This window comes from Glycine soja, chromosome 14 (genome assembly GCF_004193775.1).
Source record: "Glycine soja cultivar W05 chromosome 14, ASM419377v2, whole genome shotgun sequence".
NCBI lineage: Eukaryota > Viridiplantae > Streptophyta > Magnoliopsida > Fabales > Fabaceae > Glycine > Glycine soja.
The window spans coordinates 4373510-4515070 of record NC_041015.1 but is presented as its reverse complement, the minus strand read 5'-3'; the positions used below and the strand labels follow the sequence as shown (position 1 = coordinate 4515070).

Genomic DNA, 141561 nt, shown 5'->3' with positions numbered 1-141561 from the left:
TTAATTAATATTATATAAAACAAATTGTTTGTAAATCATATTTAAAATTAATTTATTAATTTAATATTATGCTGATTAAATTAATTTTCCATAACATTTTTTATTCTTATAAATTTATTACTTCATTGATTGAGACAAATAATTTTAAATTTTTTTACTAAATAACTTTAAGTTTAAAAGGAGATTTAATATTTAAAAAAATATCATATATATATATTAACTTTTAAGTACAAAATGAGAGTCTAATTTTTGTGAACTTACTGATACTTAGGTTTATGCTTTATGATTGAATCTGAATTCTCTATTAAAAAATAATGAAAATACATTGACATTTTTATTATATTTAAATATATTTGTTCAGTGTAACATAAGGTTTTCATACTTGATTACTTGGAGAAGGATATCCTGTACGGTTTGAAATAAAACTGTGTGCTGTACAGTTATAAATCAAATTAAAGACTCTCATTTCAAAATTGAAAGAGTTAGTAAGAGAAGTCATAATTAATGAAAGGAGGAAAATCAGGACAAGTTGTAAACTAATATCAACATATGTATGGCATTAATTCAAATAGAAACATTCTCTTCCTCTTCTACTACATAAAAAAGGATATAATTACAATATTACAGGAACAAGATGAATTAATAAAACTAATTGAGCACGGATACAACAACCAAAGATTCGGTGCAAAAGAAGCAGCAGCAGTACTCACTCGATCAGACTCAACAGCTATTAGAATGGGAAAAAATAAAAAGATGAGAAGAGAACTACATATATTATATGTCACATTCTTCATTTCAACCATTGCCGTCTGACCTTGACTCCTCCAAAAACAAATCCTAATGCTGTTGCTACCCACCAATTTCCAACACTAACAGATAGAGACAAAACAAAATCTTCAGTGTTAACTTCCCATATTTTCAGCCATCTGAGCCAGGGACTGCAAATTGCACCGTACGATTGTGTCCACGAAAACGCAAGTCTCTTCTTTAGTGTTACCGGCCGGTATGTCAACCACGTACGACTCGATGACAACTGTCCCTCCGTTGCTTCCGTCGCCGTGGAGCGTGGTGACGGACCGGTAGTTCCTGAGGCGGTGGTCGCCGCCGACGACGCTGAAGCTCATGACGTGGCGCTCGTCGTCGAGGATCTCGAGGCGCTCGGTGCTCGACACGGCGGGAAGCCCGGAGACCACGCGCACCTCGCGGAGGGCGCCGACATGAATGCCGTCGTCGCCCCCGGCGCCTCCTGCGGCGACCACGTGGCAGCTCTTTACGAAGTGCTTGTAGGCCTGCGGGTTGTCGAAGCGCCGCACCACCGGCCACACGGCGGAGACCGGCGCGTCGATCGCCTGGATCACGAAGGAGCAGCACTGGTTGGGCCCCACCGCGTGAGCGTGGTGCCGAGCAACCATCTCCGTCACGCTAAGGCCTACTTTCGCCAATAAACGGCGCGTTGACGGCGCCGTTTGTGCTGGCTTTGGACAGTTGACGCCGTTTGCGATGGCGGTGGATGTGTCTGTTGCAGGGCTGAATCGGTGGAGTTGAAGAGGGCAAGTCATATCTAGTTCATGTAATGATAAGTATGTTTCCTTCAATTTCTCTTCTCTCCACCAAAACTAAGATATTGGTTTTGTGATGTTATGTTAAAGTGGTTTGTGCATATAGAGATGTTGTTGTTGAATGAGCAAGCATATATATTTGGAGGGTGTGGGAAGAGAGGCTAGTCTTGCTTTGGGTTAATATTTTTGTAATTCAAGTTGGACTTTTTATTTTATTGTTATTATTATTATTTGGTGATTATCTTTTAAGCAATTGAAATTTATTTAAGAATATAGCATCTCTTAATAAACATTATTTCATATATGTATCCAAAACAACCTAACTTCTAAATTCTAATCACATATAAAAAAATGCTGATAATATATACTCTAATATATTTTTAAAAAAATATATTTTCTTAAACATGCTGTTTATTATTGAATAAAATTTATTATAACTAAAAATTTTAGTAGGTTTCATTTTGTTATTCAACAATTCTTCTTTTGATTTATAGTTTTAATAAATTTTAATTAATTATAAAGTATGCTTATAAAGTGTGTTAGATAACATATTATTAGCACTTCTCATTACATATAAGATGTGCTCTTTCGTATATATAAATGTAAAAATTAAACTTTTAGTCTTGTATTTAAGAAGAGGAGTAATAGTAATATATTTTTTAAGCCACTCTTTTCAACACTATATGAAATGAGATAAATTATGTAAAGGATGATACTTATATAATTTTATAATTTTTAATAAATTTTAGTTCATACTAATAGTGAGGAGTGTGTTAAAAAAATGTATAAGAGTGATGATTATCCAATTAAAAATAACACACCATGTTGGAGTGGTTTGATAAAGAGAAAGAAGGTTAACTTTCTCTTTCTTTTCTTGCTGTTGTTCTTTTTGGTTTAGGGGATGGAGGGTGACAAAGAAAGAAAGAGAAGGAATAAATGGTAGTATTGGATTGTATTAGGCGGAGACCTTAAGCGAGGCGTGCAAGTGGATCCTCAACTTGCAACTGTCCTTTAGACTAGGTTTTGTCAATTATACCATTTTTTATCCCCAAACTTCAACTTTGCCACTCCACATATTAATATTTTTTTTTTGTTAAGTTGCTAAATATTATTGTTTCTTAATCCACCAAACTTTGCTTTGGCCTCGCCGTCTTATTAAAAGTTAAAACTATTGTTATTTAAATAATAAATAGTGTTTCTATTTTTATCGCCATTTTGATTTTCCTTGTTCCAATTTGATTGACTCTAGACGTTGCTGTGTGTGTCCTTTTTTCTCGTTTCTTTCGTATTTTTCCTTTTGTTTCTTTTTTTTCTTTTGGTTCATTTTCTGTTTGTTTATAAATCAAAACTCAAAAGCTGTGCATTAATTCGTAGGGCATCTTTGGAAATAGATCATGTTTGAAAGAACAGTCTAGAAACTCCGGCATATCAACAAGTTGATAGTGATATTGTTCAAGTGGTATATTATATATTTAGTGCAAATAATTTTTAAATCACAGGATATTTTTCCCGTGTTTATTTTTGACGTAAAGAAGCTAGTTGGCATGATCGGGAAATACACATAAAATATATCATGTTGTAAACGTGTTTATAAATATATATATATATATATATATATATATATATATATATATATATTTCATAATTGTCTTTTAAAAGAGACAATTTTATTTGAAATATAGCCGTACACTACAAAGGTTTAAGCTGAGATTTCATTATTTTGAAAGGAATTAACTCCTTTTACTAAAATCAAATCTTAATTACCGTAAAAGTGTTCAAGGTAATAACCTCAAGTTAACTGAAAGGATTTGGATTCTAGCAGTTAAATTTGATATATTTTCAAAGTGGGTTCTGGCCATATTTTGTGTTATTATCATATAACAAGTTAATGATTATTATGATAAATACATCATGTTATAAAAGTGTCTATCACAATAATTATTAATTTCATCTTACTATTTTTTAATATTTTTGTGTATGTTAGATTGGTTTGATGAATTGAGTTTTTTTTAAAACAAAATATTTTTTCAATTTTTGACATATTTTGATGAGTCAATCTATCATCTATTAGTTCTAGAGTGACTTGCCTTTACTCAAAAAAGAAAAAAAGAGTGACTTGCGTAACACACTTTTCCTCGTAAAAAATATCAATCTTTTATTAGAGTTTGATTTTTCATCTAATTTACTCATGCAACATTTCTAACATTCCATCAAGTGAAACTTTTATTGTTGGTTCTCATAGTTTTCTTTCCCTTTTTCACCAACTTTCGCCAACTTGGATTTTTTTTTCTCTCCCGTTTATTAAATAATTAAACCACGTACTTTTTTTTTTGAAAGGGATAGACATAATTAGTCCATGTATTTCATTATCTAATGTCGTTACATAATCAGAAAAACTTTTTTTTTTGTAAAAGTAAAATTACATTTGTAAAAAGTTGATGAAACTTACACGGGATAACTTTAAAAATCAATACATCTTTGTTTTTTTAAAAAAGAATCAATACATTTTTAATAAAGTAAACAATTTATAGACGGTCACTCAATCACAAATTATTATTTATATTAAATTTATTTAATTTTATAAAAGTTACCTTAATTAAAAGTTATATTTATCGTAATTCTTGTTTTGTTCATTGTATAACAATTTTACACCAACAATATAAATAAATATTAATTTTTTATTTATATAAATTAGGATAGAAATGCATTTTTGTTTTGGTTCAATTAAAGTATGTACTTTTGGTTTTTGGGTTCGTATATAACTTTAAGGCAAAAAATGAATAAAGTCCATGTATTATTCAAATAATATAGTATATATCTAGATAATGGGTAAAGTTTTTAAAAGCACTTGGGTGTTAGCAAGTTAGCAACGATTAAGCATAATGTAAGTGCCGTTGCTTCTAATTAAAAAACTTGTGCAATAATTATATTTTGAATGTGGAATTATATATGTTTTAAAAAAATATGAAATTATATATAATTTATACATATAACTCGATTAACAACACACACTAAGTTTTGTAGGAATCCAGGTGTGTTTGATTCCAATAAAATATATTTATATTACAAGACATAAAAAGTCTTAATTATAATTAAGTTTCAAATAAGTGATTACAGTTAATAAAAAAAAATACATAGTTTACGCATTCCTAACTCTCATGTTATCAAATTAACGCCACTTTTTTTAGGATGAAAACAGGAAAAATAAAATACATAAATAATAATGCGTGACATATATGAAAAATATTATATATATGCATAATATAATGATACATGTAACGTTTCCCTATATCATCTTTCAAACAAAAAAGATACCAACTCTTTTGTAGACCTTTCGTCGACGATCACTTCATCTGCTATCTCAGCAATTAAGCAATTATGTAACATAAGGCCATTTTCATGCCAACGGATGTGCCAGCATATGCGTGCAATTGTCACGAGGCAATTGCTTTCTGCACCTTCAAATTGGTTTTCTGCACTTTTTAAATCTTTCAAAAAGGCTCTTATGCAATGTGAAATTACATTCTGAAATAGCTTTTGCCAAATATAACTTCATATTTGAAAAAGACTCATTTTGAACGTAATTTAACATTATTGATTAGGTAAAAAAATAATTATGGAAATACAGAAAGGAACTGCCTTGTCACAAATTAAGCCAGCTAATGTGTTATATGATTTGCATCAGAAAATAGTATCCTATATATTAATATGCATTTAATTAAGTGATCAAAATAAAAGTTGTTTATTATTTTGAATGAAGATTAAAAAATTTATTGAATGTTGTCAATTTCTTTTTTGAAAAAAATGATAAAATTGCAAGGATTATTACACTACAAGAAAAATTAAAGTTAATAACAAAACAATTTATATGCATTTTTTTTATTTATTTATAAGGGCGTCATTAAAATTCTTGTGACCCTAAGTTAATGACAAAAAAGCAATTATCTTCTAATTAACATGCCGATAAATAAATTATCTTCTAACATGATTAATATTTGACTAAACCCATATTAAGAGAAGGATTTGGATTCTGAACGTTCGAGTAACAACTTCTTTCCTGCTTTATATTCTTCCTGTATGCAATTGAGAAACATTACGCATAGCATTAGTCACCATTAATTTATTTTTGAAGGCCAACATGCAGACAAAGAGCAAGTACGGCAGAAAATTGAACTATGTTCATCCTCTGGACTTGGCTCATGGTATATCAAAAGAGCTTTGGTTTCTCCTACCAATTAACAATGGCAAGTGATCTTCGGGAAGTTGTTTGATTGTTTTGTAGATGCAAGGTATACGTGTAGAATCATGGTTTTAAATAGCGTTCTGCAACCCTAATCGCGTCCGTAATGCCAAGGTATTTTAACTTATCGCAATGCAATCGTAATTTGTAATTAGGGCTGCATCAACCGCATTTTCCTGCAATTACCCGCACTGGGATCGCAAATTAAAACCATGATGTAGATGGACCAGGAATTTAGAAGGTTATATTTAGCTGAAATCGAATCTTCTGTTATACAATCAACCGCTGTTTGTACTGGAAAAGATTTGAGTTGGTCAGTACTAGATAGTTTGTGTTTCATTCTTGAACAGGCAAACGGGTATATTTCGGAGTTGTCTGGAATAAAATTTTAAATTAGCTACTTGATTAGAAGGATCTGAAAACTCAATGGATATGGAGGAAGGCGTTTCATACACTTTGTATATCTCATCATTGTAATTTGTAACGCTAATCTTTGTAGTCTGGCTGCTCCAATATTTTCACTCTACACTTTGTTTGGTTGTGCAAGAATAGTGTGAAAATTGAGTAGGGGAGTGAAAATATGGATAATGGTAAAAATTTATATTGTTTGGTATGATTGAAAGGGAACAGAATTATAAAGTTAGTAGTCTTATTAACTTTTATTTGGTCGCAAGTAAAAGGGGAAATAAATTGAAAATTGACAACTATTCTACCATTTTTTAAAAGTATCTTTCTCTTTTCCATGCATATATTTTTTTTTCGTGGTAGAAGCCTAGCGCTGCTCCTCCTTTTTGAAACCTTGTGTCGCTAGTCCTTCTTCAAAGCCTCTTGTCATTGCTCCTTCTTTTAAGTTTTGCACCATTTCTCCATCTTGGAAGATCGCTCTAATTAATTGTGTTGCTATTAATAGATTACTTTTATCTCATTCAATAATTGATTTTGTGTGTTCAATTTGTTGATTTGTGTTTATATGCTAATAATGGAGTTGATAATTGATTATATGTATAGTATAATTGATTATCGTCCATGAGAAAAATAGTGTTGGGTTGTGTAAAGGATTCATGGATTGAGTGTAAATAGTACTTGTAAATCGAATTTTGTTCTTTAAAAAATAATTGTTTTGTGCTTGCCATGGTAATTGTTCTAATAGGTTTCCTTAATTTAGGTTCAAGGATGCCTACCTAGAGTATTCGTGTGTGTAATCTCCAGTTGAGAGTTGAAAAAAAAAAAAAAACTTTGCACAATAAATTTTTTAGCTTTTTTTATTTATTTTGAAAGCAAGGTATCCTTGACCTTGTAAGCTCTCGTCAACCAGTTTTCAACCAATTTGGAATCACTTTAGCACAATACCTTCTTAATTTGCTCTTAACTACTGTGCTAGGAATAGGTCAGCAATGAGTGTTTCGTACTCGATTTGGTTGTTTGATAAGTCAAATTTGAGGGATTGTTCAAAGATTAAACCTATGGACCCTTCCAAGATAATTCTAACTTCACTCCTAAGATGATTCGACAATTCATCCACGTGCAACGTCCACCATGTGTCTTCAGTCTTTAATGGTGGGTGTAACTTACTGAGAAAATCTCCAAGGCAATGGGCCTTGATTGGTCCTCTTGGTTCATACTTAATTTCAAACTCCGAAGGTTTGACGGATCATGCTATCATCCTTCCAAAAAATTCAGGTTTTCTAAACACCTTTGTTATTGGGTGGTTCGTTCAAACGATCACCCGATGATCTTGAAAATACTGATACACTTGTTATTGATTTTAAGAGGATAAAATAAAATCTTAGATACCTTATGATTAGTTTTGAAAATTCATCCAAAATCTTTTTTTTTCTCTTTTAAAGTCACAAAAGTGATTCCCAAAGTTAATCATGAATCACAAGAGTAAGAATTCCTAAAAGCTTGGTCATGTTAAAATGAAATAAAGTATAACCGTTGATATTTTTTTAAGAAACCGTTGATATTTTTTTTAAGGTACCCCTGATACTTAAAATAGTGTAATTTATTCTAATTATTATAAAAATATAATAACCCTGATACTTTATTCTCTGTCAGAAAAGTGATCACATAAATAAATTACTATCAAATCTAATGTCTGGCGATGATGTGTGTGCGCTTTCAAGATAATTTCTAAACTAATAATATATTTACTGTTTTATTAGCATACCATCCAAGCTCAACCGGTGCTTAGTTTACCCGGTGCGGTGCATTTTTACATGATTGATTAAGTGAATTAACAGAGAGGGAAAAATAATTTTTGTAATTTGGTTAAAAAGAAACTAAAGAAAAAAATAATAAAATGTTGAATTTTGTCCTCTTTTGTTTTCTTCCTTTCTATTTCCTCCTCCCACAAACAATTCGTTAAAGAATTTTTTTTTAGACCACACATCCTCGACAATTTGAATCAAAATCATTATAAGTGATAAAATTCTCCACACAAATATATATCCAACACTTAAATTCAAAATTATTGGTTAAGTGGAAACAATCTTATACTAATTTATTCTAACACTTCATGATAAAAAAGTATTTTAATTATGTCTTAGATATATACTTCAACTAATACTTAACTAGTGTTTGGTACAGTTAATTAGATGTTTATAATCCCTATAACAGAATGTGTTCTGTGTTCAGTGTTGATGATAATTTCCATTATCTGAAAATAAAAAACATAACACGGTATACCATTAGTTCTCTCTTTTGTAACAAAAAAAAATAGTCCTCTCTTAAATTTTGATCTTCTTTTTATACTCGCGCATAAAAAAAATACGCCTCATAATCAAAGGAAACAACTTTTTATTATACCATTATGTTGCTCATAAAACATTGTCCTATTCATAATACTTAAGAATTTTTGGCGCAAGCTTATTACGATACTAAAGCGGAGATCTAGAAATCGATTATTGTAGAATATAATCATAAACGGGTGAAAGCAGTTAAACCATGAAAAAGAGGTGAAAGTTGAAGACTTGCAAATGTTTACTTAGCAAAGTTGAATTGATTAGGAATGAAGGAACAGATTGCAGTTATGCTTGTTAAATTAAGCAATGATGGATATTAAATCTCACCTTCACCAAAGAGGAAAGAGATTGAAATGTTGAACATTTGGCAACACCTATATAACTCAATTGCCATCAGTCCCATTTGGACTGGGGTGATCATGATGTTGATATTTGGATCCTATCTATCCCCAAACCGAAAGCAAACCTCCATAAAGAAGCTTGTTGAGAATTGAGATGTGGGGTTGCGTCCCTTATTGATGCTCTTGCTGCTTCGGATGGTCCTGTGTTGAGCAAGGTAAGTGTGACTTGAATTAGTTTCTTTGAATTTATTCATTTTTAGAATATATGCTCGAAAATGAGAAGATTAAGGTACATTCACTAGTGATTTGAATTGAAATACCTCTTTAACACATTTGCAATTATACATTTTTACCTTCTCACTTTACACACTTTCTCATTTATCCAAGAACCATATTTGCATATTTAAAAGATTTGTTAAACAGTAATCTATCAGCTTATAATTAATCATCTAGGTGTAAATTAAGATCAGCTGCCTGTGGTAATCAAGGATGAACATTTAGCAATATCCCATATGCTGAAGGACATTGTGTAAAATCACAAAAGTTGGTCAAACATGATGCATGTTCCATCCTAAATTTGAATGTTATAATACAAGCCTAAATAGTATGCAAATTGCAGACAATTGCAAATGTAAGAGATTTAATGGTAGAAGCTTTTTCATAGGTGTTTTTATAGGTAAAGATGTTTGATTTTCATAGGTAAAGAGTATTATTTACCTTTTATTTGTTGGTAGAAGCTTTTTCATTCTTCATGATCATATGGAATGATTTAGACCGGTCCTCCGCAACCATTTCCCTGAGTATATCATCTTCAATCTTCTCAGCTTGCCACTGAGAAGGGTCCTCCACAAAGGCCTCACTGAAGATCATGCTTGAAACCCACTCTTTCCAAGTGGTTCTTTTGTACTTATCTTCCTCCAATGAACCTGTCACCAAGAGCTGATAAACATAAACAACTTTCTGCTGACCGGGGCGAAAGGCACGGGCAATGGCTTGCTTTGTTTTTGAAGGGTTCCACTCTGAGTCCAACATGATCACTCTTGAAGCAGCTGTTAAACTAATGCCTTCAGCACAAGCAGTGATTGAAGCAAGTAGTATCTTTGCTACTCCACCAGGCTCCTCAAACTTGTCCATCACTCTCCCCCTTTCAAACAGCTCTAGTTCCCCAGTTAGCACCAACACTTCCCTACCTTTTGTCCATCCAAAGTACTTCTCAAAATATTCCACAAATAATTTAACAGGTGCAATGTTGTGGCAAAATATAAGAACCTTCTCCTTCTTGACAACCCTGTAGATAAGACTCAAAACAAATTTTACTTTGGACCCTATTCTCAGATCAAACTTGCATTTCTCTAGCTCCATCAATTGCGCTTGAGTGAAAAATTTCTCAGCACATACTGCTGATTTCACCAACCAAGGATGTATTGAACCTAGAGTTATCAAAAGTTCTAGCTCCAGAGGGTATCCATTGACTTTGGCCATTTTCTTGTGCAGTTCATGCAAAATCTCGTGCTGTGTATCAGTTGAATTCATCAGCAATGTATAAATTTGCAAACCAGGTAGACCATCAGAACTCCCACCTTCATACACATCAATGAAACCATTTGTCACATTTCTCAACATCTTTAGACCCTTCCGCCTCTCCCTACCATTACTTGAGTCAATTTTCTTAGCAATTTGGTCTAAGAAGAATTTTCTAGCTCGCGACTCTAATAAATGACTCGCTTTTTTTGCCACTTTTCCTTTCCTCTTGTATTTCGGGTCCAATGCTTTCAGTACTTCATGAATAAACTTTGGCCTTGCCAAGCACAAAGTGTTGAAGTACTCGCAGAAATTGTTCTGAAACAATGTGCCAGAAAGCAGTATTCTCAGTTCTGTCTGCACTTTCATCAAAACTTTTCTCAGCCTAGATTTGGTGCTTCTAGGATTGTGCCCTTCATCCAGCACCATGACCCCAGGGCTTTCCCTCAATACCTTAGCCATGTATTTCCTATGTGCAAACTTTGAATCCTCTCGCATCAATGTTAAAAATGAAGTATAACCCATGATCAGAACACTCGGGTGCGAATGCCATTTTTGTATCTTCTCAAGGCAATCCAAAACATGCTTGACATCATCAGTGGGCTTAGGAACTCCAGGAATAACAATCGAGGATTTCTGCTTGAATACACGGTAGGTTCTACGACCATGAATCAGATACACTGGTATAGGAATATCCCACTTGATAAATTCCTTGTACCAAGTATAGAGTGTTGTCTTTGGAGCAAGGACTAATGGCCTCTTCCCTGGGAATAACTTCAAGTAGCTAACAAGAAAAGCAATGATGAGAAAAGTTTTTCCCGCTCCAGGAGTATGAGATACCACACAGCCACCTCTTCTTTTGGATGCTGCTTCCATCAATCCCGGGTCCATGGACCCTGCAATGTTTTGCCAAAGAAACTCAAATGCTTTCTTCTGGTGGGCGTGCAACTTTGCTTTAAGTTCGGGAATTAACACCCAAACGTTATCATTTTCTTGAGACACAGGTTTCTCAGGAGAGTCTAGAGCTGGCAAGAGATCAATGTCATCGTCTTCATTAGCCTTGGTCTTTGAATCTTCTTCAGGGATCTGCTTCTCCTCTTGGTGCCACACTGAATGTTGAATCTACAATAACAAGAAGTTAATCAGATACAGACTGGGGAGATAGACAAATTATCCCAAAACAGGGGAATGAGGTTAATATCATGTACAAATTCTACGATGATTTTGCAAACAGAAAAAATATCTGCCTAATGCATTATGCATCAAGATGGCGAATTTACATGTGACAAGTAGCCAAGTTTTATGAGCCCTTCTCATAAATTGAACAGCTCAGCTACGTAGTCATATCACAAGGTTACTTAGCCATAATCCTCGCTTCGTGAAGGTATGGGGGAGGGTCATTGTATGCAAACACACCCCATGCATATGCAAAGCAACTGTTTCAGGATTCGAACATATGACCAACTGGCCACCAATACATGCATAGAAGAAAATTACATATAAATTCACTTAAGAGCAAACAAACCCAATGAGATTTTTTGTATGTTTTAAACTACACTTACAAAGGGAGGTGTAATATATTTGATCTCCGTGCTCACAAAGCCACATCTATAGCAGTAAATTCCAATTTCTTCATTCATTCTGAAATCATGAGGACAACCTGCATTCGGATTTTCCAGAGTCTCAGTGAAAACAGCAGCATTTGAATCCTGATTAAATAGTTGAACAGAATTAGCCTTGGGAAAAACAAAACAAAACAAACAAATAGGGGAAATCAAATGCCAAATTGACACATACTTCTGTGTCTTCTTCTAGATAGCATGATGCCAATGACACTTCCAGTTCTCTCCACAGCATATCCATTTCAGATTCTTCTTCCGCCTCCTCTTTGCGGAGCACCTCAGTTTCTGTCTTTTGCCCAATGCTGCTTGGTGTTTCCGTTTGCTTCCACTGGTCAGCAATAGCTGGTTCTTCATTGGTTGGTCTAGTATTAATATTCTTCAAGTATGAATTTATCAAATCCTTGTAGGCAGCTGCATTTAAGGATCTGTCTTTATAATTGTATCTTTTTTCTTCTCCATGATCTCTACTTCCAAAATATGTTGTACGGTGTTTTTTCCCTTTAACTACTTTACTGGAACTAATCCCTTCCCATTTATTTCCAAGATTCACCATATCATCCAGATCACTTAAACCCTTCCTCTGTGACTTAGGGGCGCCATAACTATAATGATATCTCCATGACAAATCATCACTCTTTTCTCCATCATCTGACTTTGCAGCATGATAATGAGACTCAAAAGTTAACAATTTAACATCGTTCTTCTTTGAAGTGGTACCAGTTAGATGATGATACTTGGAAGAAATTTCAGAGGATTCATTACCATAACTTCTAGTAACCTTGTCATATAGATCATCACAATGTATAACTTCTACCGGATCATGTTGAGCAGGAAGAGGAATAATAGCCAGATGATTTTGATGTTCATTCTGATCATCACCTCCTGACCTCACTTTCTGGGATTTAGTCTTCTTCCTTTTGTACACCACAAGCTCCCGGCATGTACTCACCTTCTTGACCTTTTGATGATTGTCAGTATCCCCTTCTAGACACTTCTTTTGCCAACGAAACAGGCCGGCTAATGGTATATACATTTCATGATCAATATCATTATCTTTCCAAGTGTCTATCTTAACTGGTGGTAAGTTTCTAAAAGAACCAACATCAATCTGGGAAACTTTTTCACAACCAAGGTAACGCTCAGGTTGTACATTCCGACGTTTGGAACGCCTTAAGCCTTCGACATTGTAAGATGGTGATTCTTTATCTTCATGGGATTCCTGTTCAGGATCAACCCTCTTGGTTTTAAGTGTAGCTACTTGAGAAACAATGGGTACTAACATGCCTTTGTCTGTTTTGAAATTCACAACATCAATGTGAGATTCATTGTTCAATGAAGTGCTAACAGTATCCCTTCCCAAAACTTGATACACTAGCTTGTCTTGTAGAGATCTTACGCAGATTGAAACCTTCTTTAAAGCTGTGGTAACAACTAACCATGAAAGATCACATAACACTTTTCCCAGAAGCAATTTAGTGTGTGATATAATGGAACAGTCCTCAGATGATGCCCACCGGTAGTGCTGATTTTCACAAGGAGTACTTTCAAGTTTTTGGAGGATGGATATTTGATTGATTCCAACCACTTTGATCTCCCTACTGAGAGTTCTTAGCTCTGCACCGAGTGAACCTTGATGAACATAAAAGTTGACATAAAACTGACACGAGCACTCAGAGTCATGAGGTTTTCTCTGTACAGAGCTTATTTTGGCATCAGCCCAAACCTGTAGTTTAAAAAAGAAAGAAACTGTAAATCCTTGACATTTTGGAAACTAACATTCTCAAATTAAAACAGAGGTCTTGTCCAAGCAGCAACAATAATAATAATAAGCACAGACCAAGTATTGCACGGAAAAAAAACCAAGAAAGGGGAAAAGCCAGTGATTGCCTAGTTAATGCATACAAAATAAAGTAGAAACTATTTACCATGTAAATGTGCTCTATTTTCTTATCATCTCATAAAATAGATCTTGAAATCAAAATATCTCTCCAACAAAGCTGTTAGCACCGCCATAACGCTGTAATGTGGCATTTTTTGACCCCTCTGCCATAGACAATTTGTGAAGGAAGGCCTACTATGGTGGCACCATAAGCCACAATGGCATGTTTATATGGTGGAATTTCCATCTTCTGCCATATACTACCATTCACTATATTCTGTCATCCGTCATTAATAACATTACTCTCAAACATATAATTTCATCAAATAAGTATTGAAAAAAGAGTTAAATAGGCGTGCATTATTAATGTAGAAGTTTCACACTATTGGTCAATAAAAAATGTCGTTAATATGAATTTTACGATAATTATTATAATAAATATCAAATTTACCATTCATGCATGAGAATGTTAAATCCGTGTATATATTATTTATTCTTGAAAAAGTGTCAAAATAAAGGAGGAATCAGAGCATATCTATTGCATAAATAGCACATGATGCTCACTCTATCTCGTAAAGAAATTTCCGGACTTAGAAAAAGTTAGATTGCATTGCCCATGTGATGCTGTCGTAAGGCTTGTAGATTCTCCCAAAAATGTCATGATTTACAGAATTCTAGAACCTCAAATTAAACGTATAAAATTCAGTGTAAGAGGAACACTTACAGGGTCGATATTAATTGCATCTGCATCATCAGATTGTTGAGGGGCAGATAGCACACATACATCAATTCCAGGACGTAGAAAACGGGAGCAATCTGATAAAGTAGCATTCCTTGACCTTATCCGTATATCTGACAAGGGTCCTTTCTCCATAACCATATGATGATTATCTACAAAATGCATGGACATAGTTCCTCCCTCAATTTTTATGAACTCCACGGCTTGCCATGAGCCAAATGCAACTGCTTCAAAGGCTGTTTACAAAGACAAATTTGAAGCCAAATTGATTAAAAGAAAAGAGTATTTGCTAAAGAATGCAAAATTGTGAATATATGATTGTGGAAAATAATAGACAAAACCCACGTTACAAAAAAAATTGGTCAATCAAGTTTGTCCTGTAAATTAAAGTCTCTTTTGACATTGATCAAGTTTCAAGACATATTATAATTGATTGGTATCTATTCTTTTCATTATTTTACGTTTCTTTGGCATTCATTCATAGTGATCAATTGACAAAAAAAACAGAGAGGAAAAAGGCTTACGGTGAGGACTGAATGGATGCTTGAGTTGATCTAAACGCCTTTTTCTGTGTGCCATTGAATGTGACAGCTAACTAACTTGTGTTGTGAGCTTCTGCAGCAGTGATTAGGCTCACAAACTTTCACTCACAAGACTGAAGACTTCATTTCATATCTGTTCACACGATAAACAGGCTAATCAATGACATACAAATTCAGTGGATTCATATACATCATGGCATTATACATATCTTCCAAAAGCACAAAAAAAAGAGCTTTTTTTCGAGTATGTTGTTTTCTGCCTCCAAAACATATGAGGAAAATTGAGAAGGAGAAATGGTGTGCCTATAAATACACACAAACATGTCCACTAAAAGAAGGAGAAGAAGATAAACTAAACCAAGTTCAACTGTCTCATGTTTTTTTTCCCCCAAAAACCAAACCCCCCAACAAGGAAAGCACCTTTATGTGTCAACATGCAGTGTTAGACTGTTAGTTAAGAGAAGTAGACACATTCACACAAGTGAAGAGCTCTACGCTTTAGCAAAGAATTATATACTGAAATGACAAAGAAAAACATCATTATCTGTGATACCCACTTGTGCATACACAGAAATGGCAACAGTGTTCTGTTCCCCAAATGGCCAAAAAAGTTTTCTTTTTTATGGAAAATGGTTGGTTTTGATCCACAGAGAATCCAAATATTTAGCAGGTTGATCAAGCCCATGATCAGCGAAGTATAGACTTCAAATTGACTTGAAAAAAAATGCATGTAAGTATGTATAATCTATCATCAGGGGCATTTAGATTTTCTGGGAAAGGCAGAGAAAGCAAAGAGTGATGATACTCAAGTGAGGGAATCTATCCTTACCAAAGGGGAAAAGCTGGTGTTCTGTGTTCTGAGAAGAATCTAAAACACAGTTTCAAGCATCACTGAGAAGAGAGAGAGAGAGAGAAACAGAGGAGAGAGAGAGAAATGAGTGTAGTTGAGGCCGGCAATCTCTAGGTATAAAACGAATTCTGATGTGAAATCTTTTTTAAGTTAAATTTTTTTATTGAAATATTAGTATTTTCTTTTTATTATATGACAACACATTTAATGTAATTACAATAAAAAAAATCAACTAAGTTGTATGATAATTTATAATTAAATAATTATATAAAAAATTATAGTTTAGATTATTTACTCTATATTAATTTTTTAAACATTTAAAGTATTTTTTTATTTTAAGTTTTTTACCATGACATTTGTGAGAAATAATTATGATTAATTTTTATTAAAAAAATATTTTATTGTCTTTAATAAAAAAATCTTAATTATAATTTTTTCATTCAATAAGATTCAAATAAAAATATTATAAAATTCAATTTCACTAATATGTTGATCCCATTTTAAGTTATTTAATGCTTACGGTAATATATTTGTTTTAAAAAATATTAATTGCATTAGTTAATAATTATGATACAACATTTTTCTTGATTAAAATGATTTTATTAAAAGAGTTCATGTGCCCAAAAAAAAAACATTACAAGAGTTCATGAAAGACCTCTATTATAAAAAATATTAAATTATTTTGAATAAATTAATTTTATTTATTAAATGATGAATAAAATAGAAAAACAATAATGAAAAAAATTTAGTCAGAAAAAAGTCAAATTTGAAAACAGATTCTTAGAAGAAGAAAAAAAAAAGGAAGTTATTCACAATAAATGAATATTCTTCATTAAGTAAAAAAAATCAACTCAATATTTTTCAAAAAGAGAATTACTATTAACATATAAGAAATTCTTTTTAAGAAGCTAATAATAAAGACTTTACCATGTTTTTGTTACCCTGAATAGGAGGTAATGATGGTGCTGGAATGGGGGTAGTTGAGCAAGAAGTGAGTGCATGGAGGAGTGAGAAAAGAAAACATAATAAAGTAGGGCGTGAAAAGGTGTGAAGTGTGAAGAAAAAGCAGACACAGACACAGCATAGCAGCGGAAAAATCTATAAAAATAAATAAATAAGGTATGACTATAAAAATAATAATAACCACTATAATTTAATATATTTATATCAATATATAAAAGAAATATAATTTTATGTAAATATTTTTTATCTTTACAATTTTTAGCTATTTTATCTTTATTCTTAATAATATTAAAATAATAATATTAATTAATTATTTTTAATTATATAAATTAAAATTAATCCATTAATCAAAATCAAATAAGCATCCACTAATTATTCTTCAGTCTGCTAATTATTCTCCAATTTCCTTGGATAATTTTATAACAGTGGTTTATTCGCGGTTAAACGCGGGGACATAACACGTACTAGCTTGTAACATCATTTGTTAGTCTACTGAACCAAACAAAATACACTCATGACTCAACTGAGTCTGACAACAGACAAAAATATTCACATCAACCCAATACACGTCACTAATGTTGACACTTGACAGTGTTTTACAATTTTTATGATAAAATTAAAATAAATAAATTAAATATTAACATAGTCCTTAACATGATTTAATATATTTTAAGAGATTGACTGTTTATTTTTTAAAATAATGATGTGATTAGTTTATTTTATAAATTAATATATATTCATTTTAAAAATAAATATTTTTTAGAAATCATTTTAATTAAAATTAATAGTTTCTATTATTTTAAAAATAGAAAAGTACATCTTTTAATAATAATAAAAATTTAAATTAAAAACTCAAATAAATTTTTCTTGACTTTCAATAGTGAATTTAATAATATCATTATTCCCTGACTCCACTATAATTATGCTATAAGAAAAAAAATATATGTCAAGATAATTATCATTTTAGTTTTTTAATATAACATTAATTATCTTTTTCATTTATATTTTTTATAATATTAATGATAAACAACAAAATCTATAAATGAATTAGTAAAAATATAAGATAAATTTTGTAAAATTATTATTTTTTTATCAATTTATTATTTTTTTCTTTGTTAGTATAAAATAACTTAAAATAATAATTATTTTGAGACAGAAGTATATGAATTTAATAAGCCTATATTACTAGTGTAAAAAAAATGATTGCTATCAATCAATTAAATATATGACTTTTAAGATCATTTTTATTTTTTTACTTTTGTTTTTGTTAATTATGATATTGGTCTGAAGTACTATTTATCGAAAATAGTAACTAATAGGGATGACAATAGGTAATTTTTAGATATGGTCTTATAGTTCTCATCCTCATATCCGCAATTTTAAAAAAAAAATAAGTGTATCGCGGCCCATGCCCATGTAGGTAAGAGGTTTCATTCTCATTTCTCATATCCATTGAGAACCTATATACTCATATATACACGTGCGACTTGTACTTATGTAAAAAGTTAATAAATCAATAAAATATATGTTAATTACAAAATTACTACAAGTAAATTGAAAATTTATTCTTAAGTAATCCAAACATAACATTAAATGCATTCACACATAATACTATAGTCATACGTATAAGTGGTTGGATTAATTAATTTGTCATGAAGCTTAATTTTATTTCAAGACCCCATGACATTAAATGATTTAAGGGGTGATTATTTTTCAAAGATAACTTTTTAACCAATGAATATGCATTGTTTTGCATATAGCTCAATAAATGCAACAATTTTCATGAAAAATAAGTACATATCATTAATAGACCTCATAATTAATCAGGAATAAAAAAAATTAACAATAAAGTAGTCTTATGTTTCTTACAATTAGAACTAATAAAATGTTATCTTTTATTATTTATACATAGAACAAGAGGTAGTATTAAAAACAAATAAACATAAGATTGATTTGTCCAAACTCAAATCATAAATAAATAATATTACAAATATAATCATCCAACATTACAAAGCTGAGTCATTAAATAGGTATAAATCTACACTACTAATTTAAAGCACTAAACAATATAAAATATTGGTTCACAGTTGGAAGTCATTCTCAAAATAACTTATTAACAAATTCTAAAATTTTTAAATAAAAATAAATAATAGTTTAATATTCTTAAATACAATGTAAAGTACGTTTAATATAAGGTATTTTGAATTGGGATTCACGTTCTCTTTTAGATCGCTACTATTAATTATAAAATTATAAAAATATATTTTTCTATAGAAGATATATGTATAATATAAATTATATATTTAAGTAACATATATATATATATATAGGTGGGGTGCCGGACGAGACAACATGGGTACTATAGTACCCGTATCCACACCTTTTCCTACAAAAAATTGCATGTAAATACCTTGTCCTCATCCCCAATCCAATAAGCAAGGAATTATTCTACCCGCTTGCAAATACTTTTGCGAGTACCCGTAGGATTCAAATCCATTTTGACATCTCTAGTGACTATTATTTGTTGGAGATTGTAAGCACACATAAGATTTATATTTTTTTCTCAATACAATTTATTTCATACTCAAAGTCGTGATTTAATTCCTAAATCACTTGATTAAAAAATATAAGTCTGAACCACTTATGTCAACTATTTATCATACCTCCTTTTCAATCACATTGGTATAAAAAAACTTTATAAGTCAATTCAATGCATGCATTAATTATTTACCATAGTATTAAAGGTTTTTTTTAATTATTTAATGATAGTACTTTATTTTAGGTATAATACTATAACTTTTAAATAACTAAAACTATAAAAGAAATTAATAAAAATATATTAAATATTTATTATGGGTATTTTCAAGATAATCATTAACAATTACAATTATTTAGCAAAAAAATAAAAAATTAATTACATTGATTAATGTAAATAAAGATATTGTGAATAAATGTCTTGAAAATACCAATTAATTTTTTTATTAAATACCAATTAATTTTTTTATTAAATATTTTTAGTTATTTAAGAATTTGTTTGGTGGCCAAAATAGAATAACTTAAGAAACAATACTATAGAATAAGTCATTTCCTCTCTCTCTTTATACATATATAGATGAGAGGTCAAATTACACGGGTGTAATTTTAATAATTATTATACTATTTTTATAATTTAATATAAAATATGATTTTTATTGATCCAATAATTGAATTACATCTACATATTATTAAGATCGTTTGTGTCAAAATTGAATAATAATAATAAGAATATAATCAAATGATCTATATTTTAGTGTATCTTAAAATATTTATATTACTTTAATTTTAATTTATATAAACAAGACAATAAATAATTTTTGGAATAATATAAAATTTTGTATATGTGATTTATGGGAAAAAAAATCAATCAAATAATGAGTTTTAAGAAAATATAACAGTTGTCAAGATTACAAAGGTGTAATTATTTCTATCTTCAATACAAATACGATATGGTTAAATTTTATCTTGCTTTTATCTTATTATATTCTTTACTTATTCTTATATCATAACGAATTCTAAAAATATTAAATAATTTTGAAACTTCTAATATTATAATATAATTAATATGATATTCTATGTGCAAAAAAATGATTTAGTATAAATTATTGATTTTATTAAATTGTTAATGTTTTACAAATTTGTAGTCTTGTTATTTTTTTCGCAGCATACTTTTATTTAAAATAATTAAATTTAATATTTTCAAGGAGTATGAAATTTATAACTTATTTTAAAAATTATCTTAACAAAAAATAAATTGCATATACATTTTTATTAAATAAATGTATTTTAAACTAAATATAGTATTACGACATAGTATATTTTATATTCCTTGAGGTACGTCGACCAAAAAATATCATAAGTTAAACCAAAGTCTGTGAATGACTGGTAAATAATTGTTTCATTAACTTTCATAGATGGCCAGGTGGTGGGGTCCACAATTCAGCGACTATTGCCTTCCACCAGTTGCCCTGTTGGGATTTTCTATATGTTGTATATGGGGGACATGATAAATTAGGATTTACGAAATTAAAGATTTTTTTAATTCTTATATGTTTAAATATTAGGATTTTATCATTTCAAAAAAAAATATATTAGGATTTAAATAATTAAGGATTTTATTAACCAATAAGTTATTCACAATGTCGACAAAGAAATAAATAAGTATTTTTTTATTAAAAAATTAACATAAAATATCTTAAAATTTTATATGGAAGTATATTAATGATAATTGTCAATGTTTTATATTTTTGATTTTTTAACCAATACTTTTAATTTATTTTTCTGATAGCAAGTGAAACGAAAAAAGAAACTACAACGCTACAGAATGCGCAAAAGAAACCTCACTAGCATCAAAAGCTAAGAGAGAAAGAAAAGAAGCTTCTCTATAAACATGATGGAGAGATATCATCCAATCATTCTTCTTCTTCAAAAAAGCTTTGATTTCCCTCACAAGAGATTGGCAGAAACTAGGAACTGGATTCCTCCCTTGAATCACATGCAAAACATCCCAGCAATCCATCTCCAGAACAACATGATGTTTTATTTTAAATATATTGATTAACATTTGTTGAAATTAAAAGTAATAAAAAATAAAGCATAATATTTTATGACAGTGTTATATTATATTGACTTTTTATAAGCATTTTAATTTATTATCCTCTCTATCTATATTGATAGAAATTAAAAGTTTTTCTCACATATAGATTAAAAATATGTCTTAATTAGTGAAACAAATTTACTAGTATACTTCTTTCTCCAGTGTTATAAATATGTTATTAAGTACTCTAAGATAATAGTAGTACTTGTTTTTTTTAATTAGATGTTTTGAAAAAATAAATATTTTGAATTACTTAAAAAGTAAATATTACATGGATTTTATATCATTGTAGTTGTCTTATGAAATATATATTTAAATAAAATATACTGAATTTCTTAAACCATATATCTTTATATCAAATCCTACTAATAGTTGTCTTAAAAGTATTAACTAAAATATTATTACCTTCATTTCAAATTGATTGATCTTTTAGCATTAAATTTTTTTGCAAAAAACAAAAATAAATTCGAATTGATTGTATGTGTATTTTTTAACATGATTTTGTAATCAAATAATTCATATTATACTAAAGGACTTTAACCTAGATGGTTGAGTAGTATATAGAGTTGCTATAAATTCTTTAGTACTTGAGTTATACTCTTACATACCAAAAATAAAATAAAAAACAATTCATATTGTTAAGAAATTCATTTTTTATATTTACTTTCTTAATCATCAATCTAAACATTTATTTTCAAAAATAAATCTTTTGAATGACTTAAAAGAGTAATATTAAATGAATTTTATATTTTCATCATTATTTTTTTCTATTTTTGACATAATAATACGTTTTAAATGTAAAAATGTAATTTATATAAAATGTATCTTTTATAAGACAATTATAAAATATAAATTTATTTAATATTTAATTTTTCATTAATTCAAAATTTTAATTTTAATTTTATTTTTGAATTTCTTTATAAAGTAAACATTAAATGAATTTTCTATTTTCATGATTAATATTTTTCTATTTTACTATAAGAATATTACTTTAAACTTATAAAATAGTATTTTATATGAAATATATATATTCTATAAGACAATTACAAATTATGAAATTCATTTAATATTTACTTTTCAGTTATTCAAAAAATTATTGAATTTCTTAAAAGCTAAATATTAAATGAATTTTATTTTTTCATAATTAATAATTTTCTATTTTCTATCATAATAAATTTTATCTTTTGTTTATTTATTTTTACTTTAAAAGTACTAAAATTTACTTTTGCATTAATCCGTGCAGGCAATAAGTTGGTAACCAAATTCACCCCTGAACTTTACGATCTTACTTAGACTTATTAGTAAATATGTTAAACTTTTAACATATCTGAATTTGCTCGGGACGCAATATTGCTTCACATCTACTTCACTCGAAAAGCTTTCATTGCATACCCTAGCATCGATACCAGAAAAAAAAAACTTTCTGTCAGATCATGAGAAAAAAAAATACTTGAAATATATTGTGATACAGTGAGGTAATTAATATGTTTGACTAATTTTGATAATTTGTTCGTAATTTTACACCAATTTGGTCAATCAACCAGGAAAATGGTGCCAATCAAAATAAAAACAAATACAATATTAGTCGTCTATGGTAATATATACTATATATATCGAATGATGATTCTATAAGAAAAGTATCATTAAATATATAATTATTTTTATTTGCATTATTTTATACATTGATTTAAATACTAGATTAAAAAAGTCACCCTCAATATATAATAGCTTCTAGCGGCGGCAAATGATAGTTCTATAAGAACGAAAGGATATTAGAAAAAGTAAATTAAATATGTAATTTCATTTAACATTGTATAAGTTCATATCATTTAGTTTAAATATTCGATAATTCACTGCATAATTTCATACCAGCATTAGACACCTCGTAGGAAAAAGACATCGATGATAATTTGCTCTCAAAATTGATCACTTGTTGCCTTATAAAAGCATCAAATAATAATGACTTAATAACTAATCAGTTAAATATTACAACTCTTAAAAGGCAGTTGCTATATCTATTCCCTTGCTTATTCACTCTCTTTTTCAATTTTTTTTTAAAAACACACTCTTAGATTTACTTAGAAAAGGGAAATGAAAAAAATAAAAAAGGAGAATAGATATAACAAATACACTCTTAAATAACTAAGCAAAATCTGAGGCACAAGTTGGCCCAAGTATAAAGTAGTCCAGACCCCTTGTTTTAGGTCCATGAAAAAAATGTTACTAAGTAAAGGTATTTATATAAATTTCAGGGTTTATCTAACTAACACAAAGTAAAAAAAATGGGATTAAACAACCTTATGATCAATATAATTTAAATAGTTGACTTATTTTGAATTCTATCATTAATGCATTGATTATTATATTTAATGTATCATCCTTAATTTCTCTCTTATTCGTGTAAAACTAAAATTTTATATTTGTGTTCTACTTAGAAGATTTTTTTACACCCTTTAAAATTTAATTTAGTTAATCTCATTAAATTTTTTATTTATTTATATTATCATTCTAAAATTATCTTTTTCTTATTTTTTTTATTCATTTAATTATTTTTCGTTAATGTTTGAATAGAGAATAATTAAGTAAAAGTACATAGGAAAAAATAATTAATACATCTAAATATTAAAAAATAATCTTATAAAAAGAGACAAATAAATTTTTTAAAATGATCTTATAATTAGGGACAAAAGGATTAATATATAAAATATATAATATGTCATATAATCCTTTTTTTAAAATTTACAACTAAAGTATAATATTTTAAATCTTTTTCCAACATTTTTTTTATAATTGTTTGAAATTGTTGGTATAAATAAGAAAGGCTAAACTATATTTGAAAAACTATATTTCTATAATTTTAAAACCTCAAGGACTGTAATATTCTCTCCAATCGATCTTAATAATCAATTTGATGGTTTTTTTAATATAATAAATATTTTTAACAATCAATGTTCTTTTACTTTAATTTTTTATTAAAATAATTATTTTGTAAGTATACACTATTTGATAAATTGGATAAAATAATATAAATAGTTATAGAAATATAGTTTTTCAATTTCTATTGTAATATTTGACAATTATTGAAATATATTTTTTAAATACTTAAATTATAATTATAGTTTATTGGGCATATATTTTTAAGATGTTTTTCATTTTTAATTTTATATGCAAAATGACAATGAAATATTAAATGAAAAAAAAACTAAAATGAATATACAAAATCAGTAACTAACAAAAGGTTTTCGAAAATCTTGTAAACTAAAATTGTTCGATCCTGTAGAATCCCAAAGAATAACTGAGAATTAAAAATACTTTTTTAAAATAATTAGAAAAAATTCGTAGTACGTAGAAAATATTTTTTTAACCAAGTCTTATGCTTTGTTTAAAAATGTATTATACTTATATATATATATATATATATATATTGAAAAAAGACTTAAAAGTGTTATGCTTATAAGTTATATAATAAATTAAGTAAAAATAACAAAGACTTGTATATGATATGTGCTATATTTATTATATAATATAAATTTTTAGTTTTACACACAAATTAGATGAGGGAGAAATTAAGAGATTGGGTATTGTATTAAATGTGATAGTCAAAGTATTAAAGATGGAGTTGTTTAACTTTTTTATTTGGGGTCAATTAGACAAATTCTATGTGATTGACTGATATTTTTTTAAATTATTAATTTTGGTGGATCTTATATTTAAATTAGGAGATCATTAAATGATATATAAGAGTGATCAAAATTAATAATTTATTACATGAGAGTGTTAAAAAATGTTTTAAAAAAATGTTAGAGTGAGCATGCTAGCGTGCAACAATTAACAAAGGTATGATTTTTGTTTGATAAATGGAATTTGAACTTGCTTGATGAAAAATATCACTTTTTTCCGTTGCAAGACCCCTAATTTATTGGTTACTCACACTTAAAAATTAATTAGTTATCAATTCAAATTAAATAGTTTAATTATTAATATATTAATTTTCACCAAGTTTAGCTCATAGAATTTTTTTTATTAGTGTTAAAAAAAAAGAAATATTGTTATTAGTTTAAAAAGACCTCAAAGTTTGCTTTATGCTTAAAATTTATGTTGGGTCATCCTTGGTTAGGCAATGCATCATAGGTGGTGAGAATTATTATCCTTACAATATAGGCGGTGCAACAACTTGATTTAATAATCTATCTGACAGTGTCTTCCTTAATTTCAAACATTTTCTTCATCTCCCAAATCGATCTTCGAAGGCTTTATAAAAATATCTACAAATTAATTTTGAATTGGGCAATAATTAATCTTCACTTTTTTCTTAGCCATCAATTCTCAAATTTTGTGAAATCAAATATCTATATGTTTGGATCCCCTATGAAAAAATGAATCGTTATTAATGCAATAACAAATTTGTTATCACAAAATATTTTCGTAGGATTATTTGCTTCTCATGCATCACTTCTAAAATTCTTCTCGATCATGTTGCTTGTGTAAAGCACTGGTTGTTTTTAATACTGTTAAGAGTGCAGCAATTTCCATTTGTGGTCTATTAGATGACTTTGGTTTGTCAAGAGCTGAACCAAGTTTTTTGTCATTTTCTTTTTAGTTGTCAAGAATCACCATCAACTTCTTTTTGGACTTTGAGGACCAATCCCACACGTATTTCTCATAAAATTTCACATCTCGATTAACAATCAACTTCTTTGTGTCTGAATTGCAAAGTTTGTGCCTCTGAATCTATCTTGTAGCCAATAAGGATATGCATTTTTCTTCTTTGTTGTCTAGTTTCTTTCTAAGTTGTCTGGAACATGAGCATATGTTAGGCATTCAAAACTCAAAGGTGTCAAATTGTTAGTCTCCTTTCACTCCAAGCTTGTTTAGGTGTGTTAGACACTTCCTTAAAATAACAACAGTAATGCCAACTACTTTTGCCTAAAACTTTCTAGGAATTTGTTTGGACTTCGACGTACATATTATCATTTCCATGATTGTTCTTTTAGCAACCAGTTTGGTTGAGGTGTGTATCTATTGTTAGTTGATGTAGAATTCGATGGTGTACACATGATCAAGGATTAAGGTTAACTACAATAGTGCAAAGACCATAACAAAAACGCGATATACTTTCTTTGTCATAAATCATACTATTATACTTGTGAGTGGATTTTTGAAATTGTAATTATCATGGTTTTAAAAATCAGACGGATGATTGTTTCAATAGGTTAGGTGGTCAAAAATCGATATAGTGATTGATCTAAACACTTTAAAAAATTAGAATATTTCAGAATCATGGTGAACCGATCGAATGTAGAGATCAAACAAATGAAGTATAGGAAACTGATCTTATTTTTTTATATATATTTTAATTTTTAATTTTTTAAATTTAATCTAAATATTCTTAAGATAAATTTTATATATATATATTCTAATATTTGATATAGGTATCACTTATTTTATCAACTATTTTCTTATAAAATACATAATTTAGTCTTTTTTTATATATTTTTCTAGATCCCTATTTTATCAAATAAATTCCGTATCTTTCACATTAGCTTTATAGTAATCTTTAAATTTTTGAATTTCAAAAAAAAGATATTATAGTATGACAAATTGCAAAACAAAATATATAACTAAAAAGGTGAAAAAAAGATAAATTTAAATTTAAAATGTAATAAATAATATCATGTAAGAAAGAGATAAACAAAAGATGTAATATTATATAAATTATTATACGTTGTCATTTCTCTTTGAAAAATATCATCACAATAACTTTTATAACCGAGTTGTGAAACATAAATAATTAAACTGTTTGAAAAATGTAACCACAATAATTTCTTAAAAGTAGGTCATGCGAAATTTAAATAACTAAACGTTCAAATAAAAATGTAACATTTAAAGTCTTCTTCTTCATGAAAGTGCTCACAATTATGTGATAGAGAGAAAAAGAGATGAACTAAATTAAAACAACATACTTGATAATAGTTTCATTTATCCAATAGCTAAAGTTATTCATCTATTGCTCATAGATAAAGAAAACTAACATTTTCGTTTCTATTGGAATCAACCCTGACAATTTAGTCCCCTGTAACCCGAAATAGACTATGCATATCCAATTGAACTACCAAAGAGGACAAGTATAAATAAAGAACACGACAGGGACAGTAACAAAATTTAGAATAGTTATTATATATATATACATTCCACTACTTGTTCAGTTTTTATACACAAAAAGTGAGCAACGATATAATATACTCGAGATATAATAGTTCTCCATGGTACATAACAAAGAAATTTTGTATCCAAATCAGTGCTCAACTATAGTCAGCCAAACGACTTCAAACAGTCTACTCCTCAGCTCCACCTATGTAGTTAAAGGCAGTCCAATTTGAATCCCAAAAAACATGTAAGTAAAAAGAATTAACAAATATTGTCACAGCTAAATTCTCCATTTTAAAAAATCTTACAGAGAATTAGCATATTAAAAGAACATAAACAAATCAAATTTCTTGTATTAGTTGTATAGTTGTATTCCTCTTATGCACCTGTATATAGCTAAAAAGGGGACAACAACCTAAGAGACAGATTACTAGCAGATGCTCGAACCAGTTGAAAATGAGGCAGATGATAGACTTATGCACGTCGCCTTCTCTAGTCATCCTTCCTTGCTTGCATGCCCTTTGAATCAGGGTTCAGATCATCATCCAAATTAAGAAATCGCGGTTCTTCCCCTCCACCATTATAATCCCCTGGCTCCACTGTTTTTAAGAAATCTAATCCATAATCAAAACCTGAAGGTGTCTGCTCCATATGGGGCAAACTTCCCAACAACTTGGCATCTGGATTTTGCAACTGATAAATAAAGCTTGAAAGCGTATCATCCACCTGAGGATTACCATCTCCAGGAAAACCCATTTGTCCAAAATCCAAACTTTGCATCAACGCAGACTCATCAATTGGGTTATTATCTATAAGCCCCAAAAGTTCATCCACCTGAAATAACTCATCCGTGGAAAACCTGTTCAAGTAATTGTCACTAAAATCAAAGCCATCAATCCATGGCAAGTCCATCTGATCTTTGTTTACATCCTCTGCAACCTGCCCGGCATCATGTGTTCCTTCTGGTCTGACATCTAGAATTTTCCCAGCCCCGGGGACCATGTGATCCACAGCCTCATCCTTAGGCTCTTGCTTCATTCTGCTAGTTGGTGAGGCAGCTTCATAAGCCTTATGACAATCGTTAACCTTATCATTCACATTGACAAGTCGAGGATTCTCCTTAACATCATCAGCTGCACAAACCTCCGATTGGTTGGATGTAGTAGTAGTGTCAGATGTTGCAGTTTCTGCCGAAGAACAAGAGGACGATGCGGCCATCGGAGATTCCTTCAACGATTCCTTAAAAGAAGCATAATCTGTGATGCCGGGAAAATTGAGGCGTGCACAAGGACCATACATAGCTCTAGCAGCTTCATCATAGGCAAGAGCAGCTTCCTGGGCAGAAGAGAAGGTACCCAACCAAAGCCTGCTTCCTCTATTGGGCTCCCTAATCTCACCAACCCATTTCCCCCATGTCCTCTGCCTAACTCCTCTGTAGTTACACTGAGAGTTTTGAGGTCCTCCCTTCCCTTTCATGCACCCTTTCTTCGAACCTTTAGCCGGTGCCTTTGGAGTTGTTCTACTATCATCTTTGCCAGAATAAAGGTGTTCGTTGTATTCCTTCCACTTTGCAATAGTCTCAGCCACGGATCTAGTCCCATACCCTCTGCTCCTACTTTTCCTCTTTCTAGAAGAATCCAATGGCTTAAGAGAAACTTGATCATAAGCACCCATGTCCACAAATCTGATACACAGACTTCGCAACACAGTACACCGCAAAACTCAATCACTGAATTCACAATCTGTTAGAGAAGAAGAAAAAAAAAACAGAACTCTTCAGTAACCAAGAGAACAAAACAGAACACAAAGGTGGAAAAGTATAAAGAGGATTTCGCAACACGAACTTATCAGCCATAATAATAAATTCAATCAAGAAACGAATCTTCGTAAACCCCAAGTAATAGATAAAGCTAAACCCCAAGTAATAGAAATAAAAAACTTGCTCAGCAAGTTCGTTTTTTTCTCTCTATTTTTTTTAATAAAAAAAACCTATAAAAGCATGACACTGACTAATAAATAAACCAGAAGCAGAACCCTAAAAATTAAAAAAAAAAATAAAGAAAACCCTAAACAAAAATCGCACAAAGGAATTTGCAGAATGGAAATCCAGAAACAGTTATTAAGACATGAGAAAGAATCGGAAGAATGCTACTAACCTATGCGATAGTGACGCTGTTTAATTTGTGAGAGAACGCAGAGTTTTTGGGCTTATCACTTTTTTTCTCGCTAGTGTGTTCTGTTTGGAGTGAAGAGAGATTTTGGTTGATTAATAAAAATAGTAGAGTTCTTGTTCGTGAAGAGTTATGGCTATAGCGGATTCAGAAAAATCTCTGGGCTGGCACCTTGGAATATCTATTTATAGCCTTCTCTAGATATTTCTGATATTTTTTAATTGCACCCCAGAGAAATGGTGACGTGGCGATTTCTTAGTCGCGTTATCATGCGTCGGAGTCCCGAACCAGCTGGCACGTGGCGCTCGAACCTTCCCGAACCACTAAAACGCGCACGTCGTTTTTTTTATATTTCCGTTATGTACCTCTCTTTTTGCGTACATTCTCAATTATGCCATTGCTAAACCTTTTTATTTTATTGGATAAAGATAAATATCTTGTGATGTTAATCTTTGCTATGATTATTATTATATATTGAGCTTCGTCTATGTTACTGATGTCTGGAAAGTGGGCCTCGTTTAAACGAAACTGGGCCCGTAGCCCGATTATACGAGATCTGCTTGTTTACCTTTAAATTGGACTTGTAGCTTTCTATATAATAGATATAAATGACGCCAAAAATAACAAGTGAGTTTCGGTAAATTATAAAATTAACTAAAAGTCAACCAATTTTTTATAACTAAAAGTCAATTTTAGAAGAGATGGGGAGAAAGAAATTGATAGTTGAAAGCCACTTTAATTAATTTTTTTTATTGTTGGTTAAAATATTTATTTTAATACGTAAAATAAGATGAATTTCTCTTTCCATTCATTTAACATAAATGAGGTTTTCAATAAAATAAGAAAATAGCGCTAAAAAAAAACTAGAAGACAGTCAGTGATGCACGTGCAATAAAATAATAGGAATAAATAACCATACAAAATAAGCATTATTACTTCCTATGTTCAACTTTTTTTTTTTTTTTTATGTTGAAAGATTTTTAAATCTTTAAACACCGTTTCATTGATTTTGTAACAAAAAAGAAACACCGTTTCATTGATTTTAGAATAAACACGAAGGAATCTGTAGAAAATTCCAAAGTGGTAGATACCGATCAGGTTTTTTGAAAATTTGAAGCGATAGATAGATATTAGCTTTACCAGGAGAAATAAAATGGTCTTAATTTTAAACTATTTATGATTGAAATGAATAAGTGGCATACATGTAAAGTAGGCAAATGTCAGCTGGAGAATGGATTCTCAATAAAAAAATTACTTTTTTATTTCATAAAATAGCTATAATACATCATTTTTAATTAAGAAAGATAACAAATATAATTACGACCTTGTAATTCCCGTGCATGTCCAACTCCAAGTAGTAAGGATCAGGCATATCCCGTTTCCTACACAGAAGTCGTATATGTGCCACTTTTATGCGGTTTGATTATATCCATATCCATGAGTATCAAACCTAACCGTTTGATGAATGCAGGTTCTAACTTGTATGATTTCAGCCAGTGGATGAGAAAATTCCTGTTGATAGTTGTGTAGCGGGAAAGCGGTTAATAAATCCGTTCATGAATGATACAGATATATCTACTCACAACATGAATCCAGAAGTGTTGAGCTTGTGAGACTCGTCTTTGACAACATGTTGGAATCTTTAAACTTTTTTTTTTTCTCATGCTAAAACAAATATCACACACACGGCTTCTGGATAATTTTTTCCCGCGTTATCGTTATCCACAACATAATTAATGGGTTTATTTATTTATATAGTTTTGATCGATATATAACATGTAAATTCTATTTAGTATTGTGAGGAGTACAGAAAAAAATGAGAGGAAACTTTATTACATGGAAGGGCAAGTTAAGAAGAAGGTAATTTTTTTTATGAGGTGGTTATTTGAAAATTTTAATTTAGTGAAAAATTATTGGGAGAACAGCTTAATTATTCAAATAAATGTAATGCGTGGAAAGTCAATAGGTGCATTTTAAGATGCAATGGAATGTTCTGTAAAAAAAAAAAGATGTGGTTGAATGTATAACTCTTGAAGAACTGTGCTATCATACTGAGAGAAGTGAGAAGGTAAATGTAGAGATGAGACAATTTAACATCTATTAATAAGTTTCATTCGTGAATGGAGCTATGAACCTTTGTAATATAAACAGGTCACATGAAAAAGACAGATTACCCTGGCCAAAAGCAAGATAAGAGAGGTGTGAGAAATGTGTGCTCACTTCTATTAGAGTGTTAAAGAGTCTCAGTGTTAAAAGTGTTAAAAGGAAAGAATTAGGCGAAAAAAAGGGTGAGAGAAGCTCTCTATTCCGGTTCTCCTGTAACTCGATCATGTAGTGAGAAAACCAACAACAACTCCCTTTTGGGTCTCTTAAGAAATTCCTTGATACATTTATAAGTAAAACAAATTCACCCATTATGTTTTTCCAAAATACTTGTTATGCTTACTATTAGAATGAGATGGTATGTCATTGCTTAGTCCTCAATTGACATTCCTCAACCTAGTCAAACATGTATAAGTATATTTGGTCGTCTACTACATAAAGAGCTTATACCTGAATATCACTTCATCATTTGTAATCATTCAAACTACTATTATTTCGTAAATTTGAACATATGATGTTTGGACTATTCAGTCCTACTTTGATGAAAATGGGTGGTGTTTTAATTTTCCAAAACCATTTAGTTTATTTATTTATTTATTAGACACATATTATTAGTGTAAAAATTTATTTTAACTATCAAACTAACAAGAAATTATTCTTACTATGATTTTAAAAATTAAAAGTAAAAAATTCACGATGTCGATTTATAATTAGATAAGTGCATGTGTTATTTATTCTTAGTTTTTTTTAGTTATATTGTGCTTAGTTTATTCTTTTTTTCTGCAATTTTATCATTTTAAGTTCCAACTTTATTCTGAAAATATCTTACTCCTACCATGTTAGTTTATAGTTTGATGACCAATTGCAGCATCAAACACAGTACTTTCATATCTGACATTGAGTAAATTGTGTTTTTGTTTTCTTTTAAAACATTGTATTATGTTTATCTCGTGACACAAACACACAAAAAGACACTTCGCTTTAGAAAAGATAGGGATAGACATAGTCAAAATCATCTTTCTTAATAACATTAACCACAAGGGGAAGAAAACAACCGACATCAATTTAATCAATCGGGCTTGTGACCATATAAGATGGCATTCCGTGTTGAAATCACGCACCACCGTCTCTTTTAAACCCGGGTTATCTCTATATGAAAAGAACAACAAAATAAAAGCAAAAGGAGAAATACCTCCAATACAGGGAAACAACAATGAACTAGGAAAATTTTGGAACTGAACTATGGTAACAAATTCAATAATTTTGATTTTGATTATCCTAACATAGAGGCAGATCCTCAGGAGGGGGCTCTATGGATTGCAACAGGCCTACTCCATTATCCACCAAAAGCACAGTGGCCAAACCCCATCCGATGTGAACATCCAAGTGACAATGCATGATCCAAGCTCCTGCACAGATCAGATCAACCAATTATATTTCATTAAACATAAAAAATTGATATTTTTTAGACAATGCGAATTTGGGATTAAACTAATAGATTAACAAACATCTAATGTAAATTTTTATATTATCAATCAATCACTTAGTATAATTCTTTAATTATAAAAGTCAATAAATATATAATGCATTTCATAATTTCTAATTGAATGATAGTAAACAAAATCATTTACCCTTTTAATTGCATAAGAAATGATTAAATAGTCTTAGATTATTATGTGTCCACCGTAGTCCTGACTAATTTCTACATGACCTGTGATAATTTTTTTTATAATAATATTCTATTACATGTCATGTGATATAAGTGGAGACCTTCCAAAACATTTGGTGCAAAATACTATTTTGATTTAAGGTAATTAATTTTACCTGGGTTGTCAGCAACAAATCTGATAACTGCCCATCCATTCACTGGCACAGCCACAGTGTTCCTCATAGGTGGATCAACAAGGTTGAACTTGGAAGTATCTTTGTTCGGATCAAAATTCCCAAACCCCTCAGCCACGATGTAGAAATCATACCCATGAAGGTGAATGGGGTGGTTCTCAGGGGTCACAATGCTAGTATCCTGCAACACAATCTGCACCCTCGATCCAAACTTCAACTTGGTCACTTTGGTCCCTTGAACAGGTTGCCACAGAGAACGACTCACATTACCAGTGTAATCAAACTTGACAGGAGGTTGCGTAGGAAAATCAGTGGTGAACACTCCTTGCACACCAAGGTGATGAGCCTGCAAGATTGAAACGTTGTTTGGGAGAACAAACGAGACATTGTTCATGCTGGCAGTGAAACGCGTTCCATTCGGTCCCTGGCATTGGTTCGCATTGAAATTTTTCGGGCAATTGTTGAGTCCAAGGCCAATGGTGAAGAAAAGATTGTCATCAATTTCTGCGGGGACTTCAACTTTTCTGGGGCTTCTGAAGCTTTTGCTGAATGCAGTGACTGTGTTGGTGTCGTTGTAGGCTGGGAGAGACGGCATAACGGGTTTGATCGAAGAACCCTTGGCGGGGCACGGTGCGGATTTATATTCGAGAATGGCGGTGGTGGTGGTGTTGTCAAACGGTGCGTTTTGGGCGGATTGGTAGGCACGTGCGGCCATGTAGTAGCGTGTGGGAGGTTGGTCACCTTGGATGAGGACATCGGTGGTTTGGCCTGGTCCCAGCATGATGACGTTGGTGGTGAAGGGTTTAAGGTAGGAGGCATCGGCACCAACCACTGTGAGCTTGTGGTTGGCCACTGTGAAGAACAAGGGTTGGTTCAGTGCTGCATTGATCACTCTTAGGAGGTTTGTCTCGCCAGAATCTATTGGAACAATGGTGGTGCCTACAATATTGCCAATCATCAACAAAATAAATGTCGGGTTTGTGAAATCATTGTACTACAAATAATGTTCCCTTGGAGTCTAGCTAGGACCTGCAGGATGCAGGGGTAACCCTGTTTCTTTGTTCCAAAGCTATGTGTCTTAGACAAGTTGTAAATTGCACGGCGATGCTTTTGTTCAAAGAATACTTTTTTTCATGGCCCCCCAAAAATTGCTATTTTGTTCTAACAGGGGCGTGTGTCTTTTTTAATATTTATATCACATTAAGATATTGAGTTTCTTAGTGTATTAGATGTTATATTTCAAAATCATGAATTGTTAATCAATTGGTACAATGCACTCTTTAAGATATTAATTTCATCACAAATTTAAAATTATTCATTAAAAAAAAAGGAGTCACTTATTTTGACTGTATATTGTTCTATCTCTCTGCTTACTAGTTATCTCTGTCAAAAATTTCAATTTTCATTCCTCTAATCAAAATATATTAATTAAATATTTGATTTTAAATTTTGTTTTTTTTTTGCCAGGAAGTTTAATTTCTCTTTAATTACTATTTCCTTCTTTTTTTTTTCAAAAAAATTATGTGTATTTAATATAACCTTTGTAAATTGTAGATTGATATATTAATCGACCAACATAGATGTGGCATGTTGGTGAGTTCAATGAAAATTAAAATATAATCAAACCTTGGCTAGAACACTTGTAAAGATCGCCAGGTTGACCATTGATGGTGTATGCATCAGAAATATTAGGTGCTGCTCCTGTTTGTGTAGCTTGTCTCACAACATCGATCGGGTTTGCGTCCCACCACTCCCCTAATAATAATAATCATTATTTACACCGTTAAACCATCTTCATCATGTGCATAATGTTTGTCCAAGGAAAAATGAAAACAACAAATCCCACAATATCATTTTCTTAATCATCCCCTCCACGTTTTCATTAGTGCCATCATTACCAATTATATTCATATATGTGAAATACAATGATTACCAAGAAGAATTGGAGTCTCGCGCTTTGGCTTAGTGAAAGGATACGCCTCTCCCTCCCTGGGGTGAATGATTAAAGCACCATAAACAGTGGCTCTTAGCCATGAGCTATGAGCATGCCACCAAAGTGTTCCTTCTTGTCCTTGAATGGTAAAACGATAGGTGTAACTTTCTCCAGGACGAATAGGGCACTGAGTCACAAATTCTGGTCCATCAGCCCATCCTGTTCTCATTTGCCGAATTCCATGCCTAAACACATACAAGAAATTAACAAGGATCAACAAAAACTAAGTCACTCAAACATTTTTTCCTTCTTCTAAAAGTTCCATATATATATGCATGTAGCATGCAATATATATATGAGTATAACGTGCCTTCTATAACTTATCGTTTGGAGACAAGATTAATTAAGGCCTGTGTTACATTTAATTCTCAGAAGTGCATAAAAAATTAAAAAGAACTTTTTTTTCAACCGTGAGCACATGTTAAAAATGCAAAAATAAAAGGTTTTTTTTTTTTTATCAAAAAAGTAATGCATCAAAAGTATAGAAGTTATCTAATGCTGATTTCTTTTAAAAGAGAAATTGTACTGGTACAGAAATTTCGTAGTAAATGCTATACAACAAAGAAAGATGAAAAGAGAGAGAATATAAAATAAGATGATTGACATAAGAAAAAAATAAAAGAAATAATGTTATAGAAAATATAATATATGAATTTGTTATACGAATAACTGTCTTTTTTTAAATAATTAATGACATTTAATAAAGTATATTTAAGGGTGAAAGCCGAAATGCTAGGTTGCTTTGATATGATACCAGTGAATAGTCACATTGTAACGAGCTTTGTTAGTGACTTTGACGACCAAAGTGTCACCATTGTTGACTTCCAATGTTGGACCAGGGAATTGTCCATTCACTGTGATGGTGCTGTGGGTGTTGCACAGCCTCTTCACTGGCGTTGCTTGAATCTGTCTCCGTTACAAATAGCAATAAGTTAATTTTCTTAGCAAGAAAGGGACACAAGAAAGAGAAAGAGAGAAAAAAAAGTGAGGGAAAGAGAACCAACAACAAACTCATGCTCCTGGATTTTGGCATTGGCTGAATACAATGCTGAAGCCAAGACAACAAAAATGGCTAAGAAGAGGGTCTTGAGAGCTTCCATAATTCTTCTAGTGTGTAGCAATAAACACCTATGTGCCAGTGATGGTTAAGGTTGCAAATTGCAATGGAAGTGATATTGGGAGGAGGATGTTTTTATAGGGGAGAACAAAGGAGAGAGCTTGAGTCATTCAGGTTGGCAGATTAGGTAACTTTGTTATGGCAAATTGGTCAAAGGCACTCTTAAGAAACTTAATTCAACCCTATTAAAGTTGTTGCACCCACTAGTTAATTACGTTCCTGAATGCTTGCTTCTCAAGTCTTCAATTTGGAGGTTGAATTTTCGCAAAACATGATTACTTTGAGACTGTTCAGGAATAGAATATTTTACTCCTTTTCCCTTTAATTGGCATTTAACGCGGTACAATTACATCCTCAACTTTTTCATTACTGTAAAAGTATTCGACATTCCAAAGGGTCCACAACTAAAAAGCATAGCAAAAAGGTTTTTACCTTTGCTGTCCAAGTCAAGTTGTGTCCTATGCATCTTTATTGTCAAGAAGTTACCATATGGCCTGAAATAGTTTGCCTATAGCAAACTAACATGTAATTCTGTGCAAGTAACCTTGCCCCGTCAAACATATTTTACTTTGTTTTTATCTAGTGATTCTTGTTACTTGGGATTATGTATTATTTAATTGTAAGCTAAGTTTGGAAAGTGAAGAAAAGTGCAATTAATTTTGTGTTAGTCCAATTTGACTTCTTTTTTTCTTGTTTCGGTGGTTGGAGAAAATAAATCACTTGTTACAAAGATAGGTAATCGCTTTGATGAAAAAGTAATAGACATTAAAAACAACTATGACTTCTGAAAACATAGTCTGCCCTTTATTTAGACTAAAACTCTCTGTTTTAGAATGTTATTGCCACTTAAATATGGCCTTGATTGATCTATAATTAAGCATTAAATGTGTTAAAGATGCTGTTTCTTAAGCTCTCGATCTCATGTTAGGCTAATTTTCTTTATGGTATACCCTGACCCTCTTTTCTTTCTCTAACTTAGTTGTTCAAGAATTCTTATGTTAGACTAAACTCTCTGTTTTACAATATTATCGCAACTTGAATATTGCCTTGATCTATAATTAACCAATACAAGATTAAATGTTAAAGAGGCTGTTTCTTAAGCTCCGGATCACATGTTAGGCTAATTTTCTCTTTAGGGTATGCCCTGACCCTCTTTTCTTCTCCAACTTGTTAAGTGGCTAGTTGTTCAAAGAACGCTTATATGTTAGGATATTTAGGCTAATAGTTTTGTTTAATTCAAGTGGCTATTGATAGGAAAGAAACTAGCATTAAAAATGTAAAGAATTAATAGTGCTGCCATTAGGTACGTAGCAAATAAAATGGGGTATAATATTAACGTGATTTGATTGGGTCCAACAAGAATTTAGTTAGAGATACTCATGAAAAAATGCTACTTAGGATCGAGTATTAAATTAGGTGGTCTGTCTCCCTATATTTCAAACGTGGATTATCAACGGGGAATTATAACACACAAGACTGCAGTCATACTCAAGAATACGTACTTGAATGTATAATTATCAATATATATCATCACTTTGACTAACATCTTCAGGGGGTGATCACCATAGTGCCACATGTTAAACAAAATATCACAGGTGACGATTTTTCAGATGTTTGACCATGTGATGGAGGATTTGGTTTCCTAATGATCTGTTTGTTATGTAACGTATTTTCATAATAATATAGCCAATTCAATTATTCAAAAACTATTAACTATGTATACTGATTTCTTTCACAAATTGAAAAATGTGATGACAAATTTTATTTGGTCTAAGGAATGGGTTAGATTTGTCTAGAACAAGACAAAATTTGAACATGGCAAGTGTATATATACTTAAATGCTATCTTATAGTTGCATCTGTGAATTAGCTACTCTGGACACTCAGAAGGATGAGAACCTTCGATATACATAAATGTTTTGACATAGCAAAGGACACGCTAAAGGTTGGACAAGTCTGAATTCGTGGTGACGCGAATTCGTACAATTTATAAATTCTTAAATCTCAAGAAAGATATATGGAACGTTTTCCTCTAGCAGTATTCTCACTCTATCTTCAATAGTGCCTTTGATTGAGTTGATAACAACATCTAGCCAAGGCCTCAAAAGATTATTTTGGTTTGTCACAAAACCGTTAGATGCTGAGAATGAAAGCATGTCAATTAATGGAGGCTGAGTGTGACAAAGCTTAACATGAGATAGAGAACCCAAATGACCAATTGAATAGGTGAACAAGAAATAAAGAAAGAACATCATATATGAAAGTTGGTAGAGTTTGTTACTGACTTTCTCATATTCTTGAGATGGAAATAATAGGAAGTACTTCAAAAGTCGTTAAACACAGTGTGAAAACAAAAAACAAAATAAAGCAAGGAAGCTTAAAATTGACACAAGAGCAGAAGCCAATTCCTTGTCAAAAATTTGCTGGTGCTTGTCTCTCGCAATAGCTTTTCATTTGTCTGGTAAGATAATTATTTCCCACCTTCTATTAATTCTTGTTTGAGGGTGTTTGATTTCTTGGGTTTTCGTGGTTAGTTATAAGTGGGTGCGAACTTGAGCCGTTTTAATTCCACCGTCAACGTTTTCTCTAATCCAAAATAATTAGAGATTAAAGAAATTAAACTAAACAACAAATCCATCATTTCTTCGGTACAGAAATGGGGCCCTTCTTAAAGACCACGCTCAAAATGATATGTTTTTCCTTTGTTGTAAAATGCACACATGTAACGGTAATGAAGCCATAAACACGAGTTTCGGTTAGAGAATAATCCTTACAAGTTCATCGAACTCACTATAATGCTGTATGAACTTTTATGTGCATGTTCCATGTGTGACGCATCTAGCACCCCTAGAACTATTGATGTCACAAAGGACGAAAAATTTCAGTAGGCTGGTTGGTGTACAATGGACAAATCTTATGCACCTAGCTATTTTGTATCACAAGAATCAGGCAGGAATTAATCTCATCTCAACTTTGTTAACTAACTGAATTGAAAACTTGATTTAACTGACACCAATTAGCATGTTTTGACAGACTCCAATTTGATTAGAATAAGGGAAATAATTGAGTAGGAATGTTTGAGCACTCCATGAATCTATGGGCGCTTTTTGTTTCTCTTCTTAGTTTTTAATTTTAAAAATTGCTTGTGACCATCATATTCAAGTATTCAACAAAAAACAAACAGCTTTATTTAAATAATATAATTATTTATGAATTCTTAAAATTGTCACTAATTGTTTTGTTTCTCTAAAAAAACAACCAAAAGAATAACAAATGGGTAAATTTTCCATTGATTATTCTACTATACCTTAAACAAAGTTAAAGAAAATTGTTGAAATACTTTATCCACGAATATTATGAATGAAAGAGTAAAACCGGAAAGGTAAAATACTTATTTTATATATACATGCAAGAAAAACATAAATGGAGTTCTAAAAACAGGAGGGACGAGCTAGTCCAGAGGATGAGCACTGAGTGAGATCAGCAGATCGCCAATATGCAATTAGGCAAATATTTATCATTCATAGTCATAGTCAAAAAGGAAAAAAAGTTAAAAATATAATAAAACAAAAGGTTGAAACATAATTGAGGCCTTTGCACACATGCCATCCACCTTCCTAATGATATCTCACATGCATGAGTCACATTTTCTTCTTTGTTAACCATAAATCCTTAAGAATTGCTGGAAGAAGCCAAAAACCATAATGACTACTCCACACCAATGACTTGTGATTTGTGAGTTGTGTGTTTGCACTTTGCATCGAGCAGATCTATAAGTTTTACCCCTCTTCTATGCTTTTTCTCTTATTACTTGACTAGGAACTAGGAAGTTCCCTCACTTACCTCTTCACCTTTATTTTCATCTATCACGGTCTTTGTAAATCTCTCCCTCCAAATTAGCCTGATCATACCAGATATATAAGCATCTTAAGTTCTTAATTGCAGTGTCATATTTATGCGTTGTGACATAGTCACATAGAATAGAACATTCAATGAGTCAGGCCTGCTACCTTGTGCTATTAACATGCATATATGTTCACATATATATATCATCTCCAGAAATTTTAGAAAAATCGCGTCTGGTTGATTTTGTTCTACATGGAGTGGAGAAAAGCCAATTTGACTATTAGTCATATCAGTGTGATTACTTGCCTAACAAGTAGAAGTCCAACAAGTGTGTTTCTCTACACAAGTTCAATTATTTAGAGTGAAAAAATCATTCATGCCCACTTCATTTTTAGTTTTTCAGAGGTCTCTTTCTTCGAAGACAATTCTGCTTAAGATATTATCGAACACTAAATATGAGTATCTCTCAATAGATTCAAACCTTTATTCACCATATTGTGGGAGATTAATCACTACGAGTGAACCCAACTCCAGTTGGTTTTCATGTCCACTTCGTTAATTAATTACCAACATATCAAATTATCAATTGAAATCCTTTTCTTTTTATCGAGAAATTATCAATTGAAATCTGAACATACTAATTTGAACACTAAGAATAAATCGTAGCAGCACGGTACTATTTATTGAGCAGGGAGAAAGGGTAACTTACCGGTATCCTATTTATAATTTTGAATAGAGAAAACATATTTATTCTAAGTATCTAAATCCAATTTATTGTAAGTTTTATCCATGAACATATGTGAGTAAAAATTTGTATTCTATTCCTAAATGAGTAGTTATAATTGGATAAAATTATTAACGATTTAAATCTGTATAATAATCTCTTGAATAACTTTTTCTACTGGTAATCCCAACATATGATTAACATTTTGTACTAGGAGTAACTAATATCCCTTTTACCACTTTTGTTTATCATGGATGTACTAATTACTTATGCAAAATAATGCCAAGTCAATAAACCAAACTTATGTAATGTTCCATGGTTATTGGACTAGGCAGGTTGAACAGAAAATAAAATAAAATAAAATTGGTCAGCTGCAACAAAATGTTCATAAAACTATTTGACGCCTTATCAATGGATTGCTATACATATCCTCAACTTGGTTTTTATTTCCGTTGTGTTGCGGGAGTGTAAACGTTTAGAAAACAAATTTCTGAATTCAGAAAAGGTGAGGGATTTTAATTAGCAAATTGGGATGCCAATAGTAATTCCCATCATCTTTCCAACGTAGTGTGGTTTAGTTTTGGGCCCCAACTTGTTGAAAAAGAAAAATAGAAAACCATTGCAACACCGAAGTAATGCCAAATCCTCCAACTTTGTAAGAGTTTCTTAGATGATGATAAGTGAACACTGCTAAACTACTAAACTACTAAACTGTGACATTAATTTTAAAAAAAAGTAACTGAAAAATTATTTACGAAAAGGAAAAAAATATAAGATGCAGAAGAGACATGCACAAAAATAGAATCACTTACCCAACAAGAAAATGAGGAGGCCACACCTTCAAAAAAATCAAACAAAAACATTTTCGCTTAATGCTTCATCTCCGAAGTAACATTCTTTGAAGAATTATTACACTAGTAACAAGAAGACAAATGTTTCATTTCAAATCGGCATTAATTAAAGCAAACACCTTTACATGCTCATCGTTTAATTGCCCATGATAAATGTACTAATTTTCTTTCTAAGATTCTGTAATGAAAATGTCGTATCCTAATTATTGCTATCATTAAGAGAAATATACTAAATAAATTCATAAACCTTTAGTCCTATCAATGATGAAACCCTCAATATTAGGGGTGAACGTGAGACGAGTTGAGACTTGAAATGGGTGTATCAAAAATTGGCTAGAGTCAGATTCTTGAACTCAAAATTCACTCGGTAAATTAAGAATAAGATCGGGTGAATTCGATTTATTATTATAATATATCATTTTAACAATGTGTATAATTAAAGTAGGACGAAAAAAACAATAAAATTTAAATTAAGGTATATTTTATAATATATATTTCAAAATAAATAATACCATTATAAATATAATACCATGTTATATAAAATGTTATTCATTAAATAAATAAAAATTGTTAATATATATATATATATATATATATATATATATATATATTCAAAAAGCTTAGATTTTTTAAATAAGACCTTGGATCGGGTTGGAATAACTTGAAGCATAATTTAAACTGCTCAAAATATACCGAGTTTAATTTTGAAAATCCAAACTTGTCCAATTCAATTTATATAGAGCTATTTTCTAAAGAGAGATTTACAGTAGATTTTTGAAAATAAAATGAAGAGAGAAACAAAGAATGAAAATATAACAAAATGCATTAAAAGAAATTAAATCTCGACACATGTCTTAATATTTAATTAACTAATTTGTTTCAGCCCCTAAGAAGGTGTGATTTATAAGCTTGTTTGCCTTTTCATTTGAGATGATATTGGATTTGAATTTAATAATTGAGAAAATAGGTTATAAAGTAGTTTTACGCACACTTTGTTATCTTTTTTCTTTCAACTTAAATATTCTTTAACTATCTTATATAGCTCAATTGATAAATAAGTGTCTGAATAATTATAAATCTTCTAAGACCTGAATTATTTATGTATATTTGGTTAGCATGGTGCGTAAGTTTAGACCATCTTACGAATAAAAAATATATATTAATTGATTTGGGGTTAGACTATTTTTCTTGTCTCCCGTAGTTAAAACTACAACTTTGTTTCATAAATATTTATAGAAAAAGAAAATAAAAAGATAAAATAAATTAAACTTTCCCATAAGTTATAATTAATTTTTATAAAAGTTCTTCCATTTAACTATTTCAAAAGTTTAAGATATGGGTGAAGTTTAATTTAGCCATCTTATACCTTCTTAGATGCTTCTTATATAATATTAAAGAGATATAAATTTTAGTCATTTTTTCTAAAGGAAAGATAATTTCATATCTCTTTATCTTTATACAAATAAAAATGATCTCATATATTTTATTTTAAGAAGCCTTCTAACATAAGACAAAGATAATTCACTATATGACTTAGTTACGATAATTAATCACATTTCTGGTATGTAGTAATAGAATATTATTCTTATTTTATGGACAACTCTCACATTTATAAAATAATACTCTCCTTTTTATATTAATTATATTCTTGGTGCTAGCAAAAAATATAATAATATTCTACTAAAATATTTATTTGATTAAATTAAATTCTCTAATTTAATTATCAAATAAATTATTTTATTTTACAAAGATTGGATCACTCATTTGTGTGTGACCCCGTAGGTTTAACACTAAACAAGTAGTAAATTAATCATAATTAATTTACTAATCAAGGCAAGCGTCTAGAAACACTCCTTAACATTTCGGATAACATGAAATAATATCTTTTACCTTCAAAAACTAGTAAAATAATAATATAATATTTTCTTTCATCATTTATAGTTCAAGGTTAACTCTATAATATAATATTACGGTTAAAGTTCAATGATGACAATCACACATATACATCATCTATATATGTAATTTAATAAATGAGATCTATTCATCTTTATCCAATAAAGACCATTACATATATATTGATCTATTTAGATTATTGATGTTCTATTCACAATAATCCTACAATCAAAAACAATTTAGATTAAAATAATAAAAAACTTGTTTCTCATTATCATAATCTCTATCATGATAATAAACCTCTAATTTTAATCAAGAACTTGTCAAATCAACAATTTAATAAAACAATAAGTATGATAATAAAATAAAAAGTAATTCTTTAGTGAAATTGACAGCATGATGGATTGAATCTTGCGCATACATGTTTACCTCTAATAGAATTAACCTCGATTCCTTTTTGCCAAAGTTTTAAAGTTGAACTTATAGATGAAAAAATGTAGTGGAAAGAAGAATCATCTACAAAGATTTGTTATTGGTAAAGCCAATAAATACTTTATACCAATAACCTAACATGTTTACCTTCTAAAAAAACATGGTTACCTAAAAATATTAATTTTAATATTTTAAAAATAAATTATCATCATTTAAAAAAACTTATATATCACAATTTAAATATTTATTATAAATCTAAAACATTATTTATATATTAAAAAATTATCTTTGAGTTTAATGGCCACCTACTAAAATCTTCTTTTTCCTCCCCACTTCATTCTCCCTTTTCCTCTCCCAAAATATATTTTTTTTCTACATACATCAAAACCTATCTCAATAAAACTATGATCTTGAACTCGTTAACCGTTGGATCATTCTAAAATTTGGACATCACTTTCGAAATTCATTTCCTCACATTCTTATCGTTGAGATTTTTGAATTAAGGTTTGTAGAGAGAGAGAAAAATCTCACACGGGGAAAATGAAATTGAGACTCTAATCTATTCTCCTTCTCTCTAACGCTTGAAAACTCTAACAGAGCAACCAGAGAAAAAACTTGAGGAATCTTATGGAACTACTAGAGACATCGCTATCACTGCCGGACTACACATGTGAGCACACTTAGAGGCAAGAGATGAGTTTATCGCAATTGAGTTAAAATGAACATGCGTAGGGATCCTTGGAAGATTAAATTGGAGTTTATTTTGGGGTGTTTCTGTAATTTTGATTATATCTTTACAATTATAACTATGAACTATATATGTTTGATGGGTCAATTAATGTCCCGATGCGAAATTGCTATGAAATTGATGTGTTTTTGTGTTGCGTGAGAATCCTAGAAATTGAGTTTTTTTTCCTTCTAATTAGTATGAATTGATTAAACTAAATGATTAATATGATGTCTTTACTAGTTAATTTTCGTTATGAGTTTATATTTGAATCTAGAATACTATGATAAAGAATAAATGGTCAAAAGAAAAAAAAATCTCTCTTTGTTTGTTTTGCATATTGTGGTAGATTGAAAAAAGTATTGTAATATTATATTAAGATAAAATTTCAAATCATATTAAAATTGTATGCGAATTTTTATGTCCTGTACCACTGCACTTTTGATGTTTGACACCACACACATCAATTGCACATTATTAATGAACATGAATTGTATTCTAAATAATCCTTCTCTTTAGTTATTTATTTTATACAAATTATTGTCTTTGTCCTATATCTTTCCACGATAATGATCAACATGTTATATATAAATTGTAATAATAAAAGTAATAAAATAATAAATTAAAGAAAGTTGTAAAGTTAATGCTTAGTAGTAATTTCTTTTGATGCAATTTTAATTTAATTATTATAGAAACTCTTTTTAATTGAAAATAATATAGTTCGATTTAATATATATATATATATATATATATATGTTTTGCTCAAGCAAATATTAATAATGTGTGATGTATATATGATTCATGAGGCATGATAAATTGTATATTAATATTATGAAATTGTGATTGAGATTGAGAGTATGTGATGAATTAAGTATATGTTGAATTATAAGATACATGTGTATTAAGATATTGTATGCATTGATTTGTGAGTTATGAAATGTACAATCACACAATTGTAAACCCTTTAAGGGCGATGAGTATTGTGATAGGATCCATTGTGAGAACCTGACGAGTTTAATCACTTTGATGTGCAACAAGTTAAAATTAGTTTGAGAACAATTGAAGAGTTTTGTGTTTTATATAGTTCATAGAAAGAGTCTGCTCATTAAAATATTTTTTGGGTTGGACCTGAATCAGGAGGGAGAAGTCTTGACGGACTCTTGAGAGTCTAGGCCTTGAGGATAAATACACTCGGTTTGAATGCTCCTTTAAGCTTGTGTCGATCCCACATGGTTAAAGCATTCTCGCAAAATAATGTAATATTGATTGATCTCCCTATGATTTTACCTAGTGAGAGTGACCTGACTTGTGTGGTCTGTCTTGTCATGTACTCTTAGGCGTCCGATGAAGTTTTTCACTGACATGGTACCACATTACATATAAGATCGAGTCTTAGTGTATTTATTACATAACACATGTGTAATGATCATTAAGACTTGTTACGTGATGGTGAATAATGAATTGTGTGAGTGTGAAATGTTGTGTTGTACTCGAGATGTATTGTTCAACATGTGATTAATGTGAAGGTATGAAATGTGATTTTGTGATTAAATCCTTAGGACAAGTGATGTTACGCAATGAGTGGCAAAATGATGCAAATTGTGTTAAGTTGAACTTGTTATATTTATATTATATATATACACATATGTACACATGTGTGCGTATGTGCTTTCGTTTATCTCTACCTGTTTAGGAATGTGATAACTCACTCATTGTATGTTATTTGTGTTTTGGATCCTGTGATGATCTTGAACATTTGTGTTTGTGAGAGTAGATGGTTAGGTAGATGAATTTAAAGAGCTAGAGGATACTAGGGCACAACTCTGATAGGATATGAGATTAAAACATAAATTTCTATATTATTTGTATGATGTTCTAAACATGTTACTTTATGTTGTTTGAATGTTTAACTTGTTTTTCTTTTATAAAAAAAAATTGAATGACTTTGTTTTTGACCAAAGATGTTTTGATATCCTTATTTGATAAATTTTTAATTTTGATAATTAACATAAATATGAATATTTTATTCACGTAAATTCTTTTATGGTAGAAAATAAAATCCATTTTATGTTATATTTCTATATATTTTATTATATAAATATATATATAAGACAAAAAAAGATGTCACGAATTCAATTAAAAAACATAATTTTAAGCCGCTACAATATATAAAGTAGTGCAGAAAGGTTGTGTAAGCAGCTTTTTCTTAATCTTATAACTAACAGACCTTGCAACATACAATTGAAACATAGAAAGCTAAAAGGATATTGGAGGAAATAATCGACAATTACAAGGAGATTGACAATATAATCAAAGATTCCATTTGCAAGACGTAGGGACAACAAACTCCACAAATAATTACACAAACAACAAACAAAAATAGTCCTAAAAACAACAGCAAAAGAAAATAACCACACAAGAAAAGAACACTTGTTAGACTATATTTAAAATTTAAATAAAAAAGACTTTTAAGACAAAAATATTTCACAAAATAATCTAAACAGAATCTTTATTTTTTGTTTTCAATTTTTTTATTATCGGATTTATATTGAAACATAAGTCGTAACAATTTTAATTACAAATCATGTAAATAATCCATCTAAGAACAATGGTTTGGCTTGGCTTGTTTCGTATCAAAAGCGTGACACACAAGACAAACGGGCTTCTCATGGTGGTTAGATTAGGTAGGCACCCGAAGCCATTCCTTGCCTATCATATTTTTTCTTACTTACACGAGTTGAATTGACTCACTAGGCACCCCGAGTCGAGAGTCATAACTCGTTCACTCTTTCCTTACACTCACACTCTGTCTCTTTTTCTTCTTCAAACTTCCCTCGTCATGATTTCCAATTCCCTTTACTGGTAACCAGATCCTCCAAAAATGATGAATCACGATTCCAACAACGAACAACATCAGATTCTCCATGTCTCGCAGGACGACGAGATAATGGAATCGCTAATCCTCGATGACGACGGCTCTTCCGTTCAGCAGCACCACCGTCCTACGTCGCCGCAGAGCCCTAATTCCCCTTTCAACTCGTTCCTCGACCCTCCCTCCTACGCCGACGCGATCTTCACCTCCTTCGATTCCAACGGTCACGACCAAGCCATCGAATCCCCCGCCGCCCGATCCGGCTCCGAAGACTACCTCCACATCTCCGTCACCGATCCTCAGAAGGAGCAGGACATCGCCACCTCCCTCGTCCCCGGCGCCGCCGCCTTCTACACCTACCTCATCACCACGCGCACCAACCTCCCCGAATATGGCGGCATCGGTGCTGAGTACGCCGTCCGGCGGCGGTTCCGCGACGTGGTGACACTCTCCGACCGGCTCTCGGAGGCATACCGCGGGTTCTTCATCCCGGTGCGGCCGGACAAGAGCACGGTGGAGAGCCAGGTGATGCAGAAGCAGGAGTTTGTGGAGCAGCGGCGCGTGGCGTTGGAGAAGTACCTCAGGAAGCTGGCGGCGCACCCGGTGATCGGGCGGAGCGAGGAGCTCAGGTTGTTTCTCGAGGCCAAGGGGCGGCTGCCGCTGGCCAAGACCTTCGATGTCGCGTCGCGAATGCTCGATGGCGCCGTGAGGTTGCCAAGGCAGCTGTTCGGGGGAGAGGCGGAGCTGGGAGAGGTGGCTCAGCCGGCCAAGGGCGGGAGGGACTTGCTCAGGATTTTCAAGGAGTTGAAGCAGTCTGTTGCCAATGACTGGGTTGGGAGCAAGCCACTTGTTGTGGAGGAGGATAAGGAGTTCATGGAGAGGAAGGATAAGTTGGTGGATTTTGAGCACCATCTTAGCAATGTTTCTCAGCAGGTTTTGTGTTTCACTGGTTTTGGCTTTAGTGTTTGTTAGTTCACCATGGTGCATTTTGGCAATGAGCTTAACTATGTGCATATTTAGTAAGTTCATCATAAGATTAACTATGGTGCATTTGGGTAATCAGCTTAACCAAGTGCTTGCTTATTCAATAAGCTCATTAAAAGTTTAACTGAGTGCATTTGGGTAATGAGCTTAATTAAGTGCTTATTCAGTAAGTTCATTATGAGCTTTTGGCTTCCATGTTCATTAGTTGAGTGTGATGTACTTCCTCTAGACTCATAAGGAAACAATCAGTCTTGTATGTTGGACTTAAATATAAGTAAATCTAATTAATTTTGTCCTATTTAATTTTATTATTCGTAAAATACCCTTCATTTAATTCTAATTCTATTTTCAGTGACTCCTTTTTATTTATGATAGTAAGTTCCAATGAAGGGCATTTTAGAAATAGCTTTATTTTTTACTTGAGATTAGGATAATTAAATGATGTCAATTATTTTTCTTAATTAGTGTGAAATTAATTATTTTTGCTTATATATGAGTCTAGAGGGAGTATTTGGGTAATGAGCTTAACTAAGTGGTTATTCAATAAGCTTACCCGGATAAGCTTTAGTGAACAGTGAGGATTATTAAAAGAAGTTAAAGAGTTTATAAGAAGCTTTAAGTTGCTTTTGAGCTTAACCTAACACCTGCTTAAGCACTTAATTATAAGATATGTCTGAATAATTCTGTAAAAGCACTTCCAAACACTCTCCGAATGCATGTTTGGATTAAGCTTATTCTGGGGGGAATAATAGCTTTCTGATAGCTTCTTGAAAGAGATTTTGAAAAATATGGTTACTTGGTTGAATTGACAAACATTCCTCTTCAAGTGTTGCTGTGATTATTGAATTTTGTCTAAAATGTGCCTCCTTTTTTGGAATTTAGATACCATGTCCATTTTCGTCCTGTGGAACTGAATAAGAACAATGTTGTTTTTCACTTTGCCGAGCTTGATTTTGTTTATCTGCATTGACCTGCAGGCTGAATCCCTTGTCAAGTTTCAGCAAGACATGGGTGAAACGGTTGGTGAATTAGGTCTGGCTTTTGTAAAGCTTACCAAATTTGAGACGGAAGAAGCCATATTTGAGTCTCAGAGAGTTCGAGCTGCTGACATGAGAAATGTGGCAACTGCAGCTGTTAAAGCAAGCAGGTTATATAGAGAGCTGAATACACAGACAATCAAACATTTGGCAAGTACAAATATTCTTGTGACTTATGATAGAACCTTTTAGCTTCTTTATAAATGTATGGTGGAAACTATCATGATGATAGATGCGTTAACCTCCTGATATAATCCCTAACTATTTTCTGTTGTTGATGAGTAGTATCTTCTTTATGTTGCAGGATAAACTACATGAATACCTTGGGACAATGCTAGCTGTTAACAATGCATTTTCTGACAGATCTAGTGCATTGTTGACTGTTCAAACACTCTCATCAGAACTAGCTTCTTTACATTCACGGGTGGAAAAACTTGAAGTTGCTTCATCCAAAATATTTGGTGGAGACAAGTCTAGGATGCGGAAAATTGAAGAGTTAAAAGAAGCCATTAGAGTTACTGAGAATGCTAAAATTTGTGCAGATAGAGAGTATGAACGAATCAAGGTAACCTTTTATTGGGTTGTCCTCTCCTTTCTTTGGTATACGTAACTCCGACTTTTGAGCTTTTATCCCCCTGCATATTAACTCATTTTTCCCTTTCAGAACTGACTTTTCCATATTTTCTTTGTCATACTATATAATGCATGTCTCCATATTTGTCATATACTGTAGATTATTGTCTTCATTTGCTTTTGTTGCATGTGTGCAGTTATATTAATGTAGGAGAAGATATGACACAACATAACTCAGTCAATGAGTTTGATATAGTCACTAAATTTTGAACACCCTTACATCCCTTGTGGAAAATTGATGAGATCCTATTAAATTATCATAAATGATCATAAATAAAAATTAGTATTTTTTCACTTTGATGATAAATTTGACTCTATATATATTTTCACTGGATTTTCTTGATGCTTATAATGCAAGTGTATTTGTAGACAAGTGTCAGGGTGAACGAAAAAAGACTATAATGGTGTCAAAGCCACATGTTGTTGCACTTAAATGTTTCTTCGAGGGCTGCTTCTTCCATTAAAAATGTCAATTGATAGCACATTTTGTAACAGATTCAAATTTGATTTCTAGATCTACTGCCATCTCAATATGGAAAATCCAGTGTTTTTTTAGATCAGACTAATATCATTGAAGTAGTGAAGACATTATTGGCTCATGGTTTACTAGTCAGACCATGGTTGAATGGTGATAATTAGATAAGTATTTTTCATATTATATAATATATTAATTAATAAATTAACATACAATCATATGAAATCAGATTAAGTAAGTTTTAAATTAAAAGGACCATATTATTTATGTCCTGTAGAAGCAATTATAAGAGGTTGAATAATAATCATCCAGAAAATGCCACATGGAAGCAAAGGATGACCATTATATTGCTCAAGAGCCTCAAAGTCCTACATTGGACATGGAGTAAAACATTCAAGCATACAACATATATATATATATATATATAAAAGAGATAATTACATGGACCTCCCTTGAGGTTGGCGGTAGTTACCCTTAGATATTGTTTGTTTCAAAAATTACACCTACCTCCCTTGTGTCTCTTGCTTTGTTAATTTTAAGGTAATGTGTATGGTTTGTACTTAAAAATAAGGGAGGTATTTGTAATTTTTGAAAACAAAGGGTCTTTAAGCATAAGAATAATATATAAAATAAGGGATGTAAGTGTAATTTCTAAATCAAGGAAGGTTTAGGTTTAATTATCTCTGACTTCAAGATATATCAGTGATTCAGTGTAAAGATATCCCTATATACAAAATATAAAATATATATCATACTCCACCTAGTGGGATAAGACTTTGTTGTTGTTGTATACCCCACGAGGAAGCTTTACTACAAGTCCCTCACAGAATAGTGAGTGGAACATTCAGGCATACAATATATTTAAAGGCTGATGCTGCTTTCGGTTTATAGGATAGAAATAGAGAGGATGAAAATAGAAGACAAATATTTGAATTAAAGTAAAGTGTAAAAGGTATGGAACCCACATAAAATCCACATTATTTCTCCCCTGTTTCTCTCCACCTCCCCTGAAAGGCTCAAACAAACACAACATAAGAGGTAGGCAAGTCATTTCATGTCTAAAATAAAGCGTAAGAATAATATTTAAATAAGGAATGTTAGTGTAAAAGGTGTGGATAAAATTCACATTATTTCTCCTTTGTTTCTCTCCTCCTCCCCTCAAACAAACACAGCATAAGAGGTAGGCAAGTCATTTCATGTCTAAAATAAGGAATGTTAGTGTAAGTTCTAATCAAACAAGGTTTAGGTGTAATTACCCCTAATTTCAAGAGAGATCAGGGTAATTATCCCTATATAGGGTTTTGATTGCTCCGGTTTTATGGACTGAGTGAACTGGACAAGGGATTGGTTCACCGGTTTTTCAATTGGTCTGGTCTGGTCATGTTCTTGTTCATGTCTCCATATTTGCTTTCATTTCATGTGTACAATTATATTAACTTAGGGAGAATTCACTAAACACCTTTTCACCCCTTATGGAAAATTGACAATGCGATCCACTTAAAATATCCTAAATGATCATAATAAAAATTATCATCATTACACCTTGATAATAAACACAAAAAGAGACTGGAATAGCATCAAAATCGTCAATCAATAGTAGATTTGGTCATAGATTCAGACTTGATTTCTAAGTCCATTGCCATCCCGATATTGTAAAATCCAATATTTTAATAACTGGGTTTGTGTGGTTATGGTTCACTGGTAGGTCGGATCATTGTTGTGAAATATTGCTGGGAGAGTCTTTATCATGGAATATTGTGTCAAAATATCACTTATAATTGTGGAATGTTTGCAGGAAAATAATAGGAGTGAACTTGAAAGAATTGACCAAGAGAGGAATAGCGACTTCCTAAGCATGCTGCGAGGGTTTGTTGTCAATCAAGTAAAGCTCATTTATCTTCTATGTTCTGTAAGCTGTTACGTTTAATTGGCTTTTATCTTTTGTAATTCAGAACAGTAACTATTCTACTTCATCCATTTTACAGGCAGGCTATGCAGAGAAGACGGCAGCTGTGTGGGAGAAGCTTGCGGAAGAAACGGCTGCTTACTCGAGTGACAGCAGCTAAAATGTACTTGGCTGTATAAATTATTGTTTTTGCCTTTTCTATGCAGAAATTCTAGATTTTGGTTCCATTAATGTAATCTTATGTAGTTACATTACTTTAGACGAACTTAGCTTTAGCCCAGAGTTGTATATGCATATATCCTTTTATTTTTGTCCAACCTTCAAGATTTCAATGGGTTTAACTAATCAGAGTTGTACATTTCTTGCATATATCCTTAGTTTAATTGGAGAGAAAGTAAATTCATAATTTACTTTTTTCAATTTAAACTTTAAAATATTTTCTCCTCCCTTACAGGTCTTTTAGTTTTAACTTTTAATCCTAGAATTATATATATTCTTTTATTCTCATGTCATAAATTAATGTTGAATTTTTTGTTATGGACCCACGTTGACTATCTAACCCTTTTAAAGATTGATTTATTTTAAAACGCATTTAGCTTGGACATGAGCTATTTGTGCCGTTGATTTCACCGCAGCAATTATCTACGAATGTGACGAAATAGAATTAACGCAAACGGGGGAGTTTGGTTGGTGGAGAACAAGAACTAGTTTCTATTATGAAATGAAACTAATGAAGTGTTAAAGATAACACTCGCTGATTAGAAAGCACGGTACTATGTACAGACACAGGCACTCCAAACAGGCAAAAAATAATGTAAGAATGAAAGAATAATAGATTGTCCTACCTACACTACACTACTACTACACGTTAGTCCTAAAGAGAAAAGTAAACTCAAAAATTGTCCACAATAACACACCCAATATTCATTCACTAGTCGAAGGGATGGCTCCATCGTCACCCGAACTGGCTGCTGATATCTCTGGTCTAATCTCTTCAAGCTGCTGAAGGACTTGCTGAACTTCTGGTCGTGCTGATGGAGAAGGATCAACACTGTGCAAAGCAAGCTTCAACGTGTTCAGCATCTCGTCGCCGTATGTTGAAGCATCTCTCATCAACTCTACATCAAAAACCTCATTTGTCCACTCCTCTTTGACAATGGAGGCAACCCACTGAGGTAAATCCACTCCATTCATAGCCTCACCAGGTGGCTTCCCCGTTAGGAGTTCTAACAAGATGACACCAAGACTGTATACATCTGTTTTTGTGTTGGCTTTTTTCAGCTTCGAGAGCTCAGGTGCTCGGTATCCCAATGCTCCAGCAGTGGCAATGACGTTAGAATTAGCAGCAGTTGTCATCAACCGAGAAAGACCAAAATCGGCTATTTTAGCATTCACATTCTCATCCAGCAGCACATTGCTGGACGTAAGGTTTCCATGTATAATGTTCTCCCTGGAATGAAGGTATAACAAGCCATGAGCCATTCCCTGTGCTATTTTCATCCTTGTTGGCCAATCAATGGCTGTTTCTGGCCCACGAGCTGCACAAAAATGGAAAACAGTCAAAACAATAGTGTTAAGATATTAAACAAATATTCTACCATGGAAATAAAAAATGATGATAGCAAACTTACAATGTAGGAAAGAAGCAAGACTCCCATTAGGCATGTAATCAAATACTAGAAGCTTTTCTCCTTTGGGTCCCAAGTAATAGGCTCTTAATGCCAAAAGATTCGGGTGTCGAATTCTTCCTATAACACTAACTTCAGATTCAAATTCTCTTTGACCTTTAGTGATCTTTTCCCTCAATCGTTTCACTGCAGCTTGACTTCCATCCTCTAATGTAGCCTTATACACAGTTCCATATGTACTCTTTCCCATTATCTCTGCTGTTGCACACAAGAGATCATCAGCTGTAAAGGTCAATGGTCCATCAAAATGGACTAGTTTGCCTCCGACCTCGCCACCCGCTTCGGCTTCGCCTGCGACAGGAGGGACTCCTTTTTCTGTCCTGCCAGCTGCTGCTGCAGATGCTCTCCCCGTGGCCTGGCCACCCTCAGCATTTGATGTTGCTCTTTTTTTTATCAAGCAGAATAGCAGAATGCAGCAAATTGTTACCAGGACTACAAGGAGCACTCCTGCTACTATGAGAATTATGTCTTTGGTGCCTAATTTCTTATGATGACGGTGTTCTGATATTTCAGGAGGTGAACCAGAAGGAGCTAGGGAGGGACATGTGGTTGAAGGGCTATAGCCACATAGTTGAATATTCCCCACAAATGAGCTCGAGTTAAATTTTTGGGCAAGTAGGGTGGGAACTGGACCAGAGAGGTTGTTATGAGAAACGTTGAAGAAACTAAGACTACGCAGATTATCAAAGGCGACTGGAATTTCTCCACTAAGATTATTCAGTGACAAATCAAGCTGCCTAAGCTTTGAAATGTTTCCAATATTTTGAGGAATGTGGCCACTAAATTGGTTTCTGCTCAGAACTAGAACAGAAAGATTATGCAATCTGCCTAAGGCTTCTGGGATTTGATTGCCAAGGTGGTTGTTCTCTACATTCAAGAGAGTGAGTGAGGAAACATTAGAGAGAGCGGCAGGCAAGCTTCCATTCAAGGCATTGTTAGAAAAATCCAGAGTTTTAAGTCTAGAAAGGTTTCCTATTTCATTTGGGATAGCTCCACTAAACTGGTTATGACTAAGAGAAATCTCTGTGAGTTCACTCAAGCCACCCAAAGAAGCAGGAATGCTTCCACTCAACAAGTTATGATCTATGATCAGATTTCGAAGCCGAAAGAAGTTATTTTTCAAGCTACCACCCCATGAGTTAGGAATAGAGCCCGAGAGGTTATTGTGTTGAAGAGATAGGTAGGTGAGAGAAGTTAAGCTAGTTGGCATTGGGCCAGACAAGGAGTTAAAGCTCAAGTTAAGCCAATAAAGCTTAGTGGCATTCCCAAGGCTCATGGGGATTGTCCCAGTGAGCAAATTATTGCTGAGGTCCAAAGACTGAAGCAAAGGACATGACCCTAACGAAGGAGGGATGGTCCCTGTGAACCTATTGTTGAAGAGCTGAACCCCTCTTAGATTGAGAAGAAGTCCAAGTGCTGAAGGGATTGAACCAGCAATTTGGTTATCATGAAGGCTAAGCTTTCTAAGCCCCCTAAGTTGGCCAATCCTCTCAGTTATGTGACCCTTCAACCCCTTCCATGGAAGCTGGATCACAATGACCTGTCCCTGAGCACACTTGATGCCAACCCAAGCTCCAGAACAAGCTCCATAGCCACTGTCGTTCCAGCTTCTCAAGAAGCCTTTGGGATCAACCAGCTCTTGCTTGAACGCTTGAAGTGCTAGGAAGTTTGATTGCGTCACAACCACCCCATCCCAACGCTCTTCACTCGCCACTGGTACCATGAGAATCCACAAACAGAAAAACAACCGGAAAAAATGACTTGGGTTGTAGTAAAAAAAACATTTCGAGGTCAGGTTCTTGTTCTCCATTGCAAACAAAATGAAATATTTTTCAAAAAAGAAAATAGTAGGAGAGTGAATGAAGCAAGAGAGAACTAAAGAAGAAAAAGTAGGAGACTTTGATTGATTATTACTTGGTGAGTCTTCTTCTCTCTAGGAGTAGTAGTAGTGTCCATAAGACACACACACAGTGGTTGGTATTGTGAGAGAGAGGAGAAGTGGGCATAGAAAACTAAAACAAAGAGGAACAAGAGTTGGCTGAGGGATTTTGTAGGAATGGGAAGAGAGAGAGGAGGCACGTGATGGTCATAAGAGAGTGGGGCGCGCGGGGTGAGGAATCTTGTGTTGGGAAGAGAGAGCAAAAACTGAAGACAGACAATTGTCAGGTGGGTGTGGTGGTACAGTACAACCCTCCCTCTTGCTTCTTGCAAAGACAAACGGCTAGTTTTTTGTTTTTTTTTCCTTACAACAATGCACATTTATTTGTTCTTTTCTTCAATGTTGATGTTCTTGTCTGTCCGCAACCCAAAGTCCCAACGGCTATTTCTTCTTCATCTTCGCAGTATAGGCCCATCCCATTTCAGCTCCGGACCGCAAAACTACAAAATGCTGCCAAATTACTCACTTACCCTTCTCGCTTCACCTGACTACGTGTGGATTTGGATTTCTGCTACAACTTCCGTTTTGCAGAAGCATCAGACTCTTCTTTTGTAAAATGGAGTTCATTAACTATTAGATTTATATTGAAATTTATGCATCATATTTTGAATGAACATTCAAACATACTACCCCTTACATGAATCTGATCACTCAACATCGCCAGAAAACTTATCAATTGTTCACCCTAATGTTAAATTAAGATTTTAATATGTTTTTTTTATCTTTGTAAAATTGGTAAGTTTTGATTTTAGTTTTTATAAAAAAAAATATTTCTAAGAAAAACGGAATAATTAATTTTAGTCTCTTACTATTATATGAAATTTTTAACTGTTTATCTATTTAATAAAATATCAAGTGACTATTTAGGTAGGACTGTTTATTTTAGTTTTTTTCTTCCAAATTCCTAAAATAAATATTAACTATTTTCCTTAAAATGAAAATTAGGGACAAAAAATAGTAATTCTAAATTTTGGAGGGATAAAAGTGAAAGTAAAAGTTCTTATAGAGACCAAAATCAAAATTTACTTATTTTATAAGCATACAAATAGTAATTCCAAATTTAAGGAAAATAAAAAAAGATTTTTTTTATAGATACCAAAATTAAAAATCACTGATTTTAAAAGGATTTATAAGATATTTAAGCCAAAATTAATTTAAGATAAATGCTACAACAATACATTCTTTAATACGTTTTCCAATCATATTTTTTTAATGATTAAAATTCATGGAGGTCTCATTAAATGAGTCATATTTATCACTCATCAAGAAAATTAGTAAGACACATGAAATTTTATCAATGAGTTCAAAAGAGCTAGTTACTAACTCTCCACTTAATTTAAATTTAAATGGTGAATGAAATATTGCAAAATAACTAACTCTAAATCTTCTTACGTTTTCTAGCTAGCCCTCCATTTTATTGTAGTAATTAAATTTTTATATTTTGAAGATATCAAATGTATTTAATATTTATTTAAATTTTTTAATAAAATAAAAAGAAGATTTGCAGAAAAATATAGCGTTTCTCTTTTAAAAAGAAAACTAGCTGTTTTTATTATTCTTTTTGATTTATATTGGCGAAGAGAAATAGGCCTGTTAAAAAACTCTAGTTGGGCTAAACGGTTCAAAACTGAACTGGGCCCAAATATCAATTGTCCATTCACGATAGCTGGTTCAGGTTACCTCGTTCTGCGTTCTCCTTCAACACAACCGCGAAAACCTTAACTCAGAGCTCGTTCACCATACCACCCAAATCAATTGTCCAAAATCGCGGCTCAAACCGAACATTCGAACTTGAATCAGGTCTCGAATAGAAATCTCGTTGCAATTTCTGATTGTTATTTTCTGATTTTCTCATCGATTGTGATTGTTCTTACATGTTTACAAATTGATAGTTCAACTTATACTGTTTGTCATATTTCTGTTCAGGAATTTTGGGGCAAGGTTGCTAGTGTTGGCAGGATTCAGGAGTAACTATAGTTCAAACCTAGTAATTCTCGCTCCCTTTGCTTCTTCGCAAAGTTATTCTAATTGTTTTGTGATTTTTTTCTTCAGTTCAGCATTTGGCTCTGTAGATTAATATTATTGTTTGAGTGAGTTTCCTTTTTTGATGTCAGATATGGAGATAATTTTTCTGCATTAATTTACAGTTTCAATGTTGCGATACCTTGGCTCATGTTATAGTTGGCATTTTTAGGTTTAAACTTAAGAGAATTAGGTACATTGGATGCAGAATTTATTTATTGTTTATCATAGGAGGGGTATAGAAAGAGAGGGAATTCATAATTATTGGTAACTTGGCATGGGAAGTCATGGTAAATTGGTAATGGCAACTGGCAAGCACCATCTTTTTTTAGGCTTTAGCATATTTGCCAAACCTGGGCTTTGAAGAATGGGCTACAAGCCTACAATTGAACTTTCAAGCCAGGTACCTTAGTGTTTTTCCTCTGTCTTTTTGGCACTAACCACTTCTTATCAACCTTCATGTTAACATTACATTTCAACGGATAAAATGACCATGGTCTTGAAAGTTGAAACCAAAACGAAAAGCAAAGTAATATCTGCATTGCCTACTTGTATACAAGGTAGAATTTCCCTTGCCTACTAGTAACAACTTACGAGCTTTATTGATATTTGGTAATAATAATATAGACTGCATAATCTGCATTTTAATGTCTCTAGTTGTTGCTATTGGTAATTGGCATGCATTGTTGTGTGTATATACAGTCTTCCTGTTAATGCATATAGCCACCCATTTAAGACGTGGGCTAATTGTTTCTTTTAATTTATTATGCTGGTCCTAACCCACTGGTGATGGTCTATATTGACAGCTACTAGGTTTCAAAAACTAATCTCTAATCTGTATATTGATTATTGAATACCAGATAGTAGAAGAAAAGGAACTTCAGCTGGTTTTATTTGATAGAGAAACCACTGTTACAGAAATATGGAAGAGGAAGAGGTGAATCGATGCCAGATTCAGGAATGGTATCCAAAGTTCAAATCTGTATCCTTCAAGACCTTAATTCATCAACTTCCTGAATCATTTATTCAGTACCTTCTTGATGACTCAGGGCCCTTCCTGTTGCCTGATTCTGTCTTAAATGAAGATGCATTACCCAATAGAATTCATAACCCGGATGAGGAAGAAGATTTTCAGGTGTCTGAGGGATCTGGTGATGAAGCAGAAGCTTCTGCACCACCTTCTTTTCCAGAACTTGAATTGAAAATTAAGGACTTCATTGAGTCCCTTGGGGGTGCAGTCTTCCCTAAGCTGAATTGGAGTGCCCCGAAAGATTCAGCTTGGATAAGCACCTCTGGTACCCTTCGATGCATCAGTTTCAGTGAGATTGCACTTTTATTTCGAGCATCTGACTCATTGGTCCATGATTTGTGCCATGCTTATGATTCGTGCCAGGATAAATCTTCAACTAGACCCCAGAATTTCTTTCTTGCTCTCCGTAAATGGTATCCATCCCTTCAGCCAGACATGGAATTTCGATGTTTTGTACGGAATCAGAAATTAATTGGAATTTCTCAACGGGAGGTTACTACTTTTTATCCTGTTTTGCTTGAAAAGAAGAATGATCTCCTTTTTCTGATACAGGCATTTTTCATCAATCATGTGAGGGCTAAATTTGAGTCAGAAAACTACACATTTGATGTTTACATTACAAAGGATGACAGAGTTAAGATTGTGGATTTCAACCCTTGGGGTGCATTTACATTGTCATTGTTGTTTACATGGGATGAATTGGACCATATTCATAGTGAAGGAAATGATGTGGAGTTCAGAATTGTGGAAGATCGTTGTGCTGTCAGGCCAGGCCTTAAAACAGCAGTCCCATTTGACTACTTGGATACCAGCCCGGGGAGTGGTTGGGATCAATTTCTAAGAAATGCAGATGAAGAGTTAAGACGACAATCTACAGGAGCTGGTGCATGATAATCAGATGTTTTTTTTTTATTATTTATTTTTAATTTCATTTCGAGAGTTTTGACAAACAAGGTGAAGACACATCTTTGAAAACATTACCCCGTAGAGGATGCAGTTTTCCTTTTAGTCGTAGTCTTTATGGTTTATAAGTTTTTATATTGGACTTCTAGTTGCCATTGTAAGTTGTATCCAAATATCAGGCCTCGGATAATTTAATGCTGAAACATCAGAGGCACATGGAGAGCTGAAGTGGCAATTGTCTATGATGAAACCAAATTATCTTCCCTTTTAAATTTTACATATGGAGAAAATATATCATGTATTGGCTTTTTGTATTATTCATGTGCCTAATTTTGTATGTTTCTTTCACTGCAAACACTTCCTAATGCGCCTTTGTTGCATCTCTTTGGCAAACTCGGTACATAATTCCTTTTGGGTACATCTTACATGCATAGTTGATTATTTCAAGTACATAACTCTTTTATCATTCTATATTAATAATCTATACATGATCATTTAATAATTTTGTTCATGTGTTTTGTGTTTCGTATATAGTATGTATATGTTCATCACCAATCTTTTTCAAGGAATTGAATGACAAAGACATTGAGTGATGGCTTTAATCTCCATATGTAAAAGCAATTTAAATTGAAAGTAATTTTTTATGCCTTTACATATTCGGAGATTAAATTGTGAACACACAACCTTTTTAAGGGTCTTTATCAGTACAAGTTGTCACTTTTGTAAAAGAAATCTTATATTTACTCCTACAAGATCACATGTGCACTTAGAGCAACACTCTATTGCTTCATTTATTTTTGGATGGTTTGGGTGATAGATTTGTGTGGGCAGGGGGGAGTGAAAGAGGGAATAACTAGGAGTTGCATGTGTTTGCTTGTATAAAAGTGACAAGTATATGATGATGGGTCTCACAGAAAATGCTCCCCTCTCCATAAATGAGACTGCACATTAATACAAGTTAGGAATTAGCAAGCTACCGAAAATACCTTTATTTTTTTTTCTTATTTCATATTATTTAGGAATTTTTTTAGTAAATTTATCTTTTAATAAACATTATATTTTTTTTCTACCCTTCTCATGTCTGGATCACATGAGTGGATAAAATTTTTACTATATCTTTTCATTCTTATATCTCTATCTAAATAATACATATTTTTATCTCATCTCTCTTCTTTCCCTCCCTCCTCTATCATTTCTTTCTTTCATATTTCTATTTTGATCCAAACACATAATAAAGGAAGGTATTTAAGACTCTAAATATAAACTTTGAACAAAATTTAGAGTTTTTTGAGTTGCAATAGTGTTCAGGGGACTAGTTTATGTATTTGAGGGAATATCTTAGTTTTTTTCTTCTTCTTGTTGTACATCAAGGGTAGGATAATACTACTAAATTAATAACCAAGATGAAATGTCAATTTTAATCAAAGAACAACATTAATAATATCTATAATAGTACATCTAAAGTGTGTGTCCTTAATTAATAGTGATAAAAAAAGGTATGAAGATATTACTTGTAACATGATTTACAGTCCACATCCCAAATGGACCAAATCAATAAATAATTTTCACGTGGGAAAAATCGAATTTGTGATTCCTCAATGATTCTAAAAAAAGCGAAGTAATGAAGATAAATGAATTAGGAACCAGTAATTGGAAAAGTCAAAACAAGAAGATACTAACATCCATATAAACAGGCCAAACACTCTTGTTTTGTATTTTTTACTAAACTGACATAATCACACACGAACTATGGGTTGAAAAGCAAATATCAAACTTCATTGGATTTTAGCGTGCAAATTTAGATGCTGACCAAGAAAAACAAAGGCTCCCTTCGCTAGCGAATTAAGATCACACATTTGAACCATTGGCTTCCAGACTTTGACAGTATCTGAACGATCTAATTGTTATGTTCAAATATTGTAATTTTAGCTCCACTGCCTAAAACACTTGCCAGTCGTTCCAACTCAAATTACCGACCTCAAATACACAAAATTTAAATTCATATTTGTCCAACTAGTTGCAAAGAAAACAAGTGGAATGGAACTCCACAAACAGAATTCCAATATAATCAATAGAAGTTGGTGAAATATGGATAACTATGGTTATCATTCCATGAGAAAACAGCAGAAACCATAACATGAGAAAATTATAAACATTAGTTCATAAAAATATTCACAATAAGCAAGTACAAAGTCCAATTCACTGATAGTAATAGATTGCTTAGTATGCTCATCCGTTTCTAGCACCAAGCACATGCACCTGAATTGTTCTTATTATTCGATCTTCTCCTGATATAATTTCACAGATGCATGCATCATTTTTATTTATCTTGTTCTTTTTACAAAAACTTGTCCACCCTTTGATACATACTCGACCATCACGCCACTCAGACACTTTTGCTACTTCCGAATATATGGGTGTCCATTGTGGCAAGCCATGATAGTCTCGTAATTCATCTCTTTGAGTATCCTGTAGCAACAAAAAAGACACAAAACTGTAATTTCAAATTCTCAATTAGACAACCCAATTAATTAATACATACAAATGTACCTAACATATAGTTGACAAAATGGTAAGTAACTTCTAAAATTATACCTCGAATTGGAAGCATTGGCAACGTGAAAGGGTAATCTGTTCTCCAAAAGTAAGGGACGAGTCCTTAATCACATTTTTTGGAACATGCTGAAATAAGGAGGAATGAAGTGAAAAGTAAGAGCATGTAATAGTTGAGTTATGAAAAGTGAAATTGCAACAACTAGGCTTAAAGAGTGACAGAAAATGAAGAATCACTCAATTAACATCTTAATTTCAACATGGACATAATAATATAGAGAGATTAAAAGTGTTTACAGTCCAAAGGAATTTAACTTCAAGGAGGGAACAAGGGCTTAAGCAAATTTAGTTACTCATCTAACACAGTGCTCCAATGACAAAAGAGCCAATATTTGTATACAAGTTATAAAGGACAAAACTAGAATAGACCATATAAGGATTCTAACCAATTCGTTGGGTCTATTTTTGAAGAGCTTTGCTTCAAAATTTGGATTTCCCGGCTGAATATACATTTGCGGATCAAATTCATAGTCTTCAAGATGAGGACCTTCAACCGCAGGACTGCAACTTGTTGCACTCAACCCTAAACCAGATAAATCAATCATCAGGTAAAAGGTGATTGGCGCACTCATAAAATACAGAAATTGGATTAAAAAAACAAAAACAAAACCCAGTTTTTATCACAAAGTTAACTTACTTTTGGAAGCTCTACGAGGATGACTTTGACTCCTCATGTATTCAGCACTATGTTCTTCTTCCATTTCTCTATACTGATCATCATCATCACCTTCATCCTCATCATCCTCAGCTTCTTCATGTTCTTCATCATCTGTAATCTCTATCACCTCATCCTCTTCTTCAGCTTCTGTCCTTTCACACCGTGATGATTGTTCAAGAATTACAACCTTGAAAATGTTGGCCCCATCATACTTAAAAACAAGATAATCTTCTTTTCCTAAAAAGTTTTCTTCTTGAAAAACCTTCCAACCCTCTTCAAAGTAAATTTTGTTTCCAACAAGACGTGTTTTCACATTCCAAACTCTCCTACCAACATTTGTGAGGATGACATCCTCAGGGATCCTCCATCCTTGTAAGCGTGTAGATTTCACAAAAGCATCTGGGATAAGCTGAAATTTATAGAAAAGCAGAAATGTTACTTAAGATCTCGTAAAAAAAATGTGGCATATATGGCACACACATTATGTTCCATCCTTGTAATGATCTATATGTTGTATTACAATATTCCAAGTAGAAATTTGAGGACATTAATGTTATATCTTCGTGTAAGTCTAGGTTTGAAGAAAGTATATTAAAGAAAATACCATGCTTTCGGAGTGTTCCTCCGGTTTGAAGACTGTGACGAAGTACTTCTTGGCAGCCATCCAATGAAATTTGGTCAAGAAATTGAAATGCCAGAATACACACAGATATATCACACACATATATATATAGCACTCTAGTGAGTAAGGATAATGCATTGACTGCATGAGAACATTCTATTAATATTTATTTATTTTTACATTTTACAGTTTTAAAATTTTTTTGTCCATACGAAAGAATGTTAATCCAATAAAAATAATTAATAACATATTATCATGGATAAATATTAAAGCAATTTGATTATTTATTCATTTTTAAATTAATACAAAAAAATAAAGAAAAAAAGAGCCACCAATATGATTAGATCCACATGTCAATCAATGACAAAGAATCAAAGAGAAAGAAAAGATGACAAGAGTTCTAAATGATCTTATCAATATCAAGGTAATGAACTCATTTAACTCTTTAAAGTCTTCTCTCACTTTTGTCTCTCATGTTTTTTCCTGTTTTTTCTCTCTCACATGGAAGTCTAATATACAGAAGAAAACCCCGTCTAAAAGCCCATACCTAAAGAGCTCAATTAATTACAAAAATATCACATTCTATGATTCTACCGTGTGTTCAGTACTGTTCCTTTGTCTTTACTCGGAGATAATCTTTGTGGTCCCTCGCTGGTGATGTTATTGCAAAATATGCTATTTCAGAAAAGCTTAACCAAAAGCAACTTTCAGTTGCTATTTTTATAAATAACCTACGAACTAGGTTGCTTAATTAGGTCTGGTAATAAAATTTCAGTTTCATGATAACACTGAAATTTGCAGCTTGCGGGCTTTAAAGTATACGATTTGATTCTATAGCCTTATCAAGCATTTATAAGAGGTTGTTTGGTTGGAGAAAAAAGAAAAAAAGAGAAGAGAAAAAAATATTTAAATTAAAATAGAAAAATCAAAGTGTAAGACTCACACAAAAATATTTTAAAAAAATTCTTCTTTCCTTACTATTTAATCTCAATCAAACAAACTCTAAATGTCTTCCCCTTTAATATTATGTGTCAACCGCAAGAATAACAACTCTTGGCATGTTTTCTACAGGACTGCATTTTTGTACTAAAAGTTATCATATATATATAAACATAACTTATTATACAAACATAATAACCTACTCAAAGATAAATAATAAAAGAACACTGGCCAATTTTTTTTTATAAAAGAATGCTTTTCGGTCTTAAGAATTAATGTTATATAATAAATTTTATAATAATTATTATAAAAGCCATACATACCATAATTTTTTTTATTGATTAACAGTGTACTTTTTTTCACTCTTACAATGTATGAAAATTAAGTTCATTGACATACAATATTTTGTAAAAATTCTTCATTTTAAAAATATTTTAAAATTCCAATAAATTTACCTTTTATCATTTTAAATTTTTAATATCTGCATTTTTGTGAGAAAAATAATGTATACATAAATTAATGAAATTAAATAAACATGCTTTATACAGGTAGTCAAATTAAAAATATTTTCAAATTAGCCTATTTAAGAAATGTTTTGATAAAATTAGCCAACTTGTAAGCTTGGTCAGCTTGGGCTAATTTTCTTTAATGTTTAATGGACATAACTTAAGACGTCTTGTAATATAGTAACTTTTTCCATTAATTTTTGTAGCATGTAATAAGGAATATAAGTTTGCTGGTTAAGCTAGAACTGCATATGTTATTGGGAAATGGGAATGGTTAAAAAGTATGTTGTAGAAGAAAACGATGGTTGACAACTAACAAGTAATCATAGGAACACAAGAATATTTAGAATTCGGAAAACCTGGATACTATTTTTCTTTCTTAATCTTCTAATTCATTACAAAAAGAATCTTAAATAATTTGAAATTTGATGAAGAAATAAATAAAATTTGATTAAAAAATAGTTTATAATCCATTTTAAGGTGCAATAGGTTATGGAAAGGTAAAAAATAAAAGATAATAATGTAATAATTGATGTGATAGAAAAAATAAAATATAAATAAAAATGAAATAAAAAGTGAAACAAAGGTAAATGATTATGATTTTCCAGTCCGTTCTTGTTATTGTTGTATGTACGCGGAGTTCGTGATTGCCTTGTTTTCTTTCGGTTTCAAGACCTTGGCCATTTAATTCTTTGAGAATTGAAAAAAAATTGTCATCAACCTGAGAGTTGAGTTAATAATAAGTGGCAATACAAAAGAAAAAACATTAAGGTGCAGTAAAATTACCTTTCTATTTTCAATTTTAAGTGGACAATTGCTTCCAGCACCTCAAATTTGCTTCCTACACTCCATTCTGCAATGTAATTTATATTTCAGATTAGTCATTTCTAAATGTAAAAAATTTACATTCTAGAAAGTTTAATCTGAAATGTAAAATTAAATTTTGGATTAAACTTTTCAAAAGATTAAAAATATACAGGAAATAAGAAGTAATTACTGCACAAGAAAGTCCATTGTAGTATGTAGGCCATTTTTCTAAGGGATTTGAATCCTCCACTCATATATGTGTATCGTACACCTTTCATTTTTGTTTGAAAATACCAAACTATCATTCCTCAACCCTAACACCTGCTTTTATGTGCGAACTACTCCCACGAGAATAACTTCTCCCACAACTTCACCTTCTTCACAACAACTTTGCGACCTCCTCTTCACAAGTCATGACGCTCAGAGCATCCTACCCCTCCTCCTTCCTTTGCGTGTCACCATTGAAGCTAAGAATACAATCCAGAACATAGTGTTTTTGTGTTTTAGAATGAAAATTTTGAAATGTTTTTTTTTTCATTTTTAACCATTATTTTGGAGGCACGCTTCTGGAAGCTATATAGTAGCCTTATGGAATAACCATTCCAAAACATAGATTGAGTTCTAGAATACATGAAATGATATTTTTTGTTTTTGTTTTCAAGCATTATTTTTTACCGTTATGAAATAGGCATTCCAAAAGCTATTTCTCATTGTTATAAAACACCTATTCCAAAAGCCATTTTTTACTATTATGGAACACCTATTCTGAAAGGCAAAAGTTATTCTTTACTATTATGGAACACGCATTTTGAAAGGTATTTTTTATTGTTATGGAACACCTATTTCAGAAGCTATTTTTTATGTTATGGAACAACTATTCTGAAAGCCAAAAATTATGTTTTACTGTTATGGAATACCTATTTTGAAAAATATTTATTATTGTTATGGAATGTCTATTCCAGAAGATGAAAATTATTTTTTTAGTGCATGATTTAATATAGGAGGTGCAGATTCAAATCCCTTCATCAAAGCCTATAGTTTGGTAAATAGGCTACTAGCCCGTTACCATCACAACATGCCACAATACACAATTAAGGTCTAAAGGAAGCTATATATATATATATATATATATTCTGTACTCTAAATTTATTATAATTTTTTTTAACTCAGTTAACTCTCTAAATTCTTCTGTCACTTTGTCTCATTTTTTTCTCTCTCAAATGGAAGTCTAATATACAAAAGAAAACACCCATCTAAAGCCCAAACCTAAAGACCCATGATCAACAATATCTACACATTAAAGCCTAAAAGCAACTCAAATTAGTTCTCTTCTTAAAAAAAAAAAAAAAAGCTGAATTACGAAGGAGAAAGGTCCACAGAAGTATCAAACTCTACCAAGTTAAATGTTCCTTTGCCTGTACTAGGAAATCATCTTTGTGGTCCCTTATACTAGTGATGTTATTACGAAATATGCTATTTCAAAAAAGTTAAACCACAAGTAACTCTGAATAGTTTTTTTTTTCAACAAAGAGAAACAAATTTATATGAAAATGAATACAAGGGATATCCAAACCCATTTACGAAATAAATAGCTAAGTAACTACCCTCCAACATCCTCCTTCATAATAGTGGTTATTTTTTATTTATATATGTCCTTGGAAATAAATACAAAATAACCACAGTAAAAGGATTGTTATTCATCCTACAAGAAACCAGAAAACTTATACGATTTGATTCTATAGCGGTATCAAGCATTATAAACGTCTTCCGCTTTATATCATGTGTCAACTGCAAGAATAACAACTTTACCCCTCACCCGTGGCATGTTTTCTACACGGGATTGCATTTTTTTGTATTAAAACTCATATATATAAACTTACTGATAAAAAACTATTATACAAACATGTTTAAATAATTGTAAATAATATAATACATTTTATGATTATGAATATAAAACTATTTTAATATATTTTCATATTTACAATTATTTTTACACAAATAATATATATATATATATATATATATATATATTAAAAATTAAACTAAAATTATAATAATATAAAAACTTACATACTATAAATTAACATTCGTGCATAACATAACATGAGTTATTACACTAGTTAGAATAAAATTTATTTGGTTTCTAATAAAGAATCAATATATGATACTGGCTGAATAAGAGTACAACTTATATCATATGATAATAGGTTTTAGATGAATTTCCCCTTATGAAAAACATTTGGTCATGAGGTATTATAAAACTAGACTAAGCTTCTGAAGTGAGAATGTTTATAAAAAAAAAAAAAAAGTAATTGCACATAAATCTATTTCAAATCAAGAATGAATACACCCTTTATTTCTCTGCAATGTACCAATAATGTCTTTATCAGCAAAACATATGACACAATGCATCAACACCATGTGATACGAAAGGTAAATATAAAAACTGCTCCTCAATGCTTCTAGGTTTTATTTGTCTTTTTAGGCATATTTATAGGTTTTATATATTAAGTTAGAGACTAATTGTGTTGAAGAAAAATATCAAAATTACTTCTCAATGTTTTTAGGTTTTATTTGTCTTTTTAGACATATTTATTGGTTTTATGTCTTAAAAGGGCTTCATAATAGTTAAGCATATGATTTTATTTTATTTTAGGTTAGAAATCATATGTTTTTCTTAACTATTAAGTCACATACTAATTCTATTCATGATACGTGACTGTTGTTGATCCAAGAAAATTTTACACACACATCGAAACCTTATATCATTATGTTAATTCTGTGTTATTAGTTATTATGTTATTGATTATGTGTACATGATAAAAAACACTAAGTACCGAAGATAAAGGAATTAGGAATCAATAGATGGAAAAGTCCAAACAAGATGATATTAACATTCATTAACAAACCCAAAACTATTACTTGCATTGTATTCTTCTAAAAAATAATTACTTGCACTGTATTACTAAACCAAGGTTGGTTGAAAAACAAATATTAAACATATTGTTTTTTTGGTGTGCAAATTTAGATACTGGCCAAGAAAAATGAAGGCTCCCTTTTGCTAGCTAATTAAGTTCACCATTTGAACTATTGGCTTTCAAACTTTGACAATATTTGATGACCAAATTGTTATTATGTTCAAATACTGTAATTATGGTTCCACTTTCTAAAACACTTGCAACTCGTTCCAACATCAAATTGGTTCACCAAACTCATGCGCATAAAACTTTAAATTCGTATTTGTCCAATTAGCAGCAAAGAAAAAAAGTGGAATTTAACCCCATCCTCGTTGAGCATGCAAAAGTAAGTTTAACTTTGGTTTTTATTTTAAGAAAGTTTAACTACATGTTAAAAACTGGTTTTTGATTTTCCAATTTCTGTATATGAGTGCTGAATCAGCCTTTGTCTGATGATTTATTTATCTGGCTTAGGAGAGAATGCAACAAGTTCCACTTTCACCCATGATTGAAGGTTGTAGTCTTGAAGACTATGAATTTGATCCACAAATATGTATTTAACAAGGAAAATTCATATTTTAAAACAAAATTCGTCAAAAATAGATCCAACAAATTGGTTAGAATCATGTTTCTTATAGTCCTATCTCTTCTAATTTGCTTAGAAAAAACATAAAGATTCTAATCAATTTGTTGAGTATATTTTTGAAGAACTTTACTTCAAAATATATATTTACCTGCTGATCAAAAAAATATATATATATTTACCCAAATATACATTTGTGATCAAATTCATAATCTTCAAGAAGAAGACCTCCAATCATGGGTGGAAGTGGAACTTGTTGCATTCTCCCCTAAATCAGATAAATAAATCATCAGACAAAGACTGATTCAGCACTCATAAATACATAAATTTGAAAAACAAAAACCAGTTTTCAACATAGTTAAACTTTAATAAAAAATAAAAAAAACATAAAGTTAAACTTACTTTTGCAGGCTCTACGATGATGAGTTTGACTCCTCGTGTATTCAGCACTATTTTCTTCTTAACTTTCTTCTTCCATTTCTTTATACTCATGATTATTGTCGTCATCATCATCATCCTAATTCTCATTCTCATCCTTTTCCTCGTCCTCAGTTGCTTCGTGTTCTTCCTCATCTTCTTCAGCTTCTCTCCTTTCACACCGTCATGATTGTTCAAGAATTACAACCGTGAACACATTGGTCCCATCATGCTTAAAAAGTAGAAAATCTGTTTTTCCTGAACAGTTTTATTTTTGAAAAACCTGCCAACCCTCTTCAAAGTAAATTCTGTTCCAACAAGAAGTGTTTTGACGTTCCAAACACTCCCAATAACATTTCTGAGGATGGTGTATTGACTTCACAAAAGCATTTGGGATAAGCTGCAATTTGAGAAAGAGCAGAAGATGAGTGTTACTTAAGACACCATAATACTCTGGTAATGTTTTGAAATCAACAACTACATTGGTATAAAGCAATGTAGGCTAAATTGTTAAATCTCAGTAAATTTAATGATCCATACAATGTACCAGAATATTTTAAGTAGAAATCTGAGGACATTAATGTTAAATCTTCATATAAGCCTACACTGCAGAAAGTATAATAAAAAAAATACCATTCTTTCAGAGTGTGTTTCCGGATCCAACACCTTGCTCATTTAATCCTATGAAAATTGAAAAAAAAATTGTCACCAACCTGAGAGTTGATAATAAGTGGCCAATACCAGAAAATACTAAAAGGAAAAACACTATAAGGTGCCAACATGAAAGTCCATTGCACAGGCTTGTAGACCATTCTTCAAAGCCCAGAGTTTAGTCCATTAACATCACAACATGCCACAATACACAGTTAAGGCCCAAAGGGAAATTAACATCATTATGTTCCTTATAGTTCATTGAACAATTCTATTATATTGTTGTTGTTGTTATAAAAGACTTTTTTAAATGAATACTCAATCACAGATCGGGATAAGAATAAAATTAAGTATAGGAATTAAGAAACGTGCCTTCATTCTCATTTTATGTGTCACTTTTAAAATATTTCTGTATTAATTGTCATTTTAAAACATAAAAAGTATTAAGTACTTTTTTTCAATATATTTATGGAATAAATGTATTTTGATTAAATAAGATTTTAACATGTGAGATCCCATTTTCATCTGTTATTAGATTTAACCAACAAACATCTAATTCCTTCCACTTCTCCCTTCTGCAATCTATACCTCGTAATTTTAATGGCACCAGAAAAAATTTCCACTCAACAGCACCAGACAAAAAACAAATCTACATATACATCCATCATTTTCTTTTATTTTGTCCCTTTTATTTATACAAAAGCATGCCCACTATTTAATACATACATCACCATCTTCCCACTTGCACACTCTCCTGTTACTTACAAATATTTTTTTCATGTCTCTTGAAGAAGGAACATGTAATAGTTGTTAGTAATGAAAAGTGAAATTGCAAGAACGAGGCTTAAAGAGGGACAGAAAATGAAGACCACTCAATTAACATTTTCAACGTACATGGACATAATTATATACAGAAATTAAAATTTAAAAGAGCTTGCCACTTACACATTTCCAAGTGTTTTTTGCATGAGAGTTGTGGCAAGCAGAGAAGAAAGTCTCATCTTTGATTTCTTTGAATATCCTGTAGCAATTAATAGGGAGGAATGAAGCCATAAGTGAAAAGTAGAGTAGATGGAAGAAGGAACATGTGCAGTGTACTTGGTGTGAGTTATGAAAAGTGAAATTGAAACAGCGAGGGGTTACCACTTAACAGGCACTGTTTTTTTCTTCTGCAGTTGCTTTTCTCTTCTATATTCCCCTCTTTCTCTAACTTTACCACAAGTCTTTCATACATGTTGATAGTTGAAAGTTGATGATTTTTAAGTCATTCTTTCCTTATACTGAAAAATTAAACAGTCTTTTCTATATGCTGTTTTAAAAAAAAATGACTTCCTAGTTTTTATGTATGATGAAAGCAATAAGTTCAAAATAATAATCCTTCAGCCATCAACAGTGTATAAAAAGAATGTGATAAAGTTGCAGAGGAGGAAAATATAGAAGAGAAAGCAGGTATAGAAGAAGAGGAGATTGAGATAACAAAGGAAGAGGAAGACACTGAAGATGAGGAAATATGATGATCACTGATTCTCAAGACAACAACGATGAGTATACGTGATCTAATATATATAGCGTGAGGGTTATCTAATTTGTTCATTACAAATAAAAGATTTCTAATTCTAGATGATCCTATCAATATCTAACGATAGGATTTTTTTTATGCAAAAATATTAGCAGAGTAATCTTTGAAGTTGCATTTTTTTCTTAAATTTTCAAAGCACATTTAGCTACTCATTTTAAAACAAAACTTCATTTTAATTATTTTCTTGTATTTTAAAATTATAATTTGTCACTCTTTTAACAGTTTAAATCCTTCTCTTACTTTTCTCTTTCTTTATTTTTCCCTTCTTTTTTCTCTCACTTACAAGACTAATGTAGACGAAAACACTCCTCTAAAGTCTAAAACCAAAACATAAATGCCCGATAAAATAAAATTAAATTAAACATCTTTGCGAGTTTATGACATAAGATGGTTCATATGCATTGTGCAGTGCACTAATAATAGTTTCAGATGAAGGTGTTAATATCACTTGATAACCATGATAGCTAGTTAGTTGACTATAACAACTACTTAGTTTAGTTAACTTTGCTTCTCTGGCAATACTTAGCTGAATACTTTTGTATATGAGACACAATACAATATCCACACAGCCATGTATGAATTGAATCATTCTTTCTATAAGAAAATAATGAGAACTCCATTTTCTCTCGTTTCTATCACCGACAGTTATGATGCAAATGCTGCCTTCAATTTTTATTTGTGGTCCCTCGCTAATTTCTGAAAATGTTTAATCACCCCAAGCAACTTTCAGTACCTAGCTTTTCTATTTTTATGAATAATCTATAGCCTATAGTATATATGACTGTGACTATGAACAAGGTTGCCTAAATTAGGTTTGATGAAATAATTGCAATTTCATTATGACACTGAAAACTTCTTCTACAGGCTTGTATGGTTAGATTCCCATCCGTATCAAGCATTAATTAATGGACAATGGCTTATACTTTATAAGAGAGAAAATAGAAGTTTGAAAAAATTCAAAAAAAGTAATTAACATTGTCACAGCCACAGTCATCATGAAATTTAACGTAGTCTAGTCTAGCAATGCTTTAGTATTTAAATAATTTTTATGTTAAATTCTTAAATCTAGGTAACATTCTCCCACTCACAAATTTAAAATAAATAATCTAATTATGCATCGTAGATGTTTAATAAGTGTTTAGAAATAATGATACCAATTTTAGTTTGTCAATAATATGCATATTTGATTAAACATTTGCATCTCTCAGAATATGTTTACCAACAGATCCAACGATTATATTTTGTGTTTGTCTACATTCGTTCCTTATATGTCTATAGGAATGTATGTCATAGCATCTTCAAGAGAAATCCAAACATACACAATATCTGTCGTTTTTTTTTTTTGAAAATAATGTCTGTGATTAATGTATTGATATATTCCCTCCATTTCTTTCAATTGTCCCCTTGAAAAGTTAATACAAAGATTAAGAAAAGTAATTAATATTTTATTTTCGTAAAAATTATTTTTTAACTTTAAAATATAATTTTACTATTATTCTTCTCTCATTTATCATAAATGAGTATAGTATTTAAGAATTAAATGAATCGAAGGACATAATTAATAAACGGATAGATAAAAATAATCAATAGGAGTATCAATTATCAAGCATTAATCATTTTAATTTTTGCATTTATTTTCTAATAAATTGAAAACAAATTTATGTTTTATGTTGAGGTTTTTAATAAAACAATCATTGACACTTATTTCTAGTTCATGATATAATTATAAATTTTGTATTTGCTCGATAATTTTTATCCTTAACTAATATTGATAAAGAAAAGGGTGATCTCGGTAATGAAGACGTTACTTGAAACATGATTTAGTGTCCAATTGCAAAATTAACAAATAATTTTCACAAGGCAAGTACCGGATTTTGTCTTGCGCCTTTTGAATTTAATTATATTTCAATATCTCCCTACCTTGCTACATTGAGTGGAGAACTTTTTTGGAGGAACTTAATTGATATCCGCAAAGTTCGTTATTGCCTTGTTTTCTTTTGGTTTCAAGACCTGGTCATTTTATTCATTGAAAATTGAAACATACTTTTTCTTTCCCACCAAAATTGAAATTTGAAACAATAATAGAAATTTCAAGACCTGAGGGTTGATATGGTCAGAGACAGAAAGACGTGGCTTGAAACATGAAAGTCTAATTGGTAGGCTTGAAGCCTAGTCGGAGAAGCATTTGACCAGGAAACATCGTACTCGCCATTACCTTCACAACATTTTTTTCTCTCACAACATTGGTGTGCATCAAATGCATCCAATAGCTCTAGGAACAAATATTATTGTTGTTACAAAAACATTTTCATGAATTTTCAATCACAGATCTAGTTGAATAAAATCTGTTCCTCAATTATTCTGCACTTGAAAGGCTTCATAATAATTACGTAAAAAAAAGAAAAGACGAAGTAATAAAGAAAAAGAAACTAGGAACCAATAGTCTAATAAGTCACAAACAAACACTCTTACTTCGTAGACTCTATTAATCACAAACTAAGATTATGTAATATGCTTCTTTATTGTGAAGGAAGTCGACCGATAAAATGATTTCTTGAGTAGCTGCAACTTGAAAAGCACCCAAAAACATCTGCAGCTCCTAATCAGTCAACTTATATTTCTTATTACATGTTACAAAAAATTAATGAAAAAAGTTATATACTCCAACTCCAACTCCAAGCCACGGGTCCGTCCCTCTACTAATTTCAACAACAAAAAAATAACACTAAAAACACTTAAATTTTGTCCCATTAATGATTAAATATCTAAAGAAAATTATCAATTTTTGTATACTACATCTCAATCAAAATAGAGTGCATTTCAGTTTAATTGAAAATCCAGTCTCATTCTCTGAATCTCTAGTCCAATTCCAACTATTAAAACGTACCATTACGACAATGGAATAAAAAATGCACATACAAATCTACCGAAAATGACGAACAATTTCAGAAGCAAAATCAATGACTAAGCTGCTGCATTACTTGAGGTTTAATAGCACAATAATATATTGGCGTAAAACAAAAAGTAGTAACAGAACTAAACCCTAAGCAATTCGCTTTGGATCTCAAAAGACAAAGAATATCGCAACAATTTCAGTTCAACATATTACAACTAAAAAGGCCGAACCAACCTGAGAAGAATCCACCGAACTGACCGGCCGTCCAGATCCCGCCGTTCACACGCGCGCGACTGCCGGCGCGGCGGCAGAAGCGGCGGCGCCGCCGAGGAACGAGAGGAATCCGGAGCTGTTAGGCTCCTGATCGTCGAGAAACAGATCCTCGGGAACGCGGAAAGCGCCGTGCGCGCACACGATCGCCAATCCAACCATGAGTGCAGAGATCAACAAGGATCCAACGCTGGTGAGGAAAATGACGAACACGGTGAGCACAACGAGGATCCCTAGGGTTTCGCGATCAGCGAATGTGCGTCCGAAGAGGACGACAGGCTGATCCGAAGGGCGAAAGAGATAAAGGAACGACCACGACGCGAGGAGACCGAAGAGGACAAATAGCGAGAACGGATGCGTGATGAGCGAGACCGCGAGCGCCAACACGATTAGGGTTAGGTAATTGACGCGGAAGTAGGCGAAGTTCTTACGGATCCGAGAGTATGCTTCGGCGAGGGTGTCGGGTCGGGACATGGAGCTCCGGTCGATGAGCTCCGTCCACGGGCGGCGCTGCGCGAAGGCGTGGCGGAGCGACGAGGAGATGCGGGAGATGAAGGCGCGGAACGCCGGCGTCGCGATCGGAGGCTGGGACTGCGAGGCGCCGGCGGCGGAAGCGCTGGATTGGGAGGATATAGGGAGGCTCGATGGAGAGGCCATGGTGGCGCGTGAATCTCCAATTGCCGCGCGTGAACTAATAGAGAGAGCGATGGGCAATGGAGACTCTGTGGCTGGGCCTTTCGGGTTTGGGAACGAGGAAAAGCGCGAGGGAGGTGTTAGGATGTAAAGGTAAATGTCCAAAAATAACCTTCCTAATATGAGATGCGCATGGGCCGAACCTATTTGCAGAAAACGCAACGCAAAAAATACGTAATAATGTGATAAGAGAATAGGTTTTTAAAGATTACAACCAAAATAACTTCAATATGTGTAATAAGGATCATAATTGAAATTTGAAAAGAAGCAATCATTTTTTCTTTTAATTTAATTAAAATACACATATAATATTTTTTTACTGTCATTTAATCATAAATAATAATAAAATAAATATTTTTCTATAATAAGTAATTAAAAGTCATGAGAAGTATAAATATTAACTATTCTTTTTCTTACACTTACAAGTCATAATTAAGACATATAATATTGAAAAATATAAGTTATTATTAGTATAGTTTTATAATATTATATTATTTATTTAGTACTAGCGAAATTATGTGCACTTTTAATCCTTCATTTATTAATATAATATATATTAATCCCTCGTACATTAATGTTATATACAATGTATTTTTATGCAATCAAATGAACAAGTAAAAATTTGACAAAGTAATTTTCACGTTAAAGTAGATTAAATAAAAATAATTACTGTTTCCTATATAAATCTTTCAAAAAAAATTGCAAAATATGATCATATTTAATTTAAAAGAAAATAATTTTTTTTTAAAAATAATGAACTCATTAACGTTTTGTTTCTGTTTGTATGTCACCTTTGTCTTTTCTCTATAAAAAATATCAATATTTAACACCTGTATCTATCTGGCTAGAAGTTTGATACTTTTGGTGGGCAATTGCTTTCTACACCTCTTTTTTTGTTTTTTTTTTTTTACTTGTTGATGACTCTGACTCTGGTGCTGGCGTGGAGAAAAAGTCATGCATGGAATCTAGGACACGAGAGAAGTGTAAGTAAAACGTGACAACATTTTGAAAATGTTTTTTCTGAAATTATGATTTTTTTTAACCTTTTGGAAAATTATTTTTGAAATTATGTTAGCATAATAATTTAAAATTTTCATAATTATGCTAACAAAATTTCGAAAATGCATTTCCAAAATGTTATTTTTTTTACATAATTTCATACCAAATACCCATAAGGCTGTAAGCCCATGACCATTTTACACACAATTCAATAATGTGTTGAGTAGTTTGAGAGATTTTATATAACTATTGATGAGGTGATAATTTGAATAACCCTTAAAATTTAATATTCTCAAAATTAGTTAAAATTTGAGAAAAACTTGTGGTTTGTTCATTACATCGAGTCTTTTTTTAAGAGGAATTACATCAAGTCTTAGGGGGCGTTTACTTTTAGTTTTTATTTTCTGATTCCATTTTCGACTTTTACTTTTTAATTACAAAATTTTTATTTTATTTTTAATTTGTTTCTTATTTTTATATATTTATACAGAAAACATTGAATTGTTGTTTTCTCTGTTCAAATTTTTAAAACACAGAAAATAGATTAAAAATAAGATAACAATTTTGCAATTAAAAAATAAATACAAGAAATAAAAGTACAAGTAAACCCCCTAGTTTTTCTCACATTTTTTTTTGTATTTCTATAAAAATATATAATTTTTCTGTTAAAATTATACTTTTTCACATGTTATATTTGAGGATTAAATTACTTTCATTGTTTGAAAACGCGTTTAAAAAATGTTTAAAGAAAAACTAATCTAAACCCATTCAATATCCTTTAATTGAAAACAAAATAATGCATGCCCGCATTTATTAAAGTCAACATGTCAATGTGCCTAGATCATGGCTTGTGTATGCAACAATTATTACACCTTCCTTTCCTATCAAAAGTTTTAAATAGGCTCCATAGTTAGCTAACCTATTTACACATGAGTTTCCTTTACTATAGATGTGAGAAAAAAAGAAAGTTATATCATTACACAAAAAGAGGCAGTTCCTCCACCAACTACCGCATTTGTATTACATTTGATGGTTCCTTCAAGGGGGTGCACCCAAACCACTTGCTTAATACAAGGGACCTTAATGATAACAACAAAAGATTTGAGAAGGGAGAATTCTTCTATAGAGTGGGAGAAGAGTTTCTTGGTACGTTAGATAACTGCCAAAGTTAAAGAAGCACTAAAGATCACTTCTCGCAACTCCAGAATTTTATTATTATTACTACTGTCATTTTTTATTTTTATTGTTGTCACAATTACCATCACTAATCTTTCTACTATAAACTTAACTATTCCAACCACCATTGATCGTTGAACATATCACAACAATTATTGTTAGACTATTACTTATGGATTAATTTCTTTTCACTCAAATTTGACCTGACCCCATTTATATAGCTACGCTTAAGTAAAAATGTCCAAATGAAATTCAAGTTTATAATTGTACTCACTAGTTTTCTATACAACGTAAACAGAAGAGTTGTGATTTTAACTAATTTTAATTTTAACTAATTCTATGTGCTTTTTTTTTTTACAGCAACTAATTAATTCTATGGGTTAAACATACCCTTAACATTGTCGTGATCAAATGAATGATAAAAAAAAAGTTAATTAAATTGGTCAATAAAAAGAGTAAGAAAATACTTAATACAAGCATGCATCGGGGCATATACCGTTCGTAATCATGAAAAATTGATAACTCATCAAGGTCCAATCTTATCCATGTTCCTTTCCTTTGAGCTGAATTGCGTATCCGAGTGTGATAACATTTGAAGTTATATTCCAAACTGTCAGAATTACTATTTTCATATATTCCCTTATCAAACAGAACATAGCTTTCAGCATTTTCCCCATCGAAAAACCGTTATATGCACATGATTTGAAATAATTTACTATATAGACTGTTCCTTACTTCCAAATCTTTTCCTTCTCTAGTAAAACGTTTTGTCTATGCATTAGACTCTAGTTAAGTTACATTATAGTGTTCCTTCCACATTATATAGTAATATATATTAATGTATAACACAACGCAAATCTAAACACTATTTTATATAGGCTTAAATTTTTATGTTCCCTTTATATAGGCTTTAAATTGAATTTTAATATTTAAAAACGAAATCATGCGATAACTTTAATCGTTATTAAATAACTTTTAAAAATTACGAAAGTCATATATTTTTATTTTTTAGTGAGAATTTATATATCAATTAAAAATGATCATATTTTATTGATGAATAGTTAGTTAACATATTAATTTACTAAATTCAGGATAAACTAATAATCAATAAACTATATATCAATTATATAAAAAAGATAGTGGCAGCTGCATGCAGTTTCTCGTCTCAACAAATAACAAGTCGCATAGTATTTTTATAACACAGTGTCCTTCTCATGTAATTAATCATTTTAATAAATATAGAACTTGAATCTTAATTTTTTTTATTTTATATATTAACAGTTAAATTTAATTTACTTTGAATTATAGAAGCCAAATTATGCTTGTGGAGAAATCCTAAGTACTAGTTAGGGCGCGTAAACACACTAGGCTTATCTCAATCAATATTCACAAATATTCAAGAGAGCTAATTAAGTAATTTTTTTATATTTATATTAGTTAGTTTAACGTGAAGCGTGAAGAACAACACCCTTTGTAAATTTGTTTAGAGTGTCAGTTAAAATCAGTATTTATTTTTAATGTAAGGTTTTATGTTAAAAAGGCAAGGATGCGTGAGATGTTTAATTTTTTTTAATTATCACGAATAATCAATCTTTCTCCCTTGTTAGGGTCATCCCTCCACTCTATGGCCATTATTAACATGCACAAAGGGAAAATGTTAACAAAGTGAGCAACTTGCGCATTTGAACTATTAGTGACAAACATTCCATTGCACACGAATCTGAGTTTCAACCAAAATGAAAAATCCTAATAAAAGACTACCTATATTCGTTAAAGCTCTATCTATATTGGCTAAGATTTTCAAGCATGTGGGTAGAGAATCGAATACCCTTTTCACAATCAAAAGATGTCGTTGCCCGTGAAGTTCCACACGTCAAATAATAAATGTTTGTAATCTATGATTGGCCTTCCTTATTTTTTATTTTTTATTTTTGTTTTAATTTTCTGAAAGAGAAATTTCGTAACATCCATCATTGAGAACGAATATTTCCATTAGAGAGACATAACTTTGTGTTATTTGCCAATCGGATTCAAAGGCTAGACCTTGTCAAGCCACATAAGTACCATTGACATGCTACTCTAGTATTTAATATGGACAATCAAGGATTTCTCTGTAAGGAATTGGCATCTTCAATTTATCCATGTCGTCAGAGAAGGAAATCAGTATATAAATTTGACTATATTAAAAGAACACACCTTAACAATTATACTTGCAAAACTTGTTAAAAATAATAATAATATATTATAAATAAATGTAAACAATTTTTATAAATATATCTTTGGTGATAGGATTATATTTCAATCTTTACCTACTTAATTCCTATGCACATTTTGCTTGAAATTATGAAGTTGTGTACTCTTTGTATCGGATCATATTTTATTTCCTACATACTTAATCTCTATGCACCTCATCCTCATGTTTGAGGTTATGTTATGAGACTCTGTATCCTCCTAGATCAATTTGTGTCCCCATCCACAATCCTTCCTAAAGGATCTTAACCCTATCACTGTTTTATTATATCATATTTAATTTAATCACTTATGAGGGGTGATTGTGTCATAAAATAACATGGACATAATTATTGAGAAATATCCAAATTTTACATTGGCTGTCTCAATCCTTGGAGTGCAGCTTATATATCTGTTGGTCAACTTCATTTAATGTCAATTGATTTTAAGATGAAATCTAACATGGTATCAGAGTGGACTCTGACCTTGGGACCTCGCCTACTGACTCCGCGAGTACTTTCATGATCTTCTTTGCATATAATATATATAAGGAATTCTTTGTTGGAACAATAAATTTATTCATTTTTTCAATTTTTTTTCTTAATTCCATAAAGAATAAAAACTAATAGAGACTTTACGTACGTAACCCATATAGTTCTGAAATCATCTATACCAAAGAACAAACATATACGGAACACTTTTTGTTAAACCGATTTTTTAAACAACTGTTATTCGTAATTTAAGAGTATATATATGATTTGAAAGGGTAGCTTTATTCCTCACGGACCCCTTGATCATGAAAATGGTAGCTTAATTGATATTGATATATAGCTTAAAAGTTGTATATATGTTTTGTAAAAATATTACTCAATATTAATTAGTTTGTACAAGATACTTTTTGTCATTGTCATGTACACCCCCACCTTCACCCGATAATGTCAGGCAGTAGTGTTTATAAAACGAGTTGAAACGTGAAACAAGTTTAACGCGATCGTATATACTCAAAATTTTGATATGTTTTTTTATATTTAAATTTAAACTTAAATTTGACTTAATAAGAAATGATAATATATGAGATAAAATTGAGTCAACTTAATTCATTAACATAATATATAAATTTTAACATTATTTATTACTAAATCATAAATTAAAAAAATATAAAACTAAATTAAAGTATAATGTATGGTATATAGTTCAAGATAAATAATATTAAAATATATTATCATTTTATGTTATATGTGCTATTAACTATTTTCAGAAATCTTATTATTAATACATAATTATTTTGAAAAACAAGCATATACATTTTAAAAGAATATGAAACACTAAATTGGTTTGAGATATATATTGTTTTTAGATAAATTGAAATATAGTTTAAACTTGATTTCAGAATATGTTATAAGTCTAATTTCTAAATCTTAAATTTGTAAAATTTAACTTAAACTCGGACAAGGTTAGTTAGTGAAGTGGAACATGCCTATCCAAATAAGTAAAATAATCATCATTCTTTTGTTTTTATTATTGCATTTTGTAATCATGCTAGAATAATCATGCATTTTTAGACAACTAGCACATGTGCATAGAACACACAAATAATCAGTTTATCTTGTAAGTACACACAATCCATCATTGCTTTTCCCAGGTGCTAATCGTTGTACTAATCACATGCACAACTACTTTTGACTTTTCTTGCGCCCAACAAGAATCTTTACTAATTTGCTTTTCATCTGTTAAATAGAGAACTCACCAAATATATGAAGTCCCACACGACAACACCCATAGAGTTATAGCTAGCTAGGTTAATTTGCTGCCATGGCTTATTACAGATTTCTTGATGTGTTTTCATGGATTCAAAACCTTCCACCAATCCCAGAATGGAAAACGGCTTCCATGTCCCTGAGCATATGTTCCACAAACTCATCTCAGCCATCACTTAATCTCACCATAGCAAAAAATCATCACCAATCCTCAAGAATCTCATTAGCCATTGTGGCAGACTTCAATATTCCCATCTCTCTTTGGACCTCTAAACCTTTCAAACCTAGCACCAAAACCATGAGGTTAAATGATGATGAAACCCTTTCCAATCTCCTTGTTAATTTCATAGAAGAGATCCTTCATTATGGCTCCAACAAGCACAGTATTATTCCCTATATCAAGTTCCCCAAACTTGATTCTGTTTCCAACTTCCAAGACATTTTCAACCTTGCTTTTCTCACCCTCTTGTTCCTAGTTTGCATATATGAAGCCCCTTCTGATCTTCGTTCTGGTTGCCTTAGCACTTTGAAAGAACAATTGGCAGGGTGTCAATCAAGGCAAGCATCAAAATTTCTGATGAAACTCTTGGGTTCCAACTTGGAAGAGCAGTGGATGCGTTCTGTGAACCTTGCAATCACAAATTGGATAGTGGAGATCCAAGAAGCACATCACACTGATCACACCACCTTCAGAACACCATCTCCTCTATTTTCTTATGCGTTCTCAACGTTTGGGTTGTGGAAAGTTCAATTGTACTGCCCTGTCATAAACATGGATGTTGTGAATGCAAACAACCACCCAGCTGATGAGAGGCTTCAATTCTCTCTCAAGTATCAGCAGCTTGAAGGTGTTCTTCAATTCAATTACAAAGTCACAATCAGAGAGAGGTGGGTTGAAATCGTGGTGAACATTGACAACATAAGGTAATCAAATAATATTTATCAAATTCAAAAAATAACATTTATTTTTGTTAGTTAATCTCACAATTTAATAAATTAATATCATAATTTTTCTAATTTAGTTTTGTATCTTAGAAGACACGAAAAATTATTATATAATTTAAGACTATCATGATTTTTAATTTTTGACAAATCTCTATATAACACATATTTAAGGATTGTTAATTCTTTCTTGTAAATTAAACTAAATTTTTTAGTTCTATCTTGTATAAAGATTAGTTAGAATTATGAACGTACATATTGACTAATTTGAATCTATGTAATAATTCTTTAATATCACCTGGTATCTTTATGCGCCCACTTTTTTTCGCATCCTTCCAATTGAAAAATGACTCTTCAAAAAAAAAAAAATAACAAATCCGAGAAAAATATTATTTTCCAATCGCATGACATTTTTTCTATTGAAAAGACAGAAAAAGGAGATAAAAAATTGAAAGTGATCATATTTATGTATCTCAAGTTCAACATAATAAAATCAACAAATTAGTGAGAAAACAGTATTTTCCAATCAAATGTCATTTTTCCACTGAAAAGATAGAAAAAAAGAGACAAGAAATTAGAAATGATAATTTCTATCTCAAAATTGAGAGAAAAATTAATTTTCAATCACATGTCATCTTTCTATATTGGAGAGAGAGAAAAAAGAAAGTGAGATAAGAAATGAGGAGTGATCAATTGCATATACTTTTTGAAATTTGTACAACACCCAACTAAAAATATATCACCTGTGTCATTATTTTCTTTCTCTTTATGCATGTGGGTGCGATTTTCTTTCTTATTCTTTATCATGTTAAATTAACCAATATTTACATTTATGTGGAAAGATGCGATGTTTTCAAACTGGTAAATGACATTCTGATGAGAGAACGAGGAGCAGGTGCAGCAGAAAAACATTTCCCTTCAAGAATCTCATTGCAACTCACTCCCACAATTCAACAACAAGTATTAACCGTATCCGTTGGCAAATCCTCAGAGAATCCTCGAATAGAGTTTGGCGTGGAGAAAGGCATAGAAGCCTCATTCGAGCCACCAAATCCTTACATAGGACTTAGCGTATCAGCAGGAGAGTCCACAACTGTGAGCTTAAAGCCCTGGAAATTCGAGCAATCAGTTCATGGCTACAGTGCAAACTTGAACTGGTTTCTTCACGATAGCACCGATGGCAAGGAAGTGTTCTCCACAAAGCCTTCAAAGGTTGCGTTGTTTAACCCAAAATCATGGTTCAAAGACAGGTACTATCCATACAACGTCACTTTAATGAAATTACTAATAATTAAATATGATGATTTTTTAGTGGGATATTCTGTCGTACAAACTCTTGTTTTTTAATAAGTTACTTCATTAATATGCATTTAAGATATTATTTAGTATAATTTGTTAACACATGAATATGTTAACAAATTTCATAAACATTTGATAACATATAAATTCTTATTTTTTTAGCATGGAATTATTAACAAGTTATATTATTTTATATTTTAAGATGTTCTTCTAGTTATAATTTATTAGCACAATTATACTATTATAAAATAAAAGAGTGTGTATGTTAACAAAATCATTTTTTAATATTCTACCTTACTATTTTTCATGAAATAAATTATTTCCACTGACTCAATCAGAATCTTCGATCTGCCATATTAGGTACTCAAGTGCTTATCGTCCTTTCACGAGGCAAGGAGGGGTTATCTTTGCTGGTGATGAGTATGGAGAAAGTGTGTGTTGGAAAGTGGACAAAGGTGCTGTGGGGAAGACAATGGAGTGGGAGATAAGGGGTTGGATATGGATAACGTATTGGCCTAACAAGCACAAGACCTTCTACCATGAAACCAGGAGGTTCGAGTTCAGGGAAACGGTCTACCTCAAAATTGCATAGCTTAGGAGTCACGCATAGGAATATATCAATCAACTTTGATTTGGACCATAGAAACCAATTTATTATATCACAAATATGTATTTTTTTTCTTCGCTTTATTGAACATGTGGTTAATTATAATTTTAAAGGAAATGATAACGGAGTGAAATTATTGGTCTGTTTTCATTTTTCACAAACACCCGATCATTTCCATGGGAATTTAATTTTAATGACTGATTGTAAAAAGTTTGTGTTATCGTATTACTACTATTTAAGATGAAAAGTCTATTTATCCTCTTTAATTCAGAGTCATGTGTCCATTGCTTCTTACATGAATATAATATATTTAAAGTTTTTGTGAGTGTCGTTGTTGGTGTGGACATTTCATTTTTAATTTTTTTAAATACATTGATCATTAATTCTAGAAATATTAGGGGAAAATATAGAAGAAAGTATTTTTCCTGACTATTCTTATCCAATTTGAAAATTTAAACTGCTATCGACGATAATAATTAATGTGATCATGTTAGAATTAGAATAAGTTGACTTATCTAGGCTATGGGTCCTTTCTTCTTGTTTCTTTTCTTCCCCCCTCCCGAAATGAATGATACTATTTATTTGGATGCTTAAAATTAGACATCAAAATTCTATTTCTGTAGCTGGAGAAGATTATTATAGTAATTTTTTTGAGAGGAAGATTATTGTAGTAATTGAGAAATACTGCTTTATTAGAGCTTACATGTTACAACTTTGCTTTTTTGAAAGAAGAAGAAAAAATGTTATTAATTCTTAATGAATGTGAGATAGCACAAGATGTGCCTCGTGTCAATCAAAGAATCCTCTATACAATTAAAACATCTCCATGTGCAATGCATTGTGCATCCCCATCCTACCAAACGCAAACTAATATCCTAGCTATGTCAACCCATTAGCATCAACCTCAAATGTAAGTCTAGGTGGAACAAAAAATAAAAGTTAAATCATCATTTTGATCATTTAATTTTTTTAATTCTTTATTTTAAAAAATTATTTTGATTTTTTATCTTTTTAAAATATTCAAAATATCCTTTTGTGAGTGTAAACTTAACACCATTAATTAATATTGAGATACAAATAACTTTTAACTGTCACAAAATATTTTTTTTTCTCCTCTCCTTTTCCCTTTGGCAAACTCTTCTTCTTTTACAGATAAAAAACATATTTAATTCTAAAAATAAAAATAGAAATAATAAAAAAGATACTCATAATAACAAAATAAAGTAGTATTATAATTTTTAAAAATATTACAAAAATAAAAATAAAACTCGTGGGAGTACATTTATGTGATTCCTTGAATTCCCTTCTCACTTCCTCAGAATTATTTCTGTACTTGTCTTATAATTAAAAAAATATTTTTGTGCAAAAATAATAATAATAAATAAATTTTAAGAAAATTAAATATATTATTTACTTAAGCAGTTAAGTTTAAAAAAATTAAATAAAATAAAAGTATTTTAATAATTACATATATCGAGCATGAAAACAATGTACATGCTCATACATTTTCATTTCCGTTTTAAAAAGTCAGATATTACTTCATGTCCGTGTCCGATGAAAGCGAGAATTATCCATCGAAGGGAGGAAGCCGTACACGTAATACGGATTTGTGTGACAATTCTAAGTGGAATGAAGAAAGTGACGAGCCAAGGCGAACATTTCTAAGCATAGAAAACAGCAATAATACGTTAAATCGTTAACATTCATTTCTTCTCTATAAGTTGCTGGCCCTTTACGCATTCTGTTGTTTCATTCTCTGCAAATTCCGATTGTTCATTCCATGGATTCCTCCACTGCCATTCGATCTTGTCACTGTATTTCTCTCTCTCTTTCTATGTGTGTGTTTGCATTTGCATTATGCATTATGGATCTTTCGTAAATATCTACTTCGATCTTACGCGTTTATTTTGAAATCTTGTAGACAGATGTAGGTGGAGAACTGTTGAAGCTGCTCTTTCAGGATGGAGGTATAATGACCGTGACCTTCCATTAACAAATGCATCAAATTGTTGAAACAAAAAAAAATGTATCGTATTGTTTGATATGGTATGGGAGTAATATAGGGATTCTCAAATATGAGGGGTAGAAGTTTGTTTCAAGTAATGTGGCAAAAATGCTAGATAAAGATAGTAGAAAAATGGTTTGTAGAAAGGGAAGTACATCCGGGAATTCATTTTAAATATAAATTGATGAAGAGGAGTCTTACCCTCTTTTTGCTTGCTTGGATATATTTGTTAGAAGATGCATATTCCTCATGCATGTAATTTAAAGAATTTTAGTTGTCCTACTAATCCCATGAGCCTAACTTTTGCAAGTTTACTACTTGCATAGAGGCAATTTCAAAATCAAAAGTACAAATTTCTGTTGTTAAAACAATGGCGATATTTGAATAAAAATTGAAACAATATGCTGATTATTCTCACTTTACTTTTTGCTAGCATTTATGGAAAAGGAAATTATGTTTCTTTCTGCAAAAACTGTAGACTCCGGACCGAATGATATTGGTGTATACTAGAGCTAATATACACACCTACACCACACCTATCATGCATCCAATTCATCATGTCCTGTCCTTAGCTCATACTGGTAATTTAAGGTAAATTTTGGTTTGATGGTTTATTTTCTGTTTTTATTATTTTAAACTAATTTTTATTTTTTAAGATTTAAAAAACATGTATTTAGGAGAAAATATTCTTAGGTATTATTACATTTTTTACTTCTTCTGAAAAAAACCGAAAACATTGATTTGTTATTTTTAGATTTGGACTTTTTTTGAAAATATTTTTAGATAAAATGTTTTAAAAATTTTAAGTAAATGTATTTTCATTTTTATTTTCGGTTTACTTTTTAAAATGAAATTATAAAACACTCAAATCAAAAAGTTATTTAAACAGATCTAATTACTTTGTGTGATTAATCCTTCACTTTCTGCCAAGAAATATTCCATGTTCATCCAAACCAAAAACTGAATTCATTGTGACTAGTACTCCAAATTCATAAATGCAGTCAACAGATTTGTGAAAAATAATGATAATTTTATTTTGTTTTAATGCTTTTCCAAGGGAAGCTGCCTTCGTATCCAAGAGAAGGAAACAAATGAACTTAAAAGGCATATGAATAGAGAGAGAGAACTGGCCTTGCCTCTCGAGAAATTATTGGAGAGAAAATATATAGGGACACGACGTAATCTTATTTCCCCGGGCTTAAACGGATCTTAAAGATCCTTTTAACATGCTCCATAGCCTATTCAGGCCTTCATCTTTCGTTTTTACTCAACAGTAAAACTTAAAGCACTAAATTAATACGGTTTTTTTTGGGGGGAGGGGGGAAGGGGGTGCTTGCCATACCATATCCTAAACATGTTTATTATGTATTAACATGTCGATGGTCTGGATAGTATTAAACTCAGATTCCTCAAGTAAAGTGGACAATAGATTTTCTGGTGAAAATTAGTTATCAACAAAGTTAATGATATTTCGCATTAATATCATGATGATGAAAAAAAAAATATTATGTTAATAATGTCTAACCTACTGAACCAGCTGTAAACTATTTGAAGCAGCTAATAGCAGATTTACTGTTGTAGAGGAGGAGGAGAACATACGTAGATATAAAGATTCATGGAAATCGATCTTCTCAATTAGATTTTCACATGATTTTATTATGTGAAAAATTTGTCTGTACTTGGAGGATTAAAATATAATGAAACTTGTGAAGAATGTTGCCACTGTTGGTAAGTTATTTGAGATTATACATTAGTAAACCATTGTCAACAAGAGGATTATACATCAACATTCAGTTTTTTCTAGACCCAGCTCCTCACTCTTCCTTTGAACCAGCATTTCTTTGACTTTGTGCAAGGCATGTTCAAGATTCTCCAACTGCATATTTGGCACAATTCAATGATTCTATCTACATTTACTTGTTTTACTTTCCAATATTTTCAAATTTCAATAGAGTGAATGCCTATATTTTCCTAGTACAAGTAGACAGTAATGGATACTATATTTTGGGAAATAGCCATCTGGATGGCAGTTCCATACCTCTTGTACAGCAAACCTATTATGTAAGAATAATCCACTGTACAAGTCAAAACTATCTCTGATGGTGGTGTCCTTCTGCAACAAGTTGTAAAGAACCACATTGATACCATACCTAGTTGCAAACCAAAAAATGAAAGGAAAGGTTTTGGAGGGGGAACGGGGAAAGTTTGAAAACAAAAATGATTGGAGATAAATACCAATTGAACAAGTGAATGAAAGCCTTTTGTATCAATAGGTGTGGACTTGATATCCATTTCTGCCAATGTCCTGATAAAAAAAAAAGAAGGCCAAAGTTGTACCTAGTGAGCATGCATATCAGTATATGTGTTTGTACATGGTTGATAGAAAGTCCACAAGTTATAAAGTGCAGAAGGTAGCATATATACCTGCCTATAGTGTGTGTAATAAATTGACTCTTGGCAGCTATTTTATCATGTTCCTCACAAGACATTTGTAGCATCCTGCAGCCCTGTTAAGAAAAGCAGGGTGAAATGGATAATAAATCACCTTGGATAAATGTTAGGTAGTCTCAATAAAATCTTTCATGCTTTTTTGGAATCCAAGCAGTAGTATTCCAAGAGGCAGTTAAAAACTTGCTGTGGGCGAGAGTTCTAAGATTAATTTGTAAAAATATCTTGGCGAAGCCTCTATATACACCCATGGCTATGCTACTTGTGCCATGTTCCTATTAATTTTTCTGAGTTGTGATTTTTTTTTCTGCACTAAAAGATTTTAGAATATAACTAATGTTAAGGTGATATTGTCCAAAGCTAATTCAAAGCTTTAACTTGATGTTTTATTAGTTCATTCTTCATTGGCTGCACCATTAATTTGCAAGGTTTTGTTATTGATGGCAATTGACTAAGGCATTTAACGTACCTCACTTGCAAAAATGTGGAGGAAGCTAGAGCAGATAGCTTCATCTCGGATTCGAACTTTATCATATACGAATGTTAGATCTTGCCACCCATCCTTCCCACTATCTGGTCCAAACATTGGGTGTGTGCACAGTATGTCTGACTCCTCTGGCAATACCTGTTATGAAAGATGGAAGCAATGTCCTTGAAACATGAATTGAAAATTACAATGGAGAATTCTCTGTGATGCCTTATTCTGTGTAAAACTGGTTTAACAAATTTGTTACATTTTAATGATAACTGGCTGCCCATGATTATAAAACACCAAATTTGTCCATTCATTATTGATTTTGGTCTGCTTGGAGAAGAGAAACATAGCTTGTGCATACAAATTTTCAGTTATTATAGAGTTTGACAAAAAATCAGTTATCATAGTTTGTAATGGGTAAAGCTATCGCAATTTGAAGGGAGGTAGCTTGCTTATACAAATATTCATCCCAAGCAAATCCTTCCATCACGGATTATTAAGAAATAGACCTTCCCTAATATCGCCTAAAAGACAAGTCCAACAAAACTTAAATCACCCTTAGATTATTTCCCCTCCCATATAATTTTACCACCAATTCATTTTTATAAAACTCAAATACCATGAATACTAGTATTCTCACACATTTCTTCCTTCATACAATAATTCATTCTCACCAAAGCAAACAAACAAAACTAGAGGGATCATCAAAATGAAGCTAGTAAAAAATTGAAGTACCTTAATTAGAAGATTTCTTGGGTGCTCTTTAACTGAAAGGACATCAACAAAGAGTGTTGATCTTTTGAGACAAGTGAGTGGCATAGAGCTGAGAACCTCGGAGAGAGATAGGATGGACGTACATACGAGTATGACATCGTTGTCAGCCTCAAGGAATGCAGCAACATCCCTGCAGGGACACATGACATTATGCAACATGAAGATTGCCATTTATTATGTACATATATTCAAGCAATTCAATGATGATTTATGTATGTACCTGAAGAATTGGATACCCATTGGGAGGCATAAGAGGGAGTAGTCAGTACGAGAAGTTGCCCTTAGAGTGTGGCCTTGTTTGATCATAGTCTTTGCCAGAAATTGCCCGAAGGAACCAAACCCAACTACGCCAATTTTCAGAGACCATGTTGACATGATTGGGTTCTAATGTTCCATTTCTATGTTTGCTGTTGGTTTTAGTATATGGTCTATTCTGAAAAAAGCATCAGATCGGATCGAGGCCTAACTTTTATACTGAGGTCCAACTTTAATTCCATCAAAATCGCCTGGCATTTATTCGGACAAGATTGTTTTAAGATAATATTGCAAATGAAATATTTAGTCTATGTCTTTAAAAAAAGAAAATATTTGATATAAAAAAAAGAAATTCATAACCATCATCGTCACCATTGTTGTTGTTATTATTCCACCCAATTATCATTGTTATTATTACTATTATCATCATTCTTGTTTTGTCATTTCTATCACAATAATTATTTCTTAGTATATTGAGATAAAATAAAATGATTAACTCATTTTATTTATCTTTAATTTATAACATTAAAAGAAAAACAAAGAATGAACCAAAAGTTAAAAGTAAAACTATCTTAATTTTTAAAAAATTAAAAACAAAAAAGGAGAAATCACCCCAAACGGATCTATATATGTAGTAGTTTACCGAGCAGCAGAAGATGAGAACGAGACAAAAAAATGACGTGTAACCTTGTCAACAATGAAATAATGGAATTGTTGTGAAGTCTAGCCTTCTAGGCCCATACCCAATAGCTAACCCATAAGCTGAATCTGAGAACACCGTGTCCAGGGTTATCTATCCATCCATACCACACGCATGTCACGTGCGTAATGTAGTTGAAATAATCGACCCAACCCAAGTCTTCTATGTCCTCTTATAAATACCCACCCAACAGGGAGTGGATAAGCACAAACATTATTCCCAATCCTTATCCTGTTTGCTTCAATGGAAGTGATTTCCGCTTCGAGCTTGAATCCCAACGCTCCGATGTTCGTGCCTCTCGCCTATCGGACGGTGGAGGATTTCTCCGACCAATGGTGGGACCTCGTCCACTCCTCCCCCTGGTTCCGCGACTACTGGCTCCGCGAGTGCTTCCAAGATCCCCAGTACCAATACGACGACGTTTTCGACTTCGACTTTGACCTAGATCTCCGTAACTCACTTACTTGCTTATCTCCATTTATTTCTCTCATATTCAAATGCTTTTCTTATTAATTTATTTTATTCGGATGGATGCAGAAGATAAAGATGAAAATGAAGGGAAGGAAGGGAAAGAGGTGGTGTCGTTGGGGGTGCTCAAATGGCGAAGCTGTGGAGGAGGATGGGCCGAAGCGCCGAGGTATGTGGAAAAGGCCCCTAAGTTTGTGAAGCCCAAGGTGAGCCCACGGGCTATTCACCAGCCCAGGTAGACGCCACCCGGCCCATTCCCCCACCACCACCAGCTATGTACATAAAAAAAAAAAAGTGTCAAGCGCAATGACTTCGTCTTTAGAGCTTTCTTTACATTTTCCAGATTTTTATTTTCGTGTTTTTCTTCTTGTTACTCTGATGTTCCATAAAGATAAACTCAAGTTTCTTTGATGATGATATTTGCGACGCTGTAAGTTCTAAATTTTATTTCGCCAAATTTTAATACCGATATAACATAATCGTAGTATGATTTATGGGCGTGGCAAATTAATTCGATTATTTTCAAGGCTTCAAAAAGTTTTATTTTCTTGATTGAGATGAGTTTATTTTTTACACGTTACACTAAAAGGAAAGGAACTTTCTATCCGTCTATTCCGGGGGTTAGAAACGGACGAAGGGATCGGACAAATGGGTTGGCTTCAGATCTTTTTACATTTCCCATGACATTTTTCTCTACCTCTTAAGAAAACACAATGATAAAATGAATTTTTTTATATTTTAAAAATTTTCTTGTCTAATTTATCTTAATTTAATATATATATATATATATATATATATATTAATTTTAATTTATGATAGAATCTTAATTTTTTTTTCTCTTAGGAATAGTCTTGGAGAAGTTTATATACAAGGAAGCAATGGAACTACTAGAAATGCGGCTTTCAGATAAATAAATAATGCATATAGAACAAAAAGTAGAATCGCATTATATGAATCATAAATTATGTAATATCTTTTTTAAAAAAATTCTGTCTTTTTTGTTACGTTAATGGTTCTATCTTATTTTTTTTTATTTATGACATTTTTATAAAAAAAAATTGTACTAGATACTTTTTCAATCGTTTTCAATGCCTAATGTACTAGAGACCAAAACAAAATGGCCACTGTGTTGACAATTAATTGTAGGTAAAGAGGAAAATCAGACACAACACAAATTCTAAAAGTATTTTTGCCTTAAACATACTTTTACACATGATTTCCAAACATATTATCATTAACCCTGGACAGTGAAACCTTCCTCTCAAGTAATTACATCTTGTGCTTACATCAAACACTTCTGGTATTTTCTTTTCTTTTTCTTCTTTGTCCAAAAAGAAATATGACAATTTGTTTCGTTCCTCTTCAAAATAAGCTCTGTTTTTCAATTGCCATGCCACCAAACTGACGTTTTACTAGAAGGAATAGTTTCTTACTTCTCATCTAACTAAACCTTGAAACGTGTGATTGTCCAACCGAACTATACACAAATTAAGGTATGATTGGTTTAGGCGGAAACTAGGGTGCATAAATAAAACTCTGTAAGAAAGTTATCACGATATGATTCCAATAGTTAGATTTTATTGATTTTAAATCAATGATTCAAAATTTTCTTTTTTCTTACTTTTCCTAATTTACCCTTGTCTTCTCTCTTCCTCTTCCTAGCAGCGTTTTCCTGTCCGTCCATTCTTCCTTCCTTGAGAAGCTTCAACAACGGTGGCACGCCTCCTTCTTCGATGATGAGTTTCCCGTAACGGTCGTTGTCGCGAGCAAGGGAGACGAGGGAAGCGGCTGCGTCGGAACGTTCGTCCAAGGAAGCACCGGAGAGAAGAATGGCGACCTGTTCCCAGATGAGGCAGAGAATGGGCTCGTTGGCGGCGATGGGAGGGAGGCCCAGGTACTCGTCGTAGCGCTCGTCGGCGGAGGCACGTGGGACGCTCGTAGAGGTCGTTGCTGTTCCTGGCGGCCTGGCGGAGGAGGCCCGCCAACTTCTCAGTTTTGGATTTCAGCTCCAGACATTCCTGTCGGAAATTCTGGTCCTCTTCCGCAAGCTTCGAAACCTGGTCCGCCATTTGTATCGGGCTCGCCAGGACCTCCTTGACGATGCTCGACATGTTTGCAGCGGACCCTCGCTAGGCTATTTCGGATTGATTAATGATTGGATTATATTGTTGGAGATTATTGTTCCTGTCTTAAATCAAAGGTTATTATGGCGTGCTTGGGTTGATTTGTGGGACATGGAGGGGAGAGGCTGACGGTGAGGGTGGCGCCGCCGGAGAGAAGTGAGAGAGAATTAATATGGGAATTGGGAAGAAAGAGAAAGAGAGAAGACAAGCCTAAATTAGGAAAAGTAAGAAAAAAGAAAATAAATAAAATAAAAAAGAAAGAAAATTTTGAACCATTGATTTAAAATCAATAAAATTTAACGATTGTGATTGCATCGTAATAACTTTCGCACGGTGGATAATGAGTTTCACTTACGCACCTGGTCTTCGCAGTTGGTTTAACGTTTATTTAAACGGGCATACATTTTCATGTAAGTTTTGTAAGAAGTAATAATTTGTAATTTTTTATTCAACGACCATTTGAGGATTTTCTAACAATAAACCAAACACATATTAAATATGCACTACGAATGAATACCTTGCCTAGACCTTATTTTCTTGATCATCAAAATGTTAAATTAATTTTCAATTAACCCTCCCAATTTTGTATTAGAGTGAAGTTATTTCATAAAATAGATAAATGTGTAAAAGTGGAGTTGTGATTACATCTCATCAAATGCACACACTAAAGCTTCTCAGTGCAATCTAGTGTATTCTTTAATACGCTGCAGATTTTCATCTATACTCCTTCATTTCTTGGTTTTCATTCTAGTAATACTAGAACATCAACAGTATAGATGCATGAGAGGCATATCATGTGAGACAAATACAACAACAACAATCACTGCTAGTAATGATTTGGATAAGTACTACGACAAATCACAAATATCCAATTTATGTTGCTCCGTTTGTCACGATAAACTGTGTTAAACAGATAGACTGTATACAAATAAATAGGATTTCTTATTTCCTTTCATGCCTCTTATCAGATGCTTTATTTGGAGATAAAGGTCGAAAATTACAAAATTGGAATAGATATATAATATAAACCTCAACAAACTCTACATAGATGATATGATTTTACTTCGTGCGTGATACCATATATAACTCCTTAATTTATATGTTTCTTGAGGAAAAAAAAAACTTTAAGGCTATGTTTTATAAGTGGTAACTGGAATTGTGAATTCAGCAATTGGGTTGGGGTTGAGGATTTTCCCAGGGGGTAGCATTCTTGCCAATCTTTTGAAGAACTCTAATCACTTCTTCCGTTGTGACATTGCCTGTAACGATCACCTTGCTCAACTGCTTGTCCACGTTATACGTCTCAATATCTGCAAGGTCACGGGTACAAAAATTATTCATGGAACCGAAAGAAGTTGTGCTTCCAAAGCAAGCAAAGAGATCATCATAACAAAAGTTGTGACCTTTGGAAATTAATCAGTTACCTTCAATCTTCTTGATAGCCTTAAGAATTTTCTTGATACACTCGTCACAGTGTAAACCAACCTTCACTTCCACCACCTGATGACACACAACAAGAAACTTTGATCAGTTTTCTGTCCCATATACAGCTGAAAACAAAAGGATCAAATAATAGCTAGTAAGTTTCTCACATTTGCCATTCTAATTGTCTCTATGGGTGGAAAATTGATGCAAAGTTAATGTCTCTGATGTTAGAAGTCTTGAGCAAGTAGAAAGAAAAAGGGTAGGGTGATTTTTAATGTTTTAGGCACAGTGTGACATACAGCCATATTTATATGAAATAGCAATTAGTGAAGACAGAATCGGATTCTGTACTTGAAAGATGGAATCCTTCACTTTCTGTCAATAAAAGGTGCATGAAAGTTTATTCTTAACTGTTGATATGGGAGTAACTGGCCTCCACTCATTCGGTAAGGTTGGCAACCACAAAGTCCCTGTGGGTTTGGCCAAAAAACAAGTGAACAAAGATGAAGAGGAATGAAACAAGCAACTAATATAATTCCTCCAGCTTTCATTTCATTAGATTTGTGACATTTGTCTACTGGGATAACAAAACAAAAATGCTAAATATATAAATTCACCATTGTTGGAAAGTTTCATATTGTGTGATTCAATTTTTGAGGTGGAAGCTTATTTATATATTTATCGGATAATTTACTGTTAATTAATTTTAAGATGAAATTTAATCACTATAATAGATAATTCAATATAAAAAATTATAATACACGTGTTTTGATTCGTATATATCATAAACAATGAACTCATGATCACATATTTAAGAGATAAGATTTTTTATCAACCATATCAATCATGAGATTCATATAATTTATGGCAATATTGTTAGAACTTTAACTTGTGCATATCATACTGCCATTTTATTTATTTATTTCTGGAAAGTGAATTAGATTTTGAAGACCGGACGTGGTTTGGTTTCACTTCTATAATCATCAAACGTGTATTTTGATATGGACCAAGGTGAGTTTAATATGAATGTGAATAGTAACAGCAAATGGGCCTATCTAAAACATGTTTGTTGGTATCATCAAAGTTCCTAGGTCTATGATATTCTTGGATTCTTTGGAGAGTACGATCAACGATCAAGTAGATGCTCCTTTTCATGAATTTTGGGTTATGCTGATTGATGTTCATGCCTTGAATAGACATTTCTCATAAATTAATCATACACTTGAAGCTCTTGATCACAGACCAGAAAAGCTTTTCTAAGAGAGTCGTCCATTTGTTCAAGGGAGGACTCAATTCATTAGATTTCTATAATGTTACTATTTTGCAACTTGCGTTACCTTAATTACCTAAATCGGGCACCAGGAAAAGTTATGCACCAAATAAAGTGCACCAGCCATCTATTTTATAATGAAAGATTTGTACTATTTGCAAAAGAATTTCTTTATTACATCCATCATTTTGGTTATATTTAGTAAGATTAACTGAAAACAAAACATGAAAAATTAGTTTATTAAAATATAAATGTTTGATAACCTTAACGGTTAAAGTAATAAGAAAAATATAAAATGATAACAAAATAATAAGATAATAATTTATTTAAAAAAGAATAACTAAAAAATTAGATAAATATATTAAAAATAAAAATAAAAGAAAATATAAAAAGTTAGAAATTAACATTTTAAAAAATATTAATTTAAGTAAAATTTCAAAAAAAAAACTCTTAAAGAAAGAAATTATAAAAAAATTGTTTACTTTAAATCAAATTTCCAACTAATAAAAAAATTAAAAACAAATTGAAATACCCTGTCCAATAGATCCTTTCTCACACTTTTTTTTTTCTCTGTTTCTTTCTCTTCTCTATTCTTTAATATAAAATATTATAAAAATTAATGTACAGCTAAATCTCTCATAAATTAATGTGGAGCTGTTCACTAGGCATTTGAAATTGACTCTGCACTACATTGTCTTTTTCCCTTCCTATCTCTCTCTGTTGCTGACGCAGGGCCAGCCTTGGCAGTAGACAGTTAGTAGTAAAATAGAACGGCTAGTTGGCTACTTTTCTGAGCAGTTATCTCCATTTTTGTGAAATAAAATATCTCAAAAGATTATAATCTGTACCTGCCAACAAAACAAAACCATTTATATTAAAGTACAAATAAACTCCCCCGCATTCCATTATCTAATTCTCCAACCACTCAACAGTAGTCACATATTATTAGTTTTTAAGTTAAACTTAATTTTTTTAGTCTCTATAATGATCTTTTTAATTTTTATAATTTATATTTTAATTTTTTTTAATAATATAATTCGTAATTATTTTAATATTATTAGTTTTTATTATACTTACAGAATCCAAAAGTAATCATTTAAATTTAATAATGAAACTGTGATAATTATTCATAAAAAGGATTAAAATAAGTACGTAAAATTAAAAGTTCTTTTCTGTTTTTTTTTTTTTTTTTTGCACATTCCCCCTCTATAAGTATAACCGGATCCCCATAACAATATCACATTCGTTGCCACGCACCTCTAGATTTTTCTTCCTCTTCTTCTCTTTCAATTTCTCTCATCAAAGTTTCGACCTTTGCTAAAATTCAATCATGGGGAACGCCCTGAGATTCCTCTACAGCCATTGCTGCAAGCCCACACCAGCTGGCCACAGTGTTTCCTCTGCCACCGTTTCTGTTTCAGCACTTGCCCATGATCTCTTTCGCTTTGACATCACCTCCCAGGTACATGCATACACAACACATGTTAACCCTCCAATTTGGAACTTCCACTTTGTGTAATTGTGTTTTTTCAGCTAATTTGGCATAGTGGTTTTGTGAGGTCTTTATGTTTTCCCTTTTAAAATGTTTTTAGGTCCCGGAAGGACTCAGCAAGCATGTTGTTTCTTCTAAGAAGGCTCAGGCTAATTGGTATACTCACCACATTCTTCTCACTATGACCCTGATTGGATAAACTTAATAAACACTTAGGAGAAGAAAATATGAAAGTAAAATGAATTAAACAGCTTTTATACGTAGATCAGCCGTCTTTGAAAAAGTACCTTATTTTAGCTTAATGTATATCCAAATGTATTAGGTGTTTTTATATGACCGTCGTTGTAAGTTTAAGACGGTTTTCACCTCCTTCGATTCCAACAGCCAATGACTGAAGTTGAAGCAGGAAGATTAGTTGGTGTGCGAGGAATCCATGAAGGGGTCATGAGAAAGAGAAAGAGACAGGAAGCAATAGTATGAAGCGTGGACTTAATAGAAGGAAGAGAATGAGGCCAAAACCAGCTTTTAAGTGCAAGTTTGCATGATCTTCCCCTTTTTTCGTTGGTTTCGGATCAGTTTAAATAAGGTACTTTTGCTCTTTATTCTTTTTCTTTTGTCACCTCCTTACTCTCCTTTTATCTTTTATTTTTCTTCACCTTCTTTGGTTCGGTGTAAATTTATTTTGCAACCGTTTAATTACTCCATATCGATATGTTTCCTTGTGAATCAAAGTGATTTTCTTATAACAAGCTGGTGCAGGTTACGTGAATAGACTATCTGAATGTTATAAATTTTTAATATCAGTGTTTAATTTTTACAAATAAAAAATGATTTTTGTTGTGGTTGTTGAATATGAGAAATCTAAGTGAGTAGCTTGCTTTTTCAAGTACATCATATGTCAAGATTTAACTTTTAAAATTAAAATATTTGGGATAAAAATGTGATTTAAATCTTTCAATTTTCACTTAAAATTAATCTTAATCTTTATGTGTGTGTTTTGGGTTCTGGCAAAAAAAAAAAAAATAGAAGAAAAAGTGTGTGTTTCGGGTGATGATAATTTATTTCATTTTTATGGTGTGAATGAAGCTATGGTTATATTGCTTCTAGATTTTTATTTTTACGTGATTAAGGACAATCACCATCAAACTAAACATCAAAGTAAACAAATGATTTTGTTTCTTGTATTGTTTTTCTATAATTAGTGAATTTCATTCTTTTTATAGAACTTAAAAGCGGGATTGGGGCCTATATAGATGCATCATTGTCTGGATATTCATCTAAATCAAATTGCAGGTACAAGCAGGCAGAAAGCTTGTCCCAGCCACATTAGGCATAACATTAGTAAGAGGTTATCAAACAATAGATCCAGATCTCTGCCTGCCTGGTGTTCGTAGCTTCATTGAGCAACAAATTACTCTTATTGCCAAGGGTCAGGTGGATCATGGTCATGTGGTGCAGCATGTAATCCAACAGTTCACACAGAAGTTTAGTTACTTTGTCAAAAAGGTTGGCTAACTATGTGTTAGTGTTTGTTCTTGCCTTCTTGGTCACAATGGGGTTCTGTACGATTTTTTCTTTGAATTTTCACTACACAATAGGTTTTTATTTGTTTATTTTGTTTCTACTAAATAATTTCTCTTGATTTAAGTTTGTTTTCTGCTTGATCCTCCTTCCTCCATCTCTAGCCTGAACATCATGTTCTTTTAAACTTGTTTGATTAAAAATTTAAAATTAATTTGATGCTCTTGTTTTCTGTCTTGATTGAATCAGGTCACAATTTATCTAGTATTTCCCTGGCTTGGTTACATCATCTGCTTCGGTCTTAATTGAATCAGGTCACAATTAAATGAGTCACTGAAATTTGCAACCAAGTTGCACATGGATGTATGCTACATTGTTCATTTGTTCGGCTAATTCTGTTGCTTTCTATCTTGCTCAGATTGAACACATGGATGCATTATTTGAAGCACAGTTTTCTACGCTAACTGATTCAGGGCGTATTCTGAGCAAATGTGGTAAATGCTTGAGTTATATGAAGTACATTTTTACTCAGCCATCACGATTGTATTGTGGTACATGTGAGGAGGTTTACTATCTTCCACAGAAGGGCACAATAAAGGTATCGTACAGCCTTCTAATAATATCAACTCTTGAAAAAATGTTCAGTTTTGGTGAATTGATATTATTGTTAATTGTTTCTATCAAAAGAAAATAGTATTATGATGCACCATCTTAGCAATGTTTCTCAGCAGGTTTTGTGTTTCACTGGTTTTGCCTTTAGTGTTTGTTAGTTCGCTATGGTGCATTTTGGGTAATGAGCTTAACCATGTGCTTATTCAGAAAGTTCATTATAAGATTAACTATGGTGCATTTGGGAATCAGCTTAACTAAGTTCTTATTCAGTAAGATCATTATGAGATTAACTAAGTGATTCAATTATATCACCTTTTTTTAAACTTCTATGTTGTTTTTACTCTTCTTTCATGATACTGAATACTGATTCAGATTCTTAATTTTTGGAATCTATACTTTTTTTTAAGGAATTTAGCTTTGTCGTTTACTTACTGTTCTGTGTTTACTACACATCAACTTTATATATGATATTTTAATCTACGGCAACTTATAATTTACTACACCAACTTTTATCAACCTTTATCAATTACTACTATAATTAATTATTTTGATTCCAGAGAAATTTATTTTAAAATTTCATATTGCATAAGATAAATATTTATTTTATATAATTTATAATAAATAAGAATTTTTAAATATATAAATTATATTTTAATTAAAATTCATATTTAAGATGGTTTCGAGTAATTGATTAATACTAATAATATATGAAATTAATCTTAAACTTAGTTTTAAAATATGTAAATCAGTGTAAATGTGTGTTTTATATTTAGAATTATAATTTAAAAAAAATGAATTTTCAATTATGAAGCTTTTTAAGATAATTTAGAATTATGAAGTTAATTTCTTATTGACAAATACTAACATTGTCTCAGCAATGGGATTTAGGAATTGATTTTATGACCCACTTTATGTCTTGACCTATTTTATTGATTTCTAAAACACTTTAGTGATATCGGATTAAATCCTATTATTTTGCTTCGTGGAAATGTCCTCAGTGGACCTTACTGATACTTAATTTTGGATTCGGCCTGGTTTTGATATGATAATGAACTATGTATGCCCTTTCTGTTCCTTACAATGTTTTTGAAGGTATAGAAAGTTAGTTGATGCTTGGAAAGAGGCAAAACCCCCTCCTAAGACACCTGAAGAAGCTGCTAGACTTGTCATTCAGACCTTGAAAAGGCATCAAAAGGCAGATGTTGAGGTTTGCATGTACTTACATTCCAAACTTTGAATTTGAGTATGTTACCTAAGTCACCTAATAACAAGAACAAAGCTCACTGTGGATGGAATTTGTGTCCCTTAATTTATAGGGATTTATGGTCTTCCTCTACCACACACCCTTGTTCAAGGAACTGCCCAACCCCTTCATCCTTCCCTAATGGAGTTCAATTTGAAATGCACACATTGCCGGTAAGAATTTAACATTTTCATTCAATCCATAAAAATAAAGTCATAAGTATACTTGAGCTGAAAATGGGGTAGTTGACGACATGACACGATTCATCATTAATCTCAGTGGGACTATCATTGATCCAGGATATCGGTTGTTTGTAGTTTCTCAATTCATTGTCTATACTTCTAACTCTTCATGTAGTTTCTCAATTCATTGTCTATACTTCTAACTCTTCATGTTTTCCTTCTAATTATTTGCTTATCTAGGGTGATTCCTGTTCAAAATTAGTAATCATAACCAAGAAGTATAGGATTGGATAATGGCTAAACAAACACTAATGTTAGAGTGTTAAGTTGTTGTGGAAGCTATTAATAAACTCTAGAAACAAAAACAGGGGAATTGATGCATCAGAAAGTGCAATGTCTTATGGAAAGACAGCTAAAACTAAACTGACCAAGATTGTTCAAGGAAGCAAGCCTTCGAGGGTCCTTGTTTATGGAGAAGATCGTTATGATCGTTTTGTAGGTGATATATATTATAGATTGTAATTGCATCATTTTTGTACAGGTATCCATTTCATGTATACATTTTATCATTTTGCTCTTTATGTATACATTAATCCATGTTTGATGTTTTACTTTCTAAGTTTCTCATTTTAATGATGTTAAAGAAGGGTTTAGCATGTCACTACACAGTCTATGACAAACGCTGCAATCAACAAGTAACCCATGTTCTGATTCTTTCACTATTTTTTCAAAGTTATATACACATCCTGACTCTCTTACGTTCTCAAGTTAATGGGAAAAACAAGTCAGAGCAAAGCGTGTTGGGTTATAGGCTTCAAAAAATCCTGAGAAGTCATGGGGATGGAGAAAGACCAAACGAGAAGCTGCATAACAGCGTATTGATTTACATAAGTCATGCTGAATCAATGCGCTGTTATGCAGCTTCTCGTTTGGTCTTTCTCCATTCCCATGCTTTTCAGAATTTTTTGAAGCCCATAACCCAAGACGCTCCTGGCTCTAACTTATTTTCCCCACTAATATGAGAACTTAAGAAAGTTAGGTGTATATAACTTTGAAAAAATAGTGAAAGGACCAGAACATGGGTTACTTGCTGTTTCTAGCTTTGGTGGTTTTTTATAGACTATGTAGTGTCATGCTAAACCCTTCTTTAATATCATTAAAATGAGAAAGTAGAAACATCAAACATGGATTAACGTATACATGAAGAGCAAGATGACAAAATGAATACTTCTACAAAAATGATACAATTATAATATATATCACGTACCGAAACGACCATAGTGATCTTCTCTATAAACAAGGACCCTAAAAGGCTTGTCTTAAACAATCTTGGTCAGTTCAGTTTTAGCTGCCTTCCCACATGGCATTACACTTTTTCTGGTGCATCGAAATCAATTTTGCTGTTTTGTTTCTAGAGTTCATTAATAGCTTCCACAACAACTTCAACACTTTAACACTAGTGCTTGTTTAAGCATTACCTTAATTGAATCCTATACTTCCTTGCTAGGATTTACTTGTTTTCAACACGAATCATCCTAAATAAGCAAACAATGGGCAGGAAAATATGGAGGGTTAGAAGCATAGACACAATGAATTGGGAAGCTACATATCAACCGATATCTTGAATCAATGATCTGTTTGTACAATGTATCGGCTTCTGTAAAGTTCCTTCATGCATGCTAGTGTCACCATCTCCATGCAAAGGCAGTGACAGATTGTTTATGCAATGCATTGGCTTCTATAAAGTTTTTTCTTGCACGGGCTCCTGATCTTTCAAGGCGGTGCATGCATATCGGGACAAATGATTTTCTTAGATCTGTTGTACAAACATGTTATAGTGCCACCGCCACGGTCTTTGCATGCAAAGGCTGTAGTATATGGTGACACTAACTGTCTATGTTAGCACAGCAGACCCAAGAAAATCAACATTTATCCCGAACAATGTGCATGCAGATGCGATTCTGAATATCAACAGCGCGTGCACGAAGGAACTTTATAGAAGTCGATGCAGGAACAATCCGTCATTGCCTTTGCATGCGGTGACACTAACAGTCTATGTTAGCACAACAGACCCAAGAGAATCAGCATTTGTCCCGGGCAATGTGCTTGCCGCGGCGGTTCTGAGGATCAAAAACACTTGCACGAAAGAACTTTAAAGAAGCCGATGAATTGCACAAATAGATCTTCATTCAATATATATACAATTGAGTTTCAAAAGGTCCTTCATTCAATATGTACAGTTGTTTCAACAAATTGTATGCCTATAAAACAAACTATCAACTAACTAGATCTATATCTATTTTTCAATGGTATGCTTGGATCATTAGCAAATCTGATTTTTAGACGTCCCAGACAATTTTTTACCAACACGCTTGGATAGTTGTTTTTTTTTTTTTGTTTTAATCAACACACTAATCTATACTAATAATAAAGGAAATGTCTCTATTTGATGTACATATTTTATTAGACTATTTTATCATTTGTTAATTTTTAAATTTTTATTACTTATTTCCTAATAATTATCCATTACTCTTATGTTGTTAGTTTTTTTTTTTTAACTTCTATTTTTTTCTTTTTTCTTTGGTTAAAATAGGTAAAGAGGCATGAAGGCCTCTCTCTATTAGTCATTATAATGTTGACCATAGTTTTTCTACACAAAATAGTTGAAAAAATGAAACTGTTTTGCAAATCAGTTTCATTTCTAGATAACGTAGAGATTAAAATTAATCATGAAATTAGAATATCACATCTTCAAGAGTGGTGTGTTTAACAAGAGTATTGGGTAACAAACAGCAATTTACAACATTTTCTCTTAAATGCAGCATTTTCTCTTCACGTGAGATAAGGAGAAAAATGCAAATTAAGGGCACAGCTCAATTACATACAATTACATACATTCAATATGTTCAATCCAAAGCTGTGACTTAATTACTTGTCTCTATCTGATCTCACCTTAAAACTTTATAAGATCATATATGAATAGTTCTGTTGTTTTTTTATATTTGTTTTGCTAATTTTTTAAAATATTTAGTTATAATGGATTTGTGAATATCATGTTATGTGTGCATGACATCTAAAATGCCAAAAAAGAATTGAAAAAGAAAACCTAATACTAATAAATTATCTTATATCATTTGACGCATTCTGTCAGATGCTTTTATTTGGAGATAAAGGTTAAGAATAAAATTTAAATAGAGATACTTATTCCTCTGCAAACTCGACATAAATAATAGAATTTCATTTTGTGCGTGATACATAAATCCTTAATTTGTATGTTTCTTGGGCCAAGAAAACTTGAAGGTTATGGTTGTGTTTGGAAAAATATTTTTTTATCGATAAATATTAATAATTAGTGTATTAGTTTTTTTTAGGAATGAAATCTGTGATTTTTTTCTTTTTTTTTAACTGCACAACCAATTGTATATATCTGTTTGGAAACGCATTACAACACGTTGAACAGAAACTGTAATTGTGAATTCAGCAATTGGGTTGGGGTTAAGCATTTTCTCAAGGGGTTGCATTCTTAACCAATCTTCTGAATAACTCCGATCACTTCTTCCATAGTGACATTGCCAGTAAGGCTGGAAAGTGATCTTGTTCAACTGTTTGTTAAATCTATAACTCTAAAATATAATTTATATATACTGTATTTACAAATATTTATTTATTATAAATTTTAGTCATAATAGAATTTATATATTTAAAAATATTTATTTGTTGTGAATTATAATATATAAATATAAATCTTTATAAAGGTGCTATACATAAGCTAAAATGCTGGTTATCTTTAAAAAAAATTATGATTATACTATTATATTCAAATGTAAATCAAATTAAATATTTTAATAATAAGTTGATTTATTAAAGATAAAATAATTTAATTTTAATTTATATAATTAAATAAGTGTATATAAAATAATATTTACCCACACATTTGCTGGAGTTAAAATGCAAAGTAAACAAAGTATATTTCAGTTTAAAACAAAACAAATGTGATAATAAAATTAAATCAGACAGTTCCTAAAACCCCTACCCAATCGAATACACAAACATAAATAATACTTACCAAAAGATAATGATGGCTGAGATTGATAATAGTTCCTTTATAAACAAACATAAATTAATTTATATTGTTTAAAAAAGATAGAAAGCAATGTTAAGGAAAATGTTAATCAGTATGAAATAAAGAAAATGAAAACCTCAAAGAAAGGATGAATATCATTGTAAATCATACTTTTCACTTATATTTCTCCTAAGAAACTCAACATATCTACAAAAATAAAAATAAATTATACTACTTCCTGTGTGAAGAACACATTGCTATTTCTTTTTATACCTTTAATTTATTATGAAGTCAATTAATAAAATATCACTCATTATCCATCAAAGTATATGCATTTAATGAGTTATTAACAATATACTAACTTATTCTCATTTCTTGAAAAAGTATTTCTTGAATCATGAAAAGTGTCATTATATCTAATCACCAACCAATTAATCTTAAAGAACTTTTATGGAATAAAATTTAAATTTATGTTAGTATTAATTAAAAATTACTAGTTTAATAATGTTCCTTGGTCTTGATGACTTAGTATTTTCCAACAACTATCTCACTCGTCTACTTAAGCAAGCAAGCTATCTCACTCTGTCCACTCATAAAAGCAATAATCATAGTGGCTCTCTTGTCATAATTCAAAAAGTAAGTATCAAGATGAAATGGCTTAGAAAAACAGTACTATGAGACATTCTATAATTGATCAATACGGGAGATTTTTCAATCTCTTTATGATTCTTTATGATGACAACTCGTCCATATATGCAGATCCAATAAAAGTGTGGATGACCACTTTCTATTAGTAGTAAGATGAACAACCGGACAAACAAGCATAATGCAAGACGACAAATCATCAAACATGAAATTCAACCGAAAGAAGACTATGTGCAATCAAGTAAGATCATCCTCCTCAAGTTCTTTGGCTTTCAGTTTTTCCTTCACCCTCAAAAGAAGTGTTGTCTTCCAAGAATCCTATACAACATTCACGCAAACATGCAATGTTGATCAAATACTGCTACAAAAGATATTTATGGAATGCAAAAAAGAAAAATTGATCAGAACAAGGAATCTAAGTTGACAACCGTTCATCACTCAGTTGAACATAGTTACACAAAAAATAATGATGATTATTACTTCCAATAAAATTGTAATTTGATTCAATTCAACAGTGTCTGACCTAGATTTCCCAATATGTAGGATGTGATGAAAAGTGGAGAGAGAGCAAGTTTTTAACTAGTACTTTTTTAAGGCAAAAGAGGTTAGCTAAGGCAAAGCAACTTTAAATATCTCAACTATGTTGGCACCCTCAAGGCTGCAAAGTCATGACCAGCAATACTCACGTGCAAGCGGTGCACATAATGAATCAATATTTCACGGGAACATTCAGAGCAAATGCAAATTAGGGGAAAAAAGATTATTAAATTGTTGTAAATCAGAGTAAGTCAATTATGAAAAATTTAAGCTACGAGAATACAGATCTTCACTATATTGGAAAAATTCTTTTTATATAACAAAAAGGACAACAACAAAGTCTTATCTCACTAAGTCAACTAAAAATTGTTTCATCTTACAACAATTTGGAACTTACCAAAGGGGTCATGCTATCAAATTCCTTGATAACTTCAGTAAACTTTCCAACATCTTCTTCATCAATTGCAGCAGCAATATCCTGCCCATTTTTTTTAATCATCAGTACTTCAGAAATAAATGAGCATTGAATCAGTATGTGCAAGAATAAAATTTATCATAAAACCAAACATTAATAAGAACATTATATCAGAGGAGTAAGTTATTGAAATGCCCAAAACTAGCAACATACTGCCAGAAGTCTATATTCACGTGTTCCAGAAAATGTTGGATCCAAGTCCTGCACAAACAAAAACATATCCATAGAATTTAGTAACTGGTGATTTTACCGGTCTCAAGATGTAAATTCTTGAAAAATATTGGACCTGATATCGCTCCAATGCATTGGTAATAGCAATAACATCATCTTTACAAAGTTGGCAAATGCCAGCATTAAGAAGATGTCCTTTAACCCCATACTTCAGCAAATTATTGCTGAGAGACTGGCGAGCAATATCTTCATAAATCTCAATTTACCTCTGATATCTGGAGAATTATAAAAAAAAAATTGAAACCACCGTACACATCAATGTAAAGAAAACCATGTATACATATCAATAGCAAATGGACTAATATTTGTTAAAACCATGTATACATATCAATAGCAAATTCTTAAACTTGAGCAGATGTTAGGGGGGGAGAAAAGATACCAAACCATAATAGCAGGTAACATAGAGGAAGGCCAACATACTAAACCAAAAAAAAACGTAGTAACCAACAAACATAGAACAATAGAAGAAAGCCATGTTCAAGAAGGCCTTCACAGTTCACGTCAACAAACAAGATCAAAACAAGCAGAAAAATAGAAAGTCTTACTGTTCTAGCTGGGCAGAGAATTGAGCAACTTTTTGCTTGCACTGGTTTGCAGAAGTGTTCACTTCTTCATTTTCATAAAAATCAGCTGATTTTTCATAGTAAACAACGGCCTGCTCGATATTCTGTTCAGACTCATACAACTCAGCAATTTCCTGTGCATAAAAAAGAAAAATCCAATCCAATCATGATACATTCACGAGAATTCCTCAAAAGGGATAGCCAAGTGGAAAAGGACACCATTTTATAACCAAATACGCATTAGCCACACTAAAATAAAGAAATTATAAGCTACATACCTTCAAATATCTAGCAGCCATAGAGAGTCTTCCAATCTCACAGAAGATATTTACAGCATTGTCTAAGCAAGATACAGACTCTGCATCGAAAAGAAAGAGAAAAAGAACCTTAACATCGAACTTCGATTAAGTGATGGCACGCATTATATAATTTGATCACGCGCAAAAGCACATATGAATTTGACCACAAACATACACACAGAAAAATATGTTCAATTGTTCAAAAATCATAATGCTAATGTATGCAAATTGTAACCACATACATACCATTTATATTAGTTTTTTTATAGCAATGCGCAGCGTCAACATAAGCTTGTGCAGCTTCATGCTTGCTTTCCAACTACAACAACACGATTCATCACAACAGGTAGAGATAGTCAAATCAAAGAACACAAAATAAATAAAATAAAAATTCAGAAGTTAGTTAGTTACCTTTAAATTGCAATTCGCTAATTTGATGTAGGTGGATCCTGCTTTGTCCCCTGAAAATGTGAACAAATTCACGTGACAACCTTAACCGACGATTAAATAAAAGACGTAAAATTAAGGTTACATGATTTAGCGAGCTTATAAGAATTGGCGGATTTGTCGAAAAGATCAGCAGCGTCCTCGAATTTGGAGCCAAACAAGCCCCAACCGCTGAGCTTCTTCTCTGCCTTGTTCTCAAAATCCTCGGCCCTCGCCAAATGATCACCCATATTGGAATGAATCAATCGATCAATTCAATTCCCTCTCTTTCATGCAATCTATGTTAATGTTAATGTTAATTGTTCTTCTTCTTCTTTTTTGAGACAGAGATAATAATGTCACGGATAGAAACTATTCATCACCAAATTGGAACGAGAATGAAAAGCTATGTGCGTGCACAACGAAAAGGCTCTATTTCTGTTTCACACGTCAATTCCTCCCATTCAGAATATTCTTTCCCCTGGCTACGCTCGTTCGGCCATTTCATTGGGCTAGGCCCATTTAGAAACCAAGAAAACACTGAGTTCAACCTCATGTCTAAAACCTCTATTTAAAAAAATAAAATAAAAATACAATGTCCTTATTTAAATTATTGATAAAATTAAAGTGATAAGACAATAGTTTGACTAGTATTCAATAAGTGATTAATGTATTGAGGTTAAGATTAATTTTTTTTAATAATACTCAATTTTTTAATTTACTTATTTCCCAACCAAACTCTATATTAATTAGAATTTTTCTTTCTTGATGAACTAGAGAGGAATAAAACAAAAAAAATATCAATAAAATTAATTACATTAAATTATATTTTGTAATTTTAATATTTATGATTAATGAATTAACTCAAACATTGAAATTAAAGTTAATTTTTTTTTATTACATACTATATGTAGGAAGTATTCTTTGATTTTGACAATGATCAATTTTTATAAAAAAAATCTAATTAATTATCTTTAATATTTTTCTTACAATTAAGTTTTTTTTTCACTCACAATACTCATACGCCAGAACTTAAAAAATTCGAGTCCAACTTTGCTCACACTTATAATGTTAACAATTGAATAAAATCTTTTTTGAAGAAAATAATTGAATAAAATATACTCATAGTAAAATAATTCTTTTTTTATTGTTATTTAATCGTAACATATCATTAATGATTAGATTTTTAATTGTTGTAATAATTAATCAATTATAATATTGAAAATCATATTTAAAGCATTTTTTAATTGACTGAAAATGTAAAAAAACACTTTACATTAATAACTATAATTAATTATATTAAAAAACTCTTATAATTAATGATGGTTAGTAATTTAAATTTAGAGCAAATATAGAAAACCTATCCTTCCCCCCTTAGGGTCCATAACCATTATCCATTGCTTTCATTACAAACCCATTCTCATTAATTTTGATTTTTGAAGGGCATATTTGAGAAATTTGAATTGAGTGAGTGGATTAAGATATGAATCAGCAAATCGATCCAATTCCCAGGATACAGACAAGGCATCTCAAAGGCTCCAGATGGGGAAGATGACAACTACACGTCATAGACGATTTCAAATTGCAATATTTTCCTTGAGACACAGAGAATAATACAGGTGGACAGAGAATTATGCATGCACATTTGGCGAGTATAAAATTCCAGAACGTTTTAGGAAAATAAATGTTTGTGCCACCTAGTAGATAATGTCTTTTTTAGAACAAAAGTTTATTTCTCAATAAAGCTAAACGAAATTAATAACAACTTCAAATTATTTATTTGATTTGATCAGAATTCCTGAATAAAGAAAAATTATTTTCCGTGCAGATCACAAGTAACTAGCATAAAAAATTCGAATAATTTATTTTGATCAAAGTATAATTCTTAATTAACCTCGTGTATTAAAAAAGATTTTATTAAAAGAAGTATATTTTATTGAGTTGTCATTGTTAGAATAGTTTTACACAATAGTGCATTACTATTAAATTCTTAAAAGAATTGGTCTGAGTATGGAATAAGTTAAAAAGAATTATTTATTTTGAATTTTTATTCTCGTTTTGTATTTTTATTTTTTAATTAATTTTTTGTATTTTAATTAAAAACAGAAAATATCAATCACAAAAAATTAGTGTTATTGGGTTCTATTAGACACCCGATAGAGAAAAAAAATATGAATGAAATCACATTCTTATATATTTTAAAATGAATTAGTTTTTTTCATAAGAAATGATTGATAAAAAAAAAAAAATACTAGCTGAGAAAGGATAAAAACCACATGCACATGGGCGTGTCTCGATCCACTCCACAAAATTCATGATTCATCAACGACACGACACCCAAAATGAAGCTAGAAGAATCGGTGTCCAACTCCAACATCACTGCCCCGCTCCTTCCACCGGAAGATCCGAGTCCGAGTCCGCAAAATGGATCAATCTCCGGAGCGGTGTTCAACATAACAACCACCATGATCGGTGCCGGAATCATGTCCATTCCGGCGACCATGAAGGTTTTAGGCATAGTTCCGGGGTTGGTGGTGATCGTGTTGGTGGCACTGATAACAGATGTGACTGTGGAGTTTATGCTAAGGTACACAAGTTCCGGTAAATCCTCCACTTACGCGGGCATGATGGCCGAGTCCTTTGGCTCCATAGGATCCCTCGCAGTTAAGATTTGCGTCATCATAACCAATTTGGGGGTTCTTATCATCTATTTCATTATTCTTGGTACGTAAGTTCATCTCACCTTCAATTCCTTCTTTGTAGTTAAGTTAAGTTTACTTGCAACTCAATTTTTACTTATTTGGTAGGATTAATTTTTGTATATAAATTTAGACTGTCCGAAAATGTTTTTCTTTTACGCCATTACCCTACAGTTAGTAAGAGGGGGGGAGATAAAAACAAGAAAAATATAAAGATGACAATTGAAATGATATAATAGGGTGAGAAATAAAAAAATGGTAATGAAGTGTTTGAAATTTTGTAGTGTTAAAATGTCATTACTTTTTTTTAGTGTTTTTTTTATGACACTTGTTCGTATTTTTGTTGACTTTATTCTTGATAAGTGAATATCGGCAAAAATAACAAAAAGGATCACTTTTACATTTTATTTATCAAATAGGGGCTGTTTTGCAATTATTTACCTGGGGGGTTTGTTTTTTTATTACAAAGCGCCCCCAGGAAGGCGCTTCCATGGAGCAAGCGACACGTGGCACAGTGCGGCGCACGAGGCAGCAGCAGGGTAGCGCCCCTGACGCGGGCACGTCTGGTAGCGTCCTGCCGCTGGGTGCGACTGGTAGTGCCCAGCGCGTGGGCGCGACTGGTAGTGCCCCTAACGCGGGCACGACCCAGGCGCCTATGTATTTTTTAAATATATTTTAATAAATTAAGCTGATTAACGATTAAATAATTTAAAAAATTTTTGTCATTTAATTAAGTTTTCTAATTTACAACGAAACTCAATTAAATTGTCATTTAATTAAGTTTTCTATGGTATAATATGAATTTTATAACTTTATAAAATATGAAATTTCCAGGTTATGATCTTTTGTTTCTTCAAAAAAAATAAAAAAGTTATGATCTTTTGGAACTTTATAGCATATAACAGATGACTCATTGAATTGATAAGTAAAACATTGATTCAGTACGTTGGTTGAGTTTAAACGTCTCTTAACATTAAAAAAAAAATAGATTTAGACCCACTAAAAAAATACATTTTCTCCCAGACTCAACGGAACTGGGAAGGGGGGCATGTATTTTTTTTTAATTTAAATGTTTAATTTTGTTAAAATACAATTTTTGTTCCTCTATTCTCTTATATTTGTACTTTTAGTCCCATTATTTTTTAATGGAGATATTTTATTTTTTACTTTTAAAAAATCAACAATTTTAATTTTTGTGATCAATTTTAAATGTTGACATAAGTATTCTATAAACCTTAAGTGATAACTATTTATTTATTATGTACATGTCAAATATTTTTTTAAATTATTTAATCGTTAATCAGCTTAATTTATTAAAATATATTTAAAAAATACATAGGCGTCTGGGTCGTGCCCGCGTCAGGGGCACTGCCACCAGTCGCGCCCAGCGGCAGGGCGCTACCAGACGCGCCCGCGTCAAGGGCGCTACCCTGTTGCTGCCTCGTGCGCCGCGCTATGCCACGTGTCGCGTGCTCCATGGAAGCGCCTTCCTGAGGGGCGCTTTGTAATAAAAAAACAGACCCCCCAAGTAAATAATTGCAAAACAGCCCCTATTTGGTAAATAAAATGTAAAAGTGGCCCTTTTTGGTGTTTTTGCCCGTGAATATCCTTGGTTTGGTGGGGCCACGTTCGGTTTGGTTCAGTTAACCATTATTATTATTTTTTTTTTCCTTCGGAAACCAATAATTTGTTTGTAACTATAGGAATAGGTTTAACAAAAATATATAATACACATTATATACAATAAATAATTATTAAAATACCCATTATAAATTTTAGTAGGATTAATTTGGATTTACGTCTTTTAATAGTACATTATGTGTTCTGTATGTTGGGGTAAAAATATAAGAAATGCTAATCACACACTTTCTATTTTACTCTTTTAAATATATTCTCATTTATTAGAAATAATAAAATATGTGAATCTCATTCTTCATCTTTATTTTATCTTTGTGTACAATAATGACAATGAGAGTCCTACATCTATTTAATTCCTACCACGAAATCGATCCCAGTAGATTCACTCTTTATTTAATACATTTTTTTTTTGGTAGGCAATTTAATACATCCTTACTCATACTTTATAGTTTTTTTAAAAGAATTTTAGCCAAAAATAAAAAAGTATGTAAGAAAAAAAAAACTTCTGTTAGCTATCTTTTTTTTGGTAGACAATAGTAACAAACTAACAATGAGGATGGGTCTAAGTTTTCATAGATTTTACCTGAACCACACCACTAAGCTGGCCTAATGGGTTCTCGCTAGCCATACTAAAATAAACATTTGAGCAATGGTCTTGGCCATAACAATCTTCCTTCATAGCACCGCCTGTGGCACAAGTCCACAAAAAGTTTAATTAGGAAGGCGTCTTGATCACCTTTAGGTTTCTTAACCCAAGTTACATCACCACCCATTATTAATTTGTGTTAGTTTGGTCACCAAAACACCTTGAATGAGATTGGAGCAAAACTTTTTCAGTTCCACAAATCAATTATGTGAGTTACAAGGATTATCATCACAACCAAGGTTTTAATATGTGATGGCAGTTTTGTTGCGATCTTGGAAATTGTAAGAAACTGCATAGTTGATATGGCCGTACGCTTCAAACACCTTATCATTACAGCCAAAATCAGAACCATTTCTTAGAATGTTGATCACAATTAACAACTATGTGTGGAAATGCTAACTGCATTAACGATAGTGATGTTACTAGGAAATTCAGGGAGCAGTTGGAGGAATGGTAGCATCAAAATTAATTAGGAAATTCAAGGAAAGGTTGATTTCATGAACTATATAGATATTTCGAAAGTCATAATGTTTGTACCTTTACCAGACAACTTTATGGACTTATATTTTCTAACTATTCCTTGTCTATGATATATATAAATTTGACTGGGTTCATTGGCTTTGTTTTGGAAGGAGACGTGCTCTGTGGAAATGAGTCGAACGGTATCACACACTTGGGTATTCTACAAGAATGGTTTGGCATCAACTGGTTGACCTCTCGTGCTTTTGCTCTTCTTTTTGTTGCACTCTTCATAATGCTTCCACTTGTTATGTTACGTCGTGTTGGTCAGTATTACTACTACACCCAAATGCACAAGCAATTTTTCTTTTCTTGGCAAATTAAACGTAACCCTTCTTCATCTTAGGAACAATTGGCTAATTAAGCACAGTTTATATATTGTTTTCAATGTTTTATATGTACAGATTCACTGAGGTATAGTTCTGCAATATCAATCCTACTAGCATTGGTGTTTGTTGTAATATGCTCGTCAATGGCGGTTAGTGCATTGTTGTCTGGAAAAAGTCAGACACCGAGAATAGTGCCTGATTTCTCTCAAGTCACTGTCCTTGACCTTTTCACCACTATACCAGTGTTTGTCACGGGTTTCGGTTTCCATGTCAATGGTTAGTTTCAACATTTTATAACTTCCAACTTAATTATATCATGTTTTACTTTTTCTTTTAATTTGTCATTTTTCAAGAAAAAAATCTATTTATACGTATATGTTAGTATTATTTACATAGTACTGTATGAAGTAATTATTGTTTTGTTAATTATAATATCATAACAAAGAAGACACTAGTCTTTAAAATGTTAAAGTAATAAATGGGAGAAATAATGAACGTATGGAGGAAGTTATAAATAAATATTAATATAAATGAGGAGATTAATTATTTATCTATATATTATAATCTTCGAGGACTCATAAAAAACAGATAAAAGATTATTTAACATCAATTAATTAACCTATTAATCCCAAAAAATATCATTTTATTCAATTAAAAACGATGGATAAATTATATTTTATTCATTTATTTTTATATGTTCTCAACTTATATCTCTATTTTTTTTAACAACTAAATTGTAGGAAGCTTGGGTTAGAGTTAAAAGTGCTAAATTTTGCTACTTTAATTTAGTATTATTAACACTTTTAATTGTGATTATATATTTTTCACTTTACCCAAATTTTAGTGGAATTTAGTGAACAAAAAGTTTATAAAGATAAGCTAAGAGAATGTGAAATTAAAAGGGTGTCAAGAATAGATCATCCAATAATTTATAATAAAACACGCATCTTTGTTTTATTTTTAAAAATTCAGTTAGCAAATAAAAGTGGTGGAAAAATGTAAAAGGTGAGAATGCCAAAGTTTCTATTTTACTATGTTTAACTTAATTACAAATGACTTGGTGGTTGGTGCAGTTCATCCTATCAGAGCAGAGCTTATAAAAGTTGAACACATGGGTTTGGCTGCACGGATTTCGTTGATAATTTGCGTGGCTATTTACTTTGCTATTGGTTTCTTTGGGTACCTTTTATTTGGGGACTCCATCATGCCAGACGTGCTGGTGAACTTTGACCAAAACTCCCATACAAGTACTGGTCGATTACTCAATGCCATTGTTCGGTTAAGTTATGCACTCCATCTTGCACTTGTGTTCCCAATCATGAACTATTCCCTGAGGGCCAACATAGATGAACTAATTTTCTCAAACAAAAATAAGCCTCCCCTTGCATCAGACACCCCAAGATTTGTGTCACTCACTTTGACTTTGCTAGCCCTCACATACTTGGTCGCTGTGGCCATCCCAAACATATGGTATTTTTTTCAGTTCTTGGGATCCACAACCATTGTTTCCACCTCATTCATCTTCCCTGCTGCAATTGTTCTAAGGTATACCACTACCAATTAATTTGTATATACTATTATGCTTATTTTATATATAAATAATTAATTTATATCCCATTCCTCTCCTCTTCTGAGCACAGGGACATGCATGGGATATCAAAGACAAAAGATCAAGTGATGGCAATAGTGGTGATTGTTTTGGCTGTAGGGACAAGCGGAATTGCTATATGGACGAATTTGAATGGTTCAGGGGATGATCAATGATTAACCATGATGATGTTATATAATACCCAGTCTTCTCAAACTTGGTGATTTTTTTTAGTAATTATTATCATATAAAAAATCAATCTATCTTTTCGGTTTTCTTTATTTTCTATCTCATTTTCGGTTCTCCACATACCAAGTAGTACACGTCAAATGACGCATAAGCCCCTCAAGTGACGGTCAAAGTATGATCAGATCAATTATTTGTCTCTTCTCTTTTTTCTATTTAAATGATTGGTTGTTTTTGTCTGAATTTTTTTCATGACAAATTGACAATGGGCAGCAAAACTACGAAGCGTGCAGTGCAGTTCAGGTCTAATAATTTTGTACGTTGGTTCCATGAATTTGACTAGGGGTACAGTCCCTTTTAACTTTGACCATGTCGCCATGTAGCTTAGCTTGTATAATAAGGTGGTTTCAAAATCAAAATTACTTTGATCGATTAATGTTATGTCAGCATATCAAGAATAATAGTATCAATAAAAAACTGCCGACAATTTAAAGACAAACCTCCTTAGTCAATACTATTAACTTTGAGTATAAATTTTCATGTAATTACATTTGAGATTTTCATGTAACTACTATTTAAGCTTTAGGTATATATTTGTTTTCATTCTTCTAAACCAAAGAACACAGTTAATGTCTATATCTAGTTTTTTCCTTTAAAAAGTTTTAAAATAATTATTTGAATACTAAAATTATTTATGGTGTAAAATATAGTTAGAATAACATTTGTTACCCATTGTGTTTAAGACTTCTTTCACTCAAATTCATTCATTGGAACCTACACAAACTCCCTCATTGTTGCAAGTTGTTGCATAGAGATTCCTGAGTATCTGTCCTGTTAACTCTAAGGCATGTGTCAAAACACATGTTATTTAATGAATTTTTGGGTCCAAATTGTCCTTATTTTTTTCATAGAGATATTTTGATATTTTGGATTTCACTAAGTTCGAGAACCCCTCAAAATAGATTTAAAAACACAATTTTAATGTACATAATAAACACAACCCCAATCATCATCAACACAACCTAGACCATCAACCACGTGAACAATAACAAAATAAAAACAAAAAAGAGAGAGGAAAAAACACGTTCCCAGATCATCCTTTCAAATTCAAAATTGAAAATCTTTGAACATGTGTCTCCCTTGTTACCTCAACACCACGAATCTGAGTTCTATATGCCTCAACAATCAACAAACATACATCCAACACAGGGATCCCAACTCGCCACAGTCCCCACTGACCGAATCAAACCCCAACTCGCGCATCCAACAACGATTCATAAACTGGGGTTTGGTGGGTGTGCCTCGGGCTCGTCAGGATTTGGTAGGTGTGCCTTGGGCTTGTCGGAGTTTGGCGGGTGCACGACGGAGTTGTCAGGGTTTGGCGGGTGCGCGGCGGAGTTGTCAGGGTTTGGTGCATGTGTGACGGAGTTGTCAAGGTTTGGTGCGTGCCCGGCGGGTTTGCTAGATTTTGGTGGCTGCGTGACAGATCGCTGACGATGGTCTGCCACCTTGCAGATCTTAATCGATCCCCGTTGTATGCGACAAAGAGAAGGTTTTGCAGAGTGTGGAGTGTGTTCCGGTGGTGGCGGAGGAGAGGGAGGTTGCGTCGTTTGATGATTGGGGAGGTGGCGGAGGTGTGTTCCGGTGGTGGGTTTGAGAGAGAGCAACTTGAGGGGTTTCTAAGTGATGAGGGTGTTTTGGACATTTCATTTAGAAGCGATAAAAGAAATGCATTCTAACAAACGAATTATAAGTGTAATAAACCTTAAATACAAAGAAACAATGTAATTTACTCGGTTTAGCAATCCAATAATTGTGTTTGTAAACAAGAGTGGGTTAACAAAAATATATAACATAAGTGGTATAAGATAAATAATTATTAAAAATACCCATTATAAATTTGAGTAGGATTAATATATAATAATTAATGTTTATGTTCGTTGGCTTTGTTTTGGAAGAAGAAGTGCTCTGTGGAAATGAGTCAAAAGGAACCACACACTTGGGAGTTCTGCAAGAATGGTTTGGCATCAACTGGTGGACCTCTCGTGCCTTTGCTCTTCTTATTGTTGCACGCTTCATAATGTTTGCACTTGTTATGTTAAGGCGTGTTGGTCAGTACTATGACTATACCCAAATGCACAAGCAAAGAACCATTTGGCTAATTAAATAGTTTTCAATGTTTTATATGTACAGATTCACTGAGGTACAGTTCTGCAATATCAATCCTACTAGCATTGGTCTTTATTACAATATGCTCATCAATGGCGTTTAGTGCATTGATCTTTTCACCACCGTCCCAGTGTTTGTCACGGGTTTTGGATTCCACCTCAATGGTTTGTTTCAAGATTATATCACTCCCAGCTTGACTATATAATATTTTAAAAATTAAGATAACCCGAACCTCTATTTATTAGTGAGTCAGCATGAGATTTGGCAAAAAAATAAGATCAAGTGTTGAATAGGGTAAAAGAGGAGATATTGCTAACATTTCTGTTTAATGATGATTTGGTGCAGTTCATACAATTAGAGCAGAGCTTGGAAAAGTTGCACATATGGGTTTGGCCACGCGAATTTCATTAACAATCTGTGTAGCAATTTACTTTGCTATTGGCTTCTTTGGGGATTCCATCATGCCTGACGTGTTGATAAACTTTGACCAAAACTCCAACACAAGTTATGGTCGATTGCTTAATGGCATTGTTCGATAAACCTATGCACTCCATCTTGCACTTGTGTTCCCCATCATGAACTATTGCTTGAGACCAAACATAGATGAACTAATTTTCTCAAACAAAAATATGCCTCCCTTGGCCTCAGACACCCCAAGATTTGTGTCACTCACTCTGACTTTGCTAGCCCTCACATACTTGTTGGCCGTGGCCATCCCAAACAATGGTATTTTTTTTTCAGTTTTTGGGATCCACAACCATTGTTTGTCTCTCATTCATCTTCATGCTCAGAGTAAGCAAATGCACATATATTTAATTTTATATATTGCACCATTTAATTTTATTTATTTGAATCTCTTGATGGTAAGGGTAAACAAATGCAAACTGTTACTTTAATAAAATCATAGGCATTTATCTTACAATTTTATATATTGTATCTTATTTTTATATTTTTTTAACTCATCACCTCATTTTTATGTGTTAGATTTATTTTTCTAAGTATTTATTTTAAAATTTTATATTTATTATACATTTTAATTATATAAAATTAAATATTTATCATTGAATATAATATTAGTTTAGTTTGAAACTTAAAAGTATTTATAAGTTTGCTTTAAAGTAATATAAATGTTAACCAATAATGCATTATGAACACTAGTTAAAAAAAGTAAAAAAAAAATTGTTGGAAGACAAAAAATAATGCACTGATTTTGAAATGCACTCCTACATGATTTTTTTTAATAAAATCTTATTTCTTTTAATTATTTAACCAGTTAGGACAATGTGTAGCTCTTATATTAATTCCTGAGATGTTACTTGCTTGGCTCCTCCTATTTATAAGATCGTTTAAAGAAAATCATTTGCCCCTTTAACAAGATCTTTTTTTAATTTTCGGAAGCATTAATTATTTGTTTTCTTAAAGTATTCTTAATTAATTGTTTTATTTTCAAACATTAATTAATTAGATGAAAAATAATTAAATAGAGAGATAAATTTAATTTTAAAAAAGAATACTTTAAAAAAAATAAATTATTAATAAATTTAATGTAATTAATCAAATTAATTATTTTTTAAAAGAGTATGAATGAATAGAAAGAATCTTATTTTAAATAAGAACAGAGAGGGAGTATTATCACGTTTTTGAAAGAAAAAGAAAACAAAAGTTATTATTATTACTATTTTCAAGCTTAATTAATATTGTCTGTATTTTTAGTACTTTATTGATTGATTTCAAATGCAGGAGTGATGACCAATTAGAGAAAAGCTGCATGAGATTCACTATAATCCACTTCCCCGTCCAAGTTAATTTTGGTTTTGGTGTCCACATTCTACACGCTTCTCATTCATTCTTAAACCTGTCACTCATAATATATAACACCTGCCACAAGTCCCACTTCAATTTATAATCTTACCCTTCACTCTTCTCCCCAATACACCTCCACCTACTCCATTCACCAACGGCATTATGGTAATCCACTAACCTTAATACACTCCATTTTAGAAATCCAAACTTTCCTACGTTAATCATGAATAAATAATATTACATCCAATTTTATATATAAGAAATAAAAAATTAATATTCTTTTTTTCAATTATAAGAAGAATCTTCATTAGGATATTAGTTAAAAAAATAAAGAGAGAAAATAGTTATCATAAATATCATAAAAGAAAATTAAAAAAATTATAAATAACATAATTGTATATATTTTAATAAAAATATTTTTCTTTTAATTTCTTACTTAATATTTTAAAAATATTAGATAATATTTATCTTATAAAAAATTATTTTATTATTATTATTTTTTTATTCCTAATGATTATTCCTTTTCATAAAAATGGATGTATATATTAAATTATCAACAAAACAAAGTATTTTTATTAGTTAAAAAATTATCTTTTAAAAATAATCATATTTTATATTATTTGATGTGAAGTGTAATCATAGGATAAAATTAAAATTTTTAATAAATTAAATTTAAATATTTTTATTAATGTTGATGAACTATGTAATTATTATATATATGTATATATATATATATATATATATATATATCCCGGAGGTAATGCTATGCAACAACTTTAGTTTCGGTTTTCATACTCACTCACCGCCGGGATGTCGCCGGAGCCCGGAGCACACGCTCCTCTCCTCCCGGGATCCAAGGATGTTCCTCCGGCAACTGTGTCCGGTGCCGTGTTCAATGTCGCCACCAGTATAATCGGCGCCGGAATAATGTCTCTTCCGGCGATTCTCAAGGTCCTCGGCGTGATTCCGGCGTTGGTGCTGATTCTCGTGATTGCGTTTCTTGCCGAACTATCGGTGGAGTTCCTCATGAGGTTCACGCGTGCCGGCCAAACGACGACGTATGCCGGCGTCATGAGAGAAGCCTTTGGTCCCTTGGGAGCTGTGGCAGCTCAAGTCGCTGTTGTAATCACCAATCTCGGGTGTTTAATTATGTACCTAATTATTATTGGTAAGCAAATATTAGTTACTTGGATTGATTATGAACTTAATTTTTGTTACTTGGACTAATTATGAGCTTATGCTAATTATTTAATGTGTTGTGTCATGTGTGTTATTTGATGCAATGAACAGCGGATGTTTTTTCTGGGAATCAACGTGAAGGGGAAGTACACTTGGGTATTTTGCAACAGTGGTTTGGGGTTCACTGGTGGAATTCACGGGAATTTGCTCTGTTCGTTGTCTTGTTCTTAATTTTGCTTCCTTTGGTATTGTACCGTCGCGTTGGTCAGTGCCCACTACATTTATGTTTGATATTCCGTATTTGGGTTTTGTCTTTAATTTGATCCTATTCCAGGGAAATTAATGTTTAGATGGTGGTTATGGTAGTCAAAATTTTTATTATGATGACATCGGCAAATTAAATCCTTTATGTTAGGATATCATGTATACGAGTTATTATCCACTTAGATGTCCGGTTGACAATCATGATTTTGTACTTGTAAAAAACGTTTCGGTGGGTTGAGAGGAGAGGGTGTTTATAAGCCTCCACTCCTAAGTGATTTGGAACTCTAAGCTACTGGATCACTTAATATTTAGTTATTTGCCTTACAATTTTGGTTAGATGCAGTTACTTAAGTGTTTCTACTTTCTAGTCTTGTTCTATAATCAGAATTGAAGTTTCACTTGGATCATTTGCAAAATAAAAGTTTGTATTAAAGATCAAGATAGGTTACTTGATGAAACTTCATTTCTGATGAGAACAGCATGTTATAAGTTTTGTCTTTTTGGTTATTGATATGAGATGAGCATAGTCAGGACTAACATTTTTATTTTGTTGTGCCGTGCCATGCTATGCTATTGTTTGCTGTTTTTTAGAGTCCTTGAAATTCAGTTCTGCAGTATCAACTCTTCTTGCTGTGGCATTTGTTACAATATGTACCGTGTTGGCAATAGTGGCTATTGTAGAAGGAAGAACACAATCCCCTAGACTGGTTCCTCGTTTGGACCAACATACCTCTTTCTTTGATCTGTTTACTGCAGTTCCAGTCATAGTAACAGCCTACACATTTCATTTCAATGGTACCTAATTACTTACCTTCCATTTTGTTACAATATTACACCTCCTTTGAACTTTAAAGAACCTATAGATTTTTTATTGCTGATAATTGTTTTAATTTACTTGCAGTACATCCAATTGGGTTTGAGCTTGCCAAGCCATCAGAAATGGCAACAGCAGTTCGAATAGCATTGCTGCTTTGTGGTGTCATTTACTTTTCAATAGGCCTATCTGGGTACCTCTTGTTTGGGGATTCAACACAGTCTGACATTCTGGTCAATTTTGACCAGAATGCTGGTTCTGCACTTGGTTCATTGCTCAATGTTTTAGTCCGTTTAAGCTATGCTTTTCATGTTATGTTGACTTTCCCTCTCCTGAATTTCTCCTTGAGAACCAACGTAGATGAGTTCTTCTTCCCCAAGAAGCCTCTACTTGCCACAGATAGCAAGAGATTTGTGAGCCTCACTCTAGTGCTGCTTGTCTTAAGCTACATTGCTGCTATTGTAGTCCCAGATATTTGGTACATATTTCAGTTCATGGGATCAACATCTGCTGTGTGCCTTGCCTTTATCTTCCCCGGTGCTATTGTTCTAAGGTAATTAATCTATATATATCTCTCATATTCTTAGTCCCTTTCACTTCATTTAAACAGTTACAATTGTCAAATAGATAAAGAGAAAGGTTAGTAACACCCTGAAATTTATTGAAAATATCAATTTTAGTGGGTCACATTTTTTGTTTGTTTAATTTATTTTTCTAATTTTCATTTTTTCATAAAATGACAGGGATTCTTACGGTATATCAACAAGAAGGGACAAAATTATTGCACTGTTTATGGTTATACTAGCTGCGATAACAAGTGTGATTGCTATCTCCACCAACATATACAAAGCCTTTCAGTAGCACCTCGTAAATTTGTGTTTTCTTTTTCCTTCTCTATTTTTCCCCTTATATAAAAATTTTGATCAAGGGAGAGAGAGAGACGCATTTGATTGTTGAGGCACTTGGGTTTATACATTTGGATGCCATTATTGTTTGTTGTAAAATTCGTATATCTAGAACGGAGCAGCTATGTAAAATATAAAATACCAAGTATGCATACAAAATGTGAAATTGAGATCCAAATTTAGGGTTGAAAGGGCATGCATTTAAAATGAGATCCAAATTTAATGTTGAAAGGTGACAAAGTTTGGCCACCATTATTATTTATTATTCTAGAATCCCAAGCGCTAATACACCGCGTGTTAACATATTGGTAGGTGGTAACCATTATTGAGAACAGATCCTGTAGCCATACATGTATTTATTTATTGTATGTCTTGTCATTTGGTACATCAATTCTTTTAACAATTTATTATACCCTGTCATTTTCCGCAAGAAAATGAGGCTTAAATGCTCAATTACATGTGATCGGTTCTTGTTAGGCCACGGACTATGTCCCCTAGTTATCTAAATGTGGCGAGCTGTTTGTGTATACTAATGGTGTCCCCTATGCCTACGTGTTTAAAAAAGATAGGTTGTATAAATTTTTTAAAAAAAAATCTTTATTTTTTGACAAAATTTAAAAATCTTTATTTGAAAATAGTGTTCTGATAAGTTAATATATTATTAATTGTTTGATAAATTGAAAGATATAAAAGACTGAAATTGAAACAGAAAAATATTTAAGAGAAAAATGTTTTATTTGAAAGACATGATGGTTAAAAAATATTTTACAAATCCGCCACGATGGATCTAGTGGTGGAGGATTAAGTAGTATGTACAAAGTTATAAGTTTTAACTTTGTAGCTATAGTTTTAAAAATAATAATAATAATAATAATTCAAATCGAAGTGTGAGGTATATCAAATATAGGTACTAATAAGAACCAAAGACATGTCCAAATTTCGTGAAAAATATAAACTTTAAACTAAGTTTGCTTAGCGCGGTTGCAAGCTCAGACGGGGGCATATCATCTTCACTAGGGATGCTTTGATTTTGCAATGCTTGCAAGATTAGAAGTCAAAACAGGGGAATAAATCGTATTACAAGATAAAGAATGAATTTTATATTGTTTGGCTAAGAGTTGTTTAAAGCATTTGTCACAGTTTTAAAATTTATTATTTCCCTAGTATATACCTAGATTATTTCTGTGGGCAGTCAAAAACCGAAGCCGAGAGCCCGAGACCTTGAATTGATAAAATATAATTGTATTATGTTTTATTGTTTGAATTGATAAAATGAAAATGAAATAGAATGAAAACTAGTGGAACCTATTCCATTATTTACCTTTATTTTTTTCCCCTCAATTTAAAAATAAGAAAAAAGGATTGAGAATTTTATTGCATTTCATCATAATAGGTTTATACAATGCAATTAGTTATTTTATTCTATTATGTTCAAGTCCTTTATGGCATTTTTAACAGTATAACCTTGCCCAGGAGGGAGATCAATATTATATGTAATCATTTACGGTGAGTATTACAAGCAACGCAACAATGAAAGCATAATCCACCCCTGCATTCATTTTGACCTTAAAACTTTCTGTCCAATTGCTGAAGTTGCTCCTTGGATATACACCAATTACCTGCAAATATTTTGCAATTTAATTTCGATAGTTTGTAGTGTAAAAAGCCCTTTTTAGGGGAAAATCAGTGTTTCCCCCCTTTATATATGATCTAGGTTTAGTCATGTATTTAGAGTCAATTTAATTTTTTTTTAATATGCATGCATTTATATAGGAGAAGAAAATAAAATAAATTAATTTTCTAAAAAAAATAAAATTATTTTATTCATCTCAACTTATTAAAAATTTAAATGATAGTATTTTTAAAAAAATGAGGTACATAAATTGAATGACTTATATTTCTATAAATACTTGTTGAAAAATGAATTTAATTTGGGTAATTTTTATTTTTACATTTTTGGGATTATATAAGTACCAGAACCAGAAAGATATATACTCCTAATACTACTCGCATTGGCATGGTGCTAATGACATGCTCATCATATCAATTTTATTGATTTGCAACCAAATGCAAAGGTGTATGTAGTATTCTTAAGCAAAACCTTAAGCCAGTTGTTGACATTTACCTTAAAAATGTTATGCAAATTAAGCTCAAGATTAAAATCTGCTCAATTAATAATTCTATAACCACATACCTCTGCAATCATGGTGTCTCCTTTGTAAACTTTGCAGGACTTGTCACTGTGGCTCCCAACAAGTTGAAAGCTGCTGATATCTTCATTGATGTTGGTGGCCATGAACACATCAAGCCGCGGTTTCATGTCAAGAGGGTGGGATCGTTGAACCCCAAAAATCAGATCCTTCTCCTCCGAGCTTTTGCCTCTATGAACCATCCACCGATGCCGCAGTGTTATCAGCTTAACCTTCAATGTGTCATCACACTGTCAATTTCTTATTCTAGTGTATGTATATTAATTTTATATATCACTTAAAAATTTAAACCAATAGCTGACATGCGTTAACTATACACAACATAAAATTTCACAAAAACTGATTAGTAACATTTATTTACAAAAAAAAAATAGTAATATTTTTTCTCTTAATAGTAACTATACACAACATAAAGATCACATGTATAATAGTAACTATGCATTAATTGCTAGGCAATAGGTTTTGTAACATGTTCACTTAAACAGAATTATGAAGGAATATTGGTGCTTTTATTTGCTTCATGTATATAGATATTGATACTTTCGCTTAATTCTTAATTTAGAAGCAGAATTTTCATACATGCATGTATCGGTTCCTATATATTTTAAAAATACGTATTGTATCTATGCATTATATATAGAGGCTAGGAGAAGAGTTTATATACTTTCTCACGCATTGTAAGTATAGGGGAACCGGCAGCATCACGCATGACCCTCTTCTTGCGCACGTCAAGGCTTGAGCCATCAACTTGAAGCAAGAGATCACCGTTAACATCTAACACCTCGTATCGTTGGTTTAAGAAGAATCCACGGTAATTCTTCTTCACAGTTATTTCTGTTGGGTAAGTCACACAGAAGCTATCCTCTACAACACTGATCATGGGGAACCCATGTGCCACTTCCATTGGCAATTCTGGAGCACTGGCCTCCATTAAAAAAATAATGCCTCAAAGAATTAACTTCAGAAATAAGAGTTTATGGAAAGAAGCTTAATTAATTTTGCTTGGGATTTTGTTGTTTGTAAGTGCAGAAAACGTACGCTTTATATATGAAAACTGAAGTGGTTCTTTCACGTTTTGGTCTCCTTGAATTATCAGAACATGTAGAAAAGCAAGATAGGGACCATTCTTTTTACATAATTCATTTCATCAAGTGCTTGTTATTTATTACCAAATCAAAGAACTTGTGTTCTTTTTGTTGATTTCTATTAGGAAGCCTGCTTATTCTTTGTTAATTTCAGAAGTTCAAAATGACTACTTTTCGTATTTCTTAGTCAGCTCTTTGACCTGAAGATAGATATATAAAGAGTAAAATAAAATTTCTAGAAAAATTATTTTTTGAAATCTTTATTCAAACACGTAATTTGCTGAAAACTTTTTGTAGAAATTCTTTGCCTCCGAATTTGATTGTAGAATAAGAATGAATAATGGAGAGAGAGAGAAAAAAAGCACCACTTTATTACCTTTGTACGTTTTAGACTTTTAGAGATAATGAATGTATATAAATATGGTTTTTTTATAGATATAAATATGGGGTTAAAACTTGAGATTTAATGTAATATATAAAATGAGAAATGATACATAAATAATTCTTTAATTTTAAATATCCTACCAATATTTTTTATTTCTTTTTTTGTCATCTCATAAATCCTATCATATTTATGTATTTTTTTAACTTATTTTATCTCTCGTGTTAATAAATTAAAAAGTGTCTATTAAACATTTTTCATATAAAATCATTCAATGAAGAAAGTCAACAAGAAGTTATACTATTCGTAAATATGTATATTTTTCAAGCAATCGGATGAATGTTCTAAGTAAGGATGTTGGTCTGAGTCTTCAATATCTTAACTAAAAACGTAAGCTATTTGCAACTTCCTTTATGATAACCATAGTACTTAATTTGTTAAAGAATGATGATGAATGAGTACAACGGAGCACTTTTTCCCTGTGCTTTTTAATCCTTATCTTCACCTCAAGATCTAGCCCTTCAATCACACCAATAAGAAGGAAAAGTTGCCAAGCCATTCTGTTGAAAATTTCAAGCTATACAGTATTTTTGTATATATACCAAAAAACAAAGCAGGAACATTAGAATTACACAAAACCTAGCAGTCTGAGAAGCAGCAAAAGAAATCTTCGATGGGTTTGAGTGCTGATATTATCCCTCCATTTCTTTCTTACTTTTGCTTTCTTTACCATTCTCTTACCTCAATGGCCATGCTTCAGTGCAACTGTTTCTCGAATTCAAAGACAACGGTTTTCAGCAACGACACGGTAGATGTAGAGGTACGAGGTTACGTACATAATACAGAGGAGAACCATGTTGCCGGGCTCTACTAAATGGGCCTCAGAATAAGCCCATCATAAAATGATTGACTGGCCCGATTGGGCCTTCTTCAGAATAGACATAAGACGTCCCTGTTCACTTCGACTATAAAGTGCCACTCGAGTTACATTAGTAGCCTAATTATCATAAGAAAATAATGGCTAAAATGTGTTTTTGGTAAAAAAAAATTAAAAATGTTAGGATTTCATTATTACAAAAATTTTAGTATGTCTTCCTAAAATTAAACTAACATGTATCACATTTTGATTCAGAATTAGGTTATATATCTAAATCTATATCTTATAATTTGTGATGATTTTTTTTTAATTTGAGACCATTGGAGTTTTTCCTATTAAAAACTGTAACAAATGTAAATGAAATGTATAATCTATTTTTTCATATATAATGTGAATATCATTCTATGAAGAATTTGTAATCGATAACTTGTATATACATATATAAGTAGTGTTATTTGAACTTTGATGTGTCTCATAATCCTAATAAGTCTTTATCCCTCAACTCACCTATTATATGTTATTATTATTATAGACTAGATCTATTATCTTTTTTTATATTCTTATTATACCAGATATAATTAGTATTATCTATTCCATGCAATGCATAATGCCGGGGTGTACTATTACTATAGTATATGTACTGAATCTATTGTAACCTCACAGTCACCTGACACACCCTATAGACTCATGGTTTTCAAATTTGGAAAGATGTCCTTTTCAATATATATTTTTTTATCCTCGTCTCTTTAAATGGTTGAGTTGTGACTGTTCTTCTTCCCAGTGCCCCATGACTTGAACCCTTGTTCCTGTGGGGGCTGACTGCATCAATAACTACCAAATCACAGATATGAAAAACACAAATAATGCAACAATTTCTGCCACTTCAAATACTATATCCGCAAATTCACAAATAGACACAAACAGTTGAAGATATAAAAATAATATATATATACTGCTGAAATGTCTCTCTTCGAAAAGACCTGATAAGCACAAGTGTTTCTCGCTCTCTGCCATTTTGAGGCTTTTCATTGTTTGCTGCGGTGGATTTTGCAGCCTTGTAAAGAAGAAGCTCTCGAGTTCGGACAAACGACACCTCACAAGTCACAACACTGTATATCTTGCTTAATCATTCATGTCTTATTTTTACATTTTACTACTATTAATGTTTTTTATCAAGCCATTTTTTATTGGTTATTCAATCACATTCCTCTTTACATATGGCAGAAGTACCCTCATACTTCAAATAATAAATCTTTGTCGTATGAAAAAAAAAAAAAACTGTGTACCGTAAATTTATTTCATCTCTGTTCGCATGTTTTTCCACTCTCCAAATTCCAAAACAAGGTGGAAGAGTTAATTTTTCTTTTTTGGTAATGGATAGAAGTCCAACCTTTGAGGGTCAAAAGACCCACCAGATTCACTACTAAAAAAATTACTTTGAAAAATGAATTCGGATTATTTGATTTTTTTACAATTTAATGTTTTTTTTTCTTTTATCAAATCCCTTTTTCAATTTTTTTCCTCATGTTAGTTAAGGTAGTGTGCAATAGATATTTTTTAAACATAATAGTGAAGTATATAATATATTTTTTTTTCTGATTGTTAACCTTAATCAATATATAATTATGTAATATATTATTTTTTTTTATCATTTTATGTAGATATATCACATTGTTTTTAATATGAAATTTATAATATTTAACTTTAACCCATTTACATAAATTTTCACAAGTCAAGTGTAAATAATTAATAAATTTATATATAGATATCATCATCCCAACCCTCTTCAAAAATGCGATTTAACAAATTTAATTTTAGTTTTATTAATCATTATCTTAAGGCCGTAATAGTTAAGAAATTAATATATATATATATATATATATATATATATATATATATATATAATTTTTCATTAAAATTACGATAAAGTATGTTGATACTATTAAATATTATATTTTTTAATGAATACATTTTATGTTAATTTTTAAGGAGAATGCTTAACAAAATCGAATTAATTATATCATTATATGTTCGCGAAGGTGCCTATTTCCTATGTTATTGGAGAAAAGCAACCAATTGATATATAAAATCTTTCCAAACATAAAGGCAGTAATAACTTGGAACATAGAAGAGCTTTTGACAGCCATTATAACAGCAGCAATGTGAAAATCTGATACTAGGATGCTATCAACTTTTCAAAGACCCTCATGCATTAGAATTTGCAGATAAAGAGAATAATAATAAGAAAGAAGAAAACAAAGTTGCTGATTTAATAGTGTATATTGTTATTAAAGTTCGATCGTAGGCAACAAAATTATGGCAGAGACAGGACAAAATGGAATAGCTGTCCATAGTGCAAAGATTTTATCTTATTGCAGAAATTGCTGTGTACTGAATGGAACACACTCACAACAGCAAAGCGCTATGTATGGTGTATCTAGCTAGCTATATATAACTATATGTTTACTTATATGAAGACCAGTGGACAGTGACCCTTTTATTCTCCTTCGGATGAAAAGCCTGAGTTTGAATTGTTATCCCCCCCAAAAAATGATAGGTTTGGAAGGGGAAGAAAAGCAAAATGCAAGACATAAGAGAGGATAAGAACTTGAACATTGAGCATGATATATAAACAATTGGGTCATCTGAGAGCAAAAAGAAAAATAGTATTATAAGTATTTTTATAAAGTAAAATTAATTTGTGTTCTTTTACTTTTGAAGAGGATAGGTAACTTTTTTTTTTTCTTTTCAAAACTTGAGACAGACAAATTACTTTTAACTTTACCCGAAGTTATTTTTATTTGACTTTCTTAATTTTGTTTCTTATAAATACCTTTAGAGAATTTTATATTAATTTATTACGTTAGGATAAATAATGTGTGTTATATTTTACTTTATTTTAATGTGAATAAATTTCAATTATTAAAGACAGCCTTTTTTTTATTATATATGTAACTTTTAACACCATCAGCAACTAATTATTAATAAATTTAGGAATTTAAATAATGAAATAAAAATTGTGTTTAAAATCAATAGACAATATATCATAAAAATATTTTAAATTTCATTTCATCTTTTAAAAATCTATAAAAAGAAGGTATGTTTAGTTACCTTTCAGAGTCGTAATACATATTACTTACAAGAGAGAAAAGACGAAAAATATTCAGACTGAATGGCTCAATCCGTGTAATAGGTCACCTTGACTAAATCAGAAAGTATTGGTCGAGGACTCATCAGTTCCCTCTCATATTTATCAAAAGATTTTTTTTAATGGTTCATATTCCAATGAAAAATTAAACATACATGAGAGTGTTTAAAATTAACTTCAGGCTTATCGAAAGTTGTTGGGAGCGGTCTTACATGCAAGTCTCATTCGTAATTATTAATTCATTATCACTAAAATATTCCTTTATATTAAAATAGACTAATATAATGTTGCACATTTCACCTCGTAAGAAAAATAATATGACTTTTAGAAATTAAAAAAAAAATACATAATTCAAATATTATTTATTTATTTATTTATTTATCGATGTGTGGGTGTACACGAGTCAAATTGGATTAAATTTGGGAAAATTTTATGCTTCGTCAAAATACTTAATTTAATTTGAATTGAGTGGATTTGTGTATTTTTTTTTCTTTTAAACTTGAACCAATTTAACTAATTCAACTTGATCAATAATGAGTTTAGTTACGTTAGGTATATCGAATCCAAAGCTCTTACATATTATTCCAGATTTTCTTTAAAAATGACAAAAAAAATAAATAATATAAAATATAAATAATAATTTTTTAAAAAAATATTACACCAATAGTTAGGTCATCAATTCAAAGATTTAAAAATAAAATCCGTTATCCAAACTAAATACCCTTTGCCCTCAAACTCGTTACATCATGTTTGTAGATAAGTATATATACAGTAAAATGTTTGGCTTTCTTGTTTGCATTGTGGCCAATGCTACATGATTCTCTTACCTGTCCATGAACAACAAAAGCACTTGCCACTCAACTTTATACTTTTAATAAGTTTTGTTTCCATTGGCACACATTGGCATGTGAATGTACTTTTCCAAAGTGCAACTCACGTGAGTTTTGCTATCTCGCAAGTAACAAAAATCATAGCATACTAATGTACGATATTGCAAACGCAAAATAGTTCAGGATAAGAAGAGAAAATAACTAGCTTACGGAAAATTAAACGCATAAAGTTAATTTATTTTATCCTTCGGATTATATATTCAGATCTACCGTATAGCCAGTTAGATAAAATGGAGGCTCTGTGAAATGTGTGAATCTGCTATCGGTTTCATTTTCATATATAGCGACAAACATTTCAGATTCATTTTTTAATTAATTTGGAATGTCACGAGAAACTTTTCTGAATTGAGCAATAGAGTTCTCTGCATAATTGGACCCTAAAAAATGTTTCTGTTTTTGGTTTCATTCTGGTCACATTTGGTCACATGATATTATACTAATGGACACCAAAACGCGTACGGGTCAGCAACATATACAATATTAAAATTACTCGCATTCATCATATCAATAATTTGCGAAATAATAGCATCACTTTAATCTATGCAATTAAGCAGCATGATATAGTAATCATTCGGCATATTATATACATAGATCGATGCATGACTCCAATCATACAAAAAGCGTACCGTACATATCAAATTTATCGATCATGAAACATGCGTAAGTATAAACATTGAAATCCAAAACAGAATCTTCTCAGTCTCCAACTTTATTGCAACTAACAACTCTTCCAAGTCTCCAAGGGCACTCCAGCTATAAAGGGCTTAGGATCCACTATTCACAAGACATATGAAGTTAGAGCTGGATAACGCAACGGAGTGCGTTTATTTTCTTTCATTCTTAATTAAAAACACAGAGTGGAAATTCAATGTGATTCGTAAACAAACTTAATCAATGATAACCACTTGTAAATCATCTGGATAATATATATAATTATTAGCTTCAGGTTTGAATTTTAAATATATAATTATGTTAAATATTTATCAGCCTTTTTTTGGTGATCATGCATGATTTCCGCCATTAGTATTACATTCTTATTCGTTTTGAATATAATTGCCTTAGTGTCAAGAAAACCCTAAATCAATAATCTTGCCCGTGTATCTCACCTGGCTCACCAAACATGCATGCAGTTTTTGTGCAGTTTAATTGTCAGCAATATTAGTTACTTACTCAATTATTGGTTTTTGAATCAAAGCCAATGAATTATTTTACTTGAAATGAAATACCTGATAATTAAGTGTGTGTGTGTGTGTATAAGGTGGAAAATATAGAAAAAAGTGAGGTTAGAGAACTTAATCAGGATTTGTAAATATTCAATAATATTTTAATTTTAACTATTTATTTAAATTATATGATTAAGGTTAGTAGATGTTTATGAAAAATTTGCTAATATACTAGCACTTCATTTTTTAAAAATACGTTAACTAGTTATAATTACGATTTTCTTATAATATATTAAAGGGGAAACTTGCTAATAAATATCTTTTATATATACAGATATAATTATATATATATATATATATATATATATATATATATATATATATATATATATATATATATATATATATAAAATGTTATTATAACAAGCCACTGTTTATCAAGACAAAAAAGACTTGCCTGTATAATTTTGTTTTTTGTGCCACATATTTACGATACATTTAAATCAAATAGATGATAATGACCTAGCTAGTCTCGATCGATCCCACGCCCAACCGAGTCTTGTTCTTTATTGTTAATTTTTCAATGATGTGCCAGTCACTAAACATATTTTACCTTTGCTTTTAACTTGAACTTCAATGTTTGGAATTGACTAGCATAACCTTTTGTTAGCATGTGTTTTGTATGAGGCTGATATTTAGCTATATTTCTCATTCAATTAATGCATAAACATAATGTGTTTTATATTTTAATTAAATAATTGCATAACAAATATTAATCATGCATGATAAAGACTTTAACTTTCAGGCATATTGGTAATATAAAATTTGTACATTGGTTTTTTTTCACAGCAAAGCAATTATTATTAGTATAGATTAAAAAGACCCAATTTTCACAAGGAGTGGCAAATTCAATCACAACATTATACAGAGAACAGTCCCATGGGTGGAAAAATTGTACATTGTTAATTAACTAATTTGAATTCACCTTAAATATGATTTTAAAATGATTATTTAAAGTTCAATAATTTTATTATGTATGATAATTTATTATTAGATGATAATGTAATATTTATATAACTAAGTTAAAATTAATTATATAACATATAGTTAGTCTAGGTTAAATTGAACTTAAATCTCTTATATATGTAAAGTTTTGGGGTTTGAATTTTGCGGATAGAAATAAAAAATTTGAAGGAGAAATCCTATTAAAAGTGGTAAGTCAAATTTTTTAAGGGGGTAATTATAAATGCCTTAAAATCACAAATTGTCCTTTTTGTTTCTCTCTCTCCATGAATTCTAGCATCGGATTTCAATTGAATCTGAACCGTAATAGACCTTCAAGATGAAATAAGTAATGGATGTCTTCCCTTTGGGACAATATAATAGGGAAACTTCAATTAAAAAGAAATTCATCATAGAAAACTACGTACCCTCGTGATCTTGCTGTTTGATATCTTAAAGTTCAGGTTTATTATAAAAAATTTACTATCAGATAAAAACAGTTATTTAAGTTTTATTTTTATTGGTTAATAAAACATAAAACATTAATATATAAATATACATTGTGAATTTATATCAACAATATGATGTATAATACTAATATTTGATGTATTAATAGGATATACTCATGTACTAATAGAATTCCCTGTTTTTATCAAGTACAATTCTGTTAATATAAAGTCTTAAATCTCTATATTAATAGTTTAATTTTTATTAAACAAAGACTATATATTTTGAAGTCATATAAAAAAGACTATAATATATATAGAAGTTAATTAATCCAATTTTAAATTGTGAACATATAATTCTTTTAGTGATTGTGGATTTTAATTAATTAATCTGCAAAAATCATGATTGGAAAAAAAATACTATTGTTATTGATAGATTAATAAAAGACAGAAGAATCTAGATAGATAAATGAATTATACAATAAACGAAGGTTGGTCTGGAAGGAGTATGATCCATATATATGGGCCCAGTAAAGCATTGTGCTCGAGGTTGTGGAGGGAAAATTGGGGTTACAGGGGAAAACTAGCAACTAGCTGAGCACACTAATGGAATCTGAAAGGCTCTAGGAGAGTTCAGAGCAACAAAATACTTTTATGGAAGGCAAGAGACAAGGTAGGAGCAGGGATATGTGTATGGAGGATATTGTTTTGTTGTGATGATTAATGGGCACGCATGTGAATGGAGGTGGGTACGTGATTTGTCCTTGTGGAATGGTGACAATACTGGAACGCGGAAGCAACAAGAACCCAACAGCTTTAAATACATATCATATCATATGATCCTTGTCATTAATATCATATGTTTATATCTCTCGGCTCGTATATAAATACACTCGTCAAATCATGTGTTGAAGAATAACTTGAATTAATTAAAATCCTATGTTATTTGTTAAGTTTGTGTTAGGGTAATACAAGTAAAAGTGACGAGTGAAAAATGACCACGGGTCAAATTATTATTAACATTTTAATGTCAGATGTAATCATATCAATATTAATACACAGTTTCATTTAGAACTATATAATTAAGTGTGTTTAGACGAAAATAATACTTGGATGGGGCCCGGGTTAGGATAATTTTCCGTAAGATTTTAGGTTCAAGATTTATTATTATCATTATACAAAAGAAGAAAAAAAAAGTAGCATTCTGATGTTTGGATATGCGTGTATTCAGTCTCTTTCATGCCTTTCCAGCCATCAACTCTTTTCATTTCCATTACTTGTACCTAACACCATAGATAGTTACAATTATGAATGTCTTTGTTTTCAGCGGAACAACACCTTTGAGCTTGGAAGCACGGGGAAAACCATAAACAACTATGAACTTCAAAGATTAAAAAAGAAATGCTAATTTATATGTTGTTACGGTTAAAAGAAAAATTATGATCAGGGTACGTAGAGTCCCATCTCATTTTTCCCCCTTTTGTTTGGATATCTCACACCTTTCTTATAAAAAACAAATCCCGTGTAAAATTAATACTGAAGTTTCTCCTTCCTTTCCAGCAATGCATTTCTGTCTACTTGAATTATTGACAATTTGGCATTATAGAGACTCCTAATTAACAGCTTAACTCAACACAGGCAGGGCAAATTAGTAGCATGTGGTGGTTTAGTCCATGTGATTGACAAAAAAATGATATAATTTTCCGAAATACATTTGGCAATTGTAAGATTAATACTAGATCTAACTAATAAGAACATGAGCATGGATTTATGTCTAACTATATTTTTATGGGTAAAAGAATTTATTGATAGAGAACAAGAGGTACTCTAACCACATACGAAAAAGTTTTTGTACTAAAATCACATAGAAATACAAGCAATTGGATTATGCACCAATCAAGAAAAGATAAAACTTTGCTACCTAGATTAGATTGAACCAAGACCACGAGTGAACGTTAATCAATGGGTCATGAATTTATGTTAAAGTTAAATGCACCTATATATCTTTTTCAAAGTATTGTATAATTAGTTTTTTTATTGTATTAGAGTATATAATGTGAGAGATCTAACTTAATCTAAAAAACTAACTCAAGAAGTGAGAATTGTTTCCCACTTATATATCCTAACGTAGAATTATTTTTTAGTCGATGTTGAACTTGGATTATTTACAATGATACTTGTTAAACGTGACTTGGGTTATATCTTTACAAAATCAAGAAATTTAGATCAGAGCCTTTTTCAATGAAGAAAAGAAATCAATAATAAACTATTAGTATGATATCTGCTGAGCGTTTCTTTATTGGACAAGCTAATAATTGCAACTAGGAAATTAAAAAGTGGACGCAGTAATTTCAGTGTCCGTGATTTAAATACCACAGTTCAAGTTATATATACAGAAATCCATATCATCATGTGAACATCCATGTCGAATTTATGTACAGATTTTGGATATATGGAAGCTAGACAAGGGATAATTATGTGTGAAAATTAATGCGGTTTCAAAGCTAATAATGGATTCTAATCTGTTTATTGGCACTGAATGGAACCTCCAGCTAGCAAGTATACATGTTATAATCGTAACATATGTACGCAACAAAAGCATATAAATCATGACATTTTAATTTCACTTTCAAGCGGGAAAATAGATTAAAAAAAATGAAAATCAGCTTCGGTGTCTCATATACGATGAGAAGGGTATGATGGCACGTGTGGAGAGAGAAGGAGAAAGAAGACAAGAGTTTGATTGCTGGTGCGAGAAAGGATCGAGAGTGGAGGAGAGCCTAAAAAGCCCCCGTGAGGAGTGTTTGGAGGCATTCCAAAATCACAACTAAACATCCTTTTGTTGCTTCTCCTTCACTTCTTTCGATGGCCAATTTTCACTATCACGAGTTGATGATTCCCCTTCTCCCATTTTTTCTTCCAACTCAAAAACTTATGCCAGATATTACATTTTTTCCAATATACCCAAGTGCTGTTCATAGCTAAATATAATTATATTTCCTTAGTTTAAAAACTAAGTGGTAGTTCCTATTTTCCTGGCATACAACTATATATATAAGTTAATTACAAACTATATATATAATTGTTCCTGTAAACTAAAATAATTAAATTAGATGTTCTCATGACTTGAGCTTGAATTTAAAATTCTCTTGATTAATTATTTATTATTTCATTATAACTCTTACATAAGGTAATGCATATCACTCAACATATTTTTTTGGGAAAGTGTTTAGTATTTAGAAAATAATCATTATTTTTTCTTTTAAAATTTGTTTCAGAAGTTGACAGAAATTATTATTGTTTGAAAACTTGATAAACTAACACCCTTAACTTTTAAATAAAAAAAAAGAAGAAGCCAATTCAATGATCTGGTATACTGCTATTAGATATGTATTATATATATTAATGAAATTCCATAATCTTCTAGCTGCACCACATCAATAATCAATAAGTTAACACTTGGCAAAGAGAAAGAAGCATTTTAAAATTGGGCAAATGGAAAGACTCCAAAATATATAAAAGGGTACTTTTGTAAGTTCAACCAAAATGTATATAGTATTTATTTATGAATAAACTGAGACAGTCATGTTGGAAGAAAACACATGAGATCATATGGATTTGAGAGCTCATCCCTTCTTTTAAATGACCACAGAACTCTGCAGAGTTGATAGCAAAAAGAAAAGCACCAGAGGGAAAGAAAGCCAGAAGAAGGATCATAAGAGGAGAGAGAGAGAGAGCACACAAAATGGTTTCCAAAGAGCAAAAGAGAGCAGCACTGCATGAGAAGCTGCAACATCTTCGTTCTATTACTAACTCTCATGCTGTAATTCCCTACATTATCTCCTCTGATATCTTTCTTTCCATTGGATTTCTCCGTGAACATTCTCAATGAAATAAGCCAATTGCCTAAAAGAATGTTCAGTTAGACAGTAATATTGTTATACACTTATATATACTCCCCTCTGCTATTCAATTCCTCTTCCGAATTTGATTCCATTTTTGTTAAAGGAAACAATCTTCTTCCTTGCTATTTTTCTTATTATTCAAATCTCACATAGTCATATATATAATTTTCTTTTTCCTTATTGACCAAATTCATATTCATTCTTTTTGCATCTACGATTATCTTTCTATGCTCTCATTTCCATATATATCTGGGTATATAGAAAACTGAAGCACAAAGAAATAAAATGATTTATGATGAATATTAGTTATTCCAATATAATATTATTGAAAATAGTGATTGACAACTTTCTTTAATTTAATATCATTTGTCTTGTAAACCAACGCATATATATATAGCTGTTTCCTATCAATTATATGCAGCTTATTGAGATAGTAAACCATCTAATTATTATTATATGCATGGTTGATGGCAGCTAAATAAAACCTCGATCATAGTCGATGCATCAAAGTATATCGAAAAGTTAAAGCAAAAGGTAGAAATACTGAATCAAGAGATAGCCTCAGCAGAGACTTCAAGTGTCCACAACCCTTTGCCTATGGTATTTTCTTAATTGAGAAAAGTTTACAGCATCATCTATATTCAACAACTCCTGTACATATATGTTTGATCAAGTTCCTTGCAATATAAAAACATTGATTGGAGTGACATTTTTGCTGAATGGACTTGTGCAGGTTACAGTAGAAACCCTAGAAAAGGGATTTCTTATAAATGTTTTCTCGGCAAAAGGGTGTTCAGGTCTGCTTGTTTCCATATTGGAGGCCTTTGAAGAGATGAGACTCACTGTACTTGAAGCTAGGGTTTCTTGTACAGACACTTTTCGATTTCAAGCAGTTGGAGAAGTAAGCTGATATACACATACATAGCAAAGAAAAACTATTACAAATGCTTATTTATTTTCAACATGTGTATCATTGATCTCTCTCACTCTCTTTTCCTTGAATGTTAACAATACTTTAGGATGTCACATGTGTTGTCCTTTTATAAAACGTTCCTCACTGGGGGACGCCAGTAAAGGGACATAGTTACTGTGTGCATTAATTGATGGTCATGCATATACAGTGTTAAATTAATCTTAACCTTAATTGTCTACTACGTACAATGTCTTTCAGTAACGAATTAATATTATACATTTTCTTGCATTTTTTCTCCAATGTGTATAGTCATGTATATAAGAATGACGGCAAAATATGAATGTAACTTTTGTAGAATGAAGAACAAGCGGAGACAATTGATGCACATGTTGTGCAACAAGC

General features: G+C 31.6%; 19 protein-coding genes and 2 pseudogenes across 31 annotated transcripts in view; 10 read left to right on the top strand and 11 right to left on the bottom strand.

Annotated features, from left to right (window-relative positions):
• Nucleotides 1-527: 527 nt before the first annotated feature.
• On the bottom strand, nucleotides 528-1700 carry LOC114383692 (abscisic acid receptor PYL4-like). The gene has a single exon (XM_028343415.1). It carries the CDS (start codon nucleotides 1557-1559, stop codon nucleotides 903-905), a length of 657 nt encoding a protein of 218 aa, XP_028199216.1. The 5' UTR covers nucleotides 1560-1700; the 3' UTR covers nucleotides 528-902.
• A 7057-nt stretch (nucleotides 1701-8757) lies between these two features.
• LOC114384245 (SNF2 domain-containing protein CLASSY 1-like) lies at nucleotides 8758-16136 on the bottom strand. 2 transcript variants are annotated; one of them, XM_028343901.1, is made up of 7 exons: nucleotides 16017-16136; nucleotides 15170-15320; nucleotides 14631-14881; nucleotides 12203-13750; nucleotides 11968-12114; nucleotides 9602-11527; nucleotides 8758-9085 (listed from the first exon to the last, which is right to left on the bottom strand). In XM_028343901.1, the coding sequence occupies exons 2-6, from the start codon at nucleotides 15222-15224 to the stop codon at nucleotides 9605-9607; spliced, it is 3924 nt and encodes a 1307-aa protein (XP_028199702.1). In that variant the 5' UTR covers nucleotides 15225-15320; nucleotides 16017-16136; the 3' UTR covers nucleotides 8758-9085; nucleotides 9602-9604. The 2 variants fall into 2 exon arrangements, with proteins under 2 accessions (XP_028199702.1, XP_028199703.1); XM_028343902.1 differs by lacking the exons at nucleotides 15170-15320; nucleotides 16017-16136 and adding an exon at nucleotides 13953-14183 and having other exon boundaries at nucleotides 14631-14744.
• Nucleotides 16137-27839: 11703 nt separating this feature from the next.
• LOC114384246 (dehydration-responsive element-binding protein 2C-like) lies at nucleotides 27840-30111 on the bottom strand. Its single transcript, XM_028343903.1, has 2 exons — nucleotides 29937-30111; nucleotides 27840-29522 (listed from the first exon to the last, which is right to left on the bottom strand). The coding sequence occupies exon 2, from the start codon at nucleotides 29452-29454 to the stop codon at nucleotides 28273-28275; it is 1182 nt and encodes a 393-aa protein (XP_028199704.1). The 5' UTR covers nucleotides 29455-29522; nucleotides 29937-30111; the 3' UTR covers nucleotides 27840-28272.
• Nucleotides 30112-33051: 2940 nt separating this feature from the next.
• On the bottom strand, nucleotides 33052-37117 carry LOC114383281 (laccase-5-like). The gene is made up of 6 exons (XM_028342912.1): nucleotides 36894-37117; nucleotides 36644-36795; nucleotides 35830-36074; nucleotides 35523-35651; nucleotides 33879-34835; nucleotides 33052-33463 (listed from the first exon to the last, which is right to left on the bottom strand). The coding sequence occupies exons 1-6, from the start codon at nucleotides 36987-36989 to the stop codon at nucleotides 33333-33335; spliced, it is 1710 nt and encodes a 569-aa protein (XP_028198713.1). The 5' UTR covers nucleotides 36990-37117; the 3' UTR covers nucleotides 33052-33332.
• An 11028-nt stretch (nucleotides 37118-48145) lies between these two features.
• On the top strand, nucleotides 48146-53754 carry LOC114383667 (sorting nexin 2B-like). The gene is made up of 5 exons (XM_028343390.1): nucleotides 48146-49283; nucleotides 50312-50521; nucleotides 50676-50936; nucleotides 53275-53361; nucleotides 53465-53754. The coding sequence occupies exons 1-5, from the start codon at nucleotides 48360-48362 to the stop codon at nucleotides 53543-53545; spliced, it is 1563 nt and encodes a 520-aa protein (XP_028199191.1). The 5' UTR covers nucleotides 48146-48359; the 3' UTR covers nucleotides 53546-53754.
• A 313-nt stretch (nucleotides 53755-54067) lies between these two features.
• On the bottom strand, nucleotides 54068-57290 carry LOC114383665 (probably inactive leucine-rich repeat receptor-like protein kinase IMK2). Its single transcript, XM_028343389.1, has 2 exons — nucleotides 55017-57290; nucleotides 54068-54923 (listed from the first exon to the last, which is right to left on the bottom strand). Exons 1-2 carry the CDS (start codon nucleotides 56881-56883, stop codon nucleotides 54310-54312), a joined length of 2481 nt encoding a protein of 826 aa, XP_028199190.1. The 5' UTR covers nucleotides 56884-57290; the 3' UTR covers nucleotides 54068-54309.
• Nucleotides 57291-58662: 1372 nt separating this feature from the next.
• On the top strand, nucleotides 58663-61284 carry LOC114385509 (cell division cycle protein 123 homolog). Its single transcript, XM_028345623.1, has 3 exons — nucleotides 58663-58812; nucleotides 58939-58999; nucleotides 59895-61284. The coding sequence occupies exon 3, from the start codon at nucleotides 59957-59959 to the stop codon at nucleotides 60953-60955; it is 999 nt and encodes a 332-aa protein (XP_028201424.1). The 5' UTR covers nucleotides 58663-58812; nucleotides 58939-58999; nucleotides 59895-59956; the 3' UTR covers nucleotides 60956-61284.
• A 1821-nt stretch (nucleotides 61285-63105) lies between these two features.
• LOC114383647 (B3 domain-containing protein REM20-like) lies at nucleotides 63106-73320 on the bottom strand. Of its 5 annotated transcripts, none has more exons than XM_028343363.1 (8): nucleotides 72872-73320; nucleotides 72666-72741; nucleotides 71703-71750; nucleotides 71055-71469; nucleotides 64218-64647; nucleotides 63967-64103; nucleotides 63563-63649; nucleotides 63106-63436 (listed from the first exon to the last, which is right to left on the bottom strand). In XM_028343363.1, exons 4-8 carry the CDS (start codon nucleotides 71223-71225, stop codon nucleotides 63197-63199), a joined length of 1065 nt encoding a protein of 354 aa, XP_028199164.1. In that variant the 5' UTR covers nucleotides 71226-71469; nucleotides 71703-71750; nucleotides 72666-72741; nucleotides 72872-73320; the 3' UTR covers nucleotides 63106-63196. The 5 variants fall into 5 exon arrangements, 3 of the variants coding, with proteins under 3 accessions (XP_028199164.1, XP_028199163.1, XP_028199165.1); XM_028343362.1 differs by having other exon boundaries at nucleotides 72864-73317; XR_003660560.1 differs by lacking the exons at nucleotides 63106-63436; nucleotides 63563-63649; nucleotides 63967-64103 and adding an exon at nucleotides 67092-67158 and having other exon boundaries at nucleotides 64512-64647; nucleotides 72864-73298.
• A 2922-nt stretch (nucleotides 73321-76242) lies between these two features.
• Nucleotides 76243-77304, bottom strand: LOC114385416 (PRA1 family protein B3-like). Its single transcript, XM_028345487.1, has one exon. It carries the CDS (start codon nucleotides 77120-77122, stop codon nucleotides 76475-76477), a length of 648 nt encoding a protein of 215 aa, XP_028201288.1. The 5' UTR covers nucleotides 77123-77304; the 3' UTR covers nucleotides 76243-76474.
• A 6023-nt stretch (nucleotides 77305-83327) lies between these two features.
• On the top strand, nucleotides 83328-86381 carry LOC114384391. The gene is made up of 3 exons (XM_028344062.1): nucleotides 83328-84243; nucleotides 85104-85511; nucleotides 85921-86381. The coding sequence occupies exons 1-3, from the start codon at nucleotides 83375-83377 to the stop codon at nucleotides 86150-86152; spliced, it is 1509 nt and encodes a 502-aa protein (XP_028199863.1). The 5' UTR covers nucleotides 83328-83374; the 3' UTR covers nucleotides 86153-86381.
• Nucleotides 86382-89772: 3391 nt separating this feature from the next.
• Nucleotides 89773-92374, bottom strand: LOC114384263 (arogenate dehydrogenase 1, chloroplastic-like). Of its 2 annotated transcripts, none has more exons than XR_003660640.1 (7): nucleotides 92090-92374; nucleotides 91831-91999; nucleotides 91090-91245; nucleotides 90597-90679; nucleotides 90408-90477; nucleotides 90211-90322; nucleotides 89773-90048 (listed from the first exon to the last, which is right to left on the bottom strand). XR_003660640.1 is itself a non-coding variant. In XM_028343922.1 (7 exons), exons 1-7 carry the CDS (start codon nucleotides 92242-92244, stop codon nucleotides 89956-89958), a joined length of 801 nt encoding a protein of 266 aa, XP_028199723.1. In that variant the 5' UTR covers nucleotides 92245-92373; the 3' UTR covers nucleotides 89785-89955. The 2 variants fall into 2 exon arrangements, 1 of the variants encoding a protein (XP_028199723.1); XM_028343922.1 differs by having other exon boundaries at nucleotides 89785-90048; nucleotides 90211-90285; nucleotides 92090-92373.
• Nucleotides 92375-93011: 637 nt separating this feature from the next.
• Nucleotides 93012-93718, top strand: LOC114384832 (protein EARLY RESPONSIVE TO DEHYDRATION 15-like). Its single transcript, XM_028344630.1, has 2 exons — nucleotides 93012-93275; nucleotides 93362-93718. Exons 1-2 carry the CDS (start codon nucleotides 93068-93070, stop codon nucleotides 93529-93531), a joined length of 378 nt encoding a protein of 125 aa, XP_028200431.1. The 5' UTR covers nucleotides 93012-93067; the 3' UTR covers nucleotides 93532-93718.
• LOC114384831 lies at nucleotides 93609-95873 on the top strand. The gene is made up of 2 exons (XM_028344629.1): nucleotides 93609-93722; nucleotides 94955-95873. The coding sequence occupies exons 1-2, from the start codon at nucleotides 93703-93705 to the stop codon at nucleotides 95388-95390; spliced, it is 456 nt and encodes a 151-aa protein (XP_028200430.1). The 5' UTR covers nucleotides 93609-93702; the 3' UTR covers nucleotides 95391-95873.
• Nucleotides 95874-96239: 366 nt separating this feature from the next.
• On the bottom strand, nucleotides 96240-97247 carry LOC114384833 (copper transport protein CCH-like). Its single transcript, XM_028344631.1, has 3 exons — nucleotides 97008-97247; nucleotides 96840-96915; nucleotides 96240-96725 (listed from the first exon to the last, which is right to left on the bottom strand). Exons 1-3 carry the CDS (start codon nucleotides 97014-97016, stop codon nucleotides 96580-96582), a joined length of 231 nt encoding a protein of 76 aa, XP_028200432.1. The 5' UTR covers nucleotides 97017-97247; the 3' UTR covers nucleotides 96240-96579.
• Nucleotides 97248-99346: 2099 nt separating this feature from the next.
• Nucleotides 99347-108380, top strand: LOC114383043 (uncharacterized 38.1 kDa protein-like). 7 transcript variants are annotated; one of them, XR_003660375.1, is made up of 9 exons: nucleotides 99347-99572; nucleotides 99703-99758; nucleotides 100009-100188; nucleotides 100896-101108; nucleotides 101373-101437; nucleotides 101542-101721; nucleotides 102828-102942; nucleotides 103052-103151; nucleotides 107983-108380. XR_003660375.1 is itself a non-coding variant. In XM_028342622.1 (5 exons), the coding sequence occupies exons 1-4, from the start codon at nucleotides 99441-99443 to the stop codon at nucleotides 103118-103120; spliced, it is 372 nt and encodes a 123-aa protein (XP_028198423.1). In that variant the 5' UTR covers nucleotides 99347-99440; the 3' UTR covers nucleotides 103121-103151; nucleotides 107983-108380. The 7 variants fall into 7 exon arrangements, 2 of the variants coding, with proteins under 2 accessions (XP_028198423.1, XP_028198422.1); XR_003660374.1 differs by having other exon boundaries at nucleotides 99987-100188; XR_003660371.1 differs by having other exon boundaries at nucleotides 99925-100188.
• On the bottom strand, nucleotides 107875-110852 carry LOC114383042 (annotated as a pseudogene).
• A 1801-nt stretch (nucleotides 110853-112653) lies between these two features.
• On the top strand, nucleotides 112654-118247 carry LOC114385321 (amino acid transporter AVT6C-like). The gene is made up of 5 exons (XM_028345346.1): nucleotides 112654-113123; nucleotides 116015-116167; nucleotides 116306-116506; nucleotides 117304-117775; nucleotides 117871-118247. Exons 1-5 carry the CDS (start codon nucleotides 112742-112744, stop codon nucleotides 117992-117994), a joined length of 1332 nt encoding a protein of 443 aa, XP_028201147.1. The 5' UTR covers nucleotides 112654-112741; the 3' UTR covers nucleotides 117995-118247.
• Nucleotides 118248-119913: 1666 nt separating this feature from the next.
• LOC114385259 lies at nucleotides 119914-121919 on the top strand (annotated as a pseudogene).
• An 810-nt stretch (nucleotides 121920-122729) lies between these two features.
• On the top strand, nucleotides 122730-125403 carry LOC114382948 (amino acid transporter AVT6C-like). Its single transcript, XM_028342494.1, has 5 exons — nucleotides 122730-123144; nucleotides 123267-123419; nucleotides 124011-124214; nucleotides 124321-124786; nucleotides 124977-125403. Exons 1-5 carry the CDS (start codon nucleotides 122787-122789, stop codon nucleotides 125092-125094), a joined length of 1299 nt encoding a protein of 432 aa, XP_028198295.1. The 5' UTR covers nucleotides 122730-122786; the 3' UTR covers nucleotides 125095-125403.
• Nucleotides 125404-126434: 1031 nt separating this feature from the next.
• On the bottom strand, nucleotides 126435-128383 carry LOC114383112 (protein LURP-one-related 14-like). Its single transcript, XM_028342704.1, has 3 exons — nucleotides 128013-128383; nucleotides 127333-127560; nucleotides 126435-126757 (listed from the first exon to the last, which is right to left on the bottom strand). Exons 1-3 carry the CDS (start codon nucleotides 128277-128279, stop codon nucleotides 126626-126628), a joined length of 627 nt encoding a protein of 208 aa, XP_028198505.1. The 5' UTR covers nucleotides 128280-128383; the 3' UTR covers nucleotides 126435-126625.
• Nucleotides 128384-139937: 11554 nt separating this feature from the next.
• Nucleotides 139938-141561, top strand: part of LOC114384619 — a 1887-nt gene continuing 263 nt past the window's right edge. Inside the window, exons 1-4 of the mRNA XM_028344326.1 lie at nucleotides 139938-140164; nucleotides 140721-140846; nucleotides 140980-141147; nucleotides 141515-141561. The exon at nucleotides 141515-141561 is cut by the window's right edge and continues 263 nt beyond it. Of these exons, the coding sequence (XP_028200127.1) occupies nucleotides 140087-140164; nucleotides 140721-140846; nucleotides 140980-141147; nucleotides 141515-141561 (419 nt within the window). The 5' untranslated portion in view covers nucleotides 139938-140086. The remainder of the gene's footprint in view (nucleotides 140165-140720; nucleotides 140847-140979; nucleotides 141148-141514) is intronic.

Excerpts from the sequence above, each read along its gene's own strand:
- LOC114384831 (XM_028344629.1), top strand. The coding sequence starts at position 93,703 with ATGATGATATTTGCGACGCT. Across the intron at positions 93,723-94,954 it reads ATGATGATATTTGCGACGCT|CAGCGTTTTCCTGTCCGTCC; the intron begins GTAAGTTCTAAA and ends TCCTCTTCCTAG.
- LOC114383043 (XM_028342621.1), top strand. The coding sequence starts at position 99,441 with ATGGGGAACGCCCTGAGATTCCTCTACAGCCATTGCTGCAAGCCCACA. Across the intron at positions 99,573-99,702 it reads GCTTTGACATCACCTCCCAG|GTCCCGGAAGGACTCAGCAA; the intron begins GTACATGCATAC and ends AAATGTTTTTAG. Across the intron at positions 102,951-103,051 it reads GCAGATGTTGAGGTTTGCAT|GGATTTATGGTCTTCCTCTA; the intron begins GTACTTACATTC and ends CTTAATTTATAG.
- LOC114385416 (XM_028345487.1), bottom strand. The coding sequence starts at position 77,122 with ATGGCCTCTCCATCGAGCCTCCCTATATCCTCCCAATCCAGCGCTTCC.
- LOC114383665 (XM_028343389.1), bottom strand. The coding sequence starts at position 56,883 with ATGGAGAACAAGAACCTGACCTCGAAATGTTTTTTTTACTACAACCCA. Across the intron at positions 54,924-55,016 it reads TCTTGCTTCTTTCCTACATT|CTCGTGGGCCAGAAACAGCC; the intron begins GTAAGTTTGCTA and ends ATTTTTGTGCAG.
- LOC114382948 (XM_028342494.1), top strand. The coding sequence starts at position 122,787 with ATGTCGCCGGAGCCCGGAGCACACGCTCCTCTCCTCCCGGGATCCAAG. Across the intron at positions 123,420-124,010 it reads GGTATTGTACCGTCGCGTTG|AGTCCTTGAAATTCAGTTCT; the intron begins GTCAGTGCCCAC and ends GCTGTTTTTTAG. Across the intron at positions 124,215-124,320 it reads CTACACATTTCATTTCAATG|TACATCCAATTGGGTTTGAG; the intron begins GTACCTAATTAC and ends ATTTACTTGCAG.
- LOC114383281 (XM_028342912.1), bottom strand. The coding sequence starts at position 36,989 with ATGGAAGCTCTCAAGACCCTCTTCTTAGCCATTTTTGTTGTCTTGGCT. Across the intron at positions 36,796-36,893 it reads TCCAGGAGCATGAGTTTGTT|ATTCAAGCAACGCCAGTGAA; the intron begins GTTGGTTCTCTT and ends TAACGGAGACAG. Across the intron at positions 33,464-33,878 it reads ATTTGTTGCTGACAACCCAG|GAGCTTGGATCATGCATTGT; the intron begins GTAAAATTAATT and ends TGATCTGTGCAG.
- LOC114385509 (XM_028345623.1), top strand. The coding sequence starts at position 59,957 with ATGGAAGAGGAAGAGGTGAATCGATGCCAGATTCAGGAATGGTATCCA.
- LOC114385321 (XM_028345346.1), top strand. The coding sequence starts at position 112,742 with ATGAAGCTAGAAGAATCGGTGTCCAACTCCAACATCACTGCCCCGCTC. Across the intron at positions 116,507-117,303 it reads TTTCGGTTTCCATGTCAATG|TTCATCCTATCAGAGCAGAG; the intron begins GTTAGTTTCAAC and ends TGGTTGGTGCAG. Across the intron at positions 117,776-117,870 it reads CCTGCTGCAATTGTTCTAAG|GGACATGCATGGGATATCAA; the intron begins GTATACCACTAC and ends TTCTGAGCACAG.
- LOC114383647 (XM_028343363.1), bottom strand. The coding sequence starts at position 71,225 with ATGAGGAAGAACACGAAGCAACTGAGGACGAGGAAAAGGATGAGAATG. Across the intron at positions 64,648-71,054 it reads TCATCGTAGAGCCTGCAAAA|CTTATCCCAGATGCTTTTGT; the intron begins GTAAGTTTAACT and ends TATAAATTTCAG. Across the intron at positions 64,104-64,217 it reads TCCTCGTAGAGCTTCCAAAA|GGTTGAGTGCAACAAGTTGC; the intron begins GTAAGTTAACTT and ends TATCTGGTTTAG.
- LOC114384832 (XM_028344630.1), top strand. The coding sequence starts at position 93,068 with ATGGAAGTGATTTCCGCTTCGAGCTTGAATCCCAACGCTCCGATGTTC. Across the intron at positions 93,276-93,361 it reads CGACTTTGACCTAGATCTCC|AAGATAAAGATGAAAATGAA; the intron begins GTAACTCACTTA and ends GGATGGATGCAG.
- LOC114384833 (XM_028344631.1), bottom strand. Across the intron at positions 96,726-96,839 it reads GGCTATCAAGAAGATTGAAG|ATATTGAGACGTATAACGTG; the intron begins GTAACTGATTAA and ends GTGACCTTGCAG.
- LOC114383692 (XM_028343415.1), bottom strand. The coding sequence starts at position 1,559 with ATGACTTGCCCTCTTCAACTCCACCGATTCAGCCCTGCAACAGACACA.
- LOC114384245 (XM_028343901.1), bottom strand. The coding sequence starts at position 15,224 with ATGGCACACAGAAAAAGGCGTTTAGATCAACTCAAGCATCCATTCAGT. Across the intron at positions 12,115-12,202 it reads ATCTAGAAGAAGACACAGAA|GATTCAAATGCTGCTGTTTT; the intron begins GTATGTGTCAAT and ends CTATTTAATCAG. Across the intron at positions 11,528-11,967 it reads AATATATTACACCTCCCTTT|ATTCAACATTCAGTGTGGCA; the intron begins GTAAGTGTAGTT and ends TTGTTATTGTAG.
- LOC114384246 (XM_028343903.1), bottom strand. The coding sequence starts at position 29,454 with ATGGGTGCTTATGATCAAGTTTCTCTTAAGCCATTGGATTCTTCTAGA.
- LOC114384263 (XM_028343922.1), bottom strand. The coding sequence starts at position 92,244 with ATGTCAACATGGTCTCTGAAAATTGGCGTAGTTGGGTTTGGTTCCTTC. Across the intron at positions 91,246-91,830 it reads CAAGAAATCTTCTAATTAAG|GTATTGCCAGAGGAGTCAGA; the intron begins GTACTTCAATTT and ends CTTTCATAACAG. Across the intron at positions 90,049-90,210 it reads ATAGGTTTGCTGTACAAGAG|TTGGAGAATCTTGAACATGC; the intron begins GTATGGAACTGC and ends CCAAATATGCAG.
- LOC114384391 (XM_028344062.1), top strand. The coding sequence starts at position 83,375 with ATGGCTTATTACAGATTTCTTGATGTGTTTTCATGGATTCAAAACCTT. Across the intron at positions 84,244-85,103 it reads GTGAACATTGACAACATAAG|ATGCGATGTTTTCAAACTGG; the intron begins GTAATCAAATAA and ends TTATGTGGAAAG. Across the intron at positions 85,512-85,920 it reads AAATCATGGTTCAAAGACAG|GTACTCAAGTGCTTATCGTC; the intron begins GTACTATCCATA and ends CTGCCATATTAG.
- LOC114383112 (XM_028342704.1), bottom strand. The coding sequence starts at position 128,279 with ATGGAGGCCAGTGCTCCAGAATTGCCAATGGAAGTGGCACATGGGTTC. Across the intron at positions 127,561-128,012 it reads TACTTACAATGCGTGAGAAA|GTTAAGCTGATAACACTGCG; the intron begins GTATATAAACTC and ends GACACATTGAAG. Across the intron at positions 126,758-127,332 it reads GAGACACCATGATTGCAGAG|GTAATTGGTGTATATCCAAG; the intron begins GTATGTGGTTAT and ends AAATATTTGCAG.
- LOC114383667 (XM_028343390.1), top strand. The coding sequence starts at position 48,360 with ATGATGAATCACGATTCCAACAACGAACAACATCAGATTCTCCATGTC. Across the intron at positions 49,284-50,311 it reads TTAGCAATGTTTCTCAGCAG|GCTGAATCCCTTGTCAAGTT; the intron begins GTTTTGTGTTTC and ends ATTGACCTGCAG. Across the intron at positions 50,937-53,274 it reads GAGAGTATGAACGAATCAAG|GAAAATAATAGGAGTGAACT; the intron begins GTAACCTTTTAT and ends GAATGTTTGCAG.